Genomic DNA, 144,179 nt, shown 5'->3' on the forward strand with positions numbered 1-144,179 from the left:
TTATCTATTGAGAGCACATACGTTGTATTATTTTCTTACAATATTCATATAAGAGTAAGTGAAAGAATGTAACTTTATTAGATGAAAGAATACAAATTACAAAACATTCATTCACATACTATTGAAAGAATAAAAAATATTCATTCAAAAGCAAGTGTACGAATGTGAATACTTAAAAGTTCATGCACATAAAATTGAAAGGATACATATATATTCTTTCAAGAATATATTAATCATGTTTGCAAGAATAAACTATTTCACCAACATTATAAATAAATGAAAAAGACACTACAAGACATAGGCCTGTTTCCAATGCTGTCTTTCGATGCTTCGTAGGTGCGGGCACAAGGATTGTCGGTACGGTTAGTAGGTGGGGAAGGTGTCGATGTAGATGTCAAAATACCCATGGGTATGGTCGTTAGTATATGTGTCAGTATAGGGGTAGATATATAGAGACCCATATACCAACATGTATATCAACTACCATACCGACTAACACCAACCTTTGTATCAACACTTTCACCAACGCCTGGGTACATTTTTCCATACTGACATTTTTACAGAACGTCATTTCCAAGGGTCCCAAAATAATTTTGGACCACAAGTTTGGTCATTTAAAAGATAAAATATATAATAGTATGCACACCGAAATTGAGATCAAATAACTCATATATTGATAGTGAACTTAACATACAAATTAATATACAAAATGTCACTATAAAAATGTGAGGGCCAAATTATACATAAGAAGTCTCATCGATGTCAAAACTATGAATTAGTAGCATTTACATTGACGGCTTCAAGTCTTGCATGCCAAATATGTCTATCTCAAGGTTTACATACAATTGATCACCTACATCATCATCCCCGAGATAAATCTATGATCGATAATAATGGATTTAATGATGAGATTTTCAATATCCTTTTCCTACTCATCCAAGGAATATGGTATACATTGTTACATGAGAGCTTCTCAATACTTGAGCTATGGGATTGCTAAAGCTAAGGGGAACTCTTTTAAATCGATTGAATTACCATAATCCTAAAAAGAGAGTATGGTAGGGAGGGATTTATAGGAGTTTCTAATGTTCTCACTATTTGTTAATATATAGATGATGTTCTCTAAAATGAGGGTTATAATGATAAATAAGTAAGTATATGGTTCCATAAATGACAAATTAAGAAAGAATTTATATTCCTTTGAGAAATATAGTAGCATGGTTGGTGTCAAACATTATCGCTCTGACTTTTTTGCTCGTAGGTTTTTGCTCGAAAAATGTGCACATCCCCATCCCTCACTCTAGCTCTACTACTCCATCCACCATGCCTTCAGACTTTGTTTTTCCCGAAGACCTTTCCTACAGAGTGAACAACATTGGGGAGGTTATACAGGATGAGGATGGGAAGGCAGTCACCAGATACATGACGAGGTTGGTGAGCACTGTGACATGAAGTTGGGGGTAATAAACTTCACGCACCTCTTCACTTCCTACTGCTTTTGAAGTGAGTGATAGAGATAAGTATCATTGGGAAAGGGACATTAAAAAGAAGCTTTTATACCAAGAGACCACACTATACTTTCCTCCCTTACATGAGAATGAAGATGGTAACATCCCAAGTGATGTTGTACTCAAGCATAGGGAGAAGGAAAGGTTCAGTGGAGGCCATAATCTCAGCAAGCCCGGTCTGCGCCAAAGAGAAGAGCGATACATTGTTGAAAGAAGATCTTGCAGCTCAACATGACATGAATTGATATATATCAAGGATTTTGAAGGGGCTGATTTGTACATATGGGTAGGTTCCAAGGAAACATTGCACCTCCTTCATAGACCCTTTACACTTAGTTTAAAACACTCTCCAAGCTGTCATAAGACACAGAGACCCATAACTTTCAGCAGAGACATGATATAAAATATTCAAACACATATCTAGATGTGCCTTGAAATGTTCTTTGCTTTGATATAAGTTTCATAAGAAAGAGAGAGGCGTCAGAAAAGATATGGGTAGTTTACTGGACGGGGGTAAAAACTATCTGAGAAAGAAATAGTCACACACAGAGAGTCATAGATTTTTGGTCTGAAATCTAATACAATAACTAAAGACATAGAATGATGCTCCTTAAAAGAGCTTCATGCTAATATAATGTTTTTTCCAAATCAGACCACCGAGCAAAAAGTTATGAGCAAAATACTGATAGGGGGTCAAACTGTCATGGAGAACACCTACTCCTTCTACTAGTGTTGACTTGGGAGAATACTACCTCCATGCTTAGACTTCATCAACGATCCAAGTCCCATAGAAATCACCTAGGAGGGAAGGAAGAGCCCCCTTTGTGGCTTGGGAAATAGATAAACCATGTATGCACAATGAGCAGCCGAATAGACAACACTTTTGAGCACTTTGGAAGAGAATGCAATGGGGAAAAAAAAAGGAAGAGACACTCAAGAGAGAGAACTTGAAGTGACCTTCATTACCCCAATAGAGTGATAATCCACTCCAATGCAACTCAAAATACTATAAACACAAGGGAGAAGAAGACATTTCTGTGAAGATAGTGGGAGAGAGGGAAGGAGTCTCACTTGCGGCTTTCTCACATGCACAATGGGGGAATACACACAAAGGTGGAGGCTGAAAACAGTTTTCCTCTTCTTAGTTGTGAAAGCCAAAAGAACTCAAGTACAAAGAAATAGAAGAACCCTATATGTGGGTCTCAAACCAAACTCAACTAACTAAGGTGGCATACTAACTGAGCCACAAACTAGAGTAGATAAGGATAGCTATCATCCAGCTATTATTCATGGGCGGTGTACCAACCGCATCTCCAGCTAACAAGTAGGTGACATAAATGCACAACAGTCACCCTGGCATATCGCGAGTGGAGCTCGATATCTCAACACTCCCCCTCAAGCTCAATCCCAATTCTTGCACACCAAGCAAGTCTCTGAACTTGCATAGCTTCTCTGCGCCCAATGCCTTCGTGAATATGTCAGCTACCTGATCCTCTATGCTGACATAAGCTAGATCAATAAGACCTAGTAAAACCTTCTCCTGCACATAGTGATAATGCACCTCAATGTGCTTTGTTCTAGCATGATAGACTGGGTTATTTGCCAAGTGTATGCTACTCATGTTGTCACAATAAATGACAACTGGTCCATCTGTAGACTGATGTATATCATAGAGTAGCTTATGCAACCAAGCTACCTCGCATGCAGCCATTGTTGCACCCCTGTACTCAGCCTCTGTGCTCGACAAGGCAACTGTAGGCTGTTTCTTGCTACTCCAAGTGACTACAGCACTCCCAAAAGAGAACACTGGTAGATCGTCTATCAGAAATACTACCAACCCAATCAGCATTAGTGTATCCATGCAACTGTATCTGAACCCCAGCCTCATAAAGCAGTCCATACCACAATGTGGACTTCACATACCTGAGTATGCATCTAGCCGCATCCAAATGCGGTTTCCTTGGAGCCTGCATAAACTGACTTACCAATCCAACAGCATAGCTTAGATCTGGTCTGGTAATAGTCATATAAATCAAACTTCCTACTATGTGTGTGTACATAGTAGGGTCTTCCAAAAGCTCACCTGCATCTGTGCTCAGCTTCACATTCTGCTCCAAAGGAACTGAAATAGGCTTACAGCCTGTCATCCCATATTTGGACAGCATGTCCAATCCATACTGCCTCTCCAAGAGCTATATCCCACTTGGTGATCTAATCACCTCAATGCCCAAGAAATAATGCAGCTCTCCCAAATCCTTCATCTCAAACTTCTGCCTCAATAGCATTTTCACATGAAGGATATCTTCATCACTATCACCTGTGATGATCAAATCATCAACATAAATGACAAGCAGCATAATACCTTTCTCTGTTTTTCTCACATAGAGTGAGAAATCTACCTTGGAAATCTGAAAGCCAATAGTGACAAGATACTGTCCTATCTTGTCAGACCATGCTCTAGGTGCTTGCTTCAAGCCATACAAGGCTTTCTTGAACCTGCAAACAAACTTAGGATGAAGAGCATGAACATAACCTGGTGGCTGCTCCATAAATACCTCTTCTTGCAAATCACCATGCAAGAAGGCATTCTTTACATCCATCTGATGTAAAGACCATCCCTTTGATGCAGCCATAGCAATGGCTACTCTTACAGTTGCCATCCTTGCAACCGGACTGAAAGTTTCTTCATAATCAATGCCATATGTCTGTGCATACCCCTTGACAACTAATCTTGCCTTGTATCTATTCATAGAACCATCTGCATTGTGCTTGATCTTATAAACCCACTTACAGTCAATTGCATTCTTGTATTTAGGCAAAGGCACCAATTCCCATGTAGCATTTGCTTCCAAGGCATCCATTTCTTCATCCATGGCTTTCTCCCATTTTTCATTTCCCATGGCTTGCTCAAAAGAAGTGGGTTCTGGTTCCTGTATCACTTTGACCATATAGGCATAGTGAATGGCTGTAAATCCATCATATTTCAGCCTATCCACAAGATACCTAACCCTAGTAGACTTGCACAAAATAGGCTCACTTCCAGGTGCTCTCAAAACATCCCTGGTCTTCCTTACTCCAGGTGTAACAACAGAAGGAATACCCAACTCATCATCAATGCTCTGTTCTGAGCCACTGGATTCACCATCCACATAAGAGTGACCTGCATTCACATCAAACATGGGCTGATCTACCTTCTCTTTTCCTTTTCGTGATACCTGCATACCACTATCTGCATTGCTTTGACGAGATTCTCCTGATCTCAATCTGCCTGTCCATGGTGAAGTATGTAAACCACTGCTAGAGGACACTACAGGTCCACTGATATTTTGTGATTGCTGCTGTGAATTCTGTGCAGCATTACCATTTTGTGCATCTACATCAATCATCACATTTACTGGTTTATACCAGCTGCTCATCTCATCAAAAACAACATCTCTGCTCACTGTAAACTTACGAGTAGAAGGGTTATAGAATCTATACCCTTTCTGCTGCAGAGAATAACCAAAAAAGACACACTTCTCAGCTTTTGGATCCAACTTGGACCTCAACTCATCTGGCACATGGACATAGGCAATGCAACCAAAACTTTTCAAATGAGAAATATCTAGTTTTCTACCAGTATACATCTCCTCTGGCATCATGCCATGTATTGCTGCAGTAGTGGGAGTCATGTTCAGTATGTAAACTGCTGTAGCAACTGCTTCAGCCCAATAATAATCTGGTAGATCTTTTTCATTTAGCATGGCCCGAGATACCTTATTTGCAGGCCTGTTTCTTTTTCAACCATAGCTTTAAAAGCTTTGAAGTGCCCAAACACTTCACTTTTCTTTTTCATAAAATACACCCAAAGTTTTCTACTAAAGTCATCAATAAATGTGACAAAATAGTGACAGCCTCCAATAGATGTAGCTTTAGTAGTCCACATATCAGAGTGGATTAATTCCAATGGCTTTTTACTCTCTTGAACATGCCTAGGAAATGGTTTCCTTGCCTATTGTCCAAATTGACAAGCTTCACAAACCTTATGCATTTCTACAACCTTGAATTTAGGCAATCTTGCAACAATATTGCAACAATATTTTGGGCTTGCATTGATTTAAGTCACTGTATATTAACATGACCAATGCGTTTATGCCAGATATCAATATCTGCAACTACACCAGTCCCATGTGCAAACATTGCTACACTCAATTCAGGCATGTCTGCATCCAACGTAAACATCCTACCCTTCTTCTTTCCTTTCGCTATCAAGCGATCGTTATTTTTCATATCCTCAACAAAGCATCCATGAGGATTAAATCTAACCTGCAAGCCCTGCTCAACCATTTGACCAACAAAAAGCAGGTTCTTGGTGATGTTCGGGACATGAAATACATCGGACAGGTATTTCTTTTTCCCATCCTACATAGACAAAGGAATTTTACCAATCTGCACAATAGGATGTGTAGTATCATCACCAGTCTCCACAAATCCTGGTTTTTTCATTTTCCTTGCATCCTGCATCCATTTTGCATGACCTGTCATGTGGTTTGAAGCACCTGAGTCAACATACCACACATCATTTCGTTCTTCTACACTTGTCATAGAATTGGTCATATGCTGCACCATAAATAGATGCTCATTTCTGTCATCACCCTGTCTACTAGAAGATGCATAATTGCCTTGCTGCAATTTTCCATTCATAGTGTCATTCTACTTTTTGTAGCAGTCCTTAGCCATATGACCCATTTTACCACAGTAGTAGCATTCAACATTGCTGTTTGCATTTTGGCCTCTCTGCCATCCACCACGGCCTCTTTGGCTCCCCTTGCCTCTAGAGTTACCACATCCTCCTGCATAGGACTAGTTTTCTTGAGTTTGTTCCATATTCTTATTTCTACCATGGCCTGCAGGATCAGCCTCCTCTACCTATGCCTCTACCTCTTCCAGCATTTGAGTAGAAGACAGTTTCTTTTGAAGTTCCTCCTAAACAAGATGCACCCCCATTTCTCTGCTCTTCAGAAATTAGAAGAGCAAACAACTCTTCAAAATCAAGAAATTTTTCACGGACGGCAATGGATGTCCGGAACTGTGCATTATCCTTTCCTAGACCATTCAAGGTCACAGAAACTAGATCATCATCTTCCACTGGCGACACAATGGAAGCAAGTGCATCTGCAATTTTCTTCACCTTCATGTGGTAGTCATTTATGCTCAAATTTTCTCTCTGCACATTGTGCAACTCCTGTTTGAGCTGCATTTTCCTGGCTTGCGTATTTGTGCTGTACATTTTTGCCAAAGTATCCCATGCCTCCTTTGGCGTACTTGCATCCTGAATATGCACAATCATAGAGTCTGAAATACTGATAGACAGCCAGTACATAACTTTTCTAGCTCTCTCATGCCATCCTTTAAATGCCTGCATTTCCTGTTGATTGGGAACATTAGGAAGAACTGGTTCTTCTTCATTTCCTATAATGAACTCCCAATAGCCTTTTCCCATAAGGAAATTCATCATTCTAAACTTCCATGCCTGGAAGTTGTTCTTGTCAAGCTGTTTAGTGACAATCTGTGAAAGAGAATCAGATGCCATCACAGAACACTGCAAAATATTCTGTCACTGCAAAAAACACAGCTTTTGCCTCACACGGGCAGATCTGCAAAACTGATGAAAGTGATATTTGACCACACGGTCACTTCCTAGTGACGATTTTGCATCAACAGGCAATAAGCATGATTCTGCAACTCCCAATATCTCTGCACACAGGCATACGATGCAATTTTTGCGCCAACTTTTCATCGACTAGCCGAGCAGTGGTCGCACAGCAAAAACAGGGCCTTTTTCTGAGTGCCTGCGAAGAACTTCCACCTTCAAAATGGGCCCCGAAATGGCCACGAATCAGAAAAAGAAAGTCACCAAGGGCTTAGCCCACTCCCGCAGCATATACTATGCTCTCGCCACACCTTGAAGGCGTCTCAATCTGAGACAGTGCACTCTTGCACTTCTGGCTGTGCTACCTGCAGAGATTTGCTCCCAAACTCGAAATAGGAAAGCAACACTGGTCCTCTTACTAGGACACCACGAACTTGGTTTGCTTTCTTGAGCTCCTTACCATGAACAAGGCTCTGATACCATGTGAAGATAGTGGGAGAGAGGGAAGGAGTCTCACTTGCGGCTTTCTCACATGCACAATGGGGAAATACACACAAAGGTGGAGGCTGAAAACAGTTTTCCTCTTCTTAGTTGTGAAAGCCAAAAGAACTCAAGTACAAAGAAATAGAAGAACCCTATATATGGGTCTCAAACCAAACTCAACTAACTAAGGTGGCATACTAGCTGAGCCACAAACTAGAGTAGATAAGGATAGCTATCATCCAGCTATTATTCGTGGGCAGTGTACCAACCGCATCTTCAGCTAACAAGTAGGTGACATAAATGCACAATGGTCACCCTGGCATATCGCGAGCGGAGCTCGATATCTCAACAATTTCATACATACAAGAGGGAGCGAAAGCTCCAAGACTATTCATAGAGAGAGAATAAACTAGAGAGAGATGGACTCAAGAGTCTACATAAGAGAATATTTACAAGAGGGAGAGAAGGCTCATGGAAGAGGCTTGAGAAGACTAGAGCTACAACAACATGAGGCCTAATGGTGGAAGAGATTTTGAACAAGGGAGAGGAGGGCTCATTTTATAGAGATTTTGTCACCCTCCTTCACCCATTTACAATTGATGCCTATAGATTCTTTTCACCATCAATCACATAAGCCCATATGTCACCATCCATGTCCTTTTTGGCTACTCTTGCCATGTGGCCCATCAAAAGATGCTCAAGACTCTTGAAATATTGAGAAAGTCAAGAGTCTCCCCACATGGAGCCCATAGGGACCCTCTCTTTTCTATATGTCCACATTCTCCTTATTCCACATAGGAATTCTAGAAGGATTCCTCTTGACTCCACACTCCTCCACATGCCTTCCACACACTTGGCATGTGGCCTCTCTTATATTATTGGAACACATGGACATGAGCCCACCTCTTTATTATAAGACTCACTCTTTCTATTTTCTAAAAACCCCATAATATCCCATACACAAATATCTCTCACCCCATACCAAGGTATTTATCATTCATACACATGGTATTTACAATGACCCATTCCACTCATCCTCTCAATCCCATACAATATCTTAGAAATTAGAAATAAGTGAGAGCCGCTAGGCTATCACTTGATACTCAAACTCTTATCAAACATAGAAGAAAACAATACCAATGCCAAATAAAAAATATCAATTTTGGGCATCACATCTTCCCCCCCCCAACAGATCCTCTCTAGTGATAGAGAGGGTTTGCTGGCCCTCAAGGTGGTCAAGAATAGAAGAATTTAAGGCAATACTCATTGGTGCATCCGAGTATCACCATACCATCAACATCCTCAAGGTGATAGGTTCGATTCGTGAACTTCTGTTTGACTCGATATGGTCCCTCCCATCGGCCGATAAACTTTTTGGCTAGCCGCTTGTCTGGACGGCTATCAAATCTCATGACCAAATCTCCTTCTGCAATATCTTTCTTCTTGCATAATTTGGTGTCAAAACAAACCTTGCGCCTTTTTTGAGAAGCTTCCAAGTTTTGTAAGGCTTGTAATCTACACTCATCCACGGCTTCTAGCTGTACCAAGCATTGAGCATCCTCCTGTCCTTCTTTTCTTGCAACAGCAGTGCAAAGACTATGTATCTCCAATTCAATGGGCAAAATGGCTTCTATTCCATACACTAGTTGGAATGGTGTAAACCCAATAGCTAGCTTGTGTGTGGTTCTGTAAGCCCATAAACTTCTGCCAAGTGCCTAACCCAATGCCTTTTCTCGGTGTCTACAAGCTTTTCCATATTGCACAACAATCCATTTGTTTTCTCAGCCAAGCCATTACATTGTGGATAGTATGGCGTGGACATGCTATGATTTATCTTTAGCTTGTGCACCACATCTTCAATTAGTTCATTTCTAAAAGAGGTTCCTCCATCAGTGAGAATTTCTAAAGGACAACCAAAGCATGAACAAATTTGATTAAAGAGAAATTTTGCAACTGTGCTTGGCTTGCTATTGACTATGGCCTTGGCCTCTGCCCACCAAGTCGCATAATCTATGGCCACCAATAAGTAATGCTTGCTGTGAGATGAGTGAGGGAGTGGTCCCACAAAGTCCAACCCCCATCTCTCAAATGGTCCATATGCTAGAATAGGCTTCAAGGGCCTAGGAATCAACTGTTGCCTTCCAAACTTTTGGCATACTTTAACACACTATTCAAAATTTTTGGACTTGTGTAAAGTCCAATTTGAGAAATGGACTAAAAAACAGTCCAAAAATTTTGAATATACTAGTAATGTTGTTTTTTGAACTAGATTTGACAACTCAAAACAAAAGATTTGATGATTAAGTACTAAGAACATCAATGCATAATCAAATCTCTTACAAAGGTAGTCTACATAAACATCTTCATAACTTCACAAAAATCTCTTACAAAGGTGGTCTACATAAACATCTTCATAACTTCTTGTGAATTGAGCTATTATCACGTAAGAACATCAATAGATGACCAATTCTCTTAGAAAGGTGGTGTAAATAAACACCTTTATGTATAAGTGGTGTGCACACACCTTTATGACCATTTCTTTCAAAAAGGTGGTGTACATAAACCCCTTAGAAAGGTAGTGTAGATAAATCCTTTTATGTGTAAGTGGTGTACATATACACCTCACTTGGTATTAAAAAACACCCTTAACTATAAAAATACATTTGACATAAAGTTTAAAATACACCATTAAGTATAAAATGGACCTCATAAACAATCTTTATACACAATAATGAGAGTAAAGAAATCAAAAAAGTAGTAAACTTTTTATTAGATATTCGCTTTACATAGAAGTTCAAAACTTGTGATTACAAAGCTGTCAGCCATCATGTTACTCAGTACCAATGTCCTCAATGCCAGGCCCTTAACCACCAGGGTCTTGACTAATAGGCTACTCTAAGACTGGAGTCTCAGTAGCAAGGTCCTCAGTAGTTTGCTCTTCAATTCCAAGCACTTGACTAGTAGGCTGCTCTAGAGTCTCATGACCAAGTTCTTGGTGAGTAGGGACCTGGCCACTAGGTTCCTGACTAGTAGGCTGCTCTAGAGCTATCTATGCCTCCTGGTAACTCCTCCTAGTCATGCTTTGCCTTGTCCATACCTTCTTTGAGTAAGGCTTCCTTGCTTGATCCACTTGCATGTCCTTCACCCAAGATCAAGGGTGCCTTCCTCACTTTTAATTTCAAGGGAAGTGCTTCCACCTCTTTAGCCTTACCTTTTCCTATGACGTGCTATACTACTACTTCTTGCTGCCGCGAGCCTTCCCGTATGATGAGTGGAACCTCCTTGACTCTAGTTGACAATTGATCATCCTTATTCTTTGTGCAGATTTCTTCTTGGCGTAAGTCATCGGATGGAGAGCTTTCATCCTCATCATCACCTGAGCTAGAATCATCACCCTCAGACTCACTACCCTCGTCTTCGATATTTTCCTCTTCAAAGAAGGTAGTGCAACTGTAATATGTGTCAAAGAACTCAATTTGATGGGGGGTATCAATGACATTTACATTTCTACCTTGGCATAGCAATTTCTCAGCAGCAAAACCCATTTGATATAATGCTACTTCCCACCCATCATTCAATCAATTCTTTGTCATCTCTAGTATCACATCAGGATCCATCGGCTTTCTATAATCCACCATTACTGCATCAAGCTTAACCTTATTTTCCTCAAAGTAATGAAGCTTGAGAGTCCTTAAAAGAATTTTGATTAGATTGCCACCACCCCTGGATAAGAAGCACATCAAGAAAGCCTGCAAGACTTGAATGGCAGTGCCTTCCAAGATAGTCATATGATTGCGTAGGACTATACCATGGTATACTTTTGAAAGTAAATAAAATTTAATCATAAATCTCTCCAAAAAACTCCTCAAAAAAAAAAAACAATCTATTACAAATTTCTCTCTCAACCTCAAAACCACTCAAACCTCCCTACCTATTGCGTATGCAACAACTTCAAAACAAAATTTAATCATAAATCTCTCCAAAAAACTCTTCTCACGACACTTTATTACAAATTTCTCTGTCAACCTCAAAACCACTCAAACCTCCCTACCTATTGCATACGCAACAACTTCAAAACAAAATTTATTCATAAATCTTTCCAAAAAATTCTTCTCACAACACTTTATTAATATATGAAATCCATTTATAATATTTTTACTCCATAATATAATAAATTTTTATTAACTAATGTTAAAATATAATTTTGCTAAAAATATATATTATTAATCTATAAATTAATATAAATATTATATAATTATTATATAAATACATTAATTTAAAAAATATAACTTGAAAGGGAGGTCTTCTAGCATATGTGCTTTATATAATACTTATTCTTAAAACAATGAAGAATTAGTGAATATATTGCTATTCTACATATTATTAACTTAAAAACTAATATAAATATAAATTGATTATTATATAAATTTAAATAAATATATAAATTATTAATATTATACATTAATAACTTAGATTATATACTAATAATCTTTCAATTTTAAAAAGTAGTCAATCAAAGAATTGAATTAATTTAAAAAATAAGAAAATATTAAATTTTACACACTTACTTTTAGCATGTATGCTTTTCTTCCATGTGTATAATACTTGTTAGTTAGTCGAAGAATGAAAAATGAGATAATGTATTTGTAAGGTAGGTATTTAAAACCATAGAATCTAGAAGAGGTTTAGCATACTTACTTATCTTTGTTACTATGTGTAATACTTTGCAAAAGCCTTAAACTTTGTTTAAGGCTTTGCACAAAATCCATGATGTGGAATACATATTTCTTCTGAATATTTCTTATCACATACTTTTTCATTTCTTCTGATATACCATGCAGCATGAATGTAAGAAAATATGAATCGGTGTGCTTTTAGCCTATGTACTTGTCCCTAATCAGTAGGATACTTTGACTAGGTAGACTTATAATTACTTAAAGTAAAGCCTTTGCAAAGGATCGTACCTTTTGATACACCATGCAGCATGAATGTAAGAAAATATGAATCGGTGTGCTTTTAGCCTATGTGCTTGTCCCTAATCAGTAGGATACTTTGACTAGGTTGACTTATACTTACTTAAAGTAAAGCCTTTGCAAAGGATCGCACCTATAAACAAAACACTTTGGAAAGCATATAACATATAGTCGATATATATCTAAACTAAATACTTTGGAATGCATATTTTATATAGTGTATATAGCTTAAATCTTACACCCTAAATCTTAAATCCTAAAGTTCCCTAAATCTTAGGTTATACAATCTAAGCTCTTAAACTTATATAACAGTTATAATCCCTAAACCCTAAACCTTAAACCCTAACCCCTATAACTTAAATTCTAAAACCTGATTTTCAATTCTAAACCCTAGATTCTAGACTCTAAGCTCATGATCTTATATACTAAACCCTTAACCCTAAAACCTAAAACCTAAATCCTAAATCCTAAACCCTAAAATAATAATCATAAACCCTAAATGCTAAATCCTAAACCCTAAATTCTAAATTCTAAACCCTAAACCCTAAACCCTAAACCCTAAATCCTAAACCCTAAACCCTAAAAACATAATCATAAACCTGAAACCCTAAACACTAAATCTTAAATCCTAAGCCCTAAATCCTTAACCCTAAATACTAAACCCTAAACCCGAACCCTAAAATACAATCAAAATTTAATGATTTTTTTCAATTTGTGCAATAGGTTTGATATATCCCCCAAACTGTTGCAAGTGGAATAGCTTAATGGTGCACTCAACCTATTGCAAAAATCAAGGAATTTTCTTGATTTGTGGAACAGGTTGGATATACCCCCCAACCTGTTGCTCAAGCAATAGGTTGGGGGGTATATCCAACCTGTTGCACAAATCTAGAATTTTCTTGATTTGTGCAACAGATTGGATATACGCCCCAACCTATTGCTTGAGCAACAGGTTGGGGGATATATCCAACAATAGGCCTCGATTGGGGTGACCCCAACCTATTGGGGGTATATCCAACCTTGCACAAATCAAGAAAATTCTTGAGTTGTGCAACAGGTTGGATATATTCCCCAATTGTGTATCAAATTGTTGCACAAATAAGAAAAATTCTTGATTTGTGCAACAAGTTGGATATATCCCCCAACCTGTTGCTCAAGCAACAGGTTGTTTGAGCAACAGGTTGGGGGATATATCCAACCTATTGCACAAATTAAAAAAATTCATTAAATTTTGGTTGTATTTTAGGGTTAGATTTTAGGGTTTAGGGTTTAGGGTTTAGGATTTAAGATTTAGGGTTTAGGATTTAGAGTTTAGGGTTTAAGGTTTAGGATTTATTGTTTAGAAGTTTAGGATTTAGGGTTTAGGGTTTAGGAATTAAATGTTTAAAGTTTAGAATTTACAGTGGTTAAGATGTTTTGGTATTAATTATTTAAAGTTTAGGATGTAGGGTTTAGGTTTAATGCCTTCTCTGCTAGTTTTGATATAGAAGTTATTAAGTAATAATAAGCTCAATGATTATTTATTATGTTCATTTTGAGTTGCTAATCTATTTTTGTACATAAAATAGGTATTCACCCTAACAGAGGGTATGGATGTGGTGTTATATAAGAAGAATGAAGTGGTGGCTTTTGGACGAATTCATAGTCTTGATCCTATGAATGTGTGTCATTTCCAACATTGTGGTGAGAGAAGATGTGTAGTGATAATCACCAACGTTGTAAATCCTGAAGAGTACATTTAAAATATCCACATGGAGACTTTAAAACATTGGGAGATATCTTACAATGTGACATATTTGATATGCAAGCACACAGAACATTCTGGGACCAAGACAAAATTGTTCCAAAGACATACTTTCAAGATATCAAGAAAACTTATTTTGAGGGGCAAAAAGTAGAGATGTTATCTTGCTCCGGAGAAGTTTTAGCAATTGGCAACTTTAAGGACTATGCTCAGAGTTTTCTCTGTATAGTGGAGATAATTAAGTTGACTAGTACAGGTGTCATTCAAAATGCAATGGATAGTACTTCACATTTAGATGTCCATAATACTATGTCTCAACTACAAGTTCATAGTACTTGTAAATGGGGGTTAGCTTTCTTGAAATCAAGTTTGCCCAAGATAGTTTCCTTCAATGTCATGGAAGACACAACAAAATATTATCAGAAGAAAAAGACTATAACACAAATGGGATCCAAATTGATAAGAAGCTATAGTAGTAATCAAGAGTATCATAGTGGCATGCTCACAGGTATTGAGGACATTATAGTAACAGATGTTGATGTAGAAAAGGTTTCTTGTGTTGCAAGTGACTCAAATATACTCACTGGTATAGAAGACTTGTCTTGTGTTGCAAGTGACTTGAATAGGCTCATTGGTATAGAAGACTTGTCATGTGTTGCAAGTGACTCGAACAGGCTCACTGGTATAGAAGACTTATCCTATGTTGCAAGTGACTCGAACAGGCTCACTGGTATAGAAGACTTGTCTTATGTCGCAAGTGACTCAAACATGCTTACTGATATAGAAGACTTGTCTTGTGTTGAGAATAATAAGATGGGACCACAAAGAAAAATACATGCAAAGATCAATGGGATAAGTGATGCAATAACAGGAATTGATGATATTAGTGACAATGATCATGATGTTACCACTCGAACACAAGGCAAAAGGGGCAGAGAATCTGAGACTTGTCATGTTGTTCGTAATATTGTTGCTAGCATGCCAGAGAATATAGATGGGAGAATCTTGAGTTACGAAGGAGAAACAGTTCAACCACAAAATTCAAGAGGCATTGGCAACAAATTGACATCAATGAACATGTCTACTAGATTGCCATTTCCAAGATATTATAAGGTATCAAATAATTCTCAAGCCCACACAGCATTTGATTATAAAGATGAAGATTCAAGGGAAATGGATTCGAGGTTTGATGGTCTTACAACTAGAAAATGCAAGACACTATTTACAAAAAGAAAGTATGAGTGTGAAGAGGCGAAGAATCATGGCATCAATTCCAGAACCAAAGAGACATGTAATGCTATCCGAGGAGAATATGGAAAGGATGCTTATGCGAGTTTGTTGCAAGAGACTTTGCATTAGAAAATTTGGGAAAGATGATTGTGCAGCCATACGCCTTAGTATTTGGAGTAAGACAGCGCCTAATAGACATAACTATCTTCTTCAAGAGTTTTCATGCTTTCTTCATCAAGGCACTAATCAAGATTTGAGCACAAGACACTGTAAACCTAGATTGAAACCCATGGTTAATGGAAGACCCATTTGCAATCGAGGATATCAATGGTTAACTGGACTATCACATGGCACATACTGGACCATCTGGGTAGAGGTGAAAGAAAAAATTCATGGAAATACCTACAAGCTTAAATGCCATGGAAGCACTCTAAATGCAACCGCAACATTAAAGCAAGTTCTCGAAGACCATGCATTACCGCAGCCTTATCTTCAATAAACAATGCTAGATAGACATGTCAAATGCCAACAACATCTTCCTTTGCGAATGACAAAGAAGGTCATCCTAGAAACTGTCAATAAAACTTTACAAGACAGAGATGAGAGCATGATTTCACGATCAACCTTGTACAAAATTTGGCGTAGAGATTTTTGCCATGTCAAGACACCATCAAAGCAAAGGATGTCAAAATGTAAGACATGTGATGAATTAAAAAATGCCATTGAACATAGTAAATGTGAGCAACAGTGAGGAAGATATATTAAATGGCGATCAATCCATTTACGTCATGTGCAAGATGCTCGAAAGTAGTATGCTTCTTCGAGAGAGGAAGCTATTTCACATGTCGATAAGTCCATGTGCACCACCATTGATGGCATGGACAAGAATACAACCACTTTGCCACGATATAGACATATCCCACCAGCATTGGAGGGCAAACGTGGACTAAAAACACACTTGTGTGGAGTATTAGTACATGGATACTGAATCTTTTGTGATGTATGGATTGATAGTTTGCATGATCATGATAGTAACCAGGTTGTTACATCAATCATGAAACCAATAAGAAAGGTTAGAGATGCTCACGGATGTTTACCTAACACATTGCGAATACAAGCTGATAATTGTTAGAGAGAGAACAAGAATAAATATATATTTGCTTTATGCTCTATGCTGGTTGGTTTGAAAATATTTGAAGAAGTGGAAGTTGGCTTTCTTCTTGTCGGCCATACACATGAAGACATAGATCAAATCTTCAGTGTTATCTCTAGTGAGTTGAAGGCAATGGATGTTTTGACAATGGAGGATATGCTATTTCAAATTGGGAAAAAAATTGGAGGTTCTCGCAAGGAAGAATCAGAAGTGGCTATTTTAAAGAGGATGGTAGATTAGAGAGCATTCATAGAGCCACATTTACAAACAGGAGATGATGCCCTAATAGGACACACAAATCCACACTACTTTCGGTTTCACATGCATAACAATATTCTAGTGATGCAATGGAAGCACTACTCAGTAGATGGAGATCATTTATGGAGAGAGTCATATGCTTTATTACAACGAATAATTCCATTGGAGGAAACTAGATTTGTTCTTGCAAAAAACAAATCACTTGACATAGATGAAATGAAAGGCTTGAAACCCTTCATTAAACATCTTCAAAGTATGATGCAGAAATATCCTGAGCAATCAACTAAGAATTTGGAGACAATTAAATCAACTGAAGCACTTATCCAATCTTTAGAAAGACAAGAAAACTTAATGAGCATTGAATACTGTGAATCCTTTTGGCCGGAACAAGCTAGGTCACCAAGTTTTCCTTTGGATATAAATATGTTAGTAGATACGGAGGAAGCAGAGAAATGCCTTTTACCTCGAAAATATTGTAGCAGGAAGGGAGAAAACCCTTACCAGAGTTTATACCATCTAATGAGATTGAAGAGGGTCTATTTGTTGCAGTTTGGGCATCTGATCCAGGTTCAGAGTTAAATGACCAAGGTGGCCCAATTTGGGTCGCAAAGGTTGCTATGATAGAAAGGGATGACAAGGGAACTCCTATAACATTTATAGCTTTATGGTATGAACCAAAGCCATTGAAAAATCTCCCGAGAAGGTATACAATAAAACAACTCTATGAGGGATGCTTGCAAAAGAAATGTGAATGGGTTCCAAATAATGAGGGATTAATAGAGGTGGAAGTCAATAGCATTATTCATTGCTGGAAATCGAGGACACGAATTTTTAAAAAGAAGCATGGATACAATGTTGAAAAATGTATCACAATCCTTGATCCAAGTCGTGTCCATATTAAACATCATTTGGCAAGACTTGACCCATCAAGTGCAAATACATTACATGAATCTGATGACTCTGAACGAGATTTAGATGCATAAGATAATGTTTTGTATGCTTCTTTCCATACAAATGGTGTATCTATACACCACCAATAAGATAATTTATTGTATGGTTTGTTTTTCAAAAAAAGGGTGTATCTATACACCACTTATATATTGAATTCAACAAACTCTTTTTTTTCAAAAAAATGGTGTATCTATACCTCATCTATACACCACTTATATGTTGAATTCAACAAACTCTTTTCATATGGTGTCATATTTTCACTTCATAGTGTTAAAATTGAACTCGAGTTAGGAGACTACTATTATTATTATTATAGTTATTGGATGGGGGCACCATGCACGAGTTTGGGAATTATAGCTTCACTGAGCCTTTTTTTTTTTAATTAGAGGTCACCAGTTTACTTTTTAGCTTAGTAAGGCCATATTTTATATAAGTGACACATTTAGTGCTCTAAAAAACCCAATTTTTGAGCTCACTAAGTGAAGTTGAGTGGAGAAGATATGCTCTAAAAAAAAGTCCAAACCAGGAGAGAAAGTCCAAAATTTTTGAATAGTGTGTTCTTTACAACTTCGACGCCATTCATATACATCCTTATGGAGGCGTGGCCAAAGGTAACTTGCATTACGAATTCTCCTAGCTATGCTCGCTGAAGCAACTGGAGCATTCATGACACATTTCTAAGATTCTCCTAGTCTCCATGGGATGGACCACTCGACGGAGCACCTTGTCCTTTCCCAATTTATAAAGAATGTCATCAACAATAGTATAGGAACAAGCCTTCCTTACCAATCTCTGCTTCTGTTGTGGAGTTAACCCTCGAGGAAACATGCCTTCTTCCACATATTGCTAAACATCTTGCAGTTCTGGCCATCCAGTGTCTACCAAAGAAACCACCCCCCAGTCTTGTACTACAATGGCTTCAGTATTGGCTTCAGTAGCTAATTCATCTGCCCCTTGATTTTATTTTTTGTTTATATGAACAAACTTGCAAAAATCAAATTGACTACATAGTTGATTAAGCTCCTTCAAATGAGGACTTCTTGTCTTGTAATGCCCTTGCATTTGCGTTATAAATAAGCTGAGAATCTCCTCTTACTTCCAATTCTTTAACTTGACTTTAAAGACAACCCTCCAAACCAAGAATCAAAGCATTATACTCAGTTGCATTATTAGTTGTGATACCTGGAAGCTCTTGTCCTCTTGGCCACACCTCTTGACCTTTAGAATTCATCAAGACTATCCCCTGGCTCCTTATTGGCATGAAGGACTAAAAGCCCCTCAAAATACAAGGCAAAAGCTATTGGTGGTGTCTCCCTTTCATCATTAATGTCCTCCTTATATTTCTTTTCTTCTCTTAGATCCTGTCGTCCTGTGAGCAAATCTGCCATAGTGGACCTACTGGTATTTCTAGTGACAAAAGAGAAAGAGAACCCTTGAAGCTCTAACAACCATTTTGCAAATCTCCCCCCAAGATTAGGCTTGCGAACTAGATATGCTAATATAGACTGAGAGGTAAGGAAGAAAAATGGCCGAGGTAATAAATAGGAGCAAAACTTTTTGACTGAAAACAACAAAGAGAGGGCTTGCTGCTCCATTTCTTCATACCTTGTTTCCACCTCTGTAAGCTATCGGCTGGCATAATAGATGGGTTGCATTCTACCTACCTCTCCTTTTTGGAGCAATATAGCACCAATTGAATGCAAAGATACACTTGGATTTACATAAAAGTCTTGAGACCACCAATCAGGGGGCTTCAAGATTGGGCCCTTACTCATGGCCTCCTTACGTTGGTAAAAAGACTCTTGTTGCTCCACACCCCATTGGAAAGAAACTCCTTTTCTCGTCAACAAGTTCATGGGATGGACTATCTGTGTGAAATCATCACAAAAGCGTTGATAATACTTGCTTTTTCCTAGAATTCTGCGAACACCAATGACACTCTTAGGACTTGGCAATGCCATGATTGCTTGAACCTTGTCAAGATCCATTTGCAGGCCTTCTTCAGACACAATATGCCCCAACAAGACTACTTTTGTTTGAGCCAAATGACACTTGCTAGGATTTAAACACCCTTTGGCTTCATCAATCCTAGCTAAGGCCATCTTTAACTTCTCCATGTGGTCTATGCTCTGAGAATAAATGCAAAAATCATCCAAAAACACCCTTATGAACTTTCCCAAGTAAGGCTCGAGCACTTGACTCATGAACCTTTGAAATGTAGCTGGTGCATTGGTCATCCCCAGAGGCATCACTCTGTAAGCAAAAACTCCCCAAGGTGTGACAAATGATGTTTTCTTTTGATCTTCCTCCTGAATATGAATTTGAAAGTAGACAGAATACCCATCACATATAGAATGTTTATTTCGAAGTATTGTTAAGTGATTGAAGTGTCTGAAGCTTGCATTGTGGCTATTTATGAGGTTTATGACTGAGTAGATGAGGATTACTTAAGTTTCTTTAAGGCTAATTTTATCCAGATCCTTGTAACACACTTTAAAAACCCTAACTCACCAAACCCCAAATCCTAAACCCAAACCACGAAATCCTAAACCTTAAATCCTATGAGTGTTTTCAAGTAATATCATTTAAAAAGGTGGGAGACAGGAGATGCTCTTTCAACCACCTAGGTAATCAAACCCCCTCTAGTTGGGTGAGGAGAGACATTGATTTACTTAACATTATTCTTTTGCTTGTTTTTGGCCCTGGGGTTCAGGCTCTTAGGAATTACAGCAGGGTCTTTAGCATGAGATAGTCTTCTTTTAGAGTGAAGCTGAGCCACAAATTTCCCTTTGAAAACAATATCTTTTTGTACGGTCCGGTCGAGAGGAAGTTCCTCTTCTGAGTCTACCTCCTCAGAAAGCATATCAGCACTCTTCAACACCTCATCCTCAAAGTCCTTGGACTAGCCCTCTCCTAGTTTACCCTTGGGTTTTTCTATAACCATATCCTTTGGTGGCACAACCTCGAGAGCATTAAAAGCATTATTGATAGAAAGAGCGGGAACATCCTGGTGAGTAAAATTGCTAATACCAGTAGGCACTTCATTGTTGATGTCCTCTTTTTGAGCCAACTTCTGAAACGAACTAGAATTACCTTGCTCAGTCAGGATAAGGGAGGAATCTTTGCTCATGCCATTTCTAGCCAACTTTTGAGAAGAACCAGAAGGGCCTTGTTCATTTGGGAGAGAGGAGGTGCTCTTTGGTATCCACTTCTCTCGCGTAGTAGTCACAAGTGGGAATTTGGATGCCTGCCAGGTGCATCCTTTGGTGTGGGGACCACGTTGGAAGCCAACTTTGTGAAAATCTAATATGGGCTGCTGCAACGAGACCCCCCCAAAATTGCAGCCCTTGGCTTCTAATTTGCACAAGAATGTGCAGTCAAAAGTGTAGGTCTTTCCCTTGGAAAAGGCCTAAGAATTGTGCTGCAAAATGCTGATATGTAACGTTTCAAAGTCGAGAGCCTCAACTTAAGTGTCAATGAAGCGGCAGCATAATAGTGGCCCCTACCCTGCTACTTGATCTAGTATTTCATCTTGGAATGGCAAAGGAAAATGATCCCTCTTAGTGCATGCATTCAAAGGACAAAAGCCCACACAAAACCCACCACTTATTTCCTTTCTTTGGTGTGACAACTATAGGAGATATCCATTCTGAATCATCAATAGGAAAGATGAATCCTGCCTCAAGTAGTTGTGTTACCTCTTTCTTTAGTGCCTCAGCTTGGATCACCCCCAATCGCCTTAAGCATTGCACAACTGGCTTGCTTTCTAGCTTCAACTCAATCTTGTGCCCCACAAGAGAGACTGGTTGAACCTATGAATAGCTTGTTGCAAAGAGACATGGAAAATCATCTAACATATCCAAGTACTGGAGCTTCTCACTAGCTGATAAAGAATCACTAAGAAGCTCTTCATTGCGTTGGCAACATTTAGTGTGCTCCACATCCTCCACATGAAGTGTCTCTACAGGATCTTCCTATACCACCACCTTGTTCCCTCTTGACTCATCCCAATCAGCACCAAGACAAAGACCAAAGGCCACTCCTTCCACCTCACCCTCTGAGCAGGACTCCTCGGAGCTACACCCTGTCTCTTCTTCTTCATCAATTAAGTCAGAGCTCGAACTCTCTGATTTTGAAGACTCCTCCTTGACAACTTCCTTTTTGCAACTTCTAATGTTGTAGCACACCTTCTTGTCATTTCCCTGCTGCAAAATCAATTCTTCGGTATCCCACTTTTGAACAACCTTCATCTTGCATAGCCAAGGCCTTCCCAAATTCAATGGATAGGCACATGCATCTGGCTTGGTAGGGATCACCTAAAAAGTAGTCAGCACAAAAATTCCACATACATCCACTTCTAGATTCTTCACAACTCCCAAGGTCTTAACCCTATTGTTGTCAGCCAATTTGATGTGATAAAGAGAGGTAGTACTAGAGCATTTTAAATCACCATCTATCATGGTCTTCTCACTCATGACATTCATCGATGCACCTCCATCAATGTAAACATTAGAAATCACTTGGGCATCAATGATCACATCAACCACAAGTACATCATCACCAACATATATATCTACCTTTTTAACAATAGGAATGGCACTTTTCTTCATTTTCTTCTTTGACACTCTTGTGCTTGCTAGCTTTCCCCATTCTTTCCATAGTTTTGGAGACAAAGCAAGTAATTGACCAAAGGTGATATGAGCTTCCTTTTCTTTAAGGTCGGACAATCCTAAAGGATAGTCTAACTGGCTAATTCTCCTTCTAGATGCCTTCTTTTTCTTAATACAGTGTTCCTCTTCCTGATGTTCCTCATCTACTTCTTCCTTGCTTTCTTCTTCTTCTTTTGCTTTACCATGCCCCTGTTTAGCCATCGTTACCTTTCTTTCCTCATCCCCTGAAGAAGCTTCTAACAAGGATACTTATTTTTCTTCATTCTTTCTCAATCTAGGACACTCGGGGCAATAGTGACCTTTTTGTCTTTCTCAATAGTTGAAAGAAGATCTTGCGGCTCAACATGACATGAACTGATATATATCTAGGAGTTTGAATGGGCTGATTTGGTCGGATGGGTAGGTTCCGAGGAAACATTGCACCTCCTTCATACACACCTTTACACTTAGCTCAAAACACTCTCCAAGCTATCATAAGACACAAAGACCCATAAATTTCAGTAGAGACATGATATAAAATATTCAAATGCATATCTAGATGCATCTTGAAATGGGCTTCACTCTGATCTAAGTTTCATAAGAAATAGAGAAGCGGTCGGAAAGAAATAGGCAGTTTACTTGAAGCATAGCTACAGGAACCGTTAGTAAGTTTTTGGGTCCAAAAATTGTCAGTAAATTGTCATTGGTATTACCATCAGTACCCGATGGCAATATGAAATTATTATTGACTCTAGTAAAACATTTATATTGGCTAATATTTAAACAATAATTCCAATTTTGGCATTCCCTGGTGGAATTTATAGAACGTTGTTTGCAATAGGAGCCAAAATTATATTTACCGCAAGTTTGCTCACTTTAAAGATAAGAAATCTAAGAACATGTACACCAAATTTGAGTTTAAAATTCTCATATATTCATGAGTAACTTAATATGAAAATTGACATAATGCAAGTATAAATGTCAGACGGCCAAGGATAAGAAGCCTTCTCGATGGCAAAAGAATCAATTACTAGCATTTACATCAAATGTTGTGTCCTTGGCCAACAAGTCCATCATGCCAAATAAGTATATATGTAGTTCTATGCTCAACTGATCACCTATATCATCAGGTTCTATATAACTACTAATACTTGCTCTTCTAACTCATTCCCTTTAATAATATCAGGTGATACAAGATCCCCATCTTCTTTCCCCATGTCATAATCTCCACCTTCCATTATCATGATGTTGTTATTTCCACCTTCTTCTCGGTCCATATAATCTTCCTCTGTAGACACATTGAGATCAATTGGATCCATTGGCATCTCCTTTTTGACATCCCTATCTTTGAAAGTTCGTTTACTTTGAGGAGCAACTTGCACCACATACCACATCTTGGAGCAGAACGATCCGGATGAAAGACCACTTGTGTCAAGATTATTTAAAAACAAAGAAGTGCATACCTATTCACATTGTTTTGGAAGAACAAAAGTATCACTTTAATTGGTCTAGAGTTTTGTGAAGTCTATGGCAAAAAAACCACTATTGTCTTTCTTAATTGTAGCAATGGGACCATTATTGTAGTGTTGGGACCATTGCTGCTAGTAAGGTCTAAACCATTTTACATCAAGACTAAACATACTAAATATTATAAATTCAAATCATAGATCTTGCATATGATCCACAATAATCTAATTGTGAGGAATGCATATTGGTATCTGGCTCGAGTACCTTGTATAAAATTAGCCATGAGCCCCCAAGCAAATGCGTCACTCTTTGAGTCAATGTGTTTCACACATAAATTTTAGCCTTATGACCATAATATCAGGGAGGGGGAGGGGCGGGGCGTGGGTGGGGGTGCAATAGTAGAGGAGGTCACCATTGTAGGAATAGTTCATAGTAGTCATTGGATGATTTTCCTTGAACGGTTTATAAAATTTTGAAGGAATTTGTAGGGCAAAAGGCAAGGCCCAAGGAAAGCATGGCAAAGGGTTGTCTTGTGCAAGAGTCATTCATATATATCAATGAGTTTCTTGCATCCATGGATCTTGATATGCTTGGCATAATAAGGATGATAAATATTATATCATCGTGCTGAGTGGTTGATCTAGTTTCTCAGGGTGAGAATCCTGGATGTGTTCTTGGACTCGTAGAGTGCTGCGAACATATCCCATGCTTCTTTTGATGTCTTGACTGTGTTGAGTTGTCCTAGCATGACATCTTGCACATTCTGCTTAATCAGGTGATAGGCATACTTGTCTTTCTTATCCCATTCTGCTTGAGCTCGGGTAATGGCAGGATCTGCTACTGGTGCAGAAACTGTTTGTGTAGATGTAGATCCCAATGTAGATCCTATTGCTAGTGTTGTGACAACATATGAAGTAGAGCTACTGGTGGCTGTGGATTGGCCAATGGTCTAGGTGTAGACCCATCGACATACTCCCATTTGTCCTGAAGCACAAGAATGGTCTCCATTCAGTATTTCCATGTACCATAATTGGAGTTGTCTAACTTAGCAGATGCCTCCAGATAGAGGTTGCTAGTCGACATGGTGCAAGAAATGTACACAAAAGTGTCATGAAAATCTCTGTATGAATCAACTGCAAATACACTGAAGATGCTAAGTGAAATCTATGTACCATCGGTGAAGATGGAACTGCAGTATATAAAATCTGATCTGTGTTACAAGGCTTGTGGCAATGATGCTGGGAATAGCCAAGAGGCTTTACAAGGCTGAAATGATGTGCATGATGCCGTGAGATAGCCAAATAGGCTTTACAATGGTGGCATGTGTGTGTGAAATCAAGTGCTATCTGCCCACTGAATCAATCTGCAATGCCTCTTCGCTCTAAAGTCTGCTCACTGAACTGATGAACGTAAGATTTCAGGTAATGTAATGATGTGAAATCGGATGTGAGTATATGGACTGACTCCGAGTAGGTACTAGCCGGGAATTTTGAGCATGGCTTAGATTGGCAACTTGGGGAATTTAAAGCGTCCCCTCTATGGTGATCTAGTCTACTTTGATCTAGATCTAAACCAACCGTCGATCGATGAAAGAACAGCAAATAATTCCTTTTCTTTTGTTCTTTTTAAGTGCTAGGTCAGATGCGTCAATGTAGAGGCAAATGTGCATGAAGGAAGTGGTTTTGTCAGCAAGGCTCAAATGTGAGTGTAACTTGCACCAAAATGTGCGCATAATGTGACAAGCACGTAGAGCACAAAAAAACGAGAGACTTTTCTTTTTGGAGCGCCCTCAAATTCTTCCTGGATCAAGAGATATGACTTGATCTAGGTGGAGGGGCAAAAGGAGTGCAAATGGTGCTCAATGATGGTGTGTCACTGTGAGTCACATGCAGTGATGATGTGGCACTGTGCTTAGCAAGAGGTGTGCCTGTGAAGCTCTGTGCTGAGGTGGCAGAGTGTGCACATGCAAGACAGAAGCAAAGGCAAAGGCAGAAACAGAGGTAGATCATATCAGAAAAGTGGACATCATCAACAAAATCAAAGTCAGAATCAACATCAGCATCAACAACATCAAAATCAGCAAAGAGAAAATCATTCCAACCGAGGCAGATTTCAAGGACGAGGGAATGCATCCACCAATGTGTCAAACATTTAGTGCAACTACTGTCACAAGTTTGGACACTATGAAAGAGATTGCCACAAGAAGCAGTACGACCAAGGTGGTCAATCCAGCAGTAATCGAGGGAATTCTCGAGGAAGAGGAAATCATCATGGTGGACATTCTAGTCACAATCATCTTGCAAATGAACATGGAAATATGTTTCTTGCAAGTGAGAAATTGCATCAGACTGATACAATGCACCTAGACACTGATTTCAATCCCAAAGAGGATTTCAGCTATCAAGTCGACCAAGTGGAATAGGATCCTTAGTACATAGACAGTGGTGCATCATCTCATATGACAAATCATCAGGAATGATTCACAGAAATGAAACCATTAGAAGGTCAGAAAAATGTCATCTACATAGCAGACAATACACCGAATCCGGTTCAAGGAATAGGTGTTATCCCTATAAACAATTTCACTGGTACAAAAGGATTAGTCAAAGATGTGCTCTATGTTCCGAAGCTGAGCAAGAAGCTTTTGTTAGTAGGTCAAATGATGGAACACAACTACAAAGTCATCTTCGACAGTGATGAATGCATTATCAGAGACAAATCCAAAAGATGTCAGCTAGTAGCAAAAGGTGTCAAGGAAGGGCGCTTATACAGAATGCTAGCTACAGTACCAGATAAGCATGCCATGTCAGCTCAAATGCAACAGATGCCACTATCTGCAAAATGGCATAAGAGATATGGTCATGTCAATTTCAAGTACTTGTTAGATCTAAGGAATCAGAATATGGCAATTGGGATTCTGAAGCTACAGTTTCTTGGAAAGGTTTGTGAAGCATGCTGCTTCGGCAAATAAAAGCGAACCAACTTTGTCAGAAGTACCTCTTGTGCACGAGGTATTCTTAATTTGATTCATACAGATGTATGGGGTTATGCCCAGACCCGCAGCATCAATGGTTCACTTTAGGCTTCTACACCTTCCCTAAGACTTTTCTCAAGTTGCGCTACCTTTGCTGCATCGGTGGCTTTCTCTTGTAGAAGTTACCTTCTAAGACATCTTGTTATCGTATTGCTCAAAAATCCTTTGAGGGTAGATGCCATCAAGTGCATTGCAACTCTTGTGGACTGAGATGACAATTGGGATTTGCCATCCATGCAATTCTTCAGATTGGTTATCATGCTCTTGGATATTGCCCTTAAGAAAGATCCATCGCATCCTTTTAATCGCTCTATTGCTGCTTACCTACCAGAACTTCACAGTCCCTCTTGTATTAGGAAAGAAGTGAATGGTCTTCTTCATCATATCTTGGAGGTCTGTTGGCAAGCTAGAAAGCTTGACTCTACCATCTTTACTAATCTGAGCATTGGGGTATACATCTAGAATAGCATATCTCTTCCACTGCTTCTCAAAGAAGTGTGCTTGCAAATTGCCTCCAGGAATGCCTAGCGCATTTTCAATCACGCTCTCAGTGATGATAATCTTCTGACATTGATAGACTAGTTGCTCCTCCTTCACGTTCACCTCCTGTACCAACCTGGTGAAGTTTTTGAGAGCATCCAAATTGGGCTTTTGAAGAGCGAGAGAGGAGCTCCCATATGTCATGATTTCAAGATCAGGGGAGGAGAGGCTCTCGCACTGTGCTGCAAAGGGGGAGGAAAGATTGTATGAGGAGCTCCCAGACTGTGCAGGGTCCATTACGAGAGGGGTTAGAAGTTGCAAGAAGAGTGCAAGGGAGATGGCCTTAGTATTTTCACAGTAGAGTACTCTCGACTTGTTGGGGGGCCATAGTCTGAGTCCTAGCAATGTGCATGGTCTTCAGCCTCTCTATCGTTTCCTCCTTTGGCTCCCTAAAACATTTTAATGCAACAAGCTAGGCTGGTGGAAATATTGATTTGTACAAATTCCCTCTTGCTTAGATGAGGCTCATAACCACTTAGCAATGGCTAGATGTAATCTTTTGGCCTCTAAGGCTCTCAACGATCTTTTGGCTTACTAGATGTAATATTTTGGTCTCTAAGGCTCTTAGCAATTGTTGAGTTTTTATTACATTTATATAATCTCTTTTTGTTCAATTTGAGGCTCTCAGTATGTGCTGTTATTAACTTTTATATTTTGAATGGTTATGGTCACTAGTTGTAATATTTTGGCCTTTAAGGCTCTCAACAATTGCCGAGTTTTAATAAATGTAAGATCCTCTATTCAATTTTTGCTCGATATAATAAGTTAATTTTTTGCTCGGTATAAGTTGTTAATTTTTATATAACTTGTTATTGGACATATATGTACATTGTAATCTCATTTGCTCAATTTTCACTCAATGAATAATACTTTTGTCCTCATTTATATTTATTGCAACAAGGACTAAAATACCAATAAAGTAGGACTACAATTTCCTTGGTTGATGACCAAAATAGCGCTTAAATATCTCCAACGACCCACCATTGTGGTTGCATGGAGATGCATCCAGAAAAATACAATTAAACTTTCAGAAAATGCAATTGACAATATGGCCCTTGAGGGGTCCCCTTTAGGGGCAAGAGCCATATTGCCATGCCATTTCTGTATGGCCCTTAAGGGGTCTCCTCTAGGGGCAAAGACCATATCGACATGCATTATACAATATCCAGGATGCCAGTAGACAGAAATGGCATGTCAATATGGCTCTTGCCCCTAAAGGGGACCCCTCAAGGGTCATATCGTCAATTGCATTTTGCTTAGTTGCACAAGGAAATACATTTTCCTTGGTACACCAATATATAACTCCAAGAACCAGAGCAGTGGCTGTCATAGATCTCCTTCTGTTTGCCAGTGCATTGGTCATCATAGATCTCCTCCTGTAATACGTAAAATATAGGTAACAGAGCTATAACTCCAAGAACCAGCACTATGGTCTCTCCAAGACAACCTTGAATTCTAGGTGATGATAGGTCGTCAGGCTAAAGACTCTAACACTAAGGCGATGCTCAGAATGATAGATTGCATCTCATTATTATTACGCCAAAAAACTAGCGCGGTGGTCTCACCAAGCCAACCTTAGATTTGCATGGGCAAAGCTGTGGCAAAAGGCTGCACGATGACAAGTGGCCAAGAGACTACGCTGTGGTGGTGTTCAAGATGATAGATTACGTCTCATTATTACACCAAGAACCAGCACAGTGATCTCTCCAAGCCAACCTTCAATTTTGATGATCTACATGGGTGCGGTGCCTAGTGACAAGTGGCAAAGCTACGACAAAAGGCTGTGTGATAATGAGTGGTCATGCAACTCAGGCCAAAGAGTATGCTGCATGAAGGAGTGCATAGATGCACGATGTAGTTTAGAGCTACCATGTGTCAAGCTATGTGGTGTTCAAAATAAATAGATTGCATTTCATTATTATGCTAGTGCGACATCATGATGTCGGGAAAATTTCCAACGAGAATGCGGGTCTATGCAAAATTCAAATATTCACCCAAGAGTGCATCACATCATAGCCCCAAAGTGGCCCCGAAAATAGTTTCATGATTGGCTACACCCAAGCAAATGTTGACCCAAAGCGACTGAATCTCTTGTTTGCGCTTTGGATTGCCCCATTTAGTATTGGTGCAATGAGAGGAATTAATGGAATATCTTCAAATTCCTTAGACTCTACCTGCTAGCTTCATCCTTTTCATATGGCTCTTGAATTCATGCTGATCAATGAGTAATTCATATGCCAATTCAATCACCTACGTTTTGTTCTACCCCCATTAGATGGAATTCATGCTTGTTGATCATTTGGTGGGGGTATCCTTGATTGTTGCTATGTTTTTGGGTTCATCTTGCTAATTTAAGCCCCTCTCGCTCCAAGATTGAGGTCATTGTTTCTCTTTTAAGGCCAAGATTCTTCCAAGGATTTGGTTGAGATGGCCTCAATGAGCTTCATGAGGAGACACTCTACCCTTACCTATAATTCATTGTGTTGTTGGTGACTACTGTCAAAATTGGTGGATGTCTCATTTGAGAATCTTGCATGGACCTCCATGAAGTTCACTCTAGAGCTATGTACTTTGTGTGAGGTAGTCTCCCTTTGTGCTTTGAGGATCTAGATACAAGCCTTAAGCTCAATGTTTTTATTCTCAACTTGTTCTAGATCTCTAATCATTGATTTTTCTTCTTATTCAAGTGCTTCACTTTCTTTTAGCTCTTATTTCAATGACTTGGCCTTGTTCTTGTTTCCTTAGTGTGGCAATAGCCTCAATGTGTTTGTCAATACCACTACCCTGTTGAGCTGCTACTTTGATTTTTTGTCTTGTAGCTCCATGCATGTTGCTTCTATGCTCTACAAGGATGTTGGAAATTATCTTGGATGTTGGCCAATACATTGATGGCATTCCTCAGGACTTGGTCAAATGCATAATAATGCATCTTGAAATCCTCTTCAATGGAAGATGTGATGCCAATATGGGAGATGGACAACAAGGGCTCAAAGGTCCACTTGTTAATTTGGAAGCATTGTGGGGGTGTGCATTAGGGGAGATTTAGGGCCTCAAAATGGCCTCATAAGGGATGGATTAAGGGGTCTAATGAGGTTGATTAGGTGAGTTATGGTGTGGGTCCATAGGAGATCTTAGACCCCCTAACCAATTGAGCTAAGCTCACAATTCGGCTCACTGGCTGCCAAAAGTGAGGGCCAAATTCTAAGGAGTCCCAGTTCTAAAACATCTCTTTCCATTAGAAATTGACTTTTAGAGGGTCCAAAGGAAATTTTAAATTTTAGACTCCGTTTTCCTTTGATCTACACCTTTTTCCTTTTATCCTAATCTAAACCTCCACACATATTGCTTCATCTTTGCACCTGATGTCCTACTCTCCTACTCTGTACCTCTGCTACTCTTACTCTAAACCTCCAAACCTTTCAACCCCTACTACTCTTGCTCTAATCCTCTACACCTTTACTCTAGACCTCTAGGTTACTACTTCAAACCTCTAGGCTACTGCGCTATGGCTTTGAACTATTGGACTACTATTGTGAACCTTTGCACTTGCTATCCTACTCTAAACCTTTGCACCTATTACCTTGTTTCGAGGCTTCTTCCTATACTTGTTGTCCTGCTTTGAAAAGTTTTACACTCCTACTTTTCATCTATGCTACTCTACTATAAACACCTATTGGACTTGACCTAAACCTTACAACTCCTATTTTGAACCTTTTCTACTCTCAATCTAATCCTTTACTACTCTTGATCTAAATGTCTATATCTCCTTAAGATCCTACACTACATCTCTAGTATACCAAGTTGTAATAAAGTAAGAGCATTATAAGCAACAATGAGAAGAGACAATGGAGTAAACATACCAGCAATAATGGAAGTACAAATATATGCCTATTCCACTTTGATACTTATTTATGAGATACCATTCAACAAAATAATTGGGGTAATGAAGGGCTTTTCCTTCATTGTGAGTTAAAGGTTTCGAAGGAGGTTCCAGAGTTAAGTATACAGTACATGACGGAGAACTCTTCTCCCTTAGACATGTTGAAGGGTAAGGGTTGAGAAGCCAATCTGGGAGTATTAGTGTTTTAGAGAAGCATAGGAGTGGGAGAGAAGGGATGTGTAAGAGAAAACACAACTACATATTGCACCCAAAGGGATGCTTGTTAACGAAAGGGAGGGCAAAAAAAGTGTGTCAGAGTCATTTGGAGACACATGGTCCAAAAAAAAAAGTGATAGAGTGGTTGAACGACTCAATTCTAATATTTGAGTCATTACTAGGTCTCTAAACGAGTCGCTATTGGAGTCTCTAAATGAGTCATTAAGATTGGGTGGCAAAATGACCTTGGTAATGACTCAAATCACTTGTATTCCAGGGTTTATGATCTAGTGCTGTGTCATTTTATCTCTTGCTGCTACCATTTCTCCCGCCAATCTCTTGCTGTGCTGCCATTTCTCCTTCAATCTCTCCTTCAAACTCTCTTATGTTCAAACTCTTGCCTTTCATCTCTTGCTTTCAATCTCTCCTTGAGTTGAAACTCTCCTTCAACCTCTTGCCTTCCATCTCTTGCTTTCAACCTCTCTCCTTCCATCTTTTCCATTCAACCTCTCTCCTTCCATCTCTTGCATTCAAAATCTCCTTCAATCTCCTTCAAGAGAGCTCTTGCATTGCTTCAAGAGAGCTTTTGCATTCCTACAATCTCTCTTTCCTTCAAGAGAGCTCTTGCATTTATTCAAGAGAGATTTTGCCTTCAATCTCTCTTTCCTTCAAGCTCTCATGCATTGCTCACTTGCTTCTTTCCTTGCATTGCTCTCTTGCTCCCTTGATCATTTGAATTGTGTCCCATCTTACTCCTTTTTCATCTAGTTTCCTTATCATGGATCCAAGTAATCCCGATTTCGATCTATTGGCAGTCTTGGGAGCATTACTACATGCCACAGGGCTACCCTCACTTGATGCGGAGTAGACTGTGCATACTTTATACTCTCTTTCTAGAGAGCAATTATCGAATACAATTCAATATTTGAATAGCTCTCAAACCAATGCCCGACAAGATCTTGAGAGGCCCCTATGACAATTAGGGAACCTAATGAGACTTGCCAATACAGTGAGATACCACATGCTTCTAAAAAGGGCAAGGACAAGGAGCCAGTGGAGGAGAGAAGATCTAATAAGTTAAGAGCAAGGCTATAGTGGTCCATCTTCACATGGTGACTCAAGTAAGATAGTATCGAAGAGCATGGGGTGCCATTCGATACCACTGGATCCTATTCCACCATCCCATGTCCACTCATCTCCAAATTCCACAAATATTCCTAACATGACAAGGGTGGAGGGAGATTCTCACATTCCGATCGACATAGTATTAGGATGCATTATTGTTAATAATGCCTTTGGAGCATCCTTTCATCGTCGATAGATGCGAAACCTTGTCAGTGTAACATCCACATTTACAAGGAGTAAGTATATGTTTTTCCAGATGTTTTATTCAAATTCTTGAAAGATAATCTAGTTTCACTAATTTGTTCAAAATGTCTTGTAGGCGACAAGTGGAAGACAACAAGAAGTTTATCATTGCCCAATTGGAGAAGGAGTTTGGCAATGGATGGAATCACAATGCAATCCTCATGGAGATGCAAGAGCTCCTAAAGCATCGACGTGATAGTGCCAAGTACAATTTATATCTTGGAACATGCATGTTTCATTGTAGTATGGGATAAATGTTTCCCTAATTCAAATTTATATTGCACTTATCATTATTTAATGCTAATCCCAAAGGTGGGAGTAAGTTGAATATCAAGGATGAGATAGGGCAATGGCATGGATGGGATGAGAGAAAGTGATGGGATAGATGGGATGACATGAGGGGATTGAGGGGATGGGGTGAGTGGCATTAGATGAGGGGAATGGAGATGGGTAGTGGATGAGAGGAAGGTAGATAGAATATGGATGTAGATGGAAGATATATGAGGATAGATGGGGGATGGAGATAGATGGGATATAGGGAGTGGGTACCAAGTAGATATAGATATGGGCTGCATATGAGCTAAATTTAGGGGAGAAGCATATAGGAGTATATATGGATTGCATACTTGGGATAGATGGGGGATACATATGGGCTAAAATGGGCTGAATTTAGGGTGAGGGATAGATGAATATAGGAGGGAGGTTTGGGGTGCATGTGGTGTTGGAAAGGTCACCTACCCATCTATTGGACTTCAAATGGGAGGGAGACCTCGGGCAAGATTTTCCCAGAGAAGAAACAAAGGTGGAGAGGGGGCTACCACATGGGTGGCATCTCATAGAGAAAGAGAAGAGGCTGCCACATGGGCAGCACACATGCTGCCATGTGGGCAGTAAGCCAAGGCACATACCTAGAGGTACAAAAGAAACCTAGCTGCCACGACGGGACTCGTGAGTGGGTTTCTCCACCCCCTTCCACTCAGCCCCCTCCCCTCCCAGTCCCTTTTACTCCCTCTCCTTCCACTTAGCCCCCTCTTCTTCCACTCCGTCTCTTTCCACTCCCTTCGTCTGAGCCCCCTCTCCTTCCACTCCCTTCATCTGAGCCCCCTCTCCTTCTACTCCCTTGAACCTTCTCCACTCAGCCCCCTTCCCTTCCACTCCCTTCTCCACCCTCTTCCACTTAGCCACTAAGCCCCCTCTCCTTCTACTCATCCACCTCTCCTTTTACTCAGCCTCCTCTCCTTCTACTCCCTTCTCCGCTTAGCCCCCTCCCCTTCCACCCCTTCCACTCATCCACTCATCCCCCTCTCCTTCCACTCCATTTAGCCCCCTTCTCTCACTGAAGTCTCCACCAACAACCCCCCCCCTCCCCCTCTCTCCACACTCCCTCCCTCTTCTCTTAGCCCACTCAATGGCTCCTCCAAGAGGCATTGACACGGACCAGAAATCCAAGTGGTGGAATGAGGTGGATCCCATCTCCAAGTACGACAATTTGAACAATCTAAGAAATGGGGTTGATTTCAATGCAATCTACATGAAAATTTCATCAATTTTGTCTAAATTTGCAATTGGCGAACCTTCAATTTAGGAGCTAATTCAGCATGGCATTGAATCTACAACTGACCAACCATGAATTTAGGAGCTCATTTAGCATGGCATTGAATCCACAACTGACCAACCATGAATTTAGGAGCTCATTTAGCATGGCATTGAATTAAGTGTAATTCAACACGGCATTGAATTAAGGCTGATTCAGCATGGCATTGAAATAAGGATTTTGATAGTTTGCGTATATCTTAACTTATCTTGGCCTGCAACTCACATGATGTCTACCGGATGTTTTTTCTTTTTTCTTTTTTTTTTGAAATTTTTAATGGGTTAATCATAATGATGGGATAATCCATAACATTATCCATAGGAATGTAATCCTCAAATCTTCACTTTGTGAGCCAGGTTCCCTTTGAGCCTCCTTGATATATAGCTATGTTTGAAAGCAAGCTTAGTTATTAGTTTGCAAGATTATGGCTGCAGTTTAATCTATATAAATTTTCTTTGGGGGACCGGCCTCTCAACGTAATTTATCTCAGTTGGCCTCTCAACCTACTTCAGTGTTTTTGTTTTAACTCTCAATTAAATTCATATTTCCAAGATGCTGAATCTCTAGGTTAACTGTGGATGGGTGTTCCTAGCTACGATAACAAGCAGTCAAGGATACCGACACCTCCAGTCCGAAGATGTAGTTGTGTCTATACTAACATCTCTTCTCTTGGATGGATGCAGGTAACAATCCTTGTCGCTGGAACTCCTCTCATCCCAGTAGCTATGAGGTGCATCTTTTTAGAAATGTCCCTTTAGTAATGTATCTTTGATAACTAATAAAGGTTATATTTCAAAAGAGTTGCAAATTCGATTCTCTCTTAACCAAGACAGAACCATTACGTGTCTCTAGGAGTGAATTCCTAGTCCTAACTCCCTCTCATCCTATCCTCCCTCCCTCCTAGGCCGTGTCGCCTCCCCTTGGCCAACCCTTCCTTCCGATTGCCTCATTCTCCCATGTGCTTGTTTGGCTCTCCCCTCCCCTCCCTAGCCCTCCTCTCCCCAAGTCCTCCCCTTGCTTACCTCCTCTTTGCTTTGCATATTCCTCACTTGCGTGGTGCCACCTGCCTTCCCCTCCCCCCTCCCCTCCCCCTCTAGGTAGTCCTTTCCCTCACCCCTCTCCTCTCTCCCTTGGTAGTCCTTCCCCCCTAGGCAATCCTTCGCCTCACTCCTCTCCCTCTCCCTCCCCACTCGCCCCTCTCGTAGCGCTGCGGTAGGTTGTGTTAGGTTAAATTAGGTCTGGTTAGATCAATTTAAGTTATGTAAGGTTTTGCTACGTTTAATCAAAAGTGCTTAGGTTAGTCAGAACTTTGCTTTATGTTAGAGTATTGCACTTAGCTTAACAAAAATTAATGCCAAGTTACAAATGCTTTTAGAGTTGGTCTTTTGGCATGACATTTTTGTAGGCAAAAATAGAAAAATGTTGGCTTTGATATCCTGGTGATCTGAGTTGTAGATTGTAATTTATAGAGAAATGTTGACTTGGGTATCTTTCTAGTTATAGAAAAACGTTGGCTTTGGTATCATGCTGATGGGAGTTGTAGATTGTAAACTAGAGTATTGCTTGACTTTCAGACACATCACTTTTGTAGGCAAAAACTAGAAAAATGTTGTTTTAAAAAAAAAGGTAGTGCCTTCCGAGGCCTATCTTGTGGTCGAGAACTCATGCACGCTCACACTCATCCACCCGCCTCAACCCCCAAGGCTAGAACCCATTGGCAAAAATATCTTGGCTTTTGTATCTTGCTGATAGGTCGGGCACGTGTGGCTCCCATCGCATTCTATCAAGAAAGTTTCATGTCGGATGTAATGGGAATCAGGGGCACATGTAAGCCTGAAGCTCACTGGATCCTATCGGATTTATGGGCATTTGTTTGGATTGAAATCCTATAGGCAAGAGAAGTGGGGTTTTTGGGGCCTATCTAGTGGTCGAGAACTCACACACGCATGCGCACACACCCACCACGCCTCAATCATCAGGCTAGAACCCCATTGGCAAAAATATGTCGACTCTGGTATCTTGTGGATACGTCATGAAGGCGGGAAGCTCATCGGGGATTGAGATGGTGTTCTTGATTCCTAGTGGAGATAGGTGTGATGCCAACCCATTGGACATGCCCCTTGCGTGGGTGTGTAGTCCATGTGCATTTGAAATTTGCCTAAAGTCTACCGAAAAATCGGAAAACATTTCCCAAAAGATTATATAAGGCTTTGAGTAGAAGTTCTGTTCTTTGTAGCTGAGGCAGATTGGCGCAGAAATTCCTGTTGTGATCGAAGATGGGGATCGCGGTAGATGCAGTGGATGATTTCGATGATATGCCCATCTCCAATCCTTTGCCCCCCCCTCCTCGCCCCCCCCACAGGGACCGTAAAGACAAGGACAACTCCAATGGAGATGATCCCCGCTCGCAGAACCTTTCCAATGCTGACTTTCGCCGCATGGTCATGGAAACCCCCCGCAAGGTCGAGGAGCCTCACCACAAGGATCGTTCCCGCAGGTGCCGGTTTCTTTTTGCTTATTTTAAAGCTTAACCTTGGCTTTCTTGTTGTGGGCTGAGTCGTGACGCAAGTGTCAAACCGCCCATCGGCCACCTGAACAGTGTGCGCGACGAGAACGTATTCAAAGTCCTTCAAATTGCTAATGAAGTCAAAGGGTACATTAAGGCAGCAGCAGTGCCTTATAAGACGCTCAACTAGTTCACCTTCAGTTCATAAAGTTTCGTATCCTTACGATAAGGAGCATTATGTTTTGCCTCAAAATCATTTGGAGACAGCTACATCGTTGAAACGAAGTGTTTCTGAATTGCCTCTTCAGGGTTCGCATATCCCCTAATATGGATCAGGTTCTGTTCCTTGGCAATGGAACGCGTGCACTGCTCTCTCTCTCTCTCTCTTCCCCCCCGTGAGTGTGTGCGTACTTTTCAGATTATTACAAATTAATAAAAATCTGTTTATTTCGCTATGATGATGGAATGAGATGCTATGCTATCATATCGAGATCCATCACGATTTATGAACAGCCCAATTTTAACAGCACAATGTACCAGAAGCTGGCTGGCCGTTGCAATAGTGTGTGTGAAAACTGAGATGCCTGCGCGCTCATGTGTATGTGTGTTGTGTATGTGTCACTGCTTTTGCTTTTTCTTTTTTTCTTTGTTTCTAAAACTATCAATTTATACGAATGGATGTATTAAGTCTCATAAAGCCCATATGTTAATGGTACAAGGGAAGTGCCACAAGTCAGCGTACCTCACCTAAGGCTATGTATTCCAAGTCTCCTCTAGAGGCAACACCCCTCACATAAGATTACTTATTACAAGCCAAAGCGAGGCGAACACCTTCACCCTTCTTGTAAAACATAAAAGTTAACAAGGCAATTAATTGACAGTGATTGCGCTGGATTTCTATGCAGCTATATGAGTCCAAGGCTTGCCAAGTGGTGAAGGCCTATCTAAAGAGGAGGCTAGTAGAGAATTGGGACACCGAGGCGGCATGGTAAAGATTCATCTACTACCTGCAGCAGATAGACTTAAATTATAAGCAAAGGCTCTTTGCTGGGGGGATGGTGAAGCTGTACTTACACAAGCGGCTGCCCAATAAATTAATGAGAACAATTAGTTGCATTATGGACAGGGTCCCAATGCCGCAGGTGCTAAACCGGATGATGGGATAGAATAGACCTGCCAAATATGTAATCGAGAAGTATTGGAAACTGAACCACATTTCATGGCATGCCCGGCATACTAAAAAAATACATCAGATTTTGCTACCTCCAGGCTAGTTTTTGTGGATTGATCCAGCAAGAGAGCAACAGAGCCATTGGAACTTACTTTCTGGACATTCTCAAAACAACCAAAATTAGGAGGAACACAAAAATATGGGCACCAGCCGTGAAGAGGAGGTGGAGGAAAAGCTTTCTTCACAGACCTTGGGGTCATCGCTGTGAGTTTCCATTTTGTCACGAAAAGCATCCACAATGCACCTAGTCACAATGGTCTCTCGCCAGAGGTATGAGTTTCTGAAATTGCAGCAGAAATGCGAGCAGAAACGGAGAGCAGAACAAGTGAACTGAAACAGCAAGGAGATGTGAATGGAGACAGATGGAAATGTGCAGGAGATGTCAGGGAAAACTCTGCATTAACTGCTGAAAAAACCCTCCACAAATGCTGTGGTAGATGACTAGAGTAGGCGACACAAACTTGCCAATGAGCAGGCTGAACAGTTGCAAAGGACTACCAGAGAACTTTAAAACAAATAGGGGCTGCAGACAACCGACCCAGTCGGGTGGTGGGTCTTCTTGAACCCCGACCCAGGTCAGGTCGGGTGACCTGACCCTTGTTCAGCCAACTGACCCGACCTTGGTCAGTCACAATGCTGGCCTGGTTAACCCCAGCCAGCTGGCACATTACCAGCTTAAAACAGGCCCCTAACCAGCCCTCTAACCTGCCCCTAATCCATGCTAGATGCCTTGGTAAACAGCCCCCAAACTAATAGAGTAAACTACACCTTTCCAGGGCGGGCACACCCACATAGAAACCCTCTCCCTGGTCGCCATATAGGACTCACAAGTGGATATCGAGGGAAACTCTCTTCCTCGCGGAGACTTTGTTGTAGAGGGATGCCAAATGCTCCGAAATCCTCTTTGGGAGCGTCATGTGCTTGAAAGTTTCTCTGGACCTCAGCAAAAACCAACTAGAAATGGTTAAAGAAGATAGGCCTTCTTCAGTACGCAAGTCTACCATAGAGGGAATAACTCAATATAATATCCATCTCCACCTATTTTATATTACTTCTCCCATGGGCTTTGAGCCATATCTCACTAAATGCAGCCTAGGTGGAGGGGTGGCACATGGAGGAGCCATGCCACCTTACACAATTAAAAAAAATGAAAGAGTGCACATAAGCATTTACCCAATCCCATAATTGGGCCAATATCGTTACCTCATTTTGCTCAAGAATGCCATGGTGCTCCGCATTCGGATCTGGCCTTGCAACTCCCACAAGGATGAAGTCAGCCAGTTCTTTACTTCACTTTAATCAGTGGTGTTAGATTGTAGGACGGACTCCGTAGTTGCTGCCATCCAACTGACGGTCAACAGGAAATGTGGGAAGAACTGGGATTTTGAGTTGCTTCTCAGCCATCTCAAAGGGGAGGAGAACTAGCTCTTGTCAAAGGGAGGGGGGGTAGGAAGGAAGAAGAGATAGGATGGCTGGGCAAAGAAGAGAAGGGAGAGTGGAAGGGAATGTCGGAAGACAAAAGAGTTGCTATGACACCTTTTGCAACAGTCTTCTCGCTTTCGTCCCGGACGGGCCATGTCTTCAGATTGCCTTCTTCAACGGCTTTACTTGCACTGAACTGTCCACACGTTCCAGCAGCAACTCCATCAGCCCCAAACGCTTGCTGGGATCAAACTTTACATGATCTTTAATCCATGCACGATGCAGTAAGGGTTGGTGGGATATGGGCACCAACGATATCCCATAGTCAGCCTAAAACTCTGAACTGTTCACGCCACAAATGCCTGCCAACAGCGGTCTCCGAACAGCAGCAAACTCCAAACTGTCCATGCCTCAGTCTAAGCTTTTAGACGATCTGCTGCTTTACACCATGCGAAAGTGCAGTGGCAATGTGAGCAGAAACTGAGAGCAGAGCAAGCAAACTGAAACAGCAAGGAGATGCGAATGGTGACAGATGGAAAATGCACAGGTGTACAACTCCAAGGCAGAACTGCACCTGGTAGATGACTGGGGTAGGCAAAAGACTGCATCACAAATGGGCAATCAGCAGGCTGAACAGTGCACAAAGGACTGCCAGAGAACTCCAAAACAAGTACATTCAACAAAGGGCTGAATGTCCTATTTATAGTGTGGGGGTAGGGGCTGCAGACAGCCGAATAGTCAGTTTGGGGGGAGGGGGTTGCCCCAGCACCAGCCTGAAACAGGCCCTTAACCAGCCCTCTAACCTGCCCCTAACCCTGGTTAAATGCCCTGGTAAACAGCCCCCAAACTGAGTAAACTACTCCTTTCCAGGGTGGGCACACACACATAGAAGCTCTCACTCCATGGTCACCATAGAGGAGATGACTAACTCTAACATACATTAGTGGGCATGATCTCTTCCAAAAGCTGATGCAACACTTGTCTGGGGTTTTAAAGATGGTTGGATGGAAAGGTTAAGAAGTATGGTAGCCAACAAGATTGGTTTTAAAACAGACCTTCATGGCACTTGCCCTCATGCAACGGTGCGCCATAGTGAGGAAGGTTGATTTTAAAACCGACCTTCATGGCACCCATCCTCATGCGACGGTGAGCCATGGTGAGGAAGGATAGAAGAACCTTAGCCATGGAGTATTGGTCATGAAGATCAGTTTTAAAAGTGACCTTGGTGTCAACTATCCTTATGGAAGGGAGAACCTTGGTCATGGAGCATGGTAGCCAAGGTCAATTTTGAAACTATGGGGCATGGTAGTCAATTGCATATCCGAGGCACCATTCCTATTTGCAAATAAAAAAGTTTGAAACTCTGAGTGCTGTCTGTGGTTTAAGAGTCTTTACAGTCATCTTAAAGAGACGTTTGACAGTTATCAATGGGTGATATTGGGTGGTAGGGAGGCTGAATTTATCTTTTGTATGATGCTTTAAGGTAGGAAATCTTTCCGTCTGTGTACCCATTTGTTCCTTTGATGTGGTAAAGACTAACATGGTTGAAATACAGACATCAAATTCTCAAGGGGCATTTCATAGTCTTTATCAGCTTTTCTGTTTATCACGTAATTGGGTTGTTTTACGATGTCTGCTATGGAATTGTCATCTATAAACCTAAATTACAAGGCTATTGACATGACACTCATCTTCCTGCAGCCGTTTGAAAAAAGTGGATGATGAGGAAGGGGAAGGTGACAAGCGCAATCAGAAGAAGTTTCGTCTCAAACCAAAAGAGTGAGTATTAGAGAAGCCATTGACAAGGTGCCTGGAGATCAGAATTCTCGTTGCTAGTTTTTTCAGTTGATTTTTGGCTCTTTCTGACCATATACTTCCCGTTTGTGTTTGTAGCCTCACATGCATGCCTTGAAATTTTGGTGAGAGCTCCTGTATAGGCATCCCCACTAATGTTCTACTTTAATAAAGGAAATAAAATGTCTAAATATAGCATGAATGTATTGCTATATTGTATGTTCAGGTTGCCACAGCTTTGACAATCTAAAAAGGTGAATGCACGAAGGGGCTTAACGGAAGAATGGTCAAGTTGACTGGTCTTTTTGTATAATTGCAAATCTCTCTAAGATTTGGAAAGTGTTCCCTTTTAGAAGGAGACTGCCTGTGTTTATTGGTCCATATCTGAGGAAACATCACCTTCACATGTGACCTAACTATGAGAGGCTTCATTTTATATTCTTGAGAAATTGGTCCTACCACATACTTTCGTCCTATAAGTAATAGTGGCTTTCATAGCAGTTTTGACAGTGCATTTCTTTCCATGAAGGTGTGCACGTGCACACATGCAGAGGTGCAGACGTGTGTCCATGCATGCCTGCATGCAGGCAAATGCATATGTAGTCTTCTGCCCAGATGCATGAAAAAAAAGCTGTATGTATGGTACTTTAGCTGAACCTCAGTCTTCTTCCCGTTTTACCAGTCTTCTGCCCCGTTTTACCAGTCTTCTGCCCAGATGCATGAAAACAAAGCTGTATGTATGGTGCTCTAGCTGAACCTCAGCAGCAATGCTGTGATTTAAGCTAGCCAACACGAGGAAGATACTGTTTACTACACATTACTGAGTTGTAATGGTCCATGTAAAACTCTTAGCTGGTACAGCTCCTCTCCTGATAAACATAATTAGCCCAAGGCTATGTCTCCAGAAAAATGATTCTTATCCTCACATTGAGAAACATACATACCAATCTATCTGTGGATCCATTGGGAACTGGCAGTAAACGGGTGCATTATGTGTAGGAAATGATCAGAGAGTTCGGTATATGTATATAAGGATACTAAACTTCGCTCTATGCTCTGATAATTTTTGCAGGGAAGAAAAGAAAGAAGAGCTGGACCTCCCCAAATATCGAGACCGAGCTAAGGAGCGTAGGGAGGACCAGAATCCAGATTATGATCTCACTGCAACTGAGCTGGGTTCTCTTCATGCGGTTGCACCACCTGGTACAGTTGACTTGAGGTAGGGTGCTTTCATTAACTCTCCATGGTTAATTTTGCCAAAGCTAGTTTTGTTATTGAGTTGATTTATATCCTGCTTCTTTATTTGGACAAATTAACAGCTTCAGGCTATATCCTCGACCCAGGGAAATCATCGATCTGTTGTATTCTTTTGTTGGTCCTGATAATCAGGGTACCTGTGCTTCTGGTCAATCCTTTTGAGCGGTGGCCTCAATGAAATTTAGAAAAACAACCAACTAGGAATTTGATATCTTTGTATAGTATAGATTGCTCTTTTACAATTGAAGGATTTTGAAATTAGATTTACTCCTCTTTAACACATATGCAGTACAGTTGAGGGTCACTTGACCAGAATCAGGTTTAGGAATGAACAAAATGAGAAATTGCTATTTTGAGTAATCAAGACTATACAGTTTCATGATTGAAGGCATTCTGAAAGTTGATTGAGTTGCTCTTTTTGTATGCACAAGTATGCATTCATTGTAATCAAGGACAACGCAGTAGAGGCGATGGAAGAAGATAGCCAGCACAAAACAACCAGTCTTGCAATGCTAGGATGCAATGGAGTTCTTGGGAGCGTAGCCCGAAACTGCTATGTAACAATCATGAATAATATTCTATTCTGAGAAGTGGACTGGGATGGCTGTGTTAATCCAGTGGCTCCATTGATGTGTAGGAGAGCATGGGGCAGGGAGACGTAGGGCATGTGCCCAAAAGAAAAGGTAAGGGAGGGGACTGCCACACGGGCAGCACCTCACAGGGAAAGGACAGCCAAAAGGGGCTGCCACATGGGCAGCACGAGCTGCCATGTGGGCAGCACAGCAGCCTGGCAGAGGCGCTTCAAGGACTGTCTGTACGGGCTGAAACAGGCCCCTAACAGAGGCGCACAGGAGGGTGGACTGAGGCAGCATGTGGCGCAGCAAAGGCACACATGTGTGGGCAGGACAGGGTGCCGGAAAGGGGCGCAGCAGAGGCGGGTGTACCAGCTGGAGGGTCGGCCATCTTTGAGGGGATGGTTGGGCTGGTTGGAGCCAGCCAACCAAGTGTTATATAGGCAGACAGAAGGGGCTGGGACCCTGCCTTGGAAGGAGGGCTAAAGCCCTTGGAGTGTGAGCCAAAGGCCCTGGAAAAGAGATCCTCAAAAGGGGCATTTTGAGGTAGTAAAGTCGGTCAAGGAGGGGCTGAGTGGGTTGGCGAGATCTCCACCTCCTGGTCGGTTTTTTCAGCAAGGCCTTGGGCCTATAAAAGGAGAGGCTCTGGGCCTCATTGATCATTCAACAGCTCAGCCATCAGAGGAGCAGCAGGAGCAGCTGGCCTACATCCAAGAGGCAGAGGAGACTAGGAGTTGCTGCAGACAGTTAATCTAGAGCTGGACCTTGGCTGTCTTCTAGGGCGAGCAAGGTGTTTGGATCTTTGGATGGAAAGTCTACTTATGCTTGAGGTGGAGCATGCGGACTCGAGTCTAGTGATAACTGGCAGAGAGGAGAAGGACCTTGTGGTAAGATTAGAGGACCACACCATTGGTGGGACTTTGGATCTCTCTCTTTTGTATTGTGTCCATAGCTTTGGACAGAAATATATTATGTTGCCCTGACTCCTATATCATCGAATGAGTCTAGGTTCATTGTCTAGTTTGCACATCTATTCTATGCACATTAAGTTAAGAAGTTTGTGATTCCACACCTCACACCACACTGTGTGAGCTCCTGGGCAATTCTATCAGTCTTCCACTGTGTGTACCCTCTGTTGGGTCATTTCTAACAAGGGATTCATAATTATGGTGCTTTGTAACTCGCTGCAATTGAGCTCAAGTTTTAATGTGAGTGCTGAAATCAAAGGAGGCATAGCAAGTACATGGGGAAGAATAAAAAAAGACACCAATTGAAGATTGAGATACAGTTGTGCGCGCTGTGAGTCTTTTGTGTTTAAGCAGCACATTTCCCCTATCAGTTACCTTTCGAAGCGTTTTGAGTTTGGGAGAGGCTAATTTGAAATATTATCATCTTCACAAGCAACTGTAGCTTGGTTGAAGAGAGTATCGACTACTTTTCAGTAGCATAGTTACCAGGGAGTGGCACTCCGACATCTGGAACGTCTGGAATGCTGTTCCAGGAAGCAGGCCGGCCCCAGAACGGCCCTGGAACGTCCTTTTTTTGCTCTTTGAAAGTTTCAAATGAGTATTTTAGAGCTTATATAGAAATTTTAAAGCTGTAAAATGTAATTTTCTTTCATTTCTAACATAGTTTTATGTCATATAATGACGTGTCATGTATGACGTGGCATTCCAGTTCCAGTTCCCCCTTCCCGGAACATTCCTGTTCCGACACCTGAATTTCCGGAACGTTCCACGTTCCCGTTCCGTGGTAACTATGGTTTTCTGTTCGCTTCCAAATTTATGAAGCAAACTTGGGAATGAGAACATTAGATAAATAGCTGCACGTGGGTCTTAGTGTCTGGATATTTAGGTAGGCGTGAGAACATATGTTTATCCAATATTTTGCTCGTGCTATGGGTGGTGATGATGCATGTACACACATAGGCACAAGCAAGGGTGTGCCCCCCCGCCCCCCCAATCCGCCTAGAAGGCACTAGAAGGTGAGATGATTTAGTAAGAATGCATAAGAGTGGAGCTGGTTAAGGGCCTGCAGGAGGGCCTAGCAGCAGCATCCAATGAACCAGGTACCACAGCAAAGGGGGGGGGAGGGGGGGGCTGATTAAAAGGGAAACACCCTGCCCTTATATAGGGCCCAATGGGCTAGGTCGCCTGGCCAGCTGAGTCGGCCAGCAAACAGACCAGGGCAGCCCACAGCCCCATATATGGGGAGCTGTGGGGGCTGGTTTTAGGGCAGTAAAGTCGGCCAGAACAGGTTTCCAGTCGGTTGGTTTTGGGGGGGCTCAGCCCCTATAAAAAGAGGCACTTGGGCCTCATAACAACATCCAGCAGGTCAGCCATCAGAGGAGCATCTGTTCACACACCCTCAAGTCTACATCCAGGAGGCAGAGGAGTCTAGGAGTTGCTGCAGACTGAGCTCATTAAGGGCTGGACCTTGGCAGTCTTCTAGGGCAGACTGAGCTCATCAAGGGCTGGACCTTGACAGTCTTCTAGGGCAGCAAGGAGCTGAGATCTTTGGACGGAGAGTCTACATTCGCTCGAGGTGAAGCACGTGGGCTCAGTGTTCTAGAGATATATGGCAGATAATAGAAGTACCTTGTGGTAAGATCAAAGGACCACGCTCTGGTGGGACTTTGGATCTCTCTCTCTTTGTATTGTGTCCATAATTTGGACGGAAATATATTCTTTTAGCCTTGCAAGGCACAAAGTCTTATGGCTTGATGTTTCCCCGGGGGGGTGACTTGCAGATTCATGCTTACAGTGACTCAGATTGGGCTGGAGATTATGACACTAGGTAGTCCACAAGTGGTAATTGTTTCTTTTTGGGACATGCTTGCGTTTCTTGGCCAAGTAAGAAACAATCTAATGTGGCTACTTATTCTTTCCCCGGATTTCTTTCTTTCACCATCCCTAACTTTGGAGAGTCCGGGAAACTGGATGGGACTACTATCCTATCTGGAAGGTGATGATCCAGAGTCATTTAGTGGCTCGGAACCTGTGAAAATTGACAACAGGAATGGAGGCGAAGCCGGAGGATGTGGTGGACAACCAGGGGAGGATACTCATACCAGTAGATGGATAGAAGCTCGAAGCTTAGGAAGATACAGATGCCCATGCCCTGGCATTGATGTTAGCGACTACAGCGGGCTCTGTGCTTCCTCACATCCAGATGACCGACACATCAGTAGAGGCGTGGGTCATCTGAAGGATCTGTACGAGATAGATAACACATCCTGGATCTTGCTTCTTCAGCATTAGCTCTACAACTTGGATATGGATGAAGGAGAATCGGTACATGACTACTTGACGAAGGTCAAGGTGGTGAGGGATCAACTAGCATCGGTTGGTCAGAAGGTGGACTCCTGCCAGTTGTCCTTAATGGTACTAAGGAGGCTATCTCGGAGTTTCAAAAGCTTCGTTAGGACAAAGGGCCAAACCTCTAACTTTTGAGGAGTTGGGCCATTATTGCTCCAGGAAGAAGCTAGGGAGAAGCTCTACAACAACTATAACGATGATAAGGTGTTGCTGGCAAAGGATAATGTTGGCAAAGGAAAGGGCAAGTCTAACGGTGACAAGCCCAAGAAGGATCAATTTGAAGATGACGAGGACACTTCCAAGAAGAGGAAGCAGAAGCAGTGCTTCTATTGCGACATGCCAGGCCATTTTGCAAAGGATTGTAGAAAGAAGAAGGCGGATCAGAAAAACAAAAAGGAGTCCGACTTAGATTCAGATGGTGACACAAAAGCCAAAGCTAATGTGGCAATCGGAGAACTATTCTTGGTGACATCTCCATGTGTTACTAAGGTAAGATGCCGACCTAGATACCACAGTGATGATGTCTGACATTGAGATGCGGGCCGACGGGGAGTTAGAGACCTTTGTGAAGGTGAAGGACATCATGGAGTGCTTGGAATCTTCCAGGTGCATGGCTGTTGATATTGACATGAGGATGGATCCCATGCCCTAGGGTTTCATGTTTAGATGGTTGTTGTAATTCAGAAGGGGACAGTACAGGATTGCACAGGGTATTTGTATGTGCCTCGACGAGGTGCATGGTTTGCTTTCAAAGCAAGCACACAGGCAGTACGACGATTTGGTATGTGTTTGATAATCTAAATTTGAGCCTTTATAGCATGCTATGGAGAGAATCTGCTCTTTGTATATCTCAGGTAATGCGAGATTGGAAGGAATGGGCCTTCTTGAAGACAGAAGGAGAAGTGTGGGTTCTTCTTCAAATTTTAATACAGATTGCTGGAAGGTGATGGACAAGGTGTACAGAAGCCATAAGAGCGCCTTCCTGAGAGCTTAGTGAGAGTTCGTGGTCCAGGTTATATGGAAATATTCTTGGGATTTCATTTCTCGAGATGGTTCTTCTATTGCGGACCTTGCTAAAGGAAGGATGGGTGGAAACAAACCCTCAGAGCTTGGTGCTTGGAAGATTCCAGGTTGTTCACTCATTATGAGTTGGAAAATTGGAAGGTGGGGCGTTTGGATTGCTTGAGTTCGAAGGCGGGAAGGTGATTGAAGGTGGTGGTGCCAACGGGTGCTATCGTGGATGGACCTGTGTACCAGGATGGTTTGCTTGTGCAGAACTAGACCTGGAGGAGCAGGAGCCACTTGTTGAAAAGCCAGGAACTGGAATTTGACACTAGATTGTGCCAGAGGGTTTCATCATGCAAGCTACTGGGGCAACGCCATCGATGTGTTGGCATTGGGCCGAGATGTGTCGAGGAGAGGGGGTGTTATTCACTCATTATGAGAGGGCAAACTGGAAGGTGGTGGCGTTTGGATTGCTCAAGTTTGAAGGCGAGAACGTGACTGAAGGTGGTGGTGCCAACGGGTGCTACCGTGGATGGTTCTGTGTACCAGGATGGTTTGCTTGTGCAGAACGAGACCTGGAGGAGCAGGAGCCACTGGTTGAAAAGCCAAGAACCGGAATCGACACCTGTTGAGGATGACGACTCCACCCACGCGGACCTCAACCAAGGAGGGTTAGTAGACCTCTAGTAAGGGGGTGTTACAATAGCAAGTAGTGGATACTTTTGTAATTGTAGGGACAGTTATAACTATCCCTAACAGCATGTAGTAGTGGCCTTATCCACCACATCATTTCAAGGACTATGTCTGTTTTCTGACTGCTATCCGAATGAGGTTGGAATACCATCGGATGTTGTTATAAGCTGGTCATCACCTCTTGCATGGAGAGAGTTGTTGCTATTTGTTGTAATACAAACTATATGCAATATTTCTACTCTACAAACGATTGTCTCGGCTATTTGTACCGTCTCTTTCTTTTCCGACATTACTCAGATTTAAGTCCGACCCTGGCATTCCCATTGCTAGGAGTGGATGTGTGTAGGTGTTTTTCAGTCTTTTGGAGACTCCACTAACATTATTGGCGATCCTAATCTGCGTTCGAGCTCTGACTGCCGGTTGCTGCTACATAGCAATTTTGCATAAGAGTGAGAACCGTATGATCTACAACGACTACAACACAAATCGACCAGCAGAGGCAATAGCTCACAAGAAAATCAAAACAACAACAATGTATTGTCGCAAAGACAACTTCTAGCAAAGCACGAGACGGCATACAAGCCGATTTAGCGAGCGACGTAATTCAGAGATCGCTTGAAGGCGGACCACTTTCGGAAATCCTTCACGACTTCTGTAAGCGACTTCCTCACGACAAGAACAAGTTGGAGAGCCGCCACAATACTCCGGACAAGTGAACACACTGCGACGAGTGAGGTGTCTACGAAGTTGTGTCTCGGATTGAGCATTCAACAGGAAGTGGATTGTAATCCAACTCCATTCCGACCATATAAGCTTGCAACAACTTGATAACGTCCCTCTGTGAGTTGGAGAGTGAGAGCAAAGTGTGTGAGCAGGAGAGCAAGAGAGTCGGAGAGTGAGAGCTGAAAGCAATAGTTGCAATAGAAGAGTGTGTTACAACTGAAGAGTAAGATAGGTTTTGTCTAAGTGACAAAACCTTATCCTTCACTAACCGTAGTTAGTGAACTAACTGTGGTTAGGGGGAAAAACCTCTAAAATGAGGGAAAAGTGCCCCTAACCTACTTATTACATTACATTGGTCACTGCTAAATTATAACAATAATTCTAACACCTCCTTGCAGTGCCAATGTCATGTACAAGGAAATGATCAATCACCAAAAGGAGATAAGTTCAGGGCACTGCGAAATGCCTCAAACTTTTCATGTGACGTGCTTTGGTGAAAATGTCTGCAATATTGTCATGTGTTGACACATAGATCATACTGATCTTTCCTGCATGCAACTTCTCTCTGACGTAGTGATAGTGAACCTCAATGTGCTTCGTGCGAGCATGAAACACAGGTTTCTTTGCCACTGCAATAGCACTCTGACTATCAGTGAGAATTGGAGAAGGACCCTCCAATGAAAGATGAAGATCAGCAAATAAACGACGCAGCCAAACACATTCAACTGTCGCTGTGAATGCTGCCCTGTACTCAGCTTCACATGAGGAGGTAGCCACTGTAGACTGTTTCTTGCTTAACCAAGAAATACAAGCTTTGCCCAAATTAGAAACAATCGCCACTTGTGGACTGCTAGTGTCATAGTCTCCAGTCCAATCTGAGTCACTGTAGGCATGCATCTGCAAGTCACCCCCCTTGGGAAACATCAAGCCAAAAGACTTTGTACCTTGCAAATAACGGAAGATGCGTTTTACAGCCTGCCAATGCATAGTCTTTGGGCTGTGCATATATCTGCTCACTCCTGTACCATTAACTGAATAGGAGGAGTTGTTGGCACATGTGACCTTTTTACCAACAGGAGGTGGATGCAGAGATGTGAAAAGATACTTCCTGGAAGTGATATGCTTTGAGGCACCGCTATCAAAATACCATGTATTTTGTGTCTCATTGACACTGAAAGCTGATGCATCCTTGGAAGAATTATAACTGCATGTCAGAAAAGCATAAGAGTCATCATTACAAGTGGCTGTAATATTCAGAGCAGCCAACTGAGAGTCTGAAATGCAAGACAAGAAGGCATAGTCGTGCTCCACAAAGTTGGCTGTAGCTTGCTCATTGTCAGATGCATGAGGAGCTGAATCTCAAACAGCCATACCGGAGCTGTTTTTCTTTTCTTTTGCAAGCCTTTTCTTGCATTCTCCGATGTAGTGACTTGGCTTTTTGCAGTAATGACATATTCCCTTCTTCTTGGGCTTACCTGCATCACCCTTAGCTTTTTGAGAAGGCTGTCCTGAACCACTGGAAGGCTGATTTGTTGATGTCTTTGCTTGTCCCTTTACTTTAGGCTTGAATTTTGAAAGCATGGCATGTTCACCTGCTCGTGAAGCCACGTTTTTCCTGGTTTGCTCTTCCTGCAACAGAAGTCCTATCAACTCGTGAAAATTGAGAGGATTTGCACCCCCCCTCAACGACAAATTCAGCGAGGTATGAAAGCTGAGATAAGACTTAGGAAGAGAATTCAGAGTAGTGGTAATCATCTCTGAATCAGGACTCATCAATATTCAGCAATTGCTCTCGTAAATCCTGTCGCTTTGTGAGGTGCACTGACATGGAGTCACCCTCTTCCATATGTGTATGAGACAATTCTCTTTTCAAAAAAGACACCCTGGCATCATTCCGAGCTGCATACATGCTCTCCAAAATATCCCATGTTGCCTTTGAGGTCTTACACGACCGGATATGCGGAATGATGAATCTTTTCACTGAAAGAGAAATACATGACAAAGCTAAAGCATCACGTGAATCCCATCTCTTTTGCTCTGGAGTGGTAGGTATAGCTGCACCAATAACTTGTCCTACTGCAGCTGTACCCTGTGCACGACCTCTACCTCCTCCTTGCTGGGGAGGGGTATTAGGTGCCACATTTGCTGGCCGGATCTCATCCCCATTTACATAGTCCCGCAAATTACGGGAAATCAGAATGTTGCGTACCATAAAACTCCAGAGGGAGTAGTTGGTACCATCCAGCTTATCCTCTTGTGAGAGACCACTGAACTAGAAATCATTCTGATTTTGCTGGGCCATGTCTGAGAAAGAAAATACAGCAACTGCAAATCTGAATTCCCTTGCTGGGAATGGAGTGCACAATTTCCAAAAAAATACAGCCAAACATTGGCTGAAAATGCAACTCAAATCTCTTTAATGTCTCTGTCAGAAATCTGCCAGAGCATCCAATCTCTCCCAAAACTTGCCAAAAGTGCTTCAAAAACACTTACAGAAAGGCAGTGTGAACTGAAACGTGCAAAATTGCTCTCCCAACACAAAAGCCCCAATTTGTGGCTTAAAATTGCAACCAGAAAGGGGCAAATGGTCTAAAAGCCCCAAATGTTGCACAAATTGCTCTCTGCCTGCAAAATCCCCAAATTTCACTGCAAAATTGCAGTGTAATTGCAAAAGCCCCAATTTTCTGCAAGAAATTAGCCAAACAATGGCTCTCTGCGCAAATGCCTATCACGAAACACCTTCCAGAGTCCACTTGCAAAGAAAAAATCTGCAGAAAGTACAACGTCTTCAGATTGTACGGAACTAACTGTACGGAACTAACAGTACAAAATCCGTACAATGTACGGACTGTACGGATGTACGGAACAATCGATGCAGATCTGTACGGCGCAGGTATGGCGGCGAAGGTACGGTTGTACGTCGAAGGTACGGATGTACGGTTGTACGGGCTGGTTGTAGGTGTACGGACTGGCGAGTTGTACGGGCGACGGGCTGTATGGCGATGTACAGACGGACCTGGCGGCAGGAGCTGTACGGTGCAGGAGATGGTACGGCGTAGGAGTTGAGTACGGCGGTGCAGAAAGTACAGTCTGTACAGATTATACGGAGGACTGTACGGACGACGGGCTTGTACGGCGAGCAGCGATGGTACGTGCAGGTCGTACGGAGCAGTGAGCTGTTGAGCTTGGAGCAGAGAGCTTGCGAGCAAGGGAGCAGGGAGCAGGGTCAACCTGCTCTGATACCAAATGTGAGTTGGAGAGTGAGAGCAAAGTGTGTGAGCAGGAGAGCAAGAGAGTCGGAGAGTGAGAGCTAAAAGCAATAGTTGCAATAGAAGAGTGTGTTACAACTGAAGAGTGAGATAGGTTTTGTCTAAGTGACAAAACCTTATCCTTCACTAACCGTAGTTAGTAAACTAACTGTGGTTAGGGAAAAAAACCTCTAAAATGAGGGAAAAGTGCCCCTAACCTACTTATTACATTACATTGGTCACTGCTAAATTATAACAATAATTCTAACACCCTCATCGACAAACACCACAAGCAAACAACTATTTGGCAAGCAAAGTACAATACACGGTTCGACAAGCGACATTGCTGTCAAAGTCTTCAGTCACTACATCGACTAGGTGAGCCTGCAAGCAGTCATCGGATTACGAGCGGACAGTCGTTTGACTGCACAACATCACCAAACGCTCTTTTGAGCTTCATTAACAACAACAATCCAACCACAAATATATCGACAACAACAACACTATCAAATATTCAAGGCGACAAGCCCCATCAAATTGTAAGCAGAGTCATCAAATTGCACTACAAGCAACCCGATAGTAGCCAATGACTCTAGTTCTCCATTCCTTTCTTACATGGCGAGTATCTTGGTCCTTTTCGGATAACTTTAAGGAGAAAACGTCACCTCGCCGAATTGGCTACGCCTATTTACAAGAAATCGTGCTAGATTGTCAATCAAGCATAAAACACCGTTTTTGCCTTAGTGTCATGCACAACCATGAAAAAACACGGTCCTAAGTATGTTAATTAAACAAGTACTTATCGGATGGGGGATCCACTTTGCACGCAAGTCCGTTTCAACTACATTGAGGTGCGTGCAAAGTATTGTCACCATCGGATATGCTTTGCATGGTCGATCACGCATTATACACCATTTTTTCCCGAGTGATATGCACATCCGCAAAAAAACACGCCCTTAGGTGGCTCCATATACACACACAGTAGGATAAGCTTCTTTCAGCCCGAAATATATTCCCAAAGAAAAAACTGAGTTCCTGGTCAGAACAAGCTCGGACGCAGCAAAGCAGAAAACAGAGGTGCCCAGGTCAAGCTGACGGAAATCAAAGAGGAGCAAGCCATTCCAATTGCAGACAACACATTGAAGAACATAAGTCAGATGCAGCAAAAGGCAAAATATGAACATGCTACACTCTTCTTTGAAGAGCTTTTGGACTCTAAAGTTCAGATCACATTGGATCAACTTCTGAATCTTGTTCTAGCATTCAAGAACCAATTATGTCAGAGTTTGCATTCTAAGGACATTTCTCAAACAAAAGATCATCCTCAGAGTGAAAGTGAAGATGAAGATGAAACACCAGAGATTTACACATCCACCATTGAAGATGTGGATTACCAAGTCTCACTCATAGATGTGGATTATAAAAGGCAAAGGATACCAAAAGTATTGGTAGATGGAGGGTCAAGGGTGAACATCCTCTTTAAGGATCTATTTAAGAAATTTTGTTGCAATGAACTTGCACTAGTCCCATTTCAGTTCAGAATGGTTGATCAAAGAAGAATACAACCTGTTGGCATACTAAGAGGACATGAAATTAGCATAATGGGATTATCCTTTACTGTCACATTTGTGGTACTCAGAATGGAGGAAAGAGATAGTGCCTATTCCATGTTATTGGGTAGACCATGGCTGAGAGCTGCCAAAGTGAAACAAGACTGGGGATCAGAAAGAATAACCATCAGGAAAGGCAAAAAGAAGTTTAAGATGAATCTCTCTTCAAAGAGAAGTTTCCCAAGACAAGTTCAGCCACTACAAGTAGAGGGCATCAACATGATAGCATAATTTGGGGAAGATGAGGAGGAGATTTTCCTTAGGAGAAATCCTACTGTTTCCCCCATATTTGAATTTGATTTAATCAAAATCATTGATCAGTATACATGCTCAAATCAACAAATACAACAGCCCGACCTATAGCCGGCCACTGTAAAACAGAACATTGTCGGAAAGTAGTCGGAGGCAGATTCTACTAACCAAAAATGACAAATGACAATCATGCAGACACAGATGACGACCTACAAGAGAACAGTTAGAAATCAGCTGCACAGGCCATCCTAGAAGCTGAAACTCAATTTGAGGAGCATATGCAGAAGAGTGCCAGAGTCCGACAGAATGACTTGGAAGTGATGAACCTTGGAGACCCTGCCAACCCCAAGACAGTTTTGGTAAGTACAGGTCTTTCTCCACCTTTCAAAATGGCACTAAAGAACTTACTGACAGAGTATAAAGACATTTGCTTAGCATTATATTGATATGAAGGGAGTAGACCCTAAGTTCTGTCAACGCAGGATCAATTTAAAGCAAGATGCTGTCCTAGTGGTGCAAGGAAGATACAAAATGAATCCCAACTATGCAAAGCAAGTCAAAGAAGAGATTGATAAATTGTTGAGAGTTGGTTTTATATATCCTCTCACCCATGTCACATGGCTTTTACCTATTGCCATTGTGCCCAAAAAGAATGGAAAGCTCAGAATATGTGTGGACTACAGAAAGCTGAATGTTGCCACCATTATTGACCCTTTCTCTCTACCATTTTGTGACTCTTTGCTAGATGCTGTAGCATGTAATGAAATCTATAGTTTTCTCGATGGTTTCAGTGGCTACAACCAGATAAGAATGGCACTTGAAGATAAGGATAAAACAACATTTGTCAATGAGTGGGGAGTATTTGCTTCTAATGTCTTGACCTTTGGTCTTAAGAATGCTCCGCCAACCTTTCAAAAGTACATCTAGGAGGTATTTGCTGAGTATCTTACATCTTTTATGGAAGTCTTCCTTGATGATTTTTCAGTATTTGGGAAAAGAATGGAACATATGCAACACTTGGGTTTATGTTTTGCAAAGTGTAGAGTGGCTGGTCTCAGCTTAAACTCAGCCAAATGCGCATTTACTGTGAGTAGAGGAATTCTCCTGGACATATCTCATAGGAGGGAATGGAGATCCCAACAAAGTGTCAGCCATACTTGCCAAACCACCCAATAACATAAAGCAGCTTTAGAGATTTATAGGCCAGATTAAATGGCATTACAGATTTCTTAGATACCTTGCTGATATATGCTATCCACTCACAATACTCACAAGGGAAACTGAGCCATACATATGGGGTGATCCATAATAATATGCTTTTAATATCCTGAAGAAGATGTTGATGGTAGCACTTGTACTACAGTCCCTTGACTGGACTCTTCCATTTGAGGTTTTTGTTGATGCTTCTGATGCAGCAGTAGGTGCAGTGCTTATGCAACAAAAAAACACCTAAGTGGTTTAGACCGGTTTACTATGTCAGCATAATCTTAAGAAAGCATGAAAAGAACTATGCAGTCACAGAGAGGGAAGCACTTGGAATGATCTATGCATTGCACAAATTTAGGCATTATTTATTAGGCAAGAAAGTGAATTTTCATGTAGACCATATGTTAACAGCTTTCACTATTCCTACGGAATATCACGGGAGAAGCACCAAATTCTTCCTCCCAGCCAATTCTGCCAAGACTTCATACAAGAGAGAGAGAGCTGTCAGCAAAATCACGAAAAATCAATTTCCTTATCTTCTCTCTCAAGCCTTGACAGACCCCAAATCCCTAGATAGATCTAGATGCCACATGTCATCCATATAGGGCCTTCCTAATGCAACATTTCACCCCTCTCTTGGGATGCATTTAATTCCTTGCCCCTAGGCACAATCTTTGCACTAGGCCCTTGGTCTCAGATCTATCTAGTCTGGTGCTATCAGCCCTCACCTAGGACCTTGACATTAATCCCTCCCGATCATTTACATAAAGCGCAAACACATATATTACAAAGATAGATCCTATAAGGGAAATGTCGACTGATTCTTCCGAGGTCATGCTACCTCGGCTAGAGCGTAACATTCCTTCCCTCTTCAGACATCAGCGTCCTCGATGATAAAGTCTGGGAACACTCTCCGCAATTGATATACAGATTCCCAGGTAGCTTCGGATAGAGGCTGACCATGCCATGCAACCAACACCGTGGGTATCTTCCGATTTCGTATTTGCATTGTTCCTCGGTCCAGGATCCTTGTTGGTTTGCGCCTTGCAATATCCTCTATCTCCTGAAACAAAACCACACCTTCGATTAGTGAGTCACCAGCATGTAAAAATTTCTTTAAACGTGAAACATGAAAAACCGGGTGCACCTTACACCCCTGTGGCAATTCTAATTTATAGGCTACATTGCCTATTCTCTTTAGAATTAACCACGGCCCACAGTATCGAGGTGATAACTTAGCACACTCTCCTGAAGTCAACGACTTCGAGTGCGAAGGAATTCTGAGAAAAACTTTTTCTCCTTCTTCAAATACTCTTATAGACCGACTTTTATCCGCATATACCTTGGCTCTATCCATAGCCTGACGGATATTAGCTCTCGCAAGTGCTAGCATCTCCCGCATCTGAACTACAAAGTTCGCGGCACTAGGCACTTTCTGAGGTACTCCAACTATAGTTGGATTGGCTGGCCTATAACCATAGTTCAGTTCAAACGGACTGAACCCAGTAGATGAATGTTTCCTATCATTGTAGGCAAACTCCAACAATGGCAACCACTTGTCCCATGTATGTTGCCTCAATGACACATATGCTCTCAGCATATCCTCTAAAGTTTGGTTGACTCTCTCCGTCTGACCATCCGTCTCAGGATGATCCCCACTACTCATTCCCAACTCAGTCCTTAGTGTCTCAAATACCGCTGTCCAAAAGTGACCGGTAAACCTGACATCTCTGTCTGACACTATGGATCTAGGCAATCCATGCAGACGAAATATATGTCTAATAAACAAATCCGCCACTTGCGGGGCACTAACAGACTCTCTAGTCGGAATGAAGTGAGCCATCTTGGTTAGACGATCAACCACTACAAGGATAGAATTATACCCTCCTTGTGTTGCAGATAGTCCTACAATAAAATCCATGGAAATGCTCTCCCACTTACTTAGTGGTATTTCCAAGGGCTGTAAAAGTCCGGGTGGCTTCACCCGCTCGGCCTTACTTACCTGACACGAGAAACACCGTGTCACATATTCATGAATATGCTTTTTCATCTTTGGCCAAAAGAAATCTCGCTTCACGAGATCATATGTCTTCTCGACTCCTGGATGTCCCGCACACGGGCTATCATGGCATTGTCGGATGACTCTCTGCCTGAGATCATTCTGACCAGGTACTACAACCTTGCCATTTCTAACTAGCATACCATCCCTTATGGTATATCTTGCATAAGTTTGGCCTTTTCTGGATGCCAGGTCATCCTTTTCATTTTCCCTGGGTTTTAACACACGAGCCTTAGGCCATAAGCTCTGGACAAACTCGTCCACCTTCTGAGTTTCTCTGATCTCGGTCATTAGAGCACTCTCTAATACCGTGAAACTCAGGTTGTGCATAATGCGAGACAACGCATCAGCTACCTTATTGTCTTTTCCTCTTCGGTACCGAATCGTAAGATTAAACTCCTGCATGAGCTCTGCCCACCTAGCTTGGCGGCCCCTCAAGTCAGGCTGTTTACAGAAATGTTTCAGAGTATCATGATCCACATCCACATAAAACTCTGAACCATACAGATAATGCCTCCATGTTTTCAAAGCATGGATAACAGCATACAACTCCAATTCATGAGTTGGCCAATTCCTTTGAGAGGGAGAAAGCTTCTTGCTTTCAAAGGCTACCGGCCTTCCCTCTTGAAGGAGGACTGCTCCTACCGCAATGCCACTTGCATCGGTTTCTAGGAACAATGGTTTCTGGGGATCAACTATTTTTAACACCGGTCCTGAGACCACAGCCTGTTTTATGGTGTTAAAACTTTCCTGTTGATTCTGTCCCCAAATAAAAGGTACTTTATCTGAGGTCAGATCAGTCAATGGCGATACTATTTCGGAATATTCTTTGATATGCCTTCTATAAAACTGGACAAATCCCAAGAATGATCGCAACGCGGTCAGACTTTGAGGGATTGGCCAAGTTAGTATCGCAGCCACTTTCTTCGGATCCATTTCTACCCCTTGTGGAGTAATTATGAACCCTAAGTACTCAAGCCTAACCATACACAGTATAGTTTTCTTTTTATTCACGTAAAGACTGGCTTTCCTCAAAGTACTGAACACTATCCTTAAGTGTTCACGATGCTCAGTAACACTTTTACTGAATATCAAGATATCGTCAATGAAATGTACTACGAACTTTCCGATATACGGACGTAGTAAATCATTCATAAGCATGGCGAAGGTCGCTGGAGCATTGGTAAGTCCGAAGGGCATTACCAAAAACTCATAATGACCAAACCTGCTTCTAAAAGCGGTTTTATGCACATCCTCAGCTCTAATCCGGATCTGATGATAGCCGCACTTAAGATCTATCTTGCTGAAAATTACGGCTCCATGTAATGCATCTAGCAAATCATCAATCCGAGCCATCGGATACCTGTGCTTAACAGTGATATTATTCAAGGCTCTGTAATCTATACAGAGGCGAAACGTATCATCCTTTTTCCTCTTTAATATCACTGGTGAAGCAAAAGGTGAGAAACTTGGTTGAATCTGCCCCAACTTGAGGTATTCTTCCAATTGCCTACGCACCTCCGCTTCTTCAGTAAAACTCATTCTATAGGGAGGTCTATTTACAGGTTCTGCCCCCGGGATCAGTTCAATCTTATGCTGAACTTTCCGCTCTGGAGGTAACCCATAAGGTAGTTCATCCCTAAAACATTCAGAGAACTCCTCTGTTATAAGATTAGCCAGCTTGGCCATCTCACCACTTTGCGTAACATTAGTGCTAGCCGAAGACTCATCCACCGACTCTACCGATGCTGTGCAAAGGTATAAAAACTCTACTTGAGCCTTTCTGATTTCCATCACGAAAACCAACGGTCCCTGAGGTATATCTTTTTCACCTCGCAAGACATAAAGCACATCATTCATCTTGAATTGATATACGTGCTTTTTCCAATCAATGGCTGGATTCTTACTAGAATGCCACGCCATTCCCAGGGCTATATCCGCATGAGCAAGCTTGGTCATTTCAAAATCAAGCTTCTCAGTATAGTCCTGAATCCGAAGCTCCAACTGGGTAACCCTTTGGTCCCATACTTCAGTTGAACTTCCGTCTGCCATCCTGACTGTGTACGCATAGTCAGATGGACTTGTCTTTAATTTCAGCCTCTTCACGAGCTTGGAGTTAATTACATTGTGAGTTGACGCTGAGTCAAACAACACAATGACATCATGACTGGCCACTTGCCCTTTCATTATAATTAACTCCGTATCATTGAAGGCTGTATACCCCGTTGCTGCGGGCTTAGATAGGATGTTATCAGGTGCACTCGTCACTAACTTAGCAACAGATACACATAACAAACAAGGTACTAACCTCTGAGAAGGTCCCGCCAGTTGCATCTGCATATGTTCCGCACTGGGACTCTCCTGCATTTCTACGTCGCATTCAGATATTATCATATTAGCCGTGCGACGATCTTTGTTCAGTGGACAATCCTTCCACTGATGTCGCTGAGGGCAGCCGAAGCACAATCCTTCTTTTCTAGCTTTCTCTTTTTGTTCAGGGGTCAACGAGGACTTTGACCAAGCCCGGGCTGCCATTGGAGTTATTTTCCTTTTCACCCCAACGGTGGTACTTGTTTTTGTTGGTCCCTCAACCGGCTTCACCTGCTTGGTTTGGCCACTTGGCTGTGAGACACTTGTCTTTGAAACCCATTTCCTATGAAATCCCCCTTTTCTCGGGTGCTCATGCTAAGTCCCTGCCTGCACAAATCCACCAGATCTACCTCTGGCATACCTCATGGATTCATCTAGTGTAGTCACATATTTAGCCCGAACTTCCATTTTTATCTTGTCGTTCAGTCCATAGATATAGTCTTTTAACTGAACCGACATACGGAGAGGGTCTGCTATCTTCATGACACATTCTCTGAATTTGTCAGTGTACTCTGCCACTGACAAGCTCCTCTGACGAAGATTTCTATAAGCATCCCAAGCTCGGGATTCTTCATCAGGTGGGAGAAAGTGTTTCTTGAATTCAGTTTTGAACCCTTCCCAGGTGGTTGGAGCAACTAGATCCTTCTGTTGCTTTATCCACCATCTGTCCGCTGCCTCAATAAACAGGTGTGTGGCCTCGCGGATTTTCTTTAGATCGGATTTAATCTCACAAATGGCGAAGGCTTCTTCCCACTTGTGCAACCAAACCTCGATCACATCAGAGCTGCGCTCGGTCATCCGACCAGCGTACTTCTCCGGTCTATAATTAGCGATATTAGGCACTTTGACCCTTGCGCGCTCTAAGGAATGTACACTGGGCTCTGGCTCTGCTGGAGCTTTGCCCTTGTCAATCCTAGACGGTCTAGCCGACAAGGCTTGCACCATCTCCCTAATCTCATTTTGACCAGCATTCACCTGAAGCTGCTGGTTCATAATCTGCTGTAAAGCATCCTCTAATATTGAAATCCTACCAATCAATGTAGGTGCTGCGTGATGTGACATCTGTTGTGTAGATTGTGCTCTAGACTCACTAGGATTTACCCTTGAATTCTGCCCTTCTGCCTCCATTTTGTTGAAAAGGGAAATAAAAATTTTTCTCTCTTTAAAAAAAAAAAAAAAAAATAAATGCGAAAACTCCAAAAGTACCGCACTTCAAAATTCCTTCCTGTACAGGAACAAAGTACTGCAAACTAAGAACTTGAAATATATATCCTAAAGGGAAAGAGATGCCCCCTGGATATCCTTGAACTCGCAAAAAAAAACTCTGCCCTGTTATATTCTTGATCTGTCAATCTAAAATGGTGAACAGCCTGCCATCACGTGTGCGCTGATCGACAAATCCAAGCGATGTGGGGAAAAAAACTGGGGGTCTTTCGTGGCCGTCGAATGTCAGCAGCGAAGCATCGCCAATTATACGGCACTTAGACCTTACTCTTTGTCATCTGGCTCAGCATAGTAACGAATCATCCATCAATTGTAGCCTATCAGTAAACTTCCGTAGGACCTCCAGCTTTCCGGCGAGCTAATCATCTTCAGATGCTCGGTTATGGGAAGCTTTGCTGTCGCGATTCCTTGACTCCTACGATGTATATCTTAGAGACCTCCAACTGCTCTATAAGACAGTCTGAGTCGGCCGTCAGGTAGACCAAATCACCCCTTCTGTCTTCGAAAACTTCCAGGTAGGAGTGTTCCTCCTTGTGAAGAAGCCAATTCTTAAACCCCGAAACTCTTGCGAATTGCGTAAGGATCTCCCCAATACATCCAGTGAGCAAGAAGCGCACGGGTACAACCGCTTTTGCGTTTGCTGCTACCCATTGTCCTACGCCTTCACCTAATTCGTCATTCCTCGTCGAACTGCAGAACCACCCCGCTATTCCAAACTCAACCGTTCGTTGGCCACGGTAGCCAACCTGCGCTACTTCCCTTTCGCCTCACAGGCCCGTTCTCATGCTCTACGACCTGCTGGTGTAGGTCTGAGTCAATAGTTCGACGCTCACATCCCTTGATCGCTCCACCTGCTGTCCGTCACAACCCGACGGGTTCCATCCTTACCTCAGCTCTGATACCAAATGTTAACAGCTTTCACTATTCCTACGGAATATCACGGGAGAAGCACCAAATTCTTCCTCCCAGCCAATTCTGCCAAGACTTCATACAAGAGAGAGAGAGCTGTCAGCAAAATCACGAAAAATCAATTTCCTTATCTTCTCTCTCAAGCCTTGATAGACCCCAAATCCCTAGATAGATCTAGATGCCACATGTCATCCATATAGGGCCTTCCTAATGCAACATTTCACCCCTCTCTTGGGATGCATTTAATTCCTTGCCCCTAGGCACAATCTTTGCACTAGGCCCTTGGTCTCAGATCTATCTAGTCTGGTGCTATCAGCCCTCACCTAGGACCTTGACATTAATCCCTCCCGATCATTTACATAAAGCGCAAACACATATATTACAAAGATAGATCCTATAAGGGAAATGTCGACTGATTCTTCCGAGGTCATGCTACCTCGGCTAGAGCGTAACACCATCAAGCTCTCATTTACTTGGCGAATAAACAGCAATTAACAGGAAGATTGGCTAGATGGATGCTCTTGTTATAGGAGTTTGACTATAGCATTGTGCATAGGCCTGGAAAGCAACATGCCATTGCTGATTACTTGAGCATGTTGCAATCAGGGGAAGCTCCAACAGGTATACCACGAAGGGCTACGACGTCCACGACTGAGAACTCCAAGTTTGATCCGAGTTCGACCAATGTGTCCGACTCCAATCTGATGGGCGCGCGCGAGTGGACAAACGACTCCAACTCCGAGCCGCCCGATACGTGCGACACGAATCCTACCATCCGACCCGACTTCGATCCGACGAGTCTTTTCGAGTTTGCTCTGACATCACAGTCCGATTCTGATCCGACTGAGACGTTCGATTCCAATCCGCTTCAGGCAAAAGAAAAGACTGCGCATTCGATATGACCATTGATTCGGCATCCAACCCAGCTCCGACGTTCAAACGAGACTCTGATAGTGCCCCGACTCTCCACCAAAACCAACACAATCTATGCGACACGTACTGGACTCTCAGTACCGACCACACCGCCCAAGGACGTACGAGATATTAACTCGAGTCTTGTCGACAAGCCTTTTTCCTCGGATAAGGCTCTCACTCCCACAATCACCATCCTTGTCGATCCCTGCTCGACGAACTTCATCATGGAGTATAACACCCGCATTGCCAAACGCAAGATCAACACTAGTCCCTCCCAATTGCCGAAATGCACTGCGAGTTCCCTGCATGCTGAATTGACTGATCGTCAATCGCCATGACACATCGATGCAACTTCTCCCACGCAACTGATCTACAAATGGCGCCCAAGAGAAGCCATCGGCTCACACTTCCCAGTGCCCTAGAATAGCCAGAGCCAGCCCTTGAGCTCTTAAGCGATACATCGCTCCTTGACGTAGACATGGGTTGCAGGAATTCTCTCACCCCTGCTCGCAAAAGCCCGCTCAAGGGCCCGGTCGAGGAAAAGGCTATACTCATAGCGGACCTGGAGGAGACTGAATCGGAGGGAGAACCACCCCTTCCTCCGCTAAAGAAGCAGATGCTCACGGCTAGCTTTGCGAACTTCAAGGTATCGCTGGATCTCTACAAACATTAGAAGTGGCTAAAGAAATTTGGTCTATTGCAAGTATGCGAGCTTACCTTGGACGTCATGGAAGGCACCCCATGATGCACTGGCACAATAAGAGAGCTTCCAAAGAAGCGGAGGTATGCTTGCAGAGAATGTAATGGTTTCCCGTGAAATTATAGCGTAGGTCTTTCAGCTACCCATTATCAAAGAGGAGGTTGTGTATAAGAAGGATGTTGATTCCGACGTGCAGAAAGAGTTCGGGCCACCAAAGACACATAAAAATTATGTTTTTATCAATAATGTTCAGGATTCGAGAAGGTGCCAGTAGCTTGTTTAGTATTTGGAAAGAATGCAGTTGCTAGTAAAGACAAATACTATGAGTAGGGATTCTTATGCGATGCTGAGTGCAGTCGAGAAGGGGACAAAGATATTGTGGGCGCATCTGCTCCACTCACGGCTTATGAGCAAGATAGCCAAAAAGGATTTGAGCGCTTCAAATGCTCATTCCAAGATAGCACCATTTATTGCTGTCTTATTTGAATTTGCGGGCCATATCTGTACAAGGAACCCATAGGTAATCGTTCAGTACTGAGAGGAGCGCACCAAAGCAATGCAAGACAGCCAGCATGAGGAAGAAAATACAAAGCAAGCCATGCTTCAAGCTTTGGAAGATGCTCAGTACTTCAAAGATGAAGCTACTATGGTTGTGTATGGCCAATCTTTGGCAGAACGGCTATGGGATACACTCTTAGCAGGAGAAGAGCTGTTAGCTAGCTTGGCAGAGTCCAAATCTGCCAAGAAAATTAAATTAAATCCTCGGGCAAAATCCATGCTTCCAAAGACGGAGACTTGCAAAAAACCAGAGGAGGACATTGCTAGTCTATTGCTCACATCACCCCTTTGAGGCCTTTTCCCTTGTCCACAAATTGACGGACTTGCAGCAATCCCCAACACAAGATGTGACCAGTCCGCCAGCAGTAGGAATAGTGTCCAGCATGGAGGCAGAACATGCCCTCATAGTCTTGCAGAACTATTTTGATAAGCAAAGAAAGGTACAAATGCAGTTGCAAAAAGCATGTGCAAGAGTTGACAGAAGATAAGAAGGTGGTACACGAGTATATGCTTAAGCAGTCGAAAATGCAGAAGAAGTTCGACGACACTCAGTCGGAACTAGAGGCAATCAAGAAAGAATATGTCTAATACAGAGAAGTGCAGGACAAGCAAATCTCGAAGCTCAATGCCCAAGTGAGAGTAGAGAAGGAATTCTTGCCGACTGTAACAACTTGGCTACAGGAAATGAAAGCATAATTTTTTCTGCAACTAGATCGAATGGGTGCAACCCACACAGACTTGAAGATTGAAAATATTATACTGAAGGAATGAATCCATGCATTGGAAGGAGTTGAACAACGGCTCAAGGACATGGCAGAAGAGGCAGATGGAGTTTTCCTCAACTCACCTAAAATCAGAGATATGAAGAATCAGTTAGCAAAGACGTCTCAAGACCTATGGTAAAATCTCAAAAAATGCATGTTTGTAATTGCTCAAGGACCTTATGATGTCTTTGAGTCTGCTGCATATGCATACGATATCATGGCACATGAATTAGAGACTCTCTGATCTAAAGCACAGGATGCGAAACAGAGGCAGATGCCCATGCATGATGACACAACATTGTTTGATTTATAAGCACAGTTTGAAAAGCTGGCTGCAACACACCAGTAGAACCTGTCAATAGAGTTGGATGCAAAGCACACCACATTCATGGATGCCACATATAAGGACACAAAAAACACAGCAACCCCGAGCCATGCCTTAGCGCCTGGTGCATATATTGTAGAAGAACAGACAGCATTTGAGGAGGAATTAGAACTGAAGAAGTACCGCAAAGAGGATGCGGATGAGGCAGACCCAATTGTTGCTAAGGGAGTAGTCCTAGACCTGAACTCCACCCACACCATCAAAGTTCAGCTGATGGATTACTTCCAGTGAAGGGTTCGAGTCCTCTACTTTTTTTGCAAAAAAGTTTTACCATCGGGTGTGCCAGGTGCTGAGGATGACGACTCCACCCACGTGGACCTCAACCAAGGAGGGTTAGTAGATCTTTAGTAAGGGGGGGTTACAATAGCAAGTAGTGGATACTTTTGTAACTGTAGGGACAGTTATAACTGTCCCTAACAGCATGTAGTAGTGGCCTTATCCACCACATCATTTTAGGGACTGTCTGTTTTTTGACTGTTATCCGATAGAGGTCGGAATACCATCGGATGTTGTTATAAGCTGGTCATCACCTCTTGCATGGAGAGTGTTGTTGCTATCTGTTGTAATACAAACTATATGCAATATTTCCACTCTACAAACGATTGTCTTGGCTATTTGTATGCTTTGTACTGTCTCTTTTTTTTCCGACATTAGTCAAATTTAAGTCCGACCCTGGCATTCCCATTTCCAGGAGTGGATGTGTGTAGGTGTTTTTCAGTCTTTTGGAGACACCACTAACACCACCGGATTGTGCCGAGGGTTTCATCATGGGAGCTGCTGGGGCAACGCCATCGACGTGTTGGCATTGGGCCAACACGTGGAGAGGGGGTGTTGGAAAGATCACCTCCCCACGTGTAAGCCCCCAAATGAGGAGAGCGTGGGGGAGCGAGACCTAGGGAAGAAGATGCCCAAAGAAGAGAGAGGGGGCTGCCACATGGGCAAGGATCTGGCCTGGAAGAGGCAGATCTGGACCAGCACTAGAAGGCGAGATGATCCAACAAGAATGCGCAAGAGTGGAGCTGGTTAAGGGCCTGCAGGAGGGCCTGGCAGCAGCATCCAATGAACCAGGTGCACAGCAAAGGGAGGGGCTGCAAAAGGGCAGCACCCTGCCCTTATATAGGGCCCCATGGGCTGGTCGCCTGGCCAGCTGAGTCGGCCAGCACACAGGCCCAAAAGGGCAGCCCATAGCCCCATATATGGGGAGCTCTGGGGGCGGTTTTAGGGCAGTAAAATCGGTCAGAACAGGGGTCCAGTTGGTTGGTTTTGGGGGGCTCAGCCCTATAAAAAGAGGCACTTGGGCCTCATAACAACATCCAGCAGGTCAGCCATCAGAGGAGCAGCAGGAGCACCTGTACACACCCTCAGGCCTACATCCACGAGGCAGAGGAGTCTAGCTGCAGACTGAGCTCATCAATGGCTGGACCTTGGCAGTCTTCTAGGGCAGCAAGGAGCTGAGATCTTTGGACAGAGAGTCTACATATGCTCGAGGTGAAGCATGGACTCATAGTGCCCTGTCAAACTGAAAGGTACCTTCATTCAGCTACTTAGGCAGCAGCCCATATGGGTGATGCTCGTACAACCCATACCAACTCAAAGCCAGCACCTTACAACCCGTGGCCATCGAGCAACCCATACTCCCCGAACAATAGGTAGCACACAGCATTGACGGTCTGTACAACCTGTATGGACAGTTCCGTACAACCACGTACGACTGTTCCGTGCAGTACCATACGGCAGTCTCTAGGATAGCATGGAGTACCACAACTGGCAGCACCCTCAGCAGATGTATGTATCAGCATCGGTCATTGTGCCACCATCCGTACGTGACCAGCCATTACTGCTCCGTACCGGCGGCGACCAGCCATTACTGCTCTGTACCAGCACTCCTTCATGAATAGCCTTCTGTACTATCGTAACGGGTAACCTCCCGTTTGTGAACTCCGGCTCCCACGTGAGCTCTCTCCCCCTGTGTGATCCTTTTTCCTTGCGCCATTTCTTGCCCAAGGCCTCCCAAAGCCTTCCTTTTCAAAAAGGCTTGCATGGGCATGCCACGTGGCAGCCCATGCCTTAGGTTGCCCCCAAGGGCTTTCATTTGCCCCTAGGCCCCCTCTAGTGTAGCCTTTTTTAAAGCCCCACCAATGACCAACTTCATTCTGAAGGTACTTTGGGCCCCTCTTGGCCCTAAACCTTTCATTTGCCCCCAAGGCACAACTTGCTAGGGGTTCTAGCACACCTAGGAGCCTAGGACCTCGCTCTTTGTTTTCCCAGGGTCCTGCCCACATGCATGCCAACATGCATGCGCCAGAAATCACGCCCTCGTAACATTCTGATATAGATGTGAATATACTGTGATAAAAGTACTTAGGTGAATTCCTTTGTATGCACATCAAATGGTATTAATGTCCTCCTTTGCAAGCTAGGAGTGTGCTCTTTGACATGAACAACTTTTCAGTTGTCTCCTTTTGGTACGGTTATTTAAAATGTCTTTTGGCCTAGAGGTTCTAGTAGGGGAGATCATTTACAGCTGTTTTTTCTTATTTGTCTGGATGCAGAACCACCGATGCTCACAGAATATCTATAGAGAACAGCAAGTTTCTTGGAGGGGATGTCGAACATACTCATCTTGTGAAAGGACTTGATTATGCTTTGCTACACAAGGTTCGGAGTGAGATTGACAAGAGACCAGAAGAAGGCGATGATACAGAAGATGCAAAGCCCAGGTTATTTGGTTCTAGATGTGTACACAGTTCAATCTTTATTTTATTCATGCTTGCACTCTATGACAGGTCATACAGTTTCGATCTTAATCTTGTCCTGGTGATTTTGAACATTGAGTTAGGTCTCGCAAGGAAGAACAATCAATGGTGTTCCGTACAGCATCAACAAAGGTAGTTTTTCATTGGTCTCAAGAGGGGAGCTTTGATCTTGTGTTTGTTTTCTGGCTCCATTGGTAATTATCTGTTATTTCCTCCGAGCTAGGGTTTGTGAACAAGAAGTAGAAGAGATTCATCATGGTTAATTTAAGCGAAGGTATTTCTCCAAATTGCTTATATACAGTAATGAAGACCATTTCAAAGTATATGCAACCACAATTTAGGCTTACAATCAAACATTGCATTTCAAGTATGGATTAAGGAAGTTAAATCAGTTGTATTTCCATTTTAATAGCCACAAGGGTTGATTGCTATATGTATTGATTGATTGTTCTGGTTTACATTTTGAGACTGAAAGTTACTTTACTCCTTTGCCAAATCTAGTCATCTTTTCCCCCTTAAAAGACTGGGGATTAATTTGGTATCTTGTTGATGCAGTTGATTTATCAATGGATAGTAAAGCCTCAGATTCTCAATAAAACAAATGAGATGTTCCTTCCTGGAAGAACGGCATTTGTTTATGATCTGGTAACGGAACTATCTCTATATGCTCTTAGGGAATGTGAGAATAAAAAATATGATTGCTTCTGGCTGTTGCATTGATTGCTGCATTGTAGCTTATGGTTGCCTGATTCTGATTCTGCACACTAGAGTAAAGCCAATTTGCTTTGTGTAGGAAGAGGAACTTTCCCACGACATTCCTACAACTGTTCACCGCAGTAAGGCTGACTGTCCTCCATCACAGGTTTGCAAAGATTATGTTTCTTGCTTTCTCCTTACTGGTCAGCAAAATCCTGTTAGGGTTGAGGATCTTTGCATTAAATAGAGTTTTGAATGGAATGCAAGTTTTCTTACAGTAGATGTATAGAGTCTAGCACGGCTTTGACGGGACGATTGTGGAGGGCTGATAGTTTCAGTTATGTTTGTTTCCTTATTTACAGGAGAGTGTCACGGTTGGAGTGGATGGGACTGTTTTGGAACGTATTGCAAAGATAATGACGTACCTGAGGCTGGGTGCCTCTGGAAAAGTACAAAATTCACTCTTCTGTGAAATTATTGTGAACTCTTTATTTGGAAGCTGTTGTAAAACCTTCATATGGTCAAACAAAAAGAAAAAAAACCATGTCTTAGATAGCTAGCTATTTCAAGTTTCTTAGAAAGGACTGAGTATGAATTTCTGTTGCAGATTTTGAAGAAAAAGAAGAAGGATAAAAACGAGAACCGAGGTAGTTATGCCCACATTGTTACGATAACCTTAACGATAAAAAAGGGGAGGAAAATGACAATTGTTTATTCTATATTGGAATAGTTTCCTATCATGTTTATACCCCCACCCTCACCGTTTTTTTGGAATAGTTATATACGATGTTTATCCCCGCAGCCTCACCCTTTCTTCTACTAATGATTCCTGCCTTCAAACAGTTAAAGGACTGTCGTCTCTGCCACATGAAGATGGCGGACTTTCTGTCCATCATGAAAGGATGCCAGAGGTTGGAGCTATGAATGGGTTATCAAAACAGCTGTATAATGACAGTCTACCTCCACCACCACCCCTGCGAACAGGACTAATAGACCAAGAGACTCAGGCATCCGTTCCTCGTCATGAAGAAGATGATATATTTGAAGGGGTCGGTGTAGATTATGTACCGTCCATGATCAATAATGTACAGAGTCCCCTCTCAGAGGATATGGAAGAATCTCCAAGAGAGACTCAGCGGACTTCCTATTTTGAGGAGCCTGGCTATGGACCTGCACCTCCACCACCGGAAACAAATCTGGATTGGTCGCAGCAGGTAACTGCGTCACACATTCTGCAAAAGGCATGTGTTGTGTGACCAAGTTGATGACACTTGAGCCTAATGAAATTGCTATTGTACAGGTAGGACATGATGCTATGCAGGGCCCCATGTTACCATCCTCATATCAGGGAGAATGGCAAGAATATCCTCCCCCACCTCCAGAAGCATATGCTGGTCCATGGCTTCCAGATCAGTTCCCCTATCCTGAACAGTATATGCACAGTCAGGTTCCAGATTTGACTGTTCAAGCAGGTGCTTTGCTCACAAAGGACCCCAGATTCATGACTCAAGAGGAGAAAGATCGTGGTATGGGTTCAGTTTTCAAGCGTGACGATCAACGGCTGCAACAACGAAGAGAGCTGGATGCTCGTGAAAAGGATCCTAACTTCATTTCTGAGAGCTATTCAGAGTGCTATCCTGGCTATCAGGAGTACAATCGTGAGATTGTAGATAGTGATGAAGATGAAGATCTGACGAAGATGGATATGGGTGGAAGGGTAAGAGTACATCCCTGTAGTTGTGCTTTATGCTTGATCTTATCATAGGGCTCTTTTAAAGTAAACTTTGGAGGTGTTCAAATACATTCTAAAAAGTTCCTTGTGCATTTTTTGTGGCTTCACGAGGGAGTAGATTCTTAGTGTCATTCATGCTCTCTTTGCAGATTTTTTGTTGCTTTCATGAGGGAAGAGATTCTTACTGTCATTCATGCTCTCTTTGCAGGCTAAAGGTCGTTTACATAGATGGGATTTCGAGACAGAGGAGGAATGGGCAAAATATAATGAGCAGAAGGAAGCAATGCCCAAGGCTGCTTTCCAATTCGGGGTTAAGATGCAGGATGGGAGAAAGACACGCAAACAAAACAAGGATCAAAAGTTGAACAATGAGCTTCACAAAATAAATCAGATCATGGACAGGAAGAAGAAAGAGAAGTCTGGTCCATATGAGGAGCCCAGCCACTTCGATGATGAGATTCATACCGCAAAACGTTTGCGAGTCTAAATCCTGTTTGCCCTATGAACTGTTGAAACTATTTTGCTAATTGTCACGTGCTTAGGGTTCTGAAGCACTAATAGTTATAAAGACTGATGTGCTCTTGTTTATCTTATAATGGGGGAGAGAAAGGCCTGCCATTTATATCTTAACACTAGTTTGGTAACTCAACAGGACATAGAAGTGTCCTGTTTCTAATCTGTTTTTTAATGTTTGAACCTCTATCCAATGTAAATACCCTTCAAGACGTATATTGTTGACTTGTTCAAGAACATGGAAAAATATTTATATAGATAAAAAGCTATGACAAGGCCTCCATTTTTCTTGCAACAATTGCATGGTTGCGTTTGGACTCGTTAGAACTGTTGGCTAAACAAAATTCAAGCATATAAGAAAATAAAATCAGATGCAACTTTCAATACTAACAAAATATCTCATGGTCATTAGAATTGAATTAACATGTATGTCACTGTTGGCTATAGCCTACTCAGTTATATATACCTATTAACCTACGTTTTATACTCGTAATTAACTTTTATTTTACACGATATAATATAACAGTAATTCATGAGTAATCATTTTTTGGCCATTCAATTAGGGTTCTCATAATCCAATACAATGGAGCTGAAGTGCCATTGAAACTTTCTATCTCTTCCAATGCTCTTATCTTACTATAAAATTGTGGGAATATATGTTATCTAACTCATATCATGTATAACCTTGCATGACGCGAAACTTTTCTCGAGGAGTATATTGCTTTTACCTTTACACTACATTACTCTCTAGGCACACTTACGACCATTTATCATTTGGATAGACAAAAAAAAAGATGATAAACCCTAATCTAAGGACTTGATAAAACTAATATTATCTTTGATCATTTCATCCATAGATAGAAACCTCAAAGTAAAAATACCTATCTTGAGAAAAAAATCATTAATTACAGGTCATTTTTAGTCAGTTTGACAACAAAAATAAGAGAAATTAGCAATTAAGGCTTAGATACTTTCTTAAATTTTGGTATTTGTTATTTAAATAATGTTTTTTTGACCATATACCAATGATTATAGACCCACTTTTCACAAAACTTGAAGTTGTTTTGGGGTGCTATTTTGACTACCTAGAATCTAGGGTGGAGAAAATTTTATAAATTTTAATCCTAGGACACATAATCATACCATATAAATTTTTTAAAATAAAATTTGGATCATAAGAAAGGACACTGAAGATAGGATTTGAAAATTCACTACATATAGGTCATGAAAATTCATCAAACATGGCCACTTAGTAGGACATTTTTATGTCTTAGGACACTTTTATGTTATGTTGCCAATCTAGTGTTAACCATTTGAAATTGAATTTGGCTCATGGCTGCTTTTGACATGAGATATATCTCCCTCCTTTCTCCATGTAAATGCGGAAACCTCACCTTCATCCAGGCTCAAAAAATGCAGGTGTATCATGTTTGCTTTTTCTTATGCACCAACTCAAGGACATTTGTGATCTTTGACTCTTAATTACAAAAAAGAATTCCTATGCCATATACCCATCTAGTAGGATTCAAAAAGCATTATTGGGCATAGAAATGGTGATGGCAGTCATCAGATTGTAGTAAATTTATTCATAAACAAAGATTGCTATGTCCATACCATTTATGCCAAAGAATACGTATTGCATTTGAATGAGTATCTATGGCTTGATATGCGATTGTGTTGGTGACAATGCTACCCCATGAGTGCTTTAGGCCAATAATATTCTCCACTTAGGCTCTAGATGCCATACTTGTCATCATCAGCATCGATTTTGCTATTATGATCTAGGAAGATCATCTTATAATGTTGTGACATGGTTGAAAAATGGTGTAGAATTAGATTCTATGAGCTCCTAGATTTGAAGAGCTGTAGCCTTCAACAAATAACAAATTTTGATGAAGACCACTTGTACAAATATTGTAGTAATGCATCAAACTATTTGATTATGATCACACTAAAAATCTATACTTCACTTTTTTTGGGGAAAAGGTGTACTTTATGTGCTGGAATGTTGCTGAAGACAAGGTTGGATATGGAGCTTTAAGGAAAGTCCTAATGGACATCCAAATTTGACCAAAATGGAGCATCATAGTGGACATTATGTGAAGTATACCTTGCGTGTAGTTAAATTAACCCTATTACTTAGAAATAAGTTGGCATGTTGGTTAGATTACACAAGGTTGGGTTAATCTTGGGTAAGTTTAACCTAGATCTTGGATTCAATTGAGTCTAGTTTAAAGTAACCCTAGGCTGAGATTAGGCTTAGGTTTGATTTGGGTCAAAGGCATGTAAAAGGTGAAGGCAAGATTTTAAGCTTGCTTATGAACGGTAGGGAGGTTCATGTGAAGGGTGAGGCTCAATCAATCCTTATGGTTGACCATGAATCATTACCAAGGTTTGTAAAGGTAGGAGGGAAATATAAAGGTTGGGTCAATGCAAGACTTGACTACAAATGGTGAGATAAGGCGTTGTGATTAGTGAGAGTAATACCCCTTATTGCAAACAGGAGAAAATTTAATAAACAACGTGAAGGGTAGTGGGCACTGTGAGTGATGAGATGTGGTGAGTATGAGACTGGTGTGTGTCACACTCGTCGATGCAATCTTCCAACTCCATGTTCCCACACTATAGAAACTCTTTGACTCTATGGGTGACTCCCAAGACAAAGTCCTCTCTTCAATCCTACACACGACTCATAAACCTAATATGATAGAATGATACACATCAAGATATAAAATTCCAAATTCATTTACCAAAAATTGCACTTTGTTCCTTGCTTACATAATCATCAAGGAGCTCTTGACACACAAGCAACAAAGCTTTATTGTGTGACACTTTGGCTACTATAGTGATGAGCTCGTAGTATAGATCCTGTATCTCCTGAGAGCTTCAATGGGGTCTTGTGTGATCACTCAACTTTGAAACTTTGTGAGTCGCAGACTTAACTATGCATGCACTAAGCCTAGCATAGCACCTTGTCACAGATGATCTCGATAAACATTAAAGACCTTAATTTTGGGCTTCAATGATGAAACCCTTAACAATTTTAGGGCTATTCCAAAAGCCCACATATTTCTCGAAAAAAGCTCATGACAAAACGCTTACTAAAAAATTTTCCCCAAATAAATGCACATATTGGATTTTGATGATAAAATACCTTGCTCATGGCTTGAGAAAGATCACGTTTTTTGTTAAAGAACACCTTGAAACATTGGGATGACGAAATGTGAAAAGACCTTGAAACAAAGCTTTGGAAATCTTGAGAAATATGTGAAATCACCCTTAGAAATTTCAATGATGTTCTTAAATATGTCCTTGAAATTTCCTTTAGTGAAACTTCAATAATTTCTTACAAACCTTCCTTCTTGTCTTGAAACATCATTGATATAGACCTCATAATTGAAACATCATTGATAATAGACCTCATTAAGGCTTGAAAAGCCTTTTAAAAATGCCTTAATAATGTTAGAAGTTAACCATAACACACCTTCTATTCTTTGAAGATTTTGAAGAGGCTTGAACAATGGGCTTGAGAAGATCTTGAAATGTTAAGGAGCTCAAATAAGGTTTGAATTTGGAAGAGGCCTCTTCAACTGTCAAGGAAGCTCAAAAAAAGATTTCAGAGGAACACTTGTGGAGAAACTACAAGATCTCTCTCTCGATCCCTCCCTCCCTCCCTCCCTCCCTCCCTCCCTCTCTCTCTCTCTCTCTCTCTCTCTCTCTCTCTCTCTCTATCGCCCTCCCTCCCTCCCCTCTCTCTCTCTCTCTCTCTCTCTCTCTCTCTCTCTCTCTCTCTCTCTCTCTCTATCAGGGTATCTCACACAAGAACTCCTTCACAAAGACTCAGATGGGAAGATAGAAAAACAGATAGTGGTTGGAGGACTATTCCTTGAGCTACATGGCTCAAATCAAAAATTGTTCGAACCAATTTGAGCTGAACATCTAAGCAACAGAAAGTAATACATTTTGGTCCAAATTGATACACATTTGTCATTTTTCCTTGAGTTTTTCTCCTAAGTTTTGGATAAGTAAGATGGGACATTTCAAATAGAGTAAAATGAGAAGTCTTACCCTTGGAATAATAATGATCCATCTTGCATCATCACATCACAAGAAAACTTGTACCATTCTATCTCATTCTAATTCTTGGAAGGGGGAAACCTTGTATAAAGGTGGGAAACCTTGTATAAAGGGGAAACCTTGTATAAATGTGGGAAATTCTTTATTTTTCCATGAAATTACAACAGTCCTCAAATCCACAATGCCCATTAGAGGTCAAGTGACAACACAAAGAGGCTTGCACTATGTTCTTATGCCCGCATATTGTCATTAGGGCAAAAAAAATTTAGTTTAACACATCAAGTGGGAGAGAAACTAATTGATCTAGTGGGAGAGAAAGTGATAAGTAAGAAGTGCCAAGAGAGAGGCTTTATTTTAGCAACCAACATGTTAGTTTTCTTTGTCTTTAATCAGCCTTCATTATGCTCCAAAACTTGGTGAGACGTTTAAGGTCATGAGCATGGGGACATTTGCATGTTTAATGAATTCTCAATGCTAGCCATCATTTTCATTGGTGTGGGAATTTCCAATTACATAGATCTCTTAGACATAAAATGAGGCTCCATGATTTGTGATCAGCACCCAAGGCACACATGCATGGGCTCGATAGTGGGGTAGTGAAGTCTCAAAATCTTGCACCAAGGGACTGGAAAATGATAGACAAAATGGGGACACTCCCTTGTTGATAATATAGCAGCAAACTAAGCAGTATTAATATGTCAAGCACTAATGCAGAGGTAATATGTTTTGAGATTATAGCATAGCCACTAGAGGAAAGTGTGAGAGGGTGGTGTGGATAGCTCATAAAAAACTATTGGTGACAAGAAATACCTTGGAGCCACACTCAAAAGAGAGCTGCAAGAGCTCTCCCCTCATCATTCACCATTATTCATGCATTTGATTCACACATCTAGCTCATTCATCACAATAGTACTGCCCGAGCCTCTCTTTGTGCCCATGCTACCTTTGAGGGACCAATATCAAGCCCCATTTATAAGCCCCTCTAGCATATTCACCTAATTTCCTTTTCGTGTATTAGATGAAAGAGTTCAATGTTTTACCACATGGACCAAGTTGAAGGAAGCCCTCCTAAAAAGATTTCAAAACAGGTTCAGCAAGGAGGAGCAAGTGATGCTGAAGCTCAACCAAATTAAAAAAAAACTCAAAGAGTTAGAGTATGACTTTGCAACCGTGAATGAGGGTGTTGACCAATCAATTCAACAATGCTCAAGAAAAAATATTATTTCATTTGTGGTTGGGGAGCAACCTCATCAATGACCCAAAGCTACATAACATGGACATCACCTATTTGAAAAGAATGCATGACGAATTGCTTCACAAAGCATTGTAATCAAGAAGGGGATCACCAATGAACCAAAACAACCAAGAAGAAATCTTTCTTTCACAATGTGGACATTGAAGAAGAAGAAGACAATTGGGTTGGAGAAAGAGGAGTTGGAAAATCTTCTAAACAATATGGGAATAGAAGGTGTTGTAGAAAAGAAGAAGTATGGTGCCACAATCACAAATGAATAGCCATTAGGGGAGAAATCGGCTCTCAATAGGGACCCCCCAGTTAATAGATGTACATTAATTTATTTGGGCCCGAGGGGAGCGGTGGGGTGGAGGCGTTGATTAATCTAAGGTTTTATGAATAGGGAGAGCACCACATGTAAAATTGCAAAATTCCAGCTATAAAGGGGGAGCAAGGCAAGCTATAAAGGGGGAGTAAGTGGCACTGTGTGGTGAGGGAAGGGGGAGGCAGAAGGGAGAGATGGGGGAGAGAGAGTTCGAGTGAGGGAGAGGAGATGGAGGGAGAGGAGTGGTTGAGGGGTTCTATGAGGGAGTGAAGTACAGAGGAGCGAGGTGGAGGAGGGAGAGAGAGGCTAAAGGGGGAGGGAGGGAGAGACTGAGAGGTGAGGGAGGGAGAAGCGAATAGGGAAAGGAGGGAATGGTGGAGAGCCAAGGAAGGAGGCACAGATGCGCTGGGGGAGAGGGAGGAAGGGAGTTTAATCAAATTAGGATCTTAGCTTAATTGAGAACAGGAAAAATGTATGAATAGGAAATAGCTTAGGTTAATTAAGGTTGTGTAACATGTAAGACTGATTAATTAATTTGAATAGACATGAATGCGAATAGGGGAGAAATGGGTCTCAAAAGGAACTCAAATCAGTGTTTCCTAATTTCAAGGAACTTGTGAGAGATTTTAGGTGTACCAATGAGAGTGATCTTTTCTATGGGGAAATGCCATGTTGAGTGAAAGGGTGGGAAGCCATATAGATAGCCCCTATTGGATGTTCCTCTTATGTTGGGGACCACCTAAACCATCCTCCCCCCCCTTAACCCTTGCTTGACCCTCATACCATGTGCACCTACCCCAAAAATCTTTCAAGACATTAGGGCCCTTTTGAGAAAGATTCTCTTCTTAGGTAGCTACTCTTCTAGTTTTTGGTATGTCTAGCCCAGGGATGATTTTTTCATGCTAGTTTCATTAAGAAGTGAAACTTTTATATTGGCATTGAAAGTTTGTATGCCCTAATAAAAATAAATGTTTGAAACATTCACTAGGATTTGAAACTTTTATGTGAAAATTTTTGAAGTTTCGCCAGAATTTACATATTTTACTTCAAAATTCAAAAGAAAATATACCAAATGGTGCTATATGCTATCAATATTGTGAAACTAATAAAATTAGCACAATAAACTTTCGCCAGCATTTTATATTAATATATAAATATACCTTTGATAAAGACATCCATGGTCTTACCCCTCTTTTCTTGCTCTTTTGTTCGAGTCTAACTATTTTCTCCCTCTATTTTTCAAAAATTTAGATGTCTGCAACACTTGCCTCAGGTATTCAGTAACTGCACTGCTTGAATATTCATGGATTCTTATTATACGATAATATTCGTTTACTTTTTTACTGCTGACAACTGTGTAGAGGCAAGATTCAAACCCACAGTTTTTGGGTCATGAGCCTTGCCGGGTTGGCCATTTATTCTATTATGCCTACAGCTGTTGCTCTTACTTTTCCTACTTTCCCCCCTCTTTCTCTACCTTCTTATATATCACACTACAACACCTCATGTAGCCACTCTAAAACCCCCTCTCTCTATGGTCTGCGCCCTCCGTAAATACCCCCCCTCTCTCTCTCTCTCCCTCTCTCTCCCCCCTTTTCCTTTGTTGGATATCTACTCTCCCTCCAAGCTATACCCTATTCATTGGCCTATATTGAAGGTCCATTCTCATTATCATGATCCCTATTCTTCTATCTTATGCATATTACAAGAGATTCATTTCCCTACAAGCATGGTGAGGATTTACTACATGACCATGCAATATCGTAACCTCATGTGCATTCCATAGCTCAAAAAATTGCATTGGATAAATGGATCCCTTTACATGCTTGAATGGATGAATAGCATGGAAGGATCTACTAAGGGTCCACATAAGCTTCCTAAGGGGGGAAAGAGAGATGATGTTTCCATGAGTAGAAGGCCCACACATTGAAGTTAAAGTTTGAGAAGAAAGATACCTTACAATGGTGCAACACATCTACATGGAAAAGGACCACTCATAATTAAAAGTTCAATGCTTACCTAAACACTCGCCATAGCTTAGGAAGTCATGTATCATCCACATCAACACTGCCTTGCAGATGAAGTCTCGTGAGATGCCAGAGGCCTACTCACGTCCTCGATATACCTCTCCAAAGTATCTCTAGCTCATCAATCAAAGGATCCAGATAAACATTCATGGTTTTGAATTTATGTTTCCCTAGAATTAGAAAGGATAACATAACATGTCCTTTCTTAATTGCCATAGAGGGTGGAAGATTATAACTCACCAATATCACTAGCCATACACCATAGGAGGTGCTTTTGAAACCAAATGGGTTCACACCATCCATACATCCAAGTCTCAAGTTTTTGGGTTCTTCCTTGAAGCTTGGCTATGTGTCTTTAATATGCTTCCATGCAGGAGTGTTTGCGGGAGTTCTCCACTTGCCATTGGTTGATTGATGGGAGGAATTCCATGACATGAGCTCTCACATCCCATTCTTTGTACTTTGAGATGTGAGTGATTGTAATTCTACGTGCACAATACATGCACCTTGACATCGATCACACATACATTGGATTTTTTGCTCCAACCACATTTCTCGATTGTGGATACAGAGGGATTTATCCTCACTAGAGCTTAGTGGGTGCACTACTAAGAAATCCTAGGTATCATGTGTGTTCATGGGGTATTTAAAAAACTCCTCAACTAAATTTCCCCCCCTAATAAAACCACCCTCTTGACTTATGATAACGGATGTTTTCCTAAATTTGAATTAAAAAACCCCTCTTGTTATTGTAATCCTGTTAAATTTTTCTCAAAAGTGGGATTAAAATACCCCTCCTTTTGAATGCATGTGGTATACTAAAATTTTTGGAGGTGAACCCCCTGAGCACTAGAGGTGCTTATTGAAGATGAAGACATCCTATAAATAATCATAGATCAAAATGTTAGTCAAGCCCTTGGAAATTTACCCAAAATTATGTGTAACGTGTCTATTACAAAGTGTATGTTGTGTGAAAATGCATTTATCGGCACATCTATTACATAATATAGATGCACCTATAGATGTGCTACCTGGTTTTAAACTTACATTAACAAAATATTTTCCTTACTTCGCCGATTGCTTTTTCTCTTCACGCTTGCTTTCCTCTTCGCTTGCTTTCCTTTTTTTTTGGAGCAAAAAATGTTTTTTGTATTATGTCTCAAAAGACAAGATATAACCATGTCAAGTTCCCTTTACTCCTATTCAACCAGGAAACAAAAGAAGAAGAAAACAAATGCATATCATACATTTGTTATAGACTGCGGCTCTGTTGGTTTAACTTTAAAATCCTTGATCAAAGCCTTGCCATCTTTGTAGACAATCCATTTGCCTTCTTTTCTGGCCGCCTTCACCTTTGCTAGTTCTGAGCTTTTGTTCCTTAGCTAATTCTTTTTGAGTTCCTTTGCAATCCACACCTGTAGATCTTTCAACTTGTTGGATTGTCTAAGAACTTGTGTTCTTTTAGCCCTTGACTCGAAGATGAGAATTCCTTGTGCTCCTTCTTGATCTATCTCAAAGTTGAGATCACCCAAATCAATGCCTGGTAAAGCTTTGCTGAGTTTTTCATGGGTCTCTTCCCAAGATTCCTCTTCTACATTCCAATTTTTTGGTAGTCCTCAAATCTTGAGGTTCTTTGAGTTGAACAACCTTTCAGCTTGCTCCTTTACTTCCTGAATCAACAGTCGTGCTGAGTCTAAGGAACTCTTTACTTCTCCTTTGATCTCTCCCTTGAGATTCTCTTGGAAATCTCCCTTTAGCTTCTTATGCATCTCTTCAATTGGTATAGATACTAATTTATCATCTAAAACTGAAATGGGAGTTGGCCTATTTAGCTTCAGCTCATTCACTTTCACTCTCTCCTCTAGATCTTGAAAATTTTTCTTCAATTCATTGTTCTCCTTCTTGAGCAAGAGAATTTGCTCTTGGAGAAGAAGTATGACCTCATTTTGCCTAGTGTTAGGCCAAGGTGATGTTAATTTTGCAGCATATGAAGGCCGCTTCTCTCCTTTTCTGTCATTCATTGTTAAAAAAGTGACAGTCTACTAGGGACCCCCCCTTCTTGTGGCACTCACAGCAGCCAAACGGTGCAGATTTCTTCGCTTGCTTTTCCATCTCCAAGATTAACTCATCTCCAAGCATATATACCTCATCTCCAAGCATACACATTCATCTCCAAGCATACAAGAGAAGAGGGTGAAGAAGGAAGCCACAAGAGAAGAAGGAGAAGAAGCTTTTCATATGTCTATCCAAGGTAAGTCTCTTATCAATTGCTCCTTCTGAATCTATGATGCTTCTTGTACTTGTGGAAATATGTTTTCTTCAAATTCATCCTCTTTCGCATGCAAGAAAGAATGTTTTTGGGCACTTTGAGTGCCATATTTTTGTCCAAATTTGAGTACTTGTGTACTTGCACCTATAGACATGCTAGTAGTCGTGTGCATAGATGCGTTGCAATAGTTTGATCAAATTTTTGGCTTTGCTTATGGAAAGAGTGCATTTTAGAGAGATGAAATGTATCATGCATGAGGGAAATTAGGGAGAAATGAGGGAAGTATAGGGGTAGAGCATGATTTTTTACGGTTGTGGAAAGAGGGCATGCATGATGGAAATAAGGGATTGCATGAGGGAATGGGAGTTTTTTAGTACTTTTTTTAAAAATAAAAGAACATTTTTTAAAATTTTAAAACGCTTGTGGACGTTCAAAACACAAAAAATGCATTTTCAATAACCGGTCAACATACAGGGTTGATCGGCTAAAAACCACTCGGTATATCACAACACTGTGCAGTATAAGGTTGAATAGACTGCATGGTGTAATATAACACTGCACAGTGAATAAAACACTGATCGATGTACCCCTACATTGATCGGTATCAAATACACTAATCGGTGAACCCCTACATCGGTCGGTGTAGTGTTACATCGATTGGTGTAGCTAGTCATCGAGACACATGGCATGCATGTTTTGGCTGAATACACTAACTGGTATGGTGACATACCGGTCGGTGTGTTGAGTTGGCTCTGTAAAAGGTGAGGTTCGTGACATTTTTTTTCACTTTCACTAGAATTTACCGCTATTTCCCGTTGTTTCCCACCTTCCCCTTCTGGTGAGCTTCAAGCCTTGCTTTTGTTTTTACTCAGGACCAGGTGATGGCTCGCTTCAGCCGACTGGATTCACCTCGCCCCAACTGAGAGAAAAGAGATAGAGGAATATGTGATATGTTTGCTTGCTTTGTGTGTGTGCATTATATGATGTGTATCACTAGGGGTCGAATGATGACTCGCTTCAGTTGGTTGGATTTATCTCACCTTGAGTGACATTCTATTAGGCAGTATCATGATCAAGGCTGGGTGATGGCTCGCTTCGGTCAGCTGGATTCACCTTTCCCTATCTGAGAGAGAAAAAGAGAGAGAGGGAAAGAGAGAGAGGAATATGTGTGATGCTTATGTATGCTTGCTTATATGTGTATGCATGCATGATGTCTTTCACTTGGGGCCAGATATTGATTCCCTTTGGTTGGTTGGATTCATCTCGCCTCGAGTGACGTTCTATTAGGTAGTATCATGATCAAGGCCGGGTGATGGCTTGCTTTGGCTGGCTAGATTCACCTCGCTTTTGTCTAATATCATATATTCATATATATTGTACATAGATGTCAATAGAGCCGATTATTGTCCGTATGAGAGCTCGCTTTGGTCGGCTAGATTCATCTCGATGACAACCTTCCCAATGAGCTCAAGATGTGTGATCACACAATGCTAATCTAGATCATCTTGGTTCATTGAATCGCGATTGCTGTTATATGTTTTCCTGTTTCATCTTTTATAGCCTATCCTCCTTCGATAGGGTTTCTTGGATCTATTATGGCTTACCTATGCTTTGCTTGCACCTCGATCGTTTGTATGAGCCACACTATTTTTTTAAGGGTCCATGCTATAATTATCTATTATAAATTCATGTTAGCATGTGTGCATAGATATTAATTTTATTTCTAAAAAAATTGTGTTACGACTTACCTATGTTTTGCTTGCACCTTGATCGTTTGTATGAGCCACACTATTTTTTTAAGGGTCCACGCTATAATTATCTATTATCAATTCATGTTAGCTTGTGTGCATAGATATTAATTTTATTTCTAAAAAAATTGTGTTGCACATGTTCTATGTGTTTGTACGTACAATTTGATTTTTGCTTTTAGCGTATCATAGCAAAGATTATTGTGTTATTTTTGTGATTTTTTCGCTTTTGTTTTTGTAATGATTGTTGAGTGTTAACATCATGCATTACGATTGGGCCTAGACGTGTGAATTACTTAATATCTTCCGCGTTGATTTTCATATGTATACATGTTAAGGATGACCTCTCCACCCACGTGGACCTCAACCAAGGAGGGTTAGTAGACCCTTAGTAAAGGGGAGTAACAATAGTATGTAGTGGATAATTTTGTAACTGTAGGGATAGTTACAACTATCCCTAATAGCCAATAGTAGTGGCCTTATCCACCACTACATCATGTTTTGAACTATGTCTATTTTTGACTATTACCCCACTACATCATGTTTTGAACTATGTCTATTTTTGTCGGATCACTATCGGATGTTGTTATAAGCTGATCTTCATCTCTTGCATCTCATTTTCGACCATACAAGGGTGCAAAACAGTAAGCAAGCCAACATATAATCATCGGATAGTCTCTAACTAATCAACAATCACAATCAAATATTCAAGTTGACAAGATCAAGAAAAGTGCAAGCAAATTCCTTACCAAACTGCACTATAGGCAACTCAAGAGTAGCTAGTGACTATAGTGCTCTATTTCTCTCTTACATGGTAAGTACCTTGGTCCATGTCGGATAGCTTTTAGGAGAAAACATCACCTCGCCAAATTGGCTATGCCTATTTCACAAGAAACCGTGCTAGACTGGAAACAAGCACACAAACAGATGATCAAGATGACATTTTCCACAATCCTGAGTGGAAAATGTCATCTTGATCATCTGTTTTTGTGCTTGCTTCCAGTCTAGTATGGTTTCTAGCATGAGAGTTGTTGTTGCCATATGTTGAAGTACAACTATTTGCAACATTTCTACTCTATAAACAGTTGTCTCAGTTCTTTATATGTTTTGTACTATCTTTTCCTTTTTCTGACATAAGTCAAACCTAAGTCTGACCCCATAATTTCCATTGCCAGGAGTGGATGTGTACTGTTATGGATAAAATTTGTCTAAGGAAAAAGGCATTAATATGTATGTGTGTTTGTATATGTGGCAATAGTATAATAAAATATGGTGTGCATAGGGCCCAAGGTTGAGGTGGCAGGGCATGACCATGTGCCACCCTTCCATGTAAGAGGACCCATAAGGTGTGTTGTACATAATCCATAATAGTAATATTATAAAATGCAAGGTGGCATGGCTCCTCCATGTGCCACCCCTCCACCTAGGCTACATTTAGTGAGATATGGCTCAAAGTCCATGGGAGAAGCAATATAAAATAAGTGGAGATGGATATTATATTGAGTTATACCCTCCATATGAGATAGGCCCATGTGGGAGAGGTATAGAAGGACCAAGAGAGCTAGTTAATAATGGGGAAAGTAGGATGAGGTGGCAAGATTCCTTGTGCCAACCCTCCACTTGTCCTCCTAGAGGTTTGAACATATTATAAAATTAGAAAGAGACCAAGGGAGTATCATAGACTTGAGATATGGGGCTTGATTTATGTGGAAAATTGAGGCAAAGGGTTGTTGCACACAATTGAGAGTGCGTAACCACCTAGCCCACATGGGAGACTTTTCCACACACACCATGCATGTGGGAGGATACATTAATGTGCAGAGACCCCCCTCTTTTGGCTATAAAAGGAAGGGGCTATACACGCTCATTCTTGTAAAGCCACCTAGCTAGTATTTTGATATTTCCCTCTCTTCCCTTCTTTTAAATAAAGTATGGTTCACTTCCCTTGATGTCTACATCTCAACATTCCTCCTCCTATCATGTTCATGCTTCTCTTCCCCCTCTCCCTTTCCCCTTGTGTCATAGTCTCCCTTTTCCTTCCCTCCACTTCTAATTCCTTTTTCATCCCTATGACATCCCTTCGCCCTCATGCTCTCCTCTTCTCTATGGCCTTTGAGCGTCGCCATACTTAGTCTATAGCCTCTGGTCTCGATTAATTTTCCGGCTAAAAGTTTTGGTGTGGCTGCTGGGATCCGAATCTCCACGGCTGGTGGCGAATCTTCTATTCGTATGGGTTACATCAACAAAACTATACCATCTGTGCTCTTTCTAAGCTACTGTGCGTGCATTCGATTCGTGCATCTCCTGCGCGACAGTTCTCTGGACTGTTGCGACTTCTGGTTGCGGACAGTTTTCTGCGCTCCAGTTCTCTGGACTATTGCGACTTCGGGTTGCGGACAGTTTTTTGGATTGCTGCGACTTCTGGTTGCGGATAGTTTCTGCGCGACAGTTCTCTGGACTGCTCTGGTCTGAGCCCCTGCAAAAGAGTAACAGCAGATCCCGTGCCCCCTATCTCTTCTCTTCTTCTTCTTCTTCTTCTCTTTCTCTTCTCCTTCTCCTCTCCTCTCCTCTCTTTTTATTAAAGAGTAGGATTGGAACCCAAGACCTCCCCCTTCACAAAAGAAAGTCTTATCATTGGGCCAACAAGTTGGAAGTGGTAAAAATGTAATGATTTTTGTTCATATATTGAAATCGCGGGAGCTGTAACTCTCTAACCGTAAGGAGTTTGCTCTTGCTGTAAAAAGCAAAAATATTTCATTTTATGTGCTCTATCCACATCTCTTGCTAGATCGCCAATTCAAAACTTCTCCAAGCTCACTTCACGGACGCACGCCTCATGAGAAGGGTGGACATTTATGTCACTTCTCGACGCATTTAAGGAATTGGTGCCTGTTCCTCCTCACCTTACGGCTACCAATGCACGAGATGTCTTCCTTGATCTTCATGTCGACCTTCAATGGCTGATTGTCCAGTGCATTATTGATGGAGATGACGGGTGGAATGATACACCGTGGATGATTCATGGTGAAGAACTACTGATACACTGGGAGGATTTTGACTTTGCTTCTACTCATTGTGCGGTGATCGAACTACTTGCTGCTTCAGAGGTAATTAAAACGGTGTCCTTCATCGAAGGGTGGGATGTCCCCCAAGCTTGGGGAGAGATTTGGCGCATCTGCCTGTTGATTCCTGTGGAAAAGCTCGTCCTGAATGGTTTATTCACAATCTCATTACAAAGGTTTCTAGGCCTCGGCTATGGTTGGTAATGTTTCGACCAAGGAATCCATTTGTACCTACTCAGCCTTTTGTGCCTCATTTCGAGCTTCAAATTGTAATTCTTTTTGGGCTTAAGATAAACTATCAACAAAGAATTGCAAGTTTATTTGGTGCTGAACGTTTGGCTCAAGTGTTGAATTCTCCCCACCCTCTCCTCCTACCTATCTTGGACTACCGAGAAACTTGGGATGTCCGAATTTTAGTCCTGGTGTGATGACATCTTGGATTCTTCAATTTGATGGAGCTTACAAACCTTCGACCAAGGCGGCTGGTGTGGGTGTGAAGCTCACTTCACCGAGTGGTGAGGAGTATTGTTACAGCAAGTCTTCACCCGCAAGTACTTGCAATCAAGCTGAGTACTCGGCGCTCATTTTTGGGCTACAAAAGGCACAAGAACATCATGCCAAGCAATTGGAGGTGCAAGGAGATTCTCAACTAGTGTGTGAACAAGTTAGTGGAAGGTGGAAGGTGCGGAGCAAAGGCTTGGTTCCACGACATCAACAAGCCTTGGAACTTTGCAACCAATTTGAAAAGGTAAAAATTCAGCATATCCCTCGAGCTCGAAATCTTGTTGCTGATTTCTTGGCACGTGAAGCTTGTACTTCGAGTGGAAGCGCCACCCCAACAAAGCCGCAAGCCACGAAGGAGGGTAATCATTTGTAAGGAATGCAAAGGTTGTGGTCATCATGAAACTAAGTGTTGGGCATACTTGATATGAGTTCACCGACTTCGGCAGATCATCAGGAGGGTTCTCAAGGACATTTCTCAAAAGAAGGATGCCAGACCGCACACCCCTTGAAGAAATAGAATGGCGACTACAAGAACTGGAAGAAGCTGAAGGTGATGTGCAAGCTCTCCAACTGTTGACATTTGTCATGGCATTCTTGTTTGCCTTGATGAACAACCTCATGCAACGCCGCACCTCTAACCCTCGCTTGTAATGATCGATGTGATATCATGAGGGTTGGTCCTTTTAAGATTGTCTATGTGCTATTCTATGCTGAAGATTCTTCTCGTGTAATATTTCACACTACTCCAGTCACACCCTACCTTGCCTATGTGTGCTTTTTGGATGTATCTTCACCCGATTTTCAGTTCAAGCTTCCTTTTACTATTGTTCATCCATAGATAAGCCCCTCTTTTCCATCTTCCAAGCATGGTTGACATTCCCATGTTTTGTGGACGGGTAGAAGAAAATCCAAATGAGTATCTTGTGGCTTTCAAGCGCCGTTGTGTTTCTCTCAACTTTCTTACTGAAGACAGATGGCTATTGGTTCTTCCCACATTTCTAGAATGTTTGGCTTAAGTGTGGTATGAGAAGCAAGCCGAAGACGTTCACCAAAGCTGGCCAAGGTTGACAGCAGCAATGATTGAGTATTTCGGCAAAGAAGAGGAGCCGGAGAATGTGTACCTGCAGGTGGCAAATTTGAAGCAGTCAGAAGGTGAGACGACGCGTCGATATGTGGATCGAGTGGCCGTGCTCCTGGACCATTTGATTGCCACACAGGAGGACAATGCCGGGTTTCGAGCTGGAATGACTCAGCATGTGCTGGGCTACCTTGTAGCAGGAGCGAGTGATGAATTTCGCCTCAAGCTTAAATGGGAGAATCCAGAAACTATGGTGCTAGCACATGAGATTGCTCAAAAGTTTGATAAAGTTCAGTCTGACCCCGCTTCAAAGAAGATGATTGTCCCTCCACATCCCCCTCCATTCCTGCAACAACAACCTGGGGGGTCTAACTCAGGGGCATACCCCCACCCCTCATCAGGGATGCATCAACCGCCTCCACCTCAGTTGTATGGTCCTCCCTTAGATGCTTACCCTCAACAAGGTGGATATCCTCATCCTCCGCCTCGAAGATTTCCCCAGCCTCGCCCATGAGCTCCCCTCCTCTCTACTCCCATGGCCCCTCCAACTACAGAGGCCCCCCCTGCAACAAAACCAGGAGTCAATGACCTAGCCAAGGCCCTGAATGATCTTCGGCTTGAGATGGTGGGCATCAGAAATCAAGCCAACCGCCCTCCAAGAGATCGTGCTAATGTTGTATGCTACGAGTGCCACCAGAAGGGTCATTATCACACAGAATGTCCCAATATTCCAAGGGTGAATCTTCTAAGTGAGTCGGGCACTGAGGATTCTGATGTGGAGATCCTTGATCTCGGGAAAAGAACTCGTGCTACCTCGAACCCCTCTCCAAACTGTGGACCAGGCTGCCCCAGGAAGAAGGTGTCCTTCTCAGAGCCCTCAGATGCTGAGATGGCTGACCCACCAACAGAGAAGACTAAAAGATCTCGCAGGAGTAAGTGGTCACCCTTGGATTTTCCCATCGGCTCAGGGCAAGAGGACTATTCGGTCATTTAGGACCTTGCTCATCGGTCTTTGAGCATCACACTCCCTCAACTAATAGCATTAAGCCCTAAGGTGAGACGTGAGCTACAGCAAGGTCTCTCAACAAGGAAGAGCAAGAAAAAGGGAAAGGCACGAAAGGTATCTTCTATCTCTGAAGAAATTGATCGGCACCCACACACAGTAGATGTCATCATAGATAATTTCCGTGTCAAAAATGTGTGTGTTGATGGGGGAGCTGCATGTAATATCATGGTGCCCCGCATCATGAAGAAATTGAATTTGAAATGTACAAGGCGTTCCTCCACTCGAATCAAGGTAGCAGATGGTTGATGACTCGCCACCTTGGGAGTCATTGAGGATTTGCCCATCACTGTCAATGGGTTGACCACCACTATCAATTTCTATGTAGTGGACATTGAAGATACAGGCAGAAGTTACCCAGCCATACTCGGGAGACCATGGTTAAGAAAGAGTGATGCAGTCAGCTATTGGAAGACAGGACACATGTCTTTTGGTGCTTCGAAGGAGAAAATCCCGGTGCAACCTGGTGCCATGGAACCGGAAGAAGAAGAGGAGCATGACAGTGATACTCTCTCATCCTTAGTGTCTGAGTCCATGGAAGAATCAGACGGGGGGGAGGGATTCTCAGAGGAGGAAGTTTACATGATGGGAGTGTCTCCGACCCTGCCACCTGTAGAAAAGATAACAGCTAGTCCTCAACAGCTCGAATCAATGCTTTCTCCAGACCTCACTCCAGGTGAGAAAGATGAGTTTCTTGAAATGTTCAAAGATTTCCCTGACCTCTTTGCAACTAGCTACCACCACCTTCACCATGTGACTGCCATAGAGCACAAGATAGAGCTGAAGCCTGATGCAAAGCCTGTGGCTCAGAAGTATCGGAGATTAGGGCCCGTGCAGACCGACGCTTTGCGCTTAGAGTTGCAGAAGCTTGTAGAGGCTGGGTTTATTGTTCCGGTTCACAATACTAAATGGGTTTCACCAGTGGTAGTCATCCCAAAGAAAAACAACAAGTGGCGGGTCTGCATCGACTATAAGAAACTCAATGCTGCCACCAAGAGGGATCATCATCCTCTACCCTTTCAAGACCTCATTCTTGAGAAGGTAATTTGTCATGCGATGTATACTTTCTGTGATGGTTACTCTGGGTTTTATCAAATCAGAATTGTCGAGGAAGATGTGCTTAAAACCACATTTGCCACACCTTGGGGGACATTTGCATTCAAAGTAATGCCATTTGGCCTCACCAATGCTCCTGCCACCTTTCAAAGATTTATGCAGATGGTGTTTGCTCCTTATTTGGGGGATTTCTTGGAGGTGTTTTTAGATGATTTCTGTATATTCTCATCACATAAGGAGCACATCATGAAGGTTAGATTGGCCTTCCAAAGGGTCAATGATGCAAATGGCAGTCTCAACCCTGAGAAATGCACCATTGGAGCCACTCAAGGGAGGTTATTGGGACATGTTGTCTCATCCGAGGGCATCAAGCCTGACCCCGAGAAGGTAGAAGCCATCCTCAAGCTCTCCCCACCTACAACCAAACGTTAGGTATGCTCATTTGTCAATCTAGTAAGATACTATCGCCGCTTCATTGATCAGTATGCTACTTTGACACGGCCCATGACTATGCTATTAAAAGATGGGGTTGATTTCTCTTGGGATGAGGATTGTGATCATGGTTTTGCACAAATCAAGAATGCTCTGGCTTCAGAACCCATTCTACGCAATCCAGACTGGTCAAAGACCTTCTATATCAATCCTGGGTTTGGTGAGCACACTCTGGCAGGTATTCTTCTCCAGCAAGGGGAGGATCGGTTCATGTATCCCGTTCGATTTGCTTCTCGACAATTGCTCGACACTGAGCGACGCTATTCAGAGGCCGACAAGCATGCCTTGTCTTTGGTGTTTTGCATTGAGAAATTTAAGCATTATGTGGCTGGAAGGTCCTTCTTTATACTCACTGACACTGGTCTTGCAAAGCAGGTTCTTCAATCACCAAATCCCATGGGCAGGTTGGCCAAATGGTTGGCAGTTCTACAAGAATATGATTTTTCTTTCAAAATTGTAAAAGGGGGTTGTTCCAACTTGAAGAATTCTTTGATTGATTTAGAGGAGTGCCTTGATGTAACCCTGGTAGCAGCCATAGAAGTTGGGGATCCTTGGTATGGTGGTATCTACAAGTTTTTGACCGCTTTCTCCTTTCCTTCAGAAAGTACTAGCTATGAGAGAAAGAAGATCCGCAGAGATAGTAGGCGCTACACCCTCCTTGATGGGGTGTTGTACCATCAAGGCATGGATGGGGTACTCAGACGGGCCATTGATGCAGATGAAGTGCCTAAGGTATTGAAGCATTATCATGATGGATTTTGTGGAGGCCACTATGCCAGTGACTATACAGCTAAGAAGATTTTACATGCTGGATACTATTGGCCGACCTTGTTCAAGGATGTCACTTTGTATTGCAAAACCTGTAAACCATGTCAATTCTTCGGTAGGAAGGATTTGCATCCCGGGCAACATCACCCAGTGATGTCCATCCATCCGTTTCAGAAGTGGGGAATAGATTTTGTCGGACCCTTGCCCATGACTGCCCACAAAAAGAAGTATCTTTTGGTAGCCACTCAGTATGTCACTAAGTGGGCTGAAGCTATCGCCCTCTCTACTGCAAATGGCAAGGCAGTTTCAAATTTCATCTTTGAACGTATCTGCACAAGGTTTGGGACACCCATGGAGATAGTCTCTGACCATGGGAGTCCATTCTTAAATGAAGCAGTGGAGTTACTCATGGATCACATGGGCATTGATCATCACACTTCTAGCATCTATTATCCAGCGTCCATGGGTCAAACAAAGCGGACCAATGGCCTCCTTTGTAAAACCATAGGAAAAATGGCCGCAGGGAATAGGAGCCAATGGGATCAGAAGGTCACTGAAGCCGTGTGGGCTTACAACATCACTCATAAAACATCTACAGGTCACACCCCTTTTGAGTTGCTGTATGGTACTGAGGCAGTTTTACCACTAGAGATAGAGATTCCGGCCTTGAGATTGGCACAGGAACACAGGATGAGAGAAGATGAACGTGTAGAGGCCAGATTGGTACAACTTGAGAAGTTAGATGAGACCCGACGCCTTGCACTACATCAAACAGAGATCCAAAAGAATCTACAAAAGGCCCGATTGGATGCTAAGATTCGCAAGGGATGGGAAAGACACTTTGCTGAGGGGGATGTTGTGCTATGCTTTGATAATCGATTGGACCACCAAACGGATAAGAAGTTTCTGCCACTGTGGGCTGGTCCATACAAAGTCATCAACGAACGTAGCAATGGGTCTGTACAAGTTCAGGAGCTGCATGAACCATATGGCAAGAAGGTGATCAACAAGCGTTACCTCAAGCCTTTCTTTGTGTGTGATGATCCCAGGCATGGAAATGCTGTGCATTCCCTGCCTGGGGGGGGGAACTGTTATGGATAAAATTTGTCTAAGGAAAAAGGCATTAATATGTATGTGTGTTTGTATATGTGGCAATAGTATAATAAAATATGGTGTGCATAGGGCCCAAGGTTGAGGTGGCAGGGCATGACCATGTGCCACCCTTCCATGTAAGAGGACCCATAAGGTGTGTTGTACATAATCCATAATAGTAATATTATAAAATGCAAGGTGGCATGGCTCCTCCATGTGCCACCCCTCCACCTAGGCTGCATTTAGTGAGATATGGCTCAAAGTCCATGGGAGAAGCAATATAAAATAGGTGGAGATGGATATTATATTGAGTTATACCCTCCATATGAGATAGGCCCATGTGGGGGAGGTATAGAAGGACCAAGAGAGCTAGTTAAATAATGGGGAAAGTAGGATGAGGTGGCAAGATTCCTTGTGCCAACCCTCCACTTGTCCTCCTAGAGGTTTGAACATATTATAAAATTGAAAAGAGACCAAGGGAGTATCATAGACTTGAGATATGGGGCTTGATTTATGTGGAAAATTGAGGCAAAGGGTTGTCGCACACAATTGAGAGTGCATAACCACCTAGCCCACATGGGAGACTTTTCCACACACACCATGCATGTGGGAGGATACATTAATGTGGAGAGACCCCCCTCTTTTGGCTATAAAAGGAAGGGGCTATTCCTTGATGAGACACGCTCATTCTTGTAAAGCCACCTAGCTAGTATTTTGACATTATCCACACATGTTTTGATTGAGATTACCTTGGTGATGATCTAGTGCTAATCTTAGCATACCATCCTCTATCAAATCACGCTTCTCATGTCTCTCCAACCTCTCTAAAATTGGTAAACACATGGACAATTATGCAATAGTGAATTTTGGGTCATGAGGCCATAGTCCCAAAGTGAAGTGACCATATTGCCCTTCCCCATGCCCATGTGTAATAACTCCTGTTAGTGAAACTAGCAATTGAGGGCATTTGTCTGTCTCTTTCGATCTCACCCTCAATCTTGGTATAGATGTCTTTTGTTGATCCATCTTGTCATGTATGATGCACAAGTTTTTTTTGGGATTCAATTGTGATGCAAAGCACCATGCATAATAGAGGTTTCTATAGCTTTGTTGATGTAGCATGTGACATCAACATCACCTCAAGAGTTTATCATGTTCTTGTATACCTTTTGTTGCCCCTAGCTGTTCTTTAATCTTGAAACAAGTAGTGCACTTGGAGAACTCACTTGTCTTCGAAAGATTCCATATTCGATTAAATGTGGACATAGACATCCTTATACCCTAGTTGTCCCAAGGTGCTATTAACTTCGTTGAAGATGTCTACTTGCATATACATGTTTGAAATTACTAATTGTGTATTTCTTGACCCAACTTCCATGTTTGGATTTTTTGTGGCATTTTTCCTGCATTCTTCTCTCATAATTGATCTTCCTATCTTAGTGTGATACCAAGCTTTCCTTAAAACTACTTTGTTTCCATGGATGGCTCTACACACACCCTGCTCATACTCCCACACTATCAACATGATTTGATGAGTCAAAAATATCATACACATAGTGCGTGCGTGCTTCCAAGTTCAAGCTCCAAAAGTAGTTGCAAATATCTTTTATTGCTTCTCGACTAGTGAGTTGGTAGCATTTGTTAGCACAACATTCAATTGTATCCACCTGTAAAATATCACCCATACACAACCAAAATGTAGAAGCCTTTTGAGGTACAACCCTGGCCTTCCAATTCACCATACAATACGTTATCTTTTTAATGTAGATTGAATTCTTGCTTGGGATTGAATCCTCACTTGAACCCTCTATTCCATCCACTATGTCTGGTTCATACATGTTATCACTCGTGTGTTCATCCTCTAGCAATGGTCTTCTATCCTCAATTGATGGGCCAACTCACCAAATTGACACAATTTAGATCATCACTCTTAGTTGACAATGCATTGGCATTGTATGTCCTATCCACCATTACACCCACATCAAGGTCTCCTAGTAGTTCAAAATCAATAGCCTCATATGGGTAAGCTAGAAGGATGACCCCTCTACCAAGGTATTGTGTTTTCCCTCTAGCCACAGTACCACTCTCCTTTCTCTCCAACTATCATGTACACTAATGCAATCATAATCCTCAAGCATCTCCTCACATTGAATTAGTGTCCCACCATCATTGCATAGGCTAGTTCTAGCATTTTCAAGGTCCAAAGCACTGTGTTGTGCTCTGTCCTCATTTTGTACCACCTTCATTACTTTTTTACTAGTCCACTTGACAAAACTACCAACAACATCACAAATTCTGCATGCATCATTAGTTGGGAATGGCAAAAGTGCACTACTATTGAGACATTTCACCACTAACACTGATAGGCACCCGACACCGAGAAGTTCCCATGGCATGTGTCAAATGGATTTATTGCATGTACCTTCCCCATAGCCACAACTCCATGGTTAACCATCAAGTTGACCATATATTCGCACTAAATATCTACACCCATGACTCCTAAAAGATAAAATGAGAGCTCATAGTTAGTAGATTAATAAACTCTACCACATGATAGTATCCCTCCCACTCCCCCATACAATCTCTGTCTCTCTCTCTCTCTCTCTCTCTCTCTCTCTCTCTCTCTCTCTCTCTCTCTCTCTCATATACACACTCACAAAGCTTAGAAATTTTTTAACCATATGGAGAAATAGTCATGATGATTAGAAGGTGTAAATGTATTCATAAAGCATTAGAGAAGTTTTGACCTTATGAGAGATACTCATGAGCTTGTTTCCCTTGAAAGTTTTGGCCATAAGGTCTAAACTTTCACACATCTGGTTCAAGATGTCATCCCCCAAGGCCGGTTTGGAAGGCCTCACAAAGTTTTTGCCTTGTGGCCAAATCTTATTCTAGAGTAGTGTTCTTAACAAGATTTGGAAACATTTTGACCTTGTGGCCAAATCTAATGTTTATCTGCTGCCTCATAAACAAGTTATGGAAAAGTTTTGACCTTGTAGCCAAAACTTTTCAAGTGTCTACATATGTATATATGTATGTGTGAGTGAGTATATGGGGGAAAGTTTTGACCTTAATATGGCCAAATCTTTTGAAAAAGATGAGGAAAAGCTTTAATCTTGTTGCAAAATCATCATGGGTTAGAAGTTTTTCTTGTGAGATACTCTTCATGAGCTTGTTTCCCTTGAAAGTTTTGGCCACAAGGTCTATAACATACACACATTTGATTCAAGATGTCATCCCCTAAGGACAGTTTGGAATGCCTCACAAAGTTTTTGCCTTGTGGCCAAATCTTTTCAAGTGTCTACATATGTATATATATGTGTGTGTGTGTATGTGGGAACATTTTGACCTTATGGCCAAATCTTATGAACAAGATTGTGAAAATCTCGTGAGATACTCTTCATGATCTTATTTCCCTTTATAAGATTTGGCCACACCCTTTATGAGATTTGGCCACAAGGTCTAAACTTTCACACATCTGGTTCAAGATCTCTCTCTCTCTCAATATGGTATCTAATCCTATCAAAGTTTTGACTATATGGAAAAATACGACTAGAAGGTGTAAACACAACCATAAAGCATTAGAGAAGTTTTGACCATGTCGCTAAAACTTCTTGAAAGCAAGATGGTGTCCAAAACAAGCAAGGGGAAATTTTGACCTTCTCACCAAGTCTGTATGAGGGAACAATGGTGTCCAGATGGCATCTACACAAACAAAAATCTTTATGATTACAAGACAGTGTCCACACAAACAAAAATACAAGAAAAGTTTTGACCTTGTGGTCAAATCAAGAGAGTGTCCAAACAAAACATTGAGAAGAGTGCCTACACCCATAGGCAGCAGACTAGGCTTGTCTACACAATCAAAAAGCATATGGAAGTTTTGACCAGGAGGTCAAATCTATTTGAGTGTCTACATATGTATTTATATGTGTGAGTGCGAGTGCATGTGGAAAAGTTTGACCTTATGGCCAAATCTTATGAACAAGTTGAGGAAAAGTTTTGATTGTGTGACAAAATCTTCATTAGACAAAAGTCTTTTTTGTGAGATAATCTTTGTGAGATTCTTTCCCTTGGAAGTTTTGTCCACAAGGTCTAAACTTTTTCAACGTCTTGTTTTTGAGGTCATCCCCCAAGGACGGTTTGGGGAAACCCTCACAAAGTTTTGACCTTGTGGCCAAATCTTTGTGAGTTGTCAAAACCGAATCTTCAGTGTGTTCTAAACAAGAATTGGAAACTTTTTAACCTTGTGGCCAAATCTTATGAGCCAAATCTCTATGGAGAATAAGTTCTGACATTAATGAGGTCAAGAGGCTTGTCTACACAATCAAAAAGAATATGGAAGTTTTGACCAAGCGGTCAAATCTTTTTGAGTGTCAACATATGTATATATATGTGTGCATGTGGAAAAGTTTTGACCTTATGGCCAAATCTTATGAAAAAGTTGAGGAAAAGCTTGACCATGTGGCAAAATCTTCATGAGACAAAAGTTTTTTTAGTGAGATAATCATTGTGAGTTTGTGAAAAGTTTTGGCCACAAGGCCTAAACTTTTTCAACATCATGTTCTTGAGGGCATCCCCCAAGGAGGGTTTGGAAACCCTCACAAAGTTGTGACCTTGTGGCCAAATCTTTGTGACTTGTCCAAACCTAATCTTGAGTGGTGTTCTAAACAAGAATTGGAAATGTTTTGACCTTCTGGCCAAATCTAATTAGCCTACACAATCAAAAAGCTTGTGGAAGTTTTGATTAGGTGGTCAAATATTTTTGAGTGTCTACGTATGCATGTAATATAATTTTTACATCTAAGTATATGCTCTGTTTTATATCCAACTAAATTATATATATATGTTTAGATTTATAGGTTCTATTTGATTATATATTTTAAAAGGTATATGTATTTGTACTTAGATGAGTTTCTTTATGTATTCATTAATGTATATTTGAATGCATATAATGTATTATAAACATATTTTTGACATGTTCTCCATTTTTATCCAAACATCTAAAAATTATGGTTATTAAAACTTAATAAATAAAGAAAAGAATATTTATTAAAAATCTTATATAAGAAAAGCATGTAATGGGTTCCTCATGATGAAATCAAACATATAGTAAAATTCAAAAGGCTCAATCCCAATAGACCCAATCCAAGCATTTTGATTTTTAATATATGTTTGATTTCATCCTGAAAGGTTTTCCTAACCCCCCCTCTCTTAAAAATAAATGGCATTTTTTATTAAAAAGAAAAAAAGTTGAACCGCGTTCAAGTGGCCTACCGTGAAGGGATTTTTTTCTTTAAAAAGAGAATTTGCAATACGAAAGAGGAGAAGGAGAAAACGTTGGAATGACATTAAGAATGCTCCCCAAAAAATTGTCAAATGAAAAAGGAAAATGGGGAAATTTTTTGTCATTTTTATATATGCACAACATAAGAATTTTGGGCCAATGAGACAAGGCGATGAATTTTGTCATTTTTTGTACATACACATAGGAGCCCTATTCTTTAAAAAAGGGAGGGCTACCTGCACGTCGGTTTGTCATAGCGAGGGAAGACCTTGCCTACCCTAAAAATCAAAAGGTTACTACCTAAAGGGCAAGCAATAAAAAATTAGGAACCCATTACCCTACCTTTGCCTTTGCAGCATGCCTGTCATGACTCATGAGTATGTGCATAGCTTACCGTTTCCCTTGCTCGTCACCACAAATCAAATCATTGCTCCGATCCTCACCTGGCTCGTCTGCAGCAAATCATTCCTTTCCTACAATTGTCGTAGCAAATCAGTCCTCATCTGTGCATCCACATGTCACACTCACTTGTCCACGAGACGTTTGTAGCACATCATCCTCACCAAGGCCTTGGTTGCATCTATAGCCAAGTAGTACCAGCAGTAGAACATCATTTCCCGTCCCATCTCATAAAGATTACAGGTGCAACATAAATAGGAATGTTTTTGATATCCAGCACCATCTTGCCTCTCTTCCCCTAGTTTTTGGTCATTATTACGCAAATGCTTCCATTTTGACAATTTCCTATTGCCCTTGACAACCTGAGGTAGCTTTTGGAGTCAATCTTACAAGGATTGCTAACCCTCTCTACTGGTTTCCAAGGAGATCTTGCAAGCAATGCAATTTGCAATCTTAACCCTCTCTAACTTGACTTCACACAGTCCTCAAATTTGCAATATTGCAATCCACAAGCACGTCATCTCACTTGAAGCCCTTTGAAAGTCGCTCGCAGCCTGTGTGTAGCAAAGGCAGGGAGAAATGGGAGGCTCGTCACTCGTGACTCATGGAGGCGGTCTCTTGGAAGAGGCTCTCATGGAGGTGGTCTCCTGGCAGAGGCTCTCGTTCAACATCCCCTTCATCTCTCTCTCTCTCTCTCTCTCTCTCTCTCTCTCTCTCCGAATCCCTCCCTCCCTTAGCTCATTGAAGAACTTTCTCACTCTCTCTCCATCCCTCCCTCTTTCGCTCACCCTCTATCTCCTAAGCTCCAAGGTCTCTCTGTTTGTCTGTCTGTCTGTCTCTCTCCCTCATTCCCTCTCAGAGTATCAAATTCAACTTGAAATTGAAATTGAAATTCACATTCACGTTCCCAACTAAAATGAAACTAAAATTCGCACTCCTTTTTCCATTTGAAATCAAAGTTTGAAATTTGAACTTCCCACCAAATTTTATTAAGGCTTTTTTTCACCTAAAATTTTTGACCATAAGGTAAAACTTTTTGGCTATTAGGTAATTCCTCAAGAACACCTTTATAAAGATTTGACCTTATGGCCAAATTTTTGTGAGTTGTGTGTCTTTTTCCTCAGCAAGATCCCATGACCATATCGCCAAATGGCCAAAGATTTAACCATACAGCTAAAAACTTTGTGCCAAATCCTTTTTAGGAAATTTACACAATATGGCCAAAGTTTTGGCCACAAGGCCAAAACTTTTCCATAACATTATGCCACCAAAAGATTTGGTCCCAAGGCTTCCAAGGCCGAAACTCCATGTTTGCAAGTTTCCATCAGAAGTTTTGGCCACAAGGCCAAAACTCTAGGCTTGCATGTTTCTATCAAAAGTGTTGGCCACAAGGTCAAAACTCTATACTTGCATCTTGCCACCAAAATATTTGGCTAGAAGGCCAAAACTCTTTCAAAAAATTCCATGCTTGTATGTTCCCAACAAAAGTTTTGGCCATAAATTCAAAACTTTGGCAACAAATTCCATGCTTGTATGTTCCCAACAAAAGTTTTGGCCATAAATTCAAAACTTTGGCAACAAATTCCATGCTTGTGTGTTTCCAGCAAAAGTTTTAGCCACAAGGTCAAAGCTCTATGCTTGCATCTTAACATCAAAAGTTTTGGCCACAAGGCCAAAACTCCATGCTTGCACAAAAGTTTTGGCCAACAAAGCCAAAATTCTAGGCAAGTGTTTTGGACACAAGGCCAAAACTTTATCCTTCCATGCTTCTATCAAAAGTTTTGGCCACAAGGTCAAAAATCTATCCTTGCATCTTGCCCCTACCACAAGGCCAAAACTCCATGCTTGCACAAACGTTTTGGCCAAAATTCTAGGCTTGTATGTTTCTATCAAACGTTTTGGCCACAAGGCCAAAACTCTATGCTTGCATCTTGTGACCAAAAGTTTTTCCTAGAAGGCCAAAACTCCGTGATTGCATGCTTCTATCAGAAGTTTTGCCACAAGGTCAAAACTCTAATAGAAGTTTTGGCCACAAGGCCAAAACTCTATCCTTGCATACTTCTATCAAATGTTTTTGCCACAAGGTCAAAACTCTATCCTTGCATATTGCCACCAAATGTTTTGGCCACAAGACCAAAACTCCATGCTTGTACAAAAATTTTGGAAAAAAGTCTAGGCTTGCATGAAGTTTTGGCCATAAGGTCAAAATTCTATGCTTCCATCTTGCCACCAAAAGTCTTGCCCATAAGGCCAAAACTCTATGCTTGCATCACTACAAGGTACAAGCCATTTTTTGACAGAAATACCGACCTTTTTTACACTAATTTGTTTTTATTAAATGGGCACAAAGGTCATTATTTACATCGCTACTAACGTCAGAAGACATGCATCACTATACATGCATCATTATATAACGACGCTGGTAAAGGTTAGTATATACCAACATTGGAAAAGAGTCGGTATATATCGACTCTTAACAGAATAAAAAAATAAATTTAGTGGGGCAAAACAGGGCTTCTTGTGACCCCATTTTGCCCCACTATTGTTTATTTTTTTGCATTACAAATGATTATGTTTACAAGCAAATAGGCAAGATAAAACTCTCAAATATTGTTTGGTACAAAACTTTTCCTTGTGAAAAGGGTGATACAAAATTGCTCAAACGAATTGATAGACAAAAGCATATACATTCCGAAGTATATATATTCAACCTTGTTTGTTACAAAATTTCCCTTTAAAAAAGGGTGATACAAAATTGCTCAAATGAGCCAACAGACAAAAGTATATACATGCTGAAGTATATACAAACTACTACTAATGCTACTACTACTACTACTGCTCATCCGACACATCGTCGTCATCGTCATCGTCGCCCTGGCCCTCGTGACCTCTGCCTAATCCCTAGCCCTTATCGAAGCCGTCTAAGCCAAATCCCTCAAGAGCTGCCTCCTCATCGTCACTGCTCGTTTGAGCTTGCACCCTGAGAGTGAAACCATATTAATTTGAAATTAGATTGGAACCCAAAGAATAAAATAATTTAAAAAGTGAGATTACAAGTTGGAGTAGACTTATACCAAGTGACCAACCACCGTAGCCCAATCGACTGCCACTCCTTGCACCTCCATCTCAATAAACCACTGCTTCACTCCTATGCAAAGTGCACATCTCGTCTCTTCGTTTGTGGGAAGGTGGCCAATCATAGATTGCTATGGATCCAAATTATGAGAGTTAGATAAAGTGCATGCAATATGTAATAAAACAAATAGAATAATAAATTAAATGAGAAGAAGTAGACTTACCACCCATGCCTTAAACATGGTCATTCCGCCACTACCAAGGTGCCATGATGCCATGTCTAATTTGGGGGGATTGGACAAACATAGACAAACACAAAAACAAAAACAAACATAAGATTGGGTAAGAAGCGAAAAGACAATTTACTTAAAAGACAATTTATTACTTCAAACTCAAATTCAATTTAATAAAACTATGAAAAGACAATTATGAAAAGAGAATTATGAAAGGATAATTATGGAAGGATAATTATTTACTTAAGACAACTATGAAAAGACAATTATGGAAGGACAATTATTTACTTAAGATAAGTGGAATCCAAGAGAGTTTTCATATACAAAAAATATTACAAAAAATAGTATTGTTAAACAAGAGTTCTCATATACAAAAAATATCTCAAAAATAGTATTGTTAAGCAAAACCTATCTCCAAAAGAGACGTTCTCCAAAAATGCCAAAATAGAGGAGGAGGTCTACCACTTTGCATTACTATCCGAGGTACTTTCCTCCTCCTCACTGCTACATGGGCACTCGGGACATCATCTTCCACTTCTTCCAATATATAATCATACTCTTCTTGGATTATGTACTTGCAGTCTATGAAGACCTATACACAATCCATTACATCCTTTATAGTGTCATCCTTTCTATATAGTCAGTTGTAGCAGTCTCTCCAAAGCTTACGAAGGTCTTGTAGGTTGTTTTGTGCCTTCCTTAGTCTTCCCCGCTCCACGCGCAATTGGTCAGGACCCCACCCACATGCATGCACTTCGACATTTACTTCACTCAGTCTATATCATGCACAATCTTCTCTGTTACATGTGATAGCAGAGTTTAGATGTCTCAAATGACTCCAATGTGGGGAATCGGGTTGGGGTTTTGGGAAGACACTCGTAGGTGAGGGCGTTCCATTTATAATTTGTTTGAGAAAAAGGAACCAAATATGGCTGAGCAAAAAGAAAAAAGAGGAAAAGGATAAGAAGAAGAAGAGAGAATGAAAATAGGAAAAAGAAGGCGAAAAGAGAGAATGAAAGAGAGGGAAAGAGAGGGAGAGAGGATGAAAGAGAGCAAAGGAGAGAAGAAAAGAGAGGAAAAGAGAGAAGAAAAGAGAGGAAGAGAGAGGAAAAAAGAGAGGGGAAAAGAGGGAGGAAAAGAGAGAAAATAATAGAGGGGAAACGAAGAGGAAAGGAGAGAATGAAAGAGAGGAAAAGAGAAAAGAAAAGAGATGAAGAGAGGAAAATAGAGGAAAAAAGGGAGGGGAAAAGAGGGAGGAAAAGAGAGAAAATAAGAGAGGGGAAAAGAAGACGAAAGGAGAGAACGAAAGAGAGGAAAAGAGAGGAAAGGAGAGAAAGAAACAGAGGAAAAGAGATAGAGGTTGCAAAGAAGAAGAAGAGAGATGAAGAAGGGGAGGGTAGCACTTCATTGAAGAAACGATGAAGAGTGTCTTTATAGTTTATAAAATACTCTGATTTGGAGAAATTTAGCTACAGTTTCTGGTGTATGAGAGGGATCCCTCTCTTGGATATTTTTTGTAATCCCTCTTGGATATTTGTTATGATATATGATGAGATTGTGTTGTATCCCTCTCTTTGTTATTCGTTAGGCTGCATGTTTTTTAAAAGTGGGAAAAGATAGGGGATAAAATTTGAAAAAGAGAGAAGGAAAGAGAGGAAAAGAGAGAAGAATAGAGAGGATAAGAATTACAGAGTGTAAGGAAGCTACTAGAGGTGGAAAGAAAGAAAAAGATAGGGTCCAAGCACTGGTGCAGCCTGACATTGAGCAAGCATTTACCGACTTGATCATTCTTTGAATGAGAGTATGTGACACAAGTCTATATACGCTTGCTCAACTTCAGGCTATTGAAGCTTCACGTGGGTGGAAAAGAGAGAAAAGAGAGGAGAAAAGAGAAGGAAAGAGAGGAGAAAAGATAGAAAGAAAGAGAGAAGGAAGAGAGAGGGGAAGAGAGGAAATGAGAGAAGAAAAGAGAGGAAGAAAGAGAGAAGGAAAAGAGAGGGGAAAAGAGAGGAAGAGAAGACCAATTGAGAGGAAAAGAGAGGAAACAAGTGAGGGGAAAAGAAGAGAAGGAAGAGGATGAAAGAGAGGAAAAGAGAGGAAAAGAGAGAAAGCATATAGGCATAAGCATACGCAAATGCATATGCTTATGAAAAGAAAGAAAAGAGGATGAAGGAGAGGAAGAGAGGATGAAAGAGTGTAAGGAAAATAGAGGAGAAAAGAGAAGGAAAAGACAGAAAAAAGATAGGGGAAGGAGAGGAGAAGAGAGAAAGCATATGATTATGCTTATGCATGAGCATATGAGTATATGCTCATGCATAAGCATATGCAAATGCATATGCTTATGAAAAGAGAGAAAATAGGATGAAAGAGTGGAAGGAAAAGAGAGGAGAAAAGAGAAGGAAAAGAGAGAAAAAAGAGAGGGGAAAGAGACGAAAAGAGAGAAAGCATATAATTATGCTTATGCTTATGCATGAGCATATTAGCATATGAGCATATGCTCATGCATAAGCATAAGCATACGCAAATGCATATGCTTATGAAAAGAGAGAAAAGAGGATGAAAGAGAGGAAGGGAGAATGAAAGAGTGGAAGGAAAAGACAAGAGAAAAGAGAAGGAAAAGAGAGAATAGAGGAAATAAGAGTGGGGAGAAGAGAGGAGAAGAGTTCCTACACCCATCACTGTAGCTAGCACTTAAGGCATTAGCCACAGGCCAATGCATTCACGAAAAGAAAAATAGGAAAGAGAGGAAGAACTTTCTTACCTGGGAATGACGTGTCCTAGAACCGGATGATCCCGCTCAGATTAAGAGGTGTTTTGTGTTTATTGCCCTATAAAAGAGAGGAAACATACCCTATAAAAGAAAGAAAAGGAAAGGAAAGGAAAGGAGGAGAGGAACTTTAGAAAAAGGAAGGGAAAGTGAAAGTAGAGGAAGGGAAAGTAGAGAAATATCAAAAAAGGAAGAGGTGAGCCTTCTTTCTTTCACCAAATCTCATTTTTGGTCCAACTCTAAAAATCAAGCATAAAAATGAGCACATGGGCTCAGCAATGCAAGGAGAAATATGCTTCAACACTCACAAAATAAAATCTCATTTAAAAAAAACTTACACTATTCATTACGGAGAAATGGGGTCTCAAAAGGGCCTCATATGGAATTGATTAAGAAATGGATTAGTCCTAATGAAAGGGCCAAGTTAGGTTCCAAAAATCCTAACCCCCCTTCACCTAGGTGGATTAAGCCCAAAAGTGACCCCACCTCTTACAACTCTTACTCCTAGGTGGGAACCAACAAATTCAAAATTCAAAATTTGAATTTGGAATTCCCTCCCTCCTCTCTCCTCCCTCCCTCCCTCCTGAAGGGGCAAATTGATGTGTGTGTGTGTATGCCTATGGGCTTGGAGTCCTATGCAAGGAGTGTGTGAGTGTAGGTATGCTAGAAGGTTATAGTGACTTGGCACTTAGGTATGTCAGGTTGATGTGATGTGTGAGTGATCATAGGAGGTGACTGAATAATCATGGAGATGATTGTGGATCTGGGATCTACCAACATGGAGGTAGTTGCCTATATATGTAACCACTCTTGAATAAAGATTTGGTCATTTTTGTGCCTCATTACTTTCTCTATGAACCAACATGTGGTATTAGAGCTTGCTGAGAATCCTAGTGCCTAGAATGAGAATCCATGAGGTTCTTTGAAGATTCCAAGTAGATTCTATCTGCTTCCCAAATGCTTCCCATTTCTCCTTCTTCCACCATGACCTTGGGAAGGTCATTTCTCTTCATCCATGCAATGGTTTGAGAAACCCTTTTAGCTAGATCTTCCTTATGCCTGGGCGACTTATCTGACTAGAGGGATTGATGGAATTTGTTGCCATCTTCGCACACCGCCTCTAAGTCTCATCCGTTCCACATTTGCAATGCTGGTCACCATAGTTGCTTACCTCATAATTCCTCTTAGCCATGATTTCTCTACTACTAGAGCTACCCACAGTAGAGATTTGGAGTGATTTGGTCCAGTAACAAGGGAGTAATCAACAAAAAACTAGTCAATTCAAGAGAAGACAAAGCTCCTCAAGTGAAGAAGATGTTGCTGCCCCGGGAGATGTAATGTGCCATTTCGCCCATGGTTTTTTCTGAGTCTTCCTTACCTACAGATCTCTGATTGCATAGCAAAAGCCCCAAGCTTGATGATGTTTGAAGTGAGGTATCAAGCCTCCAAAGTTCCTATGTTCTCTGCAAGCATTTCTAGTCTATTGTTTGGAGTTTTTGATGCTACACTAAATGCTTGAGGAGTGAAAGTACAGTTCAGAGATTCAAAGTGTGCCAAGATTTTACAAATAGGCCTTGAATGCACGTGATATAGAGGGTTTATACATATTGACCCTCCTAAGGTTCATATGTTCTAGCTAGTTTATTGAAGTCAATCAATGTCATTGGGATACTAAGGGACCCAAGACACAAGTGCCTACAGAGGTGATGAAGGACTTCAACGATATTGTGGACGCAAAGGAGATGCTTTGCAACTTGTGATACTGCTAGTGTAAGTCATGAAGCTTACACATCTGTTTTCAAAATTTTCAAGTTTGCTATTTTGGGAAAGTATAAGAAGTCTATATTGCCCCTACCCACACCTTGGTCTGTGAGATGTGCATCGTGAAAAATAGACCAACGTGCAAGAGAAATTCTTGGAGGGTACCATTGCATGAGGGGCACAATACAATGACTTGGAAGAGTATTTTTAATAAAATATATCTACATTTTGTACACTATCACATTGTTGTGAATTCTCGATATTTATGATTGAAGCTACTGTTCATTTTAATGTATCTTTTGAATTCTACCAAATCCTAGAGGAATTTCACTGTGGCGCAGAAGGGAAAAGTGTCCCAGACGTTGCGAGGAGCCTAGAATGCCTTAAGAAAGTCCAGAATGCCCAAATTTGCACCGTGGAGGGTTTAGGGCATTTTGGGCTCCTTGTGACATAGAATGGCCAAATTCGCGCCGTGGTAGGTTTAGCGCATTTTGGGTGTTCTTCTTGTGAGTTTAACAATGAGGTTGCATATGGAAACATTACTTTACAAACAACTCGTGATATTGATGTAGGGGTGGAACTATTTGCAAACTACGAGTTTTAATTAAATTTTAAATGTTGTCTCACTGATTTTGGCAAGAATGATCATTCCTACAATCCTTTCCTATTGTAAAGATTAAAAATAGATGTGGCATCTATCAAGCATGAATTGTGGGATTTGAATTTATTCTAAACACTAGTTTTTGCATGTAAGCTCACATGCTAATGTAAATGCACTTCTTTTCTCCATTTGATCTATAAGATGTGGAAACAAACTAATTGTTTAGTACTTTATTTTATGTTTTGTATCTTTTAAACGAGAAAATTCTATATTGGGAAATTTGGAATTTTAAAATGGGACTTGGGAGATTCCTAAATTTCCCAGTACGGTGTTCATTTTTTCTTCTCTGCTCTTCTTATCTTCTTCTATTCTCTTCTAATATTCTTCTCTTCTTCTCTTCTCTTCTCTTCTCTTCTTCTCTCTTCTTTTCCTCTTTTCTTCCTTATTTTTATTCTTTCTCCTCTTCTATTCTTTTCTATTCTTCTTCTTTCTCTTATTACTCTTATTCTCTTCTCTTTTCTCTCTTCTTCTTTCTCTTATTGCTCATAGCCTTTCTATGTATATCCTAGTATCATCAACAATACATAATAGGCTTCTTATATAGAGAGAACCCTTTCAATAGTCAAACCATGTGGGATCCTCTCATCCACATCTCTCCTTATGGATATCCTCAATCCACATCTCCACATCATGTAGTCCACATCCTAGGGTGGCTACTTTGATTCTTTCCTATACCATACCTTAGCCTCTAATTATGTGCTCATGGCACCACAACTCTCAACACCTCCCCTTGGTGCCATGATCCTTTGTCTACTGCAAGGAGGTCACATGTAGTTTACAAGATCAAATCCTCCCCTGGGTGCTTACATGGCTACTCTCAAGTGGTCAGGTTCGATTTACAAACATATGGGCTGAAGGTGGTAAGGATGTTGCTTCTCAATACATGTTGATCTTGTCATTCTACTCATGGCTTGACGATGACTCTACGTAGTTGATGTGTTGGTTCTTCAATCTGCAATCTTCTTCCTTGTGTTCCAGCTTCTTGCAATGGTGACACTTTGGTTTGTTCTTCAGTCTGTAGTCACTTTGATAGTGACCCATCCTTTTGCAATGGTAGCACTTCATTGATGTTTTACTAAACAGTGCTTGTTCTTCATTATAGCTATTGCATGTTGATGTCGATGTCGATGTCGATGCCTTCAACTCTCTTTCTTTTTCAAGAAGAGAGGATACACATTCCTCAAACTTTGGATCTGGAAAATTCTTCAAAGTGGTTGTTAGTGAGCTATACTCTATAGGCATGCTTTTAAGAAATTGCAAGTGCATCTTTTTCCCCTACTTTTGCATTTATGCCTTCTAGTTGGGTTATAATGCTTTTGATTTTGTTGACAAATTGTGCCATGGATTCATTGAAGCCCATGTGCATACCATAGAATTCAATCTTAAGATAGATTTCTTGGTTTTTGGCTTTTGCACCAAACACTGTGTTCTGTTAAATTACACGGCGCAGCGGACAGAAACTGAACAAAGAATAGAGAGTACACAACAAACTGGAGACGAACAAAATTTTCCTTCAATATTGATGTAGTATAGATGATGGTTCCATCCACTCGTGCACTCCCACAATGAAGCTTAGATGGCGATCTAGACAGATACTAGGTGAACAGCTACTAGCTGGAAGATCTGATCTGAACTAATCTGATACAATGGATTGGGAAGGTTGCCTTTTTATAGCTATGAGGGCAGTAGCTGGATCAACGTAGTCGGTGGAGCCGACTAGTCAACCTAGTTGGTGGAACCGACTAGTCGTCCATAGAATATTCAAGGAATATTCTCTATACCATCGCCTCGAGGGCTCTCGCCCCCGAACCCTCACCAAGGGGGCTGATGGCCCCCTTGGGACCCCCTAGCTGGGGGGGAGCTGGCCCCCAGACCCAAGCGAGAGTAAGGGGCTCCCACACAATCACCTTTCCACCATCAACGGTCTCATTGATAAACCTCATCTGAAATGCAAGTTAGAATCTATCCAGTGTCCCGGGCTCACACATGGCTTCTCCTCATATGGGAGCCTTACAACTTGAGCACCTTGGACCACTGGTGGTTACCAGGAGGGTGGGGCATTGAGCATATCTAACATGTTCAACTCATTCCATGCATCCTTGGCATGATCCTTGGAGTCTATATGATGAATTATGTTTGGACCTAAGTGCAAACCAATGAGCTGCTTCATCTTTTTCCTTCCAAGCATCATTTTGTGTAGTGGGTATGTATTCTTTTACGATCTTACAAAGCTTTTCATGCATCAGGAGATATGTCATTTGTGTAGAGCAGGTGTGAAATCCTTCCCTAGTGAACTTCTCAATAGTTGGGGTGCGTATTGTCATTGCAAAGGTCTTACCAGTTGAAGATACTTTCAAATCTGGCAGTGTCTAATTGCGTACATAAAATTTGAGTTGACATGCGCATAGAGCTTCAAAAACTGGTTATTTTTCCTTCTCGGAGTGCATGCAAATTTTTTTTGGATTGAGAGTTATGGCTTGTTGAAGTTTTATCAAGAAAGAAGAGGCATGATGATGTGGCACCGGGGGCATTCACATGCTGCAGGTCCACTAGGCTTAGCAGGGGCTGCGTGCTTAGGTGGTAGTATGCCACGTGGAAACCTTCTAACCCAAGTTAGTTACACAGACTTAACCCTGATTCAAATAAACCTTATCATAAACTTAACCATGGTTAGTATGGTCTTGACCATTGACAAGGTTTAGTGTTATTTGCCACGTGTCTTTTTTATTTGCTGCCACATGTCTTAAGGTCTATACCTTAGGAAGAAAGAGAGAAGAAGATTTGAAGCTTCTGTGCGCAGAGCCATACGAGAAGGCTAGTTGGTCGGTGGAGCATGGAGGTCGCGGTGGGGAATCAGTGTTGAAGAAGGCTAGCCGGATTTGAGGATGCTGGAGTATGAGGATGCTACAGAGCTGGTCGGCGCAGGAGTCTGTGGCTGAGTCCTTTAGGCTTCAGGAGCAACAGCGGGGTGAGGCATCACTGGTCGATAGGAAGCGGAGCAACCGCTTGGTGTCGTAGAGCCTTCGAAGGTCGTTGGAGAAGCTGCACATAGGAGGTGTTGGCAGCTGGCCGCCTATGAGCCGCGGCTGGGCAAGGCCAAGGTATCTTGCGAAGGTATAAGGAAATATGACCATCTCTTCGCAGGCCCAAAACTCTTTAGAACGTTTGCAAGGAATGATCTTGCCAGCTCTCAGGTGTCACGGCTGCTTGGCGTTGTGAAACGGCCATCTGTATATTGTGTAGCAGCCTTGCACATAGTTGTAGCGGCCAAAAGAGTTACCTGTGAGCTTAGGGATATTGATGGCCGTTGTAGGGGCTAGAGCAGCGAGCTGATTGGAGAGGCTCACTTTGCTTGGACATGAAGTGTCTGGAGTTCATTTCAGTAGAAGGAATCCGGGTGCCTTGGCTGTACAGTCGTTGTAGAGTTGAAGGATGAAGGATGAAGGCGGGTGTGTAGAGTCTCTCAAAAACTCTCTCTCTCTCTCTCTCTCTTTCTGTTAATCAAAGAGAATGGATCCCTCTCATTCACTCGAAATGAACCTCAGAGTAAACCTTACAAAGAACTTCTCTCAAACTCTCTCTAAGGATCAAGACCTCTATCTCTTTCTCTCATACAAATGGCGCCTCAGCACGGCAGCAGAAGGCAGAACCATGACAAAGTGAGGGATCAAGGAGGATCGTAACACCATGAGAGAGACATAAGGTAGACAACAATCAATATATTACAATCTATATCATCAACAATACATAATAGGCTTCTTATATAGAGAGAGCCCTTTGAATAGTCAAACCATGTGGGATCCTCTCATCCACATCTCTCCTTGTGGATATCCTCAATCCACATCTCCATGGTCATGTAGTCCACATCCTAGGGTGGCTACTTTGATTCTTTCCTGTACCATACCTCAACCTCTAATTATGTGCTCATGGCACCACAAATATCAACAAAATGCTATACTCATTACTTGTGCATATGCCTTTGTATCTTTTTGTATTTGTAGTTCATCAAGTGGCCAGGAAGCTCTTCAGGAGCTTTTCCTGATCCTTGAGATGCATTCTTGCAACAATTATATAACATTTTGTGGCACCCTCCCACTCTACAAGAGTTATATACCTACATGACAAGCACTCAAAACACCTCACAAGAGTCGAGAGTACAGAGTCCAAACCACCCCACACCCACATCACTTGTGGTCACTCCTATGGAATCGAGACAACCTAGCAGAAGGCAGAGCCTCCAACCTACTCCTGTGAGCCTCTTCTAGATTGCAGAGCCACATGCCTACTCCTATGTAGTCAAGAGGAGGTCGAGAGCCCCTTCTCTAGAGGTGATTGCCCATCGTAGTAGCTCATCACGATGTAGCAACAGGCATGGTAGCAAGGAGAGTGGCCACACAGGATGTATGGCAGAGTGCTTTGGTGGTGGGGATGATTCAGATGCAAGCATGTGAGAGGGTGATGGTACAATAAACTATGATATCACTGCTGCTGCTGAGACGGGCGGCATCTTGCAAGATTCACGAGGGAAGGAAGTCATGTCCTTCATGCACCCTGTAGTTCATAAGAAATCCAAAGAGCAGAAAGAAAGTTTGGTTGCGGATACCATCAAGAGTTTATGCAGGACGTATCCCAATCCAGAATACCATGAGTTCACTGACACATGGGCAAAGACAGATTACAGGTATCCTTACCAATAAGAGGTCTTTGCTAAAGAGGCAGGCACTGGTTGAGATTGCTAGGAGAGAGGGAGGACAACCACCAAGGGGCCAACTACACACCACTCATAAGCGCAAGTGGAAGAAATCCTTGAAGCTAGCAAAAGAGGACCCCAGTCTGCTGTAGCACAGAGAGGCACGATGGATTCAGATGGAACAATATGGATCCTCGCACTTTGCATGGGAGGACCAATTTGTAAGTATCGATCTCAAATTATATTATGTTTATGTGGTTTATTAAGAGGTTGTACCTTTGTTCTAACCCCTCTGCAAATTGTGTCATCTTACAGCTTGATATCGTGGGAAGATATCCTACTCCTGCTGAGACAACCTATCATTATGGGCATGGTAGGGGGCCTACTTGGAGGCACTTCTATGACGAGGGGTTGATTACTAAGAAGCAGTATAGCTGGGCTACTAGAATGCCCTTATTTAGAATTGTTATTGTCAGCTTGTATACTCGGGGGGGGGGGGGGGGGGGGGGGGGGGGGGGGGGAGGGGGGGGGGTCACTTAGTGTAATATGTCTATATCACATGCGTTCAAGGGTTCTTTTCTAAATCCCTATGTAACCTATTTGTAGTATTTCCTAGTATCCCCTTTGTACATTTTGGAAAAATTTATAAATCCCCTTCTGTAAGTATATTTATTTTTCTAGAGGAATTTTAAAAGTCCCTATGTGAGTCATACACTACTACTTTTGGAGTCCCTTTAGGTAGGATGAGATATTTAGAATGCAAGATCTCTACATCACTTGCATTATTTGAATCTACACACAAAAAATTGAGGTACCGACTGCAATAATGGGCAATGCATAAGTTTAAGATGGGTTTGTGTCTTGATGATGCCATAAGGCAAGAGAAACAAAGAATAAAGTCTATTGTGCAAAAATTAAGAGGAACAAATATCAAACAAGACAAATCATGTGTGCCATACACCAAGAGCAAAGAATTATGCAAAGTCACTTGAAACACGTAAAGAGCTCAAGAAGCAACCTTTATAAAAATACTACATGAAAGATTGGGAGCTTTTATAAATGCTTTATATCTTTCCATTTTTTACAAAACCATATGTATGGGTGTTTCAGCTAGGAGAAGGGATGATAGATTAGCCAATTTTACAAAGCATTCAATGACGATATATAATACTTATTTCTTGCCAAATACAAACATCTACTAAGTCATATCAAACCATGGTATGAAAACCATAGAGGCTACATTCATACAACATCTTGTTGTACCCGATGCCAAAATAGCATTTTCAAACTTGCTTAGTGGCATTCATATAAACAAAAGTACCCAGGCGGTTGCAAATCATCCACTTCTGTGATTCAAGATCCTGCAAAAAAATAATTTAAAAAATCCATCAAGACAAATCAAACTAAACTCAGCGCATAGTAATAATCGTAATAAAGCTTTTATCATATTAGAAAGATTACAAAGAAGCCCCTACCAAGTGTGTTTAATGCCCCTTTACAAAGTCATTGAATACATTCCAATCATTCTCATCTAAATTATACTTATTGCTTCGCATGTTCTCTTTGAGATTCAATTCTCTCCAGACATGTTCTTGCTTCTTATGTGCCCCTGTAAATAGAGGGCTATCCTCTTTGCATTCAAAGTGTGCAAGCCTATTCATACTACCTGCACTATGTAGCATATCCATCAAGTCATAAGGACGTTCTTGTCCCACCATGCTTCCAATCTTGCTGAAGAAGATTTCAACTGCATCTAAACCTATAAGATGTAAAGGACACCTTAGGCCTGGACAAAATTCTCTAAAGTACTTGATCAGTAGGACCACAAAATGGCATGAGAGTTGCACATCTAAGAAAGCTTCCTTAGTTATGAAGTTTCTATTCAACGTATAGTTGGCATGATGAACAATCCAAGACCTCCAAATTTGAAAGAAAAAAGAGACTTTGCCCGCAAGATAGACTCGATCCACAATATTCAAATGTGGAGATAAGAAGATGTCGATGTAGTCTCCAGCAATTTCAAGATAAGCTTGTGTTCCTAGCATGCTCCTCTCTTTTCTATGAATTCCATTGTTTGCCAATTCTCCCAAGCACCATTGCACTTGTCTACTGCATATTCTTTGAGCTCCAGCCCAATTTTGGCGGTCATCTCGCCTAATGTCTCCCTCCCTTAGCATATGCTTGTCGATAGAAAAAGCATCATACACAATAATGACATGATTTAAGGTGATCCAAACATTGCCAATAGCCAATTGACGCTTAGGCTTGTCAAGAACATTGACTAACTTTTTTCCATTATGTACAAAATCTTGATCATGCAGCCCAAAAACTTGATTTTCTAAAACTTTTGCTGAGAGAGGCCATCCATCCCATTTTATCCCAAGTCTACTACATCTTTTATCTAGATAATCAAAGATCATCAATGTTCTTCGCCGACTATCACCATCAGATGCATGTCCAATAATTGGACCAACCGTGGTCTTTAGCTTCTCATTCCATAAGTTTAAAATAGCATCCCATTGCTTGCGGACTAAACTTGCATCAAATCGGCTGCAAGTGCAATGAAGTGCAAGAACCAAGCGTGGGAGTGCATCATGCAATGGATTGGCAAGAAAAACTCTTGCACGTCCACCAATGACACAATTTCGAAATGCATCAATAATCTAATCATATCCTTTTTGTCCTTCTCCCACTTTGATCATGCATGTGGTCATGCACTCATGATCATCTACTGTATATCCATCAAAACCTACAAGCATGTCATCCTTTGGATTCCACCTACAAGCAATAATAAGCACAAGTCTGTAAGATCATATGCAATCCTCTTGCATTCAAAAACAAGATTTAGATTATGAAAACGCTTCTTTATTGCAGTTTCATCTTCCACTATGATGAAGGGAATCCTTGACATGATTCCATGCTTTTCTTTTTCTTTTTCATAAATTTCAATGATTGCATCAAAAAGATATTCATGTATACTAGGTACAAACTGAGTAGCAAGTCTTTGCCCTTGCTTTGTCATTGATAAAGAAGGCCCATTGAGGTTGGAACTCAAGAAGTCATGTAACCTTAGACCTCCCCACATCCTTGCAACCTCAAATATTGCCTTTGTGTTCTCACTATATCTTTGTCCAGCACTTGACTTGATTATGTTTGTGGCAACATCTTGTAGAAAGTCCCATAAGGCAACTTTACCACCAAACTTTTCCAATCTATGGGCTTCGATTATATTGTTGCAAAATCGTTTTACATCCTTTCGATTGAGAGACTCTATGCTAGCTTCTCTTAAAGTGCGGACTCTTACTGAAAGAATGGCAACCTGAGACTTTGTCCACCGTAGTTGCTTAGAAAGGTCTCTTACTCGACTTTTAGCAAAAAGAGTTGCATTTCTAAGCTCACTCTTTGTAAGATAATCTAGCCTTCTTCCACAACCGGTACTCCTATCTCCTCTCTTGTTCTCAACCTTCTCTTCTCTGTACAATCTCATTCTAAAGTCAGCAAGTTTAACTATCCCCTTGCAATGGTGGCATGTAAAGCCTTTAAATGGTTGCCCATCTTGTGAAATGCGTATGCAACTTATGTGACGAAAGCATCCATCCACATGAATATCCGTACATCCATTATTTAACGTCGCCTTAACATGACGCTCTATAAACCAATACTTCCTGCCACATTGATAATCTAAGAAAGGCTTTATCTTGACATACTTGTTACCTACTTTGACCTCATGGCTCCAAAGGCCCCAACATAGCAAGTCAAAATTTACAAAAGAAGATTCATTTTCTCTATTAAAACTTGAATCAACAGAGAAAGCACTCGTACTTGGGCTTCTAGTTTTTGTTGAAACCAAAAAGTTGCTAAGAGATCTTTGCTTTGGATCATGCTCCTTATCCTTTCGAGGACGCCCTCGCAAGCCAGTGAGTGCTACCTTTGGATTTTCATCTTTTCTCATGAGCGAATTGATATGAGAGTTTGACTTTGTGTGTTCATTGAGAACCGTGTACAAATCTGATCTTGGAGGACATAAACGCAACCATGCATCATCATATTTGCATCGCACCTTCACCAAGCTTTTGTCCTTAAAATCATGTATTGTAGCTTCAACAACCTCAAAATCCCAACCTATTGAAACGATAGGAGATGAGTGAGAGACTTAATGTAAGAAGATGGCAAATACTAATTGAGGAATAAAGGAACAAATAATACCTTCATTTGTGGACATAAAAGATTTCATCTTCTCTATCGCATCTTCTATCTGTCTTTTGTCATCCTTTGTCGGTTGATACACTACTTTGGGCATATCTTCTTTTCGCAGTCCTCGAGCAACCATATACTTGAGCTCATGCTTTTTACTTTCTAATATGTGAAATCTCATGAAGTTAGAGAAGCAATTGTATGCTGCATGCTTGCCTTCTATCAATCCTTTACCATAAAGTTCATTACACTCATGACACCAAATTCGCACATGGGGCACCCCATTGAAGTCCTCAAAATGCAACTCAAACTTATCATCCCTTGACACTACCATTTCCTTTAGCTTTGATCTAACTCTATCACATTCACGTTGCCAAAGTTCAAGAATATTTGGGCTTAGTAATCTACTAGAAAGCTTTGAAGACATGTGCACTTGGGCATCAAGATTTATAATAAAAATTTGTATGCATGACTCATGGGTTTGAGTTTAACCATGATAAACACAAACTCTTCCCAAATTAATACACAATTCTAATACACAAATATAAAATTTTGAAAAAAAATAAAATACATTCTAAGACCATTTACACTTTATTAAATTCAAATACTATAAACACATATACTAGTATTCAAAATGCAAGAAGTTACAACACGAAGATAAAAATTTGAGAATTTAAAAAAAATATATTTTATAATACTTTATTAAATTCAAATAGTATAGATGCATATACTAGTATTCAAAATGCATTGAAAGAGTAACATTATAGTTTATAAACATAATTGTCCAAGAGTAGCTTTATAATAAAATTGGATTAATAACACTGAGGCATCATCTCAACTGCAGGCCGCAAATAGGCATGGGGTTGAGTGTTAAATCTTGCTAGTCGATTATTCATCTCGGCCAATGTCATTCTATTTCGTTTTTCCACAAACATATAGTTAGTTGCATTGAAATAAATCTCCCACAACTTGCCACTCCATGCTGACTGTTTTGTGTAATCCTCTTTGAAGTAGTATTCCTTACACTCCTTATAAAAATTAATAACCTCTTTAATCATGTATCCCATGGCAAACACATCTGATTCTTTACTGTAAGCATTGGTGTTCTCAGGGTCAATTATTTCTAGAGCTTGCCAATGCCGGAGTCGATTTTGTCTTATTGTTGTAGTCTTCTTGATCTTATAAGTCACATCATCCATATCTGAAGTACGCTTCAAAAAATTAACAGCTTCTCTTGATTCACTGTATCGAAGTAGCAATCCCCAATCAATGATGCCAACCCGTGGACTATGATTCTTGGTGAAATCTAGCATGACATTGAAAGGGTGTAGATCACAATGTATAATGCCTTCTTGGTGTACAACTGCTAATGCATCAACCAATGCGTGTATGATGTCTGGGGTAGCTTCCACAAATGCCTTTAATCTCGTAAGCTGTACATCACTTAGTATTAGATCTGGTTCTCTCCTAGTGACTCCATTGCCTTTCAAGCATAACACTTGCTTTCTGAAAGTCCCTTTCTCAAAGGGTAGCTGCATCATCATGTCTCCAATACTCCCTCCATTGAAGTATGGAAAAATGTTGATCCAAGGTAAGCTTCTAGTAAATCCTATGCACCTGACAATCCCTGGATGTAATATTTGCATTCCATACTCTTTGTCAAATGACTTTAAGGTGTGAGATATGTTTCCTTTGTAGCGCTTCGCTGCATAAGTAATACTTCAAGGAAAGAAAGAGATGCCATTAAAAGTGACTTTAAAGCATACTCCAAATGAGCCAGCACCAAGATTCTCACCCTCCTCTATAGCCTCATGGGGGATACCTAACACAATTGAACAATCACCATTCCTAAATGAATGTGCTTTGTGAGAAGCATCCCCGCGACTACCCTCAATAGCTAACCATGCCTCAAAAGATGGATCACATGAATGTTTTAATTGCTCATATCGTACTCTCTTCGAAATAGTGAAATGTGAATCTATGTCTTTTGCCCTCTTGCTTCTACCCTTCTCCTCTTTCCACTTCAAATCCCAAAAACCTAATTTCTCCATGTCAATATTAGGAGGCAAGTCATCTCGCAAGTCTTCTGCACATTTCTCCATATTTCCTATGATGCTATTGATCATGTGACGTACTCCACCTTCATTCATTTCACTCTTGGGCAGCGTCTCTCCCATTGTGTTGGCTATGACCTCATTGTAGAAACACTCTATCCGTATTGCATTGCTAGTTATGTCTGTTATTTGCTCCTTGCTCATCTTACTTATCCCTATACAAAGATGCCACCTAATGACTTTGAGCCAATTTTTCCTTTGCTCTGCTTGCATCTTTTCACAAAAGGATTTCTAGCAAAACATGCATGAAAAAACCAAGTATTGAGAGAGAATCTAAAATATATTCATATTTTAAATAATCAATGAACACAAAGTTAATTACAATGAAGAACACAACGAACTCCATTCTTATGAAATTTGCATCATGCTTACATGGGCCTACCATTTGAGTGTGTGGAGAAGTGTGTGTTAGACACTAGATTCCACACTAGAAGTGTAGTCCCCTACATTCTACACAAAATATTTCATGTGGAAGAAACTGTATACCTTTGAGTTATGATTGCTTGCTAGTGATAAGAATCCTTACAACTTGCTCACAATTTGGGCCTTCACAATTAATGTCAAGTCTTTATTGAGGATGGAAACTTGGTAGAAGAATACCAACATGCAAATCCGAATCTCAATGCTACTTATAACCAAGGCGGTGATAGCTGAAGGAGTCTAACTAAGCTATTATTTTACCAATTGCAACAACGCATGGGTTTCCCATTAGTCTATTAATTATACTAGATCACAAGTATTTTAAACTAAACAACACAAACAACCATTTCATATGCAAGCTACAATGACACGAACATCAAATCAAATGACTAAGTGTCAAAGCTTGGACAATTACATTTAATAATGTTAAGTACAACAACATCAAAAGTCGAATAAACGACCAAGTGTTGAAGCCAAAACTATCATACAACACTGATAACCTACAACGACACTGAAAGCCAAATAAATGACCATGTGTCGAAGTTTAAACATTTGTTTTATGAAATAAGCTACGACAACACTAAAAGCCGAATGAACGACCTAGTGTCGAAGCCTACTTATTTTATAAATTATATATCTAAGGAACAACACCAAAAGTCGAATAAATGACAAAGTGTTGAATTCTATTACTCTTCTAAGGTTGAGAAATGACACATACAGTCAAATGGTACGACCAAGTGTCGAGCTAGTTTCAAAACAATGAGAAGGAGTCCTTGTAACGACATCAAAGGTTGAATATTACAACCAAATGTCGAAATGCAGACTTACTTACTTAACCGCACATATAATCGAGTAATACGATCCAATGCGAAAAGATAAGCACCATGAAAATGCATGGCCCAAGTAATTGACTCAAATATTACATTACAAATCAGATGATCGACGTATTATGTCGAAAGGCTAAATACAACACTATGTCGATATCTAATAGTCATGTAATATCAAGAATAAAAAAGTTATGACATTGACATATTATATGAAAAGATGACACTACATCGAACATACGTGAAGAAGAAACCCCCCCCCCCAAAAAAAAGCTTATCAACTTATCAAAAATTTACCAACAAATGGGTTATTGAGCAGAGAGAAAAGCTATCATACCTTTATTTCAATTATAGTTTTGATTTTGGATTGCTAACCAGGCACAAAGCGAACAGAGAGTCTCCTTGGTGACCTGCACAAATCCAAGGGACAATTAATAGAAATCCTCTCAGTAGAAGGCAAGCTATAAACTCCAGTTGAGTCGTTCCCAAAACTGCCTTTTCGAGATGCAGTGCCTTATGAACAAACTTATTAGAGAGCTTATGTAAGGTAAAGGGGAAGACCCTTTACAAAGAGAGAAGACCCTTCAACAACACATAAGAGTTGATACAAGTACTCAGATTGGAAATCTGACTGAGGAAGCCACAGTTGATCAGGAGGCTCAAACAGAGGTCGCAGGTAGTAACAATGTGGAACAAACATTATCACCTGAAGAATAGGATAGGATTCGAAATACTTTCTTTGGATTAATAGCATGGACAAGAATCCAACAACAGGTAGTGAGAAGACAACAGTTTAATCCTGTGCCAAAGAGGCAAGTTAGAAGGAGAATTTTACCAGCACTAATTAATCCAGTAATGGCTCAACCACCTAATCCAGCAAACCTCAAAGTTAAATTTGCACATTTTGAGGGAAAATCCAAGGAGGAGGACCCTGATGCCCATGTAGCTCAGTTTGAGACAAAATGGGGTGCAAGTGGATTTAATGGGGTGTATGGAGATGATGTGAAAATGCAACAGTTTGTTGCCACATTGGAGGCCAAAGCTATGAATTGGTTTAGGCAGTATGGTATTGCTCACTTCAATACTACTCAGGCATTGCAGGAGGCATTTCTGGGGAGATTCAGAAAAGAAAAGACTCCCACAAATATCAGAACCAAGCTGCAAGGATTGAAACAGAAAAAATTGCTTGTTGAGGATTTTGCTCAGAAGTTTTTAGATCTGAATGGACGACTGGCTGCAAATGAGAGGCCCACCAATGACACATTGGGGGAGTGGTTCTATAAAGGACTCAGAAAATCTCTCAGGACATTAGTTGCAAGCCAAGATATTCCTGCAGGTGCGGGAGGATTCAATGCATTGGTGGGTGCTGCTAGAAGAGCAAAAAAGAGATGGGGAAATTCAAAGGGTCACCCTCTAAGAAGAAGAGCAAACACAAAAGTAAGAAGGACAAGTAGCATAGCAAGAAATTAGATTCTGATAGTGATTTAGATGAAGATTCTGATGATGAGTCAGACTCAGATGCAGACTCTGACTCAGGCAGTGAGAATTCAGATTCAGGTTCTGAGGAGGAAGAAGATTGAGATTCTGATGATGAGGATAGAAAAAAGAGAAAGAAGAAAGGTAAGGGAAAAAGCAAGGAAAAGTCCAGAAAACACACGAAGTCCAAGAAGAAGACTTCAGAGGATCTGGGCAAGATGATTGCTGATACCCTGAAAACCATGGGCATTTCATCAACCCAAGAAAGAAGTAGAAGATATTGTAATGCTTGTAACATGACTAATCATGATGACAGTACCTGCTGGTACAGATATAAAAATAGAATAGAAGTAGTGCAACCACCAACTTCTGCAAATATTGTGCAAGCTGAGAGCAGTAGGGGACCACCAAAAAGATTCCAGCAAAGGAATTGGGGACCACCTGGCCCACAGGCTTGTGCATCATCATCATCAACACAAAATAGCTGCACTTATTGTGGAGGAGATCACAGACAGGGTCTTGATTGCCCACTTTGGTGTAAGCACAGAGAGGAAAGGGGAATACCAATTATAAGGTATGATAATCAAAGGCAAGAAACTGGCAAATAGCCAATTCAGTCAAACAGAATGCCACAGGCCAATGTAGTCATTGTGGATCAAATGGAACAGAAAACCATTATGGAGGAGATGAAAGTGGACCAGTCTGATTCAAAGGTGTTGCATGTGGAGTGTGACTGCTCTAAATGCATTCAAGTAGAGGAAGTCCCTGAAGATCCACTTGAAGTTTTGGCTATCACAAGATCTGGAAAGCAGTTCAGAAGTGATTTAGATGTTTCAGAATTATCTTTAGAGGATCCCAAAGTTTGGGAGGCACAACAGTAGTGCCGAAAGAAAGTGCTCAAACAAGTTCACAAGTTGAGGAACAAAGTATTAGAGCTTCAGGAAGAATCAGATCAGAAGAAAATGGAAGAGCAGATGGCTGACAAACATGTACAGGATCAAATCCAACAAAGTAAAGATATTTCTAGGATGATGGAGCATACAATAGTCACATTAGATCAGTTGCTCAGTTTGGTCCCTGAATTCAGAAAGAATGTTCTGACAAAGTTTCTGGGGTCAGATCTGAATACAGAGGGGAAGCCAGATGATGTTAATGTTGTCAAAGTAGAACCAGAAGATGTGGACTATCTAGTTCCCAAGATAGAATTGCAATTCAGCAAAGAAACAATTCAGGGAGTTCTGTTGGATGGAGGTTTAGGTGTGAACATATTATCAGAATTTCTGTATAGGAAGCTGAAACTACCCAGATTGGAGGAGGTGCCATTCCAAGTAAAGATGGTTGATTAGAGGAGGATACAGCCATTGGGCATACTCAGAAGACAGGTTTGTCTTACCTAGTGAATTTAGTGGTGCTTCAGATGGAGGAAAATCACAGTCCATACCCTTTACTATTAGGAAGACCATGGTTTAATCCGGCCAAGCTTAAAATGGATTGGGGAAAGAGTAGAGTTACACTCAGAAAAGGCAAAAAGAAAATTGAATATGGTTCCAACTACAATCTTACCAATTCATGCAAGGGCATTGCATGCTCAGGCAATTAGCATGGCAAATGAAATAGAGGAGGATGAAGAGGAAGCATTCCTTAGGGCCAATGAGTCAGTTATTCCAGTCTTTGACATAGATGTGGTAAGAATTGTGGAACAATACAAAGTGGAGAAAGATCAGAAGAAATTTGAACTAAAGGATCATTCAGAGAGCATGGAACAACCAGATTTGGAAGGAGCAGACCAATCAAATACATATACTCTGAGTTCAGAACAGATGCAAAAAATGCGTGTGCAACAAATTATACAAGCAGAGAAAGTGTTTGAGGAGCAAATGTCCAAAATAGCAAGGGTCAGAGAAGATGAATTGCAGGATCTGAACTTGGGTTCAGAGGAAGAGCCTAGAATGGTCAAAATCAGTTCAGAGAACAACTAACTGAACTTCTCAAGGAATTCAAAGATATATTTGCATGGAAGTATACAGACATGAAGGGGGTAGATCTACAATTCTGTATGCATAGAATAAATTTGAAGAAAGATGTAGTTCCTGTAGTATCTTAGAGATACAGGATGAATCCAAATTATGCAAAACAGGTCAAGGAGGAGCTTGATAAGCTGCTCAGAGTTGGATTTATTTATCCCTTGGAAGCAGTGACATGGCTATCTCCTATAGTGATAGTTCCTAAGAAAAATGGCAAGTTGAGAATCTATGTGGATTACATAAAATTGAATGCAGCAACACAAACAGATCCTTTTCCATTGCCTTTTCAGGACACATTGTTGGATGCAGTTGCTGGTCATCAAATGTATAGTTTCCTTGATGGATTCAGTGGATACAATCAGATCCATAAGATTCAATCTCACGATAGTCACCATAAGATTGAATAAAGGTTGTGCAACCTTAAAATATGATACCTTAATAAATGTAAAAGCATTAAACATTAATAGATATTAATTAATTCAAAGGTTTGATTCAAAGGTTTGGCTCTCACAAAAGTTTTCTCAAAAAAGAAAAGCTCTCAGGATAGAGTATCATAGAGATGGATCAGTACTATCAAAGAGGGAGAGAGTATTAAGGAGGCAGAGAGGGAGCACATTTGATGAGAAGATGCCCATACTTAAGAAGATCAGGTCCATACTTAAGAGACAGAGGAGCTCCGTGCTGTGCATCAGTAACAACATCTCAGCAGGGTTTGCAAGCTGCTGTAGGGCATTTTCCCACCATCTGATCATCTCTTCGTCATACTTGCCTTCTTGTCGATGGGCTTTGATAGCCTCTGCAAACGGCCCATCCTTCTTCCTCAGCTCTTCTGGCATCACGTCATAAAAGACTGGAATCACCTTAGACGTCTAGGTGGTGTTATTCTCCATCATTTGCACAAGCTCATCCAGACACCACCGAGACTCTGCGTAAATTCTAGTAAAGATAGGCACTCGTATGATTGCTCTCCTAGCAGTGTCCAGCATATAAGGGCGAACGTCATCTCCTTTCGGGAGCTCCTTCATGTTCAAAAATGCTTTGATTCCTAGTAACTCTAGAAAACGGTACAGGTGATTAGCAAATTTACGCTTCATCTCTAGACCACGATGACTGATAAACACCTGATGCATGCCAATAGACGGATCCAGAGCCGCCCTCCTTTGAATGGGGGCCTTGCCACACTTGGTCACATCATTGTCCCTTTTTCTCTTCGAGTTGTGCATGGCTACAAGTCACAACTCCTGCTACTCTTCCTTGGACAATAGAGAGGTACCCAAGCCAAATAACTTACTTTGGTTTAGAGAATCGAATACATATGGGAGGAAAAGCAAGCATCGATTGCTTGAGTCTACTTAAAATCGATGATAGAAAGATCCAAGATCGGTGACAAGAGCAATGACAGCCGATGCATCACACAACAAAAGAACCATTAACTAGTTCCACAAAGAGAAGGTAATGAGAAAATCCATAGGACCTTGCTCTACTCTGCTTTCATATTTATATTACCTGCAGGTTTGAACTTGGACAGAAGTTTCACCGAGCAGTGTTGCGGCTAATAGTTGGAACCAATTGGAGAACCCATAGGTCAAGAAGTGCTGTAGCTAACGGGGCGTGTTGACTTCCTGTTGCTGCGAAGTAGTCTCTATGTTAATGAACGTGTAGGCCAGCAACTGCTAAAATGGAGGATTAAGAACAATGCGAAGCCAAACAATGCTGATAATTAGATTGGGGAGCAGTCAAACTTCAAATAAACAGCCAAGATGGGTATTGAGCGACCTCGGTATTGGAAATACCTAGCTTTCGTCCATTAAGTTAAGGCGCAGAACAAAATCTTGGAGAACGAGGCGATGGAGATAGTTGCACGTGGAGGCGTACAGCTTTTTTGAGGAGCGAGCCTACACAAGACGATGAAGCGTACTCTCTGGAGGGAGGAGTGTTGAATTAGCAAGAGGGGATCATGGAGGATGGGGAAGAAGGAGATGGCGAGGAAGATGGAAGATGATTAGGAGGGGATTTCAAAAGCCGTGGCCCATTAAAGGGCCATTAAATTTTGGCAGCAAGATTTAGCAAGATTTAGATAAGATTGCATGAGCTATCACCTTCATAGCTTGTAGAGAGCTTGTAACCGTGTTATTCATATATCATTTGATTCCATATTTCAAGAATATTCTCACAATATTGCACAACCTAGACATCATGGTTGGATTGATTTTGCGATTGCATCTTTGACAATTCTTCCCCTATGGCTGATAGTGAATGGGAGAGGACTTGTGAGAATGCTCTAAAACAAGATGGCCTCATGATTGAATTTTATAAGGGATTTTGGCATGTCATTTAGGATGTTTTGGTTAGTATGTTACAATGGTGTTCTATTAGAAGGCATGACTAATGATTTGAGTTAGGAGACAGAGCTATGATGCCCATCAGGGAGGCACCAAGGCTCCAATTGAGGTAACAATGAGCCTTACAATAGTGGCTACCTCTCTAGCCAAGAGCAGATCAATTTTCCTCTCATTGCTCTATGCTAGTGGGGACGAGGCACACTACAAAAGAGGAGGAAAGGGAGGAGTAGGGCAGGGTGAGACAAAGGTCTCTTGAAGAGCAATGGATGCTAGGGCCTAGCCAAAGCAATGAAACTTCGTGACCGATGATGCCAAATAGATTCTAAACACAAGGTGTACATTAGGTTAGCTACTTCTTGTTAAATTATGCTAGGTTTCATTATTACTGTACATTGTGTTAATCGGATGTATGACTATAATATAACTGCATTTAGGACCTATGCTCCAATGCCATGCTAATACCTATGTACAACCACATCCATGACAACTTGGGAGATTTTAGCATTGTCCTTCTAATAACTAATCCACCACTAGATGCCGCAAACAACAAGATGCCATTTCTAGGCACTTTTAGGCATTGTGTAGCATATGCTGCAAACAACAAGATGACATTTCTAGGCATTGTATAGCGTATATAATACCTCGAGAAAAGATATGGTATAAAGAAGCTAGAAAGGGTCTTCTTTAATCTTTGAAGATACCATACATAAGAGCCTTCTTTAGCTCTCAATGTAGTAGACACAAGGGCTTATGTTCTCCTACTAACCTAGAAATAGTTTTATTCTTTCATTTACTTTGAATTCATCATGTTTACCATATTCTAGTTTAAACTGTCACTGGTAGTAATGCTCGCTAATCTACAACTCTAGGCACAAGTGCATGAAAAACCCTCAAGCATAATGGGATTCTCACTCAATGACAAATTCTCATTTTGCTTTTGATCCCTTGTTGTTATATGGATACTATATTTTCCCAAGTGGGAGAATCCTTTTGAATAGAGCTATCTAAAAATAAATACCTTACTTCTTTCCTCTCACAGGTTTTATCCAATGGATTTAATTATAGGAATGGCTCTCCACTATCTATCCTTTTTTAAATAATAGATCAATTGTTTGAGAGCTAGAAGGATCTTTACAAAGGCAGTGCTAAATAGACTGAGTAGAACTTAAGAAAATCAAGTATAAGAGGCATCAACTTCAAAAATACTCCTCCACCATTGATTCAATGCAATCCCTTTGTGGATAGAAAGAAAAAAAAAGAGAGTGACAACATTTAAAAACTTCAAAAAATAAATTCAAGCATTCTAATCTCATCCTAATGAAAAGGCCAAAAAAGAGCAATAAAGAGAGAAAATTATAGCATCATAATCTCATCCTAATGCAAAGGCCAAAAAGAGCAATAAAGAGAGAAAATGTTTTTAGAATTCTCTAGAATTCAAGAAAGCATAGTATCCTAATCTCATCTTGATGCAAAGGCCAAAAAGAGCAATAAAGAGAGAAAAGATTTTTAGAATTCTCTACAATTCAAGAAAATGCAAGAGGAGTGCTTACTCATTTCAAAAGGAAAATGCCAATACTAGCATTTCAAAATGTCCCATGACATAAGCCACTCTACGCAAATATCCATGTCACATGTTGCAAACTTCTAGATAATTTTTAATATAAAATGCCCTTCTGTATATTAACCTTTGGGTATTAAATTACTTCCTTATGTATATATAAATCTGTAAGTAATTGAATTAATAAAAACCCATCTGTTGAACTCACGTGATAGGGTTACATATGACAAGTGACACCCCCGAGCTTGTATATGACTTCAAATTCTAGTACTTCATCCCTTAACTCATTTAATAACATCTAACAAATTACCAATAGCTATAGATCTGCGTGGAATCGTGCAAATTAAAATGTTGCTCATAGGAATTTCATTTTAGATTGTAGAAATGGGATTCCTGCAACCACATATCATTCTGTTTAAAAAAAAGAAGTTTCTATAGAGTGTCTATAAGCACGTGTATGAGCACGTCTATAAGCACATCTCGCTATTATATAGATGCACATTTAGATGTGGGTTTGTAGATGCGCTAATAGATACACCCGTGAATTTTCAATTTAAATCAAAAAATGCGCATGAAAACATGCCTATGGTTCCTTTTCCTTGTTGTGCTTTATTCAATGAAATGGCAGAGTTAAAAATATTGCCATTTCTTACCAAGAAATGGCAATTCAAGAACTAGTTGACATTCCTAACTGCCATTTCTACCAAATATATGGCACATTGAGAAATGGTTGCCATTTCATACTTTAACATAAGAAATGGCAAAAATGAAAATTGGGTGCCATTTCTACCTAGTTTTCTTGTAATGAATATTGCTTATCTCAAATGAAAGTATTGAAGCAGGAGTAATGAAGAGAGGCTAGCAAGGATTTTTAATGGATCCTAGAGGGTAGACATCAAGGTGACATCATATAAGGGTACCCACCTAAGCAAGCCCTTGGCCTCCAATATTTCTCTTCATTCTTTCTCTTATGGTCTAAAGAGATAACAAGGAGAAGTAGCTTTCATTTTGTTTAGGAAATAGAAAGTGTTTTTTAGTCTCACTAAGCAAGCATAACATCCTTTTCCTTAGTTAAGACATGGTGTAAGATATAATCATGACCTATCCATAAGTAATGTATGAATAGCTTTATACAAAATCAACATAAAACTTGTTTGTGAAATTTGCTTAGAAGTAATTCAAGGTTGACTTTGTGATCATTTTCCATATGTTTACATCTCAGCATGGATTAATATTATATTGTTAGGGAGAAATCAATCCTTAAACTATTATTTAAATCTAGTAAGTTGACCTTTCTTAGAATAAACTACCACTAAAGCTTAGAGTTAGGGCTCATGTGAATGAATTATAAAGCGTGGATCAAGGAATGGTTTTAAAAGTAAGCAATCTATGAAAAGTGAACATCTATTTATTGCAATTTTTATAAATAACCATATCAAAGAAAGCAAACTTGTTTTACAAAGCACCCTTTTACATGCAAATTTTGATATTGGATACTTGGTTGATATTTCTATTCCAATATTTGTGAATCAATAAATTAATGTGATCTATCTTCTGGTAGATAGGGTGTGTCATACATGAATGTATAATACGTTGAAATGATGATAATAACCTAGATTTTTAAAGATGCCAATATCATACTTTTCCCTGTTCACACGATGTCAATTTAAATAATAACCTACCATAAGAATGTTCGCTCGACTTTCAACTTTGTAGTCTTTTGCAAAGTGCCTTGTGAGTGTCTTAAAATTCACCTGGTATCCTCTTCAATATAAGATATTCACCTTACTTTTTATGTAAGAGTTTGACATTTCAAATTCCCATCGAATTCAAATGACATATTTTGATGTATATGAAATTTATTATCAACATTTTGTTGACACCTTTAGAGTTTCCATTGTCAAAAGATGATCTCAAAATTTTATGGATTACTTGTGTCGACATTTTCAATCTCGTGAAATATTACTTAGAAGATTCGATGCTCTAGTAGCATGCATTCCCATGCTTTTTCTTGTAAACTTTTGGAGATTGTCATTTAAAATTGAGCATGGATGAATGGAGTGCATGCACACTCAACTCGCACTCAAGGTGACCACAAAAGTGCAGTTCTTGGATGTAGTTTTGTGGTTGAGTATCTCACATATCTGATTACATGCTCGAAGAGAAAGTATGTTGACATTATGTGGGAATCTCAAGGAGTTCTTTTCAAAAATTTTGTGGATAGCATGTGGTAGTGGTTGCCTCTTTGGAGTCTTGAAGACACAGATGCAAGTCCGGGAATTTTCATTGGATTCACACTTGTCCGTGGACATAGACCAAAAAAGGATCCCCATCTGAGAGCCATGTTTCACACACATCCTCGGACAACAATCCCATGTGGAATATGCCCAATAGACAAAAAATGATTTTTTCATGGGAGGCCTCCCAAGATTGCTCGTGATTTCGTCCACCTTCCAAAATAAAAGACAAATGGGATTCAAACTCCTCTCAATATTACAGCACTCCATGTCAAAACTACCACACACTCGAGAGATCCTACCACCATGCCACATTTGATTGGTGATTTACATTGGAGAGCATTTAATATTTATTTGTTATTGGGGGCATTCACAACATCCTGGATGTTTGTGAAGCGGCGGCAGTGATCGTTGATTAAAAAGCAGTCAATTCCTAGTGTTTCTGGTTGTCTTTCTGATTTTTGAGCTAGTTCTGGTGGCAGTTGCTTTCCATTGTCGAGAGAGTCAAAAAGCGACCTGAAAGCCGTGCTTGTATGGAGGGCTCTGGCCCGTCAATGTATCAAGAGAAACCTGGCAAGGGAAAGTTCGGAAGACCGAGAGCCCAGAGCTGGGACGGGTAAGGAGTACTGCGGACAGATGATGAAGCTAGACTGATGGGATCCCGGCAGGGACAAAATTTGACAAGGATATCTATGTCATTAGCCCTTTTTTGTGTCAATTACACATTGATTTAGAATTTCTTTGTCAAATGACAATGCAAAATAGCTTTTGTCATTTTCACATGAAAAACGTCAATCTATTTTAATTGTCAAATGAAAAACTGGTTTTTTAAAAAAAATTTCATATGTTTAGATGAAATCCGGATTCCGATCTTAGGGAATCCAAAGAGCATGAATGATTTTGAGTGGTGGCTCGTGTGAGCCACCCACTCCAATTTAATTAGTCCTGCCCTTGGCTCCAACTGCCATAGCCAACAAAGCTTGCATTTTTAAACTCTCCCGCTGTTCTTTCGCTCCGTATCCTCTGAGCTCTCTCCTCTATCTCTATTTTCCATCCATCTCTTTCCCCCTCTCTCAGAATCATTCAGTCCAATCCATTCCAATCTCCTATTATCCCAGTCTGGTGCAGGTGTTCCAAAGTGAGCACAATCTCCACAGCGTAGAATCTGCGGTGCATTACATACAAGCATGAGGAATCGGTGAAAGCCGTGCTGGAAGCAGCAGTGCAGCGTAGGGAGGAAAGGGTGGTGGAGGCAGAGGCGTTCCTCATTGAGGGAGCGGAGGAAGGAATCGGGGTGGGAGCCTGGAGGTGTTGAAGGCTTTGAGGGCGAAGGGGAGGGAGTCCTCCCCCCTATAAAACCTCCATCGATTCCTGAATCCCCCCCGCCCCCAAATCGGGCCTTCTTCCTTTCTCTTCTTCGTCTTCGCTTCCTTGCTCCTCCTCCTGAGTCCTCACTTGTCTCCTGAGTCCTCCTCCTCCTCCTCCCTTCCTTGTCCGACACAAAAATCGATCTCAAGAGGCGGATACGTTGATAGACAAGGTTGCTTTGTGGATAGTGAAGGCGCTTCGATGGCCAACAGACTTGTTTTTCCAGGTACTCACAGGTTGTGTTTTTTGGTCTTGATTCTCGAATCTCGGTTTTCTACTTTGTCGTTTTTGGTATTTCACTGTCATCGATGATCGAGGGTTGCCCGGGCATGCCGCCTTTGTTTTGTTTGACTGAAATACTACATGTATGAGTACTGTTTTTCTTTTGGAACCTTGAATCTGTTGATAATCGGATGGACGGAGCTGTGAGATTGATGTCTGTGGCTTGCCTTTTGCCCTTTCGTCCGTTGATGGAAGGTATGATATGTATTATAATGTTGTCGCTGGAGATGACTGTTGGAAAGCATGAGAGGATCCTGCAGGAGCGAGAAGGTAATGCAGGGGAATCCAGAGTCAAAACCATTCTTCGGACCTTAGGTCGGTTTACAACTCCTCATCTTCGTCCCTCAATTTGAGGCCATGGAAGCCGCCAGTTAGTCGTTCTCTCCTCTTCAGTAAGCTTAGGGAGTCACAGTCCTTCGCCCAGTGAATTGAAAATTTCACAATCATCCCATCTGTGGAAGCTGCAACGCGATTTGTTTGCTCTTCGTCATCTCGCCGTAAGTTAGTCGCATTGAATCTGATGCACATTGCACAATATCGCCATTGTAGCATTCCTCTCTTTCAGCAATCACATTCACTACCTCCAATTAGTATCGTCTGCATGAACGCTTGGCGATCAGCCTGAATCCTGATCGCTTCACTGCGCACTGCTGCCCTATATGTACAGACGACTTTTACGCTTATTAATAATCTCGTTTGAACACGTACAGTCTCGGTTGAAGTATAGGTCCAGTTTTCCATATTGAAATTTTTGCTTGGATATTTCCAAAGGTAGCGTGCTACACGGGGAATAAACTCTTACGTTAATCTTCAAAATTGGAGAAGATCGTTACTCCAGAATTTTATGGTGACCTTGAAGCAACAGACGTACCTGAGTCCTCTCCTGCATCTTTTTCCCTTAATCCGCCTCTCTTTCTTCCTACTCCTTTCTTTGTAGCGGAAGCTCAGCCAGCTGCCCATCCCTGTCTTCTTTTCTAGATGTCCTTTCTACTGCTGCAGGGCTATTGAAGATCTCTTTTTCAGTATGTGAGTCAGTTGAATCTTGGATGCAGAAACGGTATGGGTGTCGAGCGATGATGTTGGAGACAGCAGCTGGAGTCCCTGGAATGGTGGACCGTGGGAGGTATGCTACTCCACTTAAGATCGCTCAAATTAAATGAACTGTCCAGATGCGAATATCAAAATCAATGGCAAAGTGCACAACACTTGCAATCATATGGGAGGTCTTCGATTACATCTGTCAAGTCTCATTCAACAGATCTGGCAAGATCATGTACATGTAGAAGGTGAGTGAAGCTATGAAATCTTAATGCAATTACTTGTGTCTCTTTTGTGGAGTCGAAAGAGTGTGTTTTGATGCACTTTTATATTTTTCTCTATAGGTGTTGGTTGCTTTCGAATTTACTGTTATGGAAGGTTCAAGCAGTGCTAGAAGTGTTAATAAGAAAGGAAAGGGGCGTGATTTATTATCTTTTTTCAATAAAGTAGGTGATGAGACCCATGGTGAGCAGTCGCAAAAACATAGGGAGTTGTATGCAGATTTGTTTGGAGATGAGGATCATGATGATAGAATGGATGGGATGCAAGAATTTGAGGGACACAATGATGTAACACAACAGAGAGAGGGGATGATAGTTAGGAGGTATCGAAGTCAATGGTGCTTGCAATATCCTTGGGCATACAAGGTGCAAGTAGGGGAGAAGGTATTAGTGAAGTGTGAATATTGTACAAAGCTCGGGGGGGCAACTCATCATATGTAACCCTATCACGTGAGTTCAAAGGAAGGATATTTTTTATTCCTAAAATTTACAGAAATAAATATACATAAGGGACTATTTAAAATATTTTTGGACAAAATTTACAGATTTGTATAGAAAAGGGGTACATTTTATTAATGAAAAAATTTACAGATAAGGGATTTTAAATATAGGCCTTGAACGCACGTGATATAGAGGGTTTATACATAGTGACCCCCCTGAGGTACAAAGTTTACAAAAGAAAATGTGTATGCTAAGGAAGGAGCACAATCACTGCAGTTAAGTGCATTAAAGGCACATTCTAAATCAGAGCAGCATCAAAATGCAGAGATACGCTTTCGAGATTGGAAAGATCGAGAAAGAAGTCCAATAAGGGAACGATTTGATGCATTGCATGATAAAGCAAGGGAGCAAATTATATGTCTCATGAAGTGTGTTTATTTCTGCTCTTGTTTCAATATTCCATTGGAGAAGTATCCACATCTAGTCCAGTTTAATCGTTACATGGAAATGCCAAATATTTCATTAATGGATGAATATGCTTCTTATGTAAATCCAGTCTCAGCTAGAGAATTTCTGATGGCACTTCGGAATTACTTTCGAGAACTATTAAGTGCAGAAATGCTGTCTAGTTCTTTCTTTTCTGTCATGGTTGATGAAAGTACAGATCGCACATTAGAGAAGCACTTGATCATTTATATCACATATTTAAAGGAGAATAAGCAGGTCACAAAGTTTACACGCTTGGTGTTTCTGTCCGATGGTGATGCTGAATCTGTATTTCAAGCAATGATGAAGTTCTTGGAGGAAGTGAAGCTTGACATAAAGAGAATGGTTTCTATTGCTACCGATGGTGCTAGTGTGATGACAGGATCGAATATAGGAGTTGTTACACGCTTTCAAAGTATTCTTCCTAGGCTATTGGCCACACATTGTATAGCTCATCGGGAAGCTTTAGCTATAAAGGATGCAAGCAAATGCTTTTGGCAAATGGATGTGGTTGATAAGCTGGCTGCAAGTGTTTACACATGGTTAGGCAAGTCAACTAAGCGTCACAATGAATTCAAAGAGTTGTTGGATGCCTTTGAGATTGTTGAGTTAAAAGCACTTCGATACCATGATGTTAGATGGTTATCTAGAGGTCAAGTGATGAAGAGGCTTGTTGAGCTTATGCCTGCAATTCTGGAAATTTGGAAAGTTCAGAATTTAAAAGGCTATCAGACAGCCACTATATTCCAACAAGTGCAATTTCTTATTAACCTTCTTGCAGATGTGCTGGAATTATTGAACATCCTGAGTAAGAACCTTCAACATTAAGTAAGTGATCTTACAGAAATAAGACGCAAGCTGGACAACACCATTAATACTTTGAAGAAGATGTTTTTACGCCATAACAAGCCTTTTGGAAAGGGGAGTACATATGTAGCTCCTTTTTTGAAAATGGCAATTACAGGTGGTTGGAAATATACAAAAATGATGCAATCAGAATTTTTAATTTAAGGTTTGTTTCAATCCCTAGAAAGCAAAAGAATGCCTCAACCTCTACTCAAGGAGAGGAGCAGCAAGAAGATGGTATCCTATTGCAGCATAGTGTGCCTTCTCAACATGATGATAATAATACGGGAAGCATAGATGATAGTATATTGTTGGGGAGAACATTTGTACAGGCTGTAATTGATGCATTGAATAGCAGATTTACAGATTTGGGTACTTTTAATGCTGTTAAGTTCTTTGAGCCCAGAAGTTATCCAGAGGATGTGGATGATCGAGAATCAAAGACTCAAGAATGGCTTGGAAAGCTACTTGAAAAATTCTGCAGCGGTTACCACCCAGTTGCAAAGAAAGAGTTGTGCCTTAGTGAGCGAGAGGACTTTGTGGAGCAGCTATATGCAGCAGGGTCTGATAAACGGATGCCAAAAGCATGGGAATTTTGTGTGTCCAGTGGGGGGGATGAATGGTTTTTGCAGTTTCCAGAGTTGATGCGACTATGGCAAGCCATATGGGTTATTCCAGCAAGTACAGCAGAGTGTGAAAGAGGCTTTTCAAGACAAAATAAAATCAAAACTATAGATAGAAGTAATCTAGTGTTGGAAACATTAGATGCTCATATGATGCTTGTTTCAAACCAAGTCGATCCTTCCAATGTATCTTGGTCTAGAGTTTTGGATATATGGGAAAATGAGCAAGGAAAGAGTAGAAAAATAAAGATGTGAACAATTTTACTTCTATATTATTTGTTTAGTGCTTTTTCTATATATCACTTCTATATTATTTGCTGGTGCTTTTTCTAAACATTTCTTCAATGAAAGATTTATTTATGTGGATTTTTCATTAAATAATTTTTATTGTCAAATGAAAAATGGATATTCTATTTTGTTTTTCATGAGAAAAATTGGTGTATCAATTTATTTTTCAACTTACAAGTAGGGGAGTAGCTGAATTTTTGTCCCTGGATCCCGGGTGTATGAAACCTGCCGGCAACGGGGAAGTTCCGAAGACCGGGAGCGAGGAGTAATTAGGACAAGATGATGATTGCCGGGAGTGTACGTGGGGTGGAGAAGCTCGACTTTGGGCGCGTGATTGGAAAAAATGTCGACGGGTTGGAAGTCCGAAGTTGGATCAGTGGCAAAGCCACCATAGCTGGGATTCGCTGAATTTCGTTGAGTCTGGATAGTGCACTCATTGAAGCCGCCATGGCTGCGTTTGAGTCTAGATTGACCTAGTTGGAAGTTGCGAATTTCAAAAGACTGCAGCCGCAAGCTAGCAAAAGTAAAACAATCGTTATCGTCCTCCAAATTGTCCTTCGATCCAGCCGTGGCAATCGCGCCACCCAAATCCAATTTGTTATCTCGACACAATCGTCTTTGTTCGGCCAAATCGCCCAACAAAATCGTCGAGAGTTTTCTGTTGCTGTGGTTGAATCACGTCGCCGACTAGTGCGCCAAATGACCTCGACCTCAATGATCGAACGTGAAAAAAGGGTTGGTGTATCGTATATATGACCAAAATCGTTGGTACCCACGCAGCGAGAATTGGTGGGTTGATGGAATTTGAAGGACGACAGATATGATCATGAAATCATTTTCTTGCTCCCCACCCTCGAGCTTTTTTTCTCCATAAGTAGTTTTGCCTCCCAAGCCGTCAAGGATCATCTCCTCGCTACTTCCATGGCTTTTGCCCCAGCTTGAGCTCATCCTTCTTCTAATTCTTGACATGTTTGCCCCTTCAAACCCTGATTGCTCCTCTCGCCAGTTGTGAAGATCATCTCCTCAATCTTTGAAGGTAAGCTAATTCGAGATTACATCCTTCCTTCATGATCTCCTTCGCTTTTCGAGGAGATTCAGCAGGAACCTATTCTTGATATCCGCTCTGCTCAAGCTCTGAGACTTTTTAGGAAAAGTCCTCTGGGAAAGTTAGATCCTCTCTTTAAGCTCTGAATCTTCTTGCGGGAAATCCCTGTTATTATTCTCCTCCTTTCGGTCTGAGAAAACCCATTCAGCTATTCTTACTATATCATCTCCCTAAGCTGTGAATTCTATTCGGAAAGCCCCTTCTTCACAGTCCTGATACATCTATTTCTCTACAGCCATGCCTATTGCAGCTACACAGCAACCCCCCCAATGTCGCTCCCTCCTTTCCTCTCTAGGAAACATCCTGCACTCCTTTCAACCCCCTCACGAAACCCCCACTCAAAGCCACCTGTACAAGGCCTTCGAATCCAACCTCACCCATCGCCTCACCCACCTTTCTCCCATGGATGGTATCGCTTACATTAACTTAGCTTCCCTCGGACAGGCCATGGCAGCTGTCTTGGCCACCCAAAATGACCTCCAAAACCTCGTTCCCCACGGCCAGCTCCCCACAACTCAGGCTCAGCGCAGAATGATGAACGGCTTCTTCGACAAAAGCGCCAAGCTCTTAGACGTATGCAAGGCTATAAAGGAACAGATTTCAGAATTCCAAGGGTGGATGATGCTTGTGGAAGTGGTTCTGCAATTGCTGGGTGCGAAACAAGAGAATCTGAACAAAGGGCAGCTTCAGAGAGCCAAGAGAGCGTTGGGCGAAATCCAGTTTCTCATTGAAACGGTAAGGGAGGAAGAGTCGGAGCATAATAAGCTGCACCGATCGTTTCGGTGGAGCAATCGTCAGTCTGAAGAAGCTGCCGCACAGAAATCTAAGCGTAGTCGATCATGGCATGGGAACATTAATTCAAGCTGCCGCTCTCAGCCGACAAGGCAGCTGCGGGCAATGGGCGCTGCTCTCATCCCTCCAAAGTTTTCTGATGGAGCTGTCGAAGAAGGCTTCTGTGCTGCTATATATGCTATGGATGTGGTCTCCATTTTCGTTCTCAGCACAATCATGGCTGCCTTTCCAAATGCGGGCAAGAGCTATATCATCAGTTCCAGTCAGCCACGATCCTTTGCCTGGGTTTCACCGCTGCAACACCTTCAGGAGAAGGTAGAAGACGAAATAAGGAAAAGAGGCAAGAGCTCTGGATGCGGAAATCTGTGGGAAATACATCAACTTCTTCCGATAATCAGGCGGCTATCTGAGGTAACAGAGGTGGTGCTCGCTTCCCAAAGTATCGAGGAGAGCCAGGAAGAGATGGGGAACCTGGTAAAGCAGCTTCGGCAGCAAGCAGAAGAGGTGGAGAGGGATTTGAGACTTCTCTACGATCAGATATCGGAGCTCTACAAACGAATAATCAACGCAAGAACCGAATTGCTTGATGTTTTGAGTCACGGCCATGCTTAGAGTCTCAGCATCACGCTGCTCATTCCAAGGCATTTTAGGCTTGTGGATGGTTTTTCTCTTCAATGGCAGAGAAGTTTTGGTTGAGATGTCCTATATCCCCAAGGCGGCTTCCTTCACTTGTAAATCAAAGACATCAAATTAAGATTACAATTGAGATGATTCATAATGTAGAGGTCTCCCTTTTTCTTTTTAATTACCCAAAATGGGCATAAGCTTCTTATAAAATCCATAACTTTCACTTCACACCTCCCATGAGCATAACATCACATAACTTTCAATCCAGAGCTCCTATGAGCATAACACCCATTAGGAAAACGTGGAGCTCATTTTGGGGCCCTTGTAGGAAATTCATGATTTTCTAAATTTCTTGGCTCAAATTTAAGAATTTCTAGAGTGAGAAGCATAAATTTATACGATCGAGCATTTAATTCGAGTAAATCGCGAAATAGACAAACTGACATTTTAAAATTCCCACTCGAGCGTTTTTTAGTGTCATAAATGCTATACCCAAGGACTCAAATGGCTTTCTATTATTTTGTTGTGGAATTTGGTGGTTTTTGCAGCACCATTGTGTCCGGAGCAAACGAAAACCCCCAAAACGACTTTTGAATCACTAAAGTTGGCCTCCCAGAGGGGTCAGAATGATCAGAATAGGCACCTGGTAGGAGTGTGCTTAATCGCTTTCTTAAGGACATTCTTGTCAGGCACCTGTTTTGGTCATTTTGACCTCTCTTGGAAGACATTTATGACACACTAAAAAATGCTCGAGTGGGAACTTCAAAATGTTAATTTATCTATTTTGGGATTTGGTATATCATTTATGACACACTAGAAAACAAGAGTGGGAACTTCAAAATATTAGTGTGTCGAGCATCTCTAAAGAGATAAAGTCTATTTTTTTGAAAAAAGAAAAGCATTTCTAAAACGTAACTTTGGCCTCTCTCTCATTGGAGGATTTCTATTTTTTGTCTAACCTAAAAGGCCCCAAAATGAGCTCTACTTTTTCCTAATGACTCCCAATGTATTTCTATTTTTCTATAGAAATGCCATGATAAAAAACCTATTCAATGTATGACATCAAAACTTCACACATTAGTTAAAACCTTCATTAAGTATAGGTATCTTATGTGAATAGTCCATAGAATAATAATATAGTATGCAAAAGGTGGTTGAGGTGGCTAGGATTCTCCATTTGGCACCTTTCCACCTAGGTAGTCCCATGCAAGTATTGAATGAGATATGGCTCATAGTCTATGGGATATATATAATAAAATGGGTGAGGGGTAGAGGTGGCAAAGAATCTTGCACCATCCCTTCCATGTGGGGTAGAGTGATTGTGTATAGTTCAAGAGATAATCTTACAATAAGGGCAAGAGTAGGATGAGGTGGTAGTATCTTTGCGCTAGCCCTTCCTAGATGCTTTTCTATAATTATAAAATGGATCCATGTGATACCTTAGACTTAGGATAAGGAGGTTTGATTTTTTAGGCAAGGTATTGTTGCATGCTATTGAGAGTGCGAATCCTCCTTGCTCACATAAGAGATGCCTGCACATTCTTTTTTTTGCTAGGTATTGTTGCATGCTCTTGAGAGTGCGAATCCTCCTTGCTCACCTAAGAGATGCCTACACCTAAGAGATGCTGTGCCAATCATGTGACTTTAGAACACCCTGTCTTCCGTAAATGGTAAAAACACCCTTCAAAGAATGCATGTACTCTGTTGGGGGTTTGCACTACTAAGAAACCCTAAGTATCACATACGATAAAGGGGTATTAAAAAAACCCCTAAACTAAAATTTCCCCCCCCAATAAACATACCCCTCTTTACTTATAAACTAACTGATTTTTTTGTAAAGTTGAATTAAAATACCCCTCCTGTTATTGTAAATCTGTTAATTTTTTTCCAAAAGTTCCATTAAAATACCCCCCCCCCTTGAATGCACGTGGTATACTAAAATTTTGTGAGGTGAAACCCCCGAGGGATTTTCATGCTTGAAATCACACTTTTGACATACCTATCTTACATTGGCATAAAACCCATGATCTCGTTGTCTCATCTTTATCTTCCTAGTCCTCAAGTCCTCTTGTTGCTTCTGATTCCCTTCATCTCCTACCATATGCTTCCATAAGATTTTAGAAACATTTTTGAATATGTGCATTATATCTAAAAGAGAGCCTTATGTTTAAATGTTCCAATAAGGAAGGGTGTAGAGAACAAATCCTTTCCTTGCCACGTGGAGGTATTGGTGTGTTAATATCATGCTCATATCATGCCATTCCACCAGTCAATCAATTTGACTTCATCAAAGGTGCTTTCTTCATATTAGGCTAACCAAATGAAGCATGGATGTAGTAGGAATGATCCATAGGAAGATACTTTTGTTGGTTGCATATACCACTTTTCCAACATGCATGGAGTGGTGAGTCTCCAATCTATCTCCACAAAATGGACAAGCATAATATCTATCTAGTTTTAGACCTGCACAATCATGTAATAAAGATAGTCATGTATGGTGTGCAATGATATCACCCATAATATTAGGACTCCATCACCCATGAATCATGAGATATTATATAAGTTAGTTCCATGCCACCTCCATGCCACAAATCTTGAAGCTCATCCACAAATGGTGGAAGATAGACACCCATGTTCTTTACCTTATTCCTACCTGGAACAATCATAGCTAGCATGCCATGGAGGATATTGTAGATTCCAATTGTCATCATTGGCCATGTATACTAACAAGTGGATTGGTGCCTAAAGTGATTAACACCATCCATAGCCAATTGGCTTAAATGGTGAGGCTTATATTTAAACTTTGTCTATGTGCTCTTTATGTGGTGCCATTCTTTCCCATCAACTAAGATTCTCAACATACCATTTGTTGAGTGATTCTAATCATGATAGCCCATAAGTTGGGCCAATGAAGCATAAGGAAACGTGTTTAGCCTAGGTATAATGGCATATGTCACAACACCCTTATTTGGTATTTAATTCCCTTTTATCTCTTGCCTATATCATGGTCCACATTTTGGAAAAACTGTGGCATGCTCATATGCATCCTTGTAAAGAATATAATCATTTGGGATGTTTCGCTAAATCCATAATCTAGTTCATACAAGGAATACAAGAACTAGAGTAGAGAAGTTACAATAGACAAAACATAGCAAAAACTAATCTGAAATGCATAGAAAGACTACAAATACAATGCATAGTCTCCTCCTCATACCTAGAAGGTTTGTTGGAGGCTTACATGATGGAAAAAAATGAAAAAAACTAGACTAACATAGACTACAATGAGCCATGTGTCAAGAAATGTGGTGCCATGGAGCACTAGAGGATGGTAAGTGGCAGAAGGGTGGTATGAAGAAGAAGAATGTGAAAAAAATTGAGAAAAATCTAGAAGATAAAGATGAGTTGTGAAGAGATAAGTATGAGGTGAGATAAGGTAGCTACATGGGATGATGATGTGTAAAGGTCATCTTAAAACTATCTATATATTCAAAGCCTCCCATTGTATGATTGGACATAAGTTGAAATTTCTTGATTGAGTGTGCCCATCTTGTCTCTCTTTCTCTCATGGAGTTTCTTGTGTGGTTTGAGCCCCCCTTTCATACATTCTCCTTGTACGTACTAGGCATAGCACGATCCCACATCTTTGATATGTATCAAAGTAGGTTTAGATAAGCCTAGATTAATTTTAGATTGAGAGTTCTTGAGTGATTTCCACCCAAAAAAATTTGGAGGCTCCTTCTATCTTTCTTGAGACATTTTACTCATTTGTGCTCATGGACAAGGAGATTTTTTAATTCATTTAAGAGATCTGATATCAAGAAGAGAGCTTCCTAATCTCTAGAGAGACTAATGCTACTCTGGTTTTTTCTTTTATACTACTTTAAGAGAGATAGATAGATGGACAAACAGACAGACAAACATACAAATAGACAAACACACAGAGAGAGAGAGAGAGAGAGAGAGAGAGAGAGAGAGTACCCTATGTGATTGCTCTATCTACAGCAAACAAGAAGTCAACACAAAGCAACCCAAAGAACCGATGCCACATAGCAAAATGGCCCCACTTTGTCACATACAATTTCAAATTTTCATAGGTGCAGGTTAGTGAGACTGAAGCAACAAACACGCATAGCTTAGTAGCCTTTCAATATACAAGCAACTACTGTATGACAATTGCAACCCAACTAGACATAACAAAAGAAATAAAGAAGGACCACAAACACAAAGCTAGATGACTCTAAAATGACAGACTTGAGAACCAGCACAAGCGAACAAGAAGCAGAATAGTGTAAAGCTAGCAACAGTCAAACATTAGCAAGTAGCTAACATAGATACAACCAACAGGTGATGAACAGATGTAGGACATAGCACTCATCACAAAAGGAAACCACAACAACAAAATGGACATTCAATAGCAGACAAGAGACCACATAGAAGCAACAATGATCTCAACGTACACTTGACACACAACACAATGGGACTGCTACACGCTTCAATATTGATGGCAACTTGTGGTGACATCTTTACTGAGATTGACCAAGCAATGATAAGATCAAAAATGTGTTGGAGTAGCAAGAAGGATTCAACAAGTGAAGCAAATGAGAGAGTTTATTCAAGAGAGATAGGCCCAATATATAGGCACCAATTACATCCAGTAGTGACATAACATGTGAGCTCAGTAGAGCATATTGACCACACACACACAAACATTCTAAGTTGAAGATGTGGGGAAATACCCCCCTTTGATGGCATGGCTTGTCCTTTTCCTTCTTCTCTTACAAGCTACCATAGTGTGAGGCTCATTGTCATTGGAGAGGTTCTTGGTGTAGCCAATCTTGTAACTCCTTTGCTCTTTGTCCTTCTCCACACTCTTTAATGTATCTTGTCCATATTCTGCAATACAAGATCCTTGTAGTCCTTAACCTTGTTTGAGTGTCCAAGCCTTATATACTTTTTGTGAATTCTCTGGACTGAAGCGGGTCTTACCACTTGTCATGCAAGGGTAGTGTCTACTCTTGTACAAGAGGTGGTCATGATTGTATGGCAAGGTGTAGTAAATCAAATACAAGCTCATTTCATACATCATGAAAGATGTTGAAACATGACTATGGCATCTTCAAAGTACATTATCTTTAATCTTCAATATAAAGGATAAAAAATGCATTCAACCTTCCAATGCTGATAGTCAAAGATCAGTTTGACTGAAATTCAGTCAACACATATAGTCAAACTTAGTCAAATATGCAAAAAATGATCAAGCTTCATACAGAGATCTTGGTAGCCAAAATTGAGGTGATAGAGAGAAGCTCTTTGAGGGCATTTTGTGTGCAATAAAATTTGTATTTGATGGAGAAGACCTACAACCAAGCTTGGGCACAGAAATGCATCAGGTCGCCATAGCGACTAGTTTTTCTATCAATACACCTCAAATAGTGGAATATTGGCCTTCAAAATTCATCAACAGCTTCCTAAGAAGGTCACCTAGCAGTAGCTTAGAGCATTTGAGCAAGGGTGTCCAAAGAATAAAGCAACACAGTCAATAACGGTAAACTTTTGCAGATCCGAATGGTGAGAATGTGCACCCTAGTGTGGGGTGGCTGTTGTTGGAAGGATTTTGAAAGTTAATGGTCGGATGTGGAGAAATCAATGTTGCAAGATTCAGACAGAATTGAGGAAAATGGGATAGACATGGAAGAGGTGGAAGAAGGTTGAAGAGGTGGCACTAGGATGTGGGTGGAGGCTCAAGGAGGGTGGAAAGGCTCTAATACCACATGTTGGAGTAGCAAGAAGGATTCAGCAAGTGAAGCAAAAGGGGGATTTTATTCAAGAGAGATAGGCCCAATATATAGGCACTAGCTACATCCAATAGTGACATCACTTGTGAGCTCAGTAGAGCATCTAGATCCACAAATCTCTCAATCAGTTCCATGATTCTCTCAATCACACACCACACACCTAGATTCACTCAATCACACCTACTGACACCTATCCAGGCACACCATGTGTTCACACACTCACAACCTTAGACCTCTGATACCATGTTAAAGTGGAGCACAACGGAAGCAATGGATCATAAACAGAAAACTTTATTCATGGAGAATGCCCAATATATAGGCAAGAGAGTATACATCTTTGACATCATCGATGATCTCAGGATGGAATCCTTAAATCCTATAATCACTCCCTGATTCTCTCAATCACACCTACTGATTGACACATCATCAGTCACACCTACACACACATGTGTTCACACACTCACTCATGTGATCACACTCATAATCATACACCTTATGACCCTTGGTACGATCCCAATACATTGAATTGTCTTTCACAATGTAGGATCTACATTCGACGCATGATGGACTACAAATAGCCATAAGAAAATCAATTACTCAAAGATGCAACTAGCCATGCTCCAATGACCATTGCACACCTGCAAGCACAATCGATGGACATAATTTTTATCAGGAGACATCCTCCCACATAACTCTTCCACAATATATTACTGCATGATGTCAGTCAGCCTACATGCCAAGATAGGGTCAAGGGTCAGGTGCACACATAGGGGCTAGTTAGAAACCTACCATGTGGCATCTTATCTACCACATCAGCATAACTGCCAACCACATCAGTAGATTACCACATCAATAGACACACGTCACCTATCACATCAGCAATAACATCTTAGTGTGCACAATTAGCACACAATAACGTCTTGCTAAGCAAAGTCTTGTATGTGAACTCAAACTGCCACATCACCCACAATGCTCCTTATCATCCTTAAATATTGACTCAAAATTCAAATGACATAACTTTTGGTCCATAAAGAATTTCATAGTGATTTAAAAAGGAGAAATGATCAGTAAATCAAGTTCTATGCTTTGATCAGTAATTCAAGTTATATAGCTCATGTCTAAGCTCCAACAAACACATAAAAAAAGAAGAACGATTCTATTTTATTTTTCACCCATTTTTCTCTATAAACATTGTTGTAATCCACCCTCTGAGGCCATATGATGCACTCAAAGTGAAGATACAAAGCAACTATATGGAAATAGTTGTCTGAACACATAAGGAGAGGAAGGAAGAGTGGAAATGAAATTTGTAATCTTGCATTTGACCACATTGCAATAGCCCTATTGGCTCCAAGGGGAGATGTTGAGAATTGGCGTGCCATGGAGCACTTAGGATGGTGAGTGATATAAGGCTGGTATAAGGAAGAAAGCATGTGAAAAAAAGTGAGAAAGATCTAGAAGATAAGGATGAGTCATGGAGAGAAAAAGATGAGGGAATATAAGGACGCGAGCTGTGGAGAGATAAGGATGAGGTAAGTTAAGGATGAGTGGTGAAGAGATAAGGATGAGGCAAGATAAAGATTAGTTATAGAGACATAAGGATGAGGTAGGATAAGGTAGCTACATGGAATGATTATGTGTAAAGGTGATCGTGAGGCTATCTATATATGAAGCATCCCATTGTATGATTGAACAAAAGTTGGAATCAATTGATTGAGGATTCCCATCTGGTCTGTCTTTCTCTCATGTAATTTCTTGTATAGTTTGAGACCCATTAGATTCATACATTGTTCTTGTGTGTACTAGGCTTAGCCCGATCCCACATTTTTGACACCATGACTTGGTCCTCCAAAAATAGTGGAAGGCACATAGCCAAACACATCCTAGTAGAAGAATCTTGTGACCCAAATTTAGGAGATCATAGCATCATGAAGTAGGACATGATGTGCAGCTCAAACCCAACACCATGCAAAAGATCCATGACTTCTTGCATGGAAATTTGCCACATGTACTCCAATCTAAACTACCATGCACCTAGTACCAAAGGTTGCTCCACAACACCCCCCTAAAGATGAAACTAGGTCATACTATTTAAAAAGATATTCTCAAACAAAATAGTGATGACACAAAAACCCAAGTCACATGTTTCAAAGTTGGAACCATATCAAAATAAGTATAGGTCATCAAAGATTTCATCCTCACACAAAAAAGAGAGGACAACTCAAACAAAAACACAACTCTTATGAAATGACG

At 41.1% G+C, this 144,179-nt stretch overlaps 3 protein-coding genes across 3 annotated transcripts; all 3 read left to right on the plus strand.

The window, feature by feature from the left end:
* The first annotated feature begins 36,794 nt into the window (after window positions 1-36,794).
* Window positions 36,795-71,369, plus strand: SMU2 (RED family protein). Its single transcript, XM_087392728.1, has 12 exons — window positions 36,795-37,177; window positions 41,541-41,618; window positions 42,706-42,852; window positions 67,953-68,120; window positions 68,240-68,288; window positions 68,712-68,801; window positions 68,950-69,018; window positions 69,215-69,301; window positions 69,460-69,499; window positions 69,696-70,066; window positions 70,153-70,569; window positions 70,793-71,369. Exons 1-12 carry the CDS (start codon window positions 36,957-36,959, stop codon window positions 71,069-71,071), a joined length of 2,016 nt encoding a protein of 671 aa, XP_087248854.1. The 5' UTR covers window positions 36,795-36,956; the 3' UTR covers window positions 71,072-71,369.
* A 60,496-nt stretch (window positions 71,370-131,865) lies between these two features.
* Window positions 131,866-133,574, plus strand: LOC147888533 (uncharacterized). Its single transcript, XM_087392309.1, has 2 exons — window positions 131,866-132,658; window positions 132,772-133,574. Exons 1-2 carry the CDS (start codon window positions 131,866-131,868, stop codon window positions 133,572-133,574), a joined length of 1,596 nt encoding a protein of 531 aa, XP_087248435.1.
* Window positions 133,575-134,783: 1,209 nt separating this feature from the next.
* Window positions 134,784-136,128, plus strand: LOC147888534 (protein ROH1D-like). Its single transcript, XM_087393042.1, has one exon. The coding sequence runs from the start codon at window positions 134,950-134,952 to the stop codon at window positions 136,114-136,116; it is 1,167 nt and encodes a 388-aa protein (XP_087249168.1). The 5' UTR covers window positions 134,784-134,949; the 3' UTR covers window positions 136,117-136,128.
* Window positions 136,129-144,179: the final 8,051 nt, after the last annotated feature.

The sequence above is a fragment of the Dipteris shenzhenensis genome, chromosome 21, assembly GCF_047967505.1.
Source record: "Dipteris shenzhenensis isolate YYH24624 ecotype China chromosome 21, Dip_SZ_1.0, whole genome shotgun sequence".
NCBI classification, from domain to species: Eukaryota; Viridiplantae; Streptophyta; class Polypodiopsida; order Gleicheniales; family Dipteridaceae; genus Dipteris; species Dipteris shenzhenensis.

Bases quoted from the DNA above. Each gene is read 5' to 3' on its own strand.
- SMU2 (XM_087392728.1), top strand. From the start codon at position 36,957: ATGGGGATCGCGGTAGATGCAGTGGATGATTTCGATGATATGCCCATC. The intron at 69,302-69,459 runs GTACAAAATTCA...TTTCTGTTGCAG, and splicing joins GGCTGGGTGCCTCTGGAAAA to ATTTTGAAGAAAAAGAAGAA. The intron at 70,067-70,152 runs GTAACTGCGTCA...GCTATTGTACAG, and splicing joins ATCTGGATTGGTCGCAGCAG to GTAGGACATGATGCTATGCA.
- LOC147888533 (XM_087392309.1), top strand. From the start codon at position 131,866: ATGGAAATGCCAAATATTTCATTAATGGATGAATATGCTTCTTATGTA. The intron at 132,659-132,771 runs GTAAGAACCTTC...CCTTTTGGAAAG, and splicing joins GGAATTATTGAACATCCTGA to GGGAGTACATATGTAGCTCC.
- LOC147888534 (XM_087393042.1), top strand. From the start codon at position 134,950: ATGCCTATTGCAGCTACACAGCAACCCCCCCAATGTCGCTCCCTCCTT.